Source organism: Saccopteryx bilineata, chromosome X, assembly GCF_036850765.1.
Source record: "Saccopteryx bilineata isolate mSacBil1 chromosome X, mSacBil1_pri_phased_curated, whole genome shotgun sequence".
NCBI lineage: Eukaryota > Metazoa > Chordata > Mammalia > Chiroptera > Emballonuridae > Saccopteryx > Saccopteryx bilineata.
The window spans coordinates 74,651,421-74,795,024 of NC_089502.1; positions in this window are offsets into that span (position 1 = coordinate 74,651,421).

Genomic DNA, 143,604 nt, shown 5'->3' on the forward strand with positions numbered 1-143,604 from the left:
CCAAGGATGACACAGGCCGGATCTGAGGGGAGGATGGAGAGGCCATTTCCAATATTTCCTCCTGGCATCTTCATGCCCCTGAGATGCCCTCTAGTACCTGGGAGGAGAGGGACAGAGGTCAGTGGTCTGAAAACAATAGCTTTAAGTCAGGGTGGGGGTGGGTGAGCCCTGTGGTGGGCTGGCAGGTACTGTGCGCCACCTCCAGAGTGGGGCTGTGAGGACTGGCAGGGAGGCTCAAGGACTCAGACCTCAGACCCTCAGCTGAACTCACCCCAGGCCCTGCCTCAGCCGGATATGGGTAAACAGGGCAAGGAGCTGGCCTCCCTCCCAGGACCAGGACTGCACAGCCATGCAGAACTGCCGGTCTTGGAGCCATGTGAGGGGTCTTCTGTCCAGGCCAATAGGAGGAGGGGGTTTCCAGGCCCTCCTGCGGCTCCAGAAAACACTAGACTTGCATTTCCAGAGCCCGTTGGCCTCAGCAGAATGGCCCCACCACGGAGGTCTCAGCTATCCGCTCTCCAGCTTGTTCGCTCTGTTGGAATCCCTGTCTCCAGTTATCATGTCCACCGACACACCCGGCTCTGTCCCTCAGCCAAGCCACACACATGGAACTGTTTTCCCCTCCCTCCTCTGCCGGGCCTGCCCTTTCCCAAGGGCTCAGGGACTTTGCTCCTCTGAATTTCCTCCAATCTGTCTCCATCACCCCACGCTCAGGGACATTCAGCTGCACAGTGGCCTCAGAGGAGAGGCAGGAGGCTGCGGCAGGCCGGCCTGTTCCCTGAGTCCTACTGCCATCGTGGAGGGGAGAACATTTTGTTTGTCTCTCTGCTTACCTCCTTTCTTCGGGCTCTGCAGAAGCCTGAGGCAGTGAGGGACATAGGGTCATCTCAGTTCAGTCAACAAATGTCTCTGAACAGCTCCAGCATGGGAGACCAAAGGGTTCTGACTTGGTTCCTGCCTGTGAGGGTCTGGCAGACAAGTAAAGAGGTCATATTACTAAGAATAGCAATAATAATACCATGACAACACTTACTCTGTGGCAGGTACTTCCCTTAGCACTGCCCACAGATTAATCATTTCCTCCCTATGAAGGTCTTATGAGACAGTAGTAACTGTAACTGTCTCCATTTTATGGGTGAAGAGACTGAGGCTGTAAGAGGTTATGGACATTGTTCTAGGAACCATGGAGTGTCAGAGTTGGGGTTCCGTACTCAGGGCAGCTGATGCTAGAGCTTGTACTCTCAACAGCTACACTAAACCTGGCCCCAAAACTCAGTAAATGTTCAAAGGAGAGAAAGGTATTTTCAACAGGGCAACTCCAAGCAGGCCTCCTGGAAGAAGCAGCATTTTCAAAAGCCTTGCAGGTAACTTGAACAGGCAGAGAGGCGGGAGGCCATGCCAGGTCAAGGTAATAATTAGAGAAATGAACAGGGAATAGGACATTTTAAATCAGGTTCAGAGAAGGCAAAGAGTTCGGCATGACGAAGACTGAGGGCAAAGGGCAGCCTATGGAGGCACGGCTGGGGGGGGGGGTGCGCTTGGTCTTTTGGGCAGTCAGCTTCCAGAATCAGAAGCTGGTTTTCAGTCTCACTGGGGCTGCAGGGACAGAGTACTGTTGTTGTCAGGCAAAATTACCCTGTTCTGTTCTGTGGCAGCGTCAGTGGGAACTCTCAGGAGGTGGCAGAGATAATGGATTGACAAGACTTGCTCCCCAAATGGATGCCAAGTATGAGAAAAAGTGAGGAGGCCACTGAGGGGCAGAACACTGCGGAGTAGAGCAGCTAGGCCGGTGGACCACTTGGTTCAGGACATGGGGAGTCGGAGGTACCTGGGGGCCTCCAGCAATGACCCCTAGTTGAGGAACTAGGGAGAGTCTTGTGTGGCTCTGGTGTAGAGCCCACGATCTCAAAGGGTGATAGACAGTGCTGGGAAGGAAGGCTGGACATCCGGGTAACGAGGAGCCCTTCGAGGGTTTATGAAGAGCGACAATGGTGCCAGGAGATTTGCATTTTAGGGAGGCCGCTCTGGCAATATTATCGATATTATTAATACTGAGGACAGGTAATAAGGAGAGGCTGCTTAGGAAGGAGACCTGAGGAAAGAGAGTGGGTATAGAAAGAGGGGGTAAATATGAGCCATTTTGATGGTAGAAAGTGTGGAACCCGGAGAAGGAAAGCAAGGTTAAAAAAAAATGTAAGCAACACAGCTGCCAAATGGAGAAGAAGCAAGCAAGAGAGTGGGGCCAGCCAGAGGGAGACAGGTGCCCACCAAGGGCGAGGAGGGGGGAAGAGGGTGGCCGGCAGCCAGGCAGAGAGGTGAGGGTGCGACCTGTTGCTTCCTCTGCACTTGTTTGTTCCCCTCGAGGCCTTGGCCACAGGCCTTTGTTAGAGGACAGGAGAAACACTTCCAAAGGCAGCGCCTTCCTTCTGTCGCGGGTTATAAATCTCCAGGACCAGACACCCTACACACACACCTGCCGCAGGCTTGGGCTTGGCAGCTGGGCCACCAGGGTAGGGGCTGACACTTCCCAGGGAAGGGACACTTTCCACACTTTGCTTCCAAAAGAATTCCTGGCTGGAGAGACATCAGTCAGGACAGGAGCCCATGCATCCCTGAGCAGGGCCCAGTATTTGTGGGGTGCACATTGTCGGGTGAGTGTCCAGGGAAGGGAGCAGGTGGAGGGACAGGCCCACAACGAGGAGCAAGGCCTGGCTGGTGAGCAAGGGAAGGAAGGGGTGTACAGGAGGGTGGGACCAGGAGTCTGGAACTAAAGTGGCTCCCTCGGGGCCTCAGGCCTCTGATGTGACATGGACTTGCCCCAGGGGCCAGGATGGCCAGAGTCATAGGGAAGCACTTTGGTCAGTGACAATTGGTGTGGGGTCAAGGAAAGGGCCAGCACATCCCCTGTGCAAACATGGACTGAGATCTGCTCAGAACTGGAAGGACTTTGGCAAGTTCTCGTGTCCAATCCCAACATGTGACAACTGGGGGATCAGGGAGCTCAGAGAGGGGGACCGGCTGCGCAGCTCTGCACAGCCAGGCAGTGGCAGGGCTGAGGGGTCACCCAGGCCCTTAACGCCTGAGCCCGGGCTTTCTGGCACTAACGAAAGAGGATGCCAATAAAGATGAAGATCCCTTGGGATTGGCCCTGGCCGGTTGGCTCAGCGGTAGAGCGTCGGCCTGGCGTGCGGGGGACCCGGGTTCGATTCCCGGCCAGGGCACACAGGAGAAGCGTACATTTGCTTCTCCACCCCTCCCCTCCTTCCTCTCTGTCTCTCTCTTCCCCTCCTGCAGCCAAGGCTCCATTGGAGCAAAGATGGCCCGGGCGCTGGGGATGGCTCCTTGGCCTCTGCCCCAGGCGCTAGAGTGGCTCTGGTTGCAGCAGAGCGACGCCCCGGAGGGGCAGAGCAACGCCCCTGGTGGGCGTGCCGGGTGGATCCCTGTCGGGCGCATGCGGGAGTCTGTCTGACTGTCTCTCCCCGTTTCCAGCTTCAGAAAAATACAAAAAAAAAAAAATCCCTTGGGATTCCTCTGTGTTCCTGCATGGAGAGAAATGTCCCCTTTAACTTACTGAGGATGGGGAGGACAGAGGGTGGACTGGAGCAACAGGAATTGGCAGAGCAGATAGACTGCTGGCCTTGGAAGAATCGGACGTGGGAAACAAAGGGCAAGTGTAGACAGAGGCCAAGAGATAATTCCAGGGGGGTAGAAAAAAAGTGTTGGAAGCCATTGAGAGACACTGGGGCAGCAAACTGAAAGATGAGAGAGTACCTGACTGGGGTCGCATGGCTGTTGGAGAGAGCTGGAGGAGAAGAGCAGAGGGGAGGTCAGGGCGCAGGGAGAGGGAGAGCGGAGTGACTAGGAGTCTTCAGAAGAGAGAGACAGTCGTTTCAGGTGGTAGCTGTAAAGGGACCACGTGAGGCTGGGTCTCCAGGCAGTCTAATCTAATCTGAACTCCAACAAACTGACCAGAGATCCGGACAGAAAAACTCTGGCTTTCTCCGAGGTCAGTGAGGTGGGAGAGAGACACTGTGTGTCCACAGTCTGGGGACCATCTTTACACCAAAAGTTTCTGAGAGAAGTTTGGAACTGGCTCGATTGGCAGGTGGCTCTGACAGACTGTGGGGGCTGCAGGCAAGGGTTAGTTGCCCACGCTCTCTTTGGTGCATGGATACGAAATTGGCATGCATGTTGTATGCATACGCCATTTCGTTTACATACGATCCTGGGAAGACCTCTGTGCTCTCTGCATAGGAAGAAACCTCCTGGCCTCAGTGTCAGACATGACAATGCCTCCAGGGCACCTCTAGCCCAGAGTTCCGGGTGCCTGGCCTGGACCAAACTACCCAATCGCCTCACCGACCTGGCATCTTGGACTCCATTTCTGCTATTCATGCCACACTGGGGGCAGGAGGATTTCTTACCTATGCCCAAAATCGCCCAGACTAAAGAGTATTCCCAGGCTCCTCTGCTGCCCACCACAATGGTCCCTGCCCAGGGCCGTTCTGTCTGTTTTGTTGGCTCCTAGAGCAAGCTCTGGCTGTAGCTCATGAGCACTCGGCCATAGGCACCCAGATCCTAATGTTGCCTTTTCCTCTTTTCCCCTGGATTTGGCTTTAGGCTTCTGCAGTGAGCCTACCACCCAGTCTCCCACTGCCCAGAGCAGTTTCCCCTAGAACAGGGGTCTCAAACTCGCGGCCCACCCACCAATTTTGTGCGGCCCGCAGACTGGCCCACAGATTAATTCATGAAGTTTGATTAGTCTGCGGGCCGCACAAAATTGGTGGGCGGGCCGCACGGCCGCAAGTTCAAGACCTCTGCCCTAGAAGCTCCCAGTTCTTAAGCACTTTCTGTCCTTTCTACTAAAGCCCCTCTTTCTGGTGCCCGAGTGCATACAATAGACACTGATACAAGCTTACTGATGGTGTAGCAGAGGCAGAAATAAAGTTGAGTATCTCCTGATCTCCAGCCCTGAATGCTGGTAGCTGAAAGATTTTTAAGGCAGCAAGAAGTGGCCAGACCACCTGACATTGGTATATGTCATCTTAAGGGGGGTAGGATTAAGCCTGGTCTAGAGGATGATAATGTGGGGCAGATGGGGACGGGGAGAACAAGTCACAGGACAACTTGCAATCTCCTAGTGACTTGTAGGAACTAAGACAGACCCTTTGACTGCAGTGCTTTGATTGCAGACTGCCAAGCCTGTCCCAGGGTTATACTCAGAGTTAAAGGTGACCACAAACCAGCCAGTCATCCTGTTTGAAGAAATGTCTACAGTGTTTTGGAAGAGATAACAATTTGGCCTTTGTCTTTCTCCTCCATCTCTCTTTTTCTCTTTCTCACTTTCCCTGTCCTCTAGTTCTTTGTGTGGCAATGTTCTGGCTGTCCTCCAAAAAGGAAAAAAGAGGCTACCAAGCCAGGCTGAAGAGGTAACTGGGGAGGATGTGTTCCTCCCGAGAGCCCGGGGCCCTCCGGGGCCCAGGATCAATGCAGGGGCAGTAGACAGGGGTCCCTGTGCCTCGAGAGGGAAGGTTTACAGGACTTACCCGTCTCAGGTACAGTGGAAGTAACCACCTGGTTCCTGCTGAGGCCCCAAGGACAGATGAACATTGTGCCGGTGTGTACAGGTACGCACCTGTCCAGGAGTACAGGGATGGAGCTGTTGGCACCTCAGGTCACTGATCAGCCCCGGGCTGGGCCAAGGGCCTTTCAGTGACAGCTATAGCCACTTGGGTCTTTTTGCGGGACTCTGTGCTAAGGAGTTCTTCAGAAACAGAATCCCAGCCCATCCTCTTCTCCTGATCTTGACAGTGGGAGAAAACTTTCTTTCAGACAAATATTTCTGTACTGACAAAGTCTTCCAAAGGTATCCATCCCCAAGCCTGAAGACTAGAGCCTGACCAGGCGGTGGCGCAGTGGATAGAGCACTGGACTGGGTTGCCGAGGACCCAGGTCCGAGACCCCAAGGTCGCCAGCTTGCGCGTGGGCTCATCTGGTTTAAGCAAAGCTCACCAGCTTAGACCCAAGGTCGCTGGCTTGAGCAAGGGGTTACTCAGTCTGCTGAAGGCCCACAGTCAAGGCACATATGAGAAAGCAATCAATGAACAACTAAGGTGTCGCAACGAAAAACTGATGATTGATGCTTCTCATCTCTCTCTGTTCCTGTCTGTCTGTCCCTGTCTATCCCTCTCTCTGTCTCTGTAAAAAAAAAAAAAAAAAAAAAAAAAAAAGACTAGAAAACTTTTCTTCCAACCTGGTGGCCAAGCCGCTCCTGCCATGCTCATGCATTGTGGTCTCAAGAAAAGCACTGTGAGGCTCCTGCTCCAGCGGCTTTCACCTTGGGCTGCTGCCTCAGCCACCTTCCCGGGAGGATTGGGAGCCTTGCGTGCTGGCTTCAGAGAGTGAGACTGGGGACCCTCCAGGGAAGGTGAGTAAGAAGCCACATGCTACAGCTAACAGGGCATCTGGGGGCCCAAGGCCCCTCTCCTGCAGAAGATTACTTCAGAGTAGGGCCTTTAAGGCTCCAGGGAACTTCCCTGACCTTTCTGGCATCCTGCCTGCATCTCAATTTCTAAGCAGAGCCCAGGTCCTGGCCTCAGGAGCAATCCGAGTTCCAGCCCGAGGCCTTCTGGGAGCTGCCGAGTAGAGCAGCCCCAATCAGCCCTTGGCTGCCTCACTTCCTGCAGGTGGAAAAATCATCCTATTTATCCCCAAATGGATTTGTCTACTCCAACAACAAACAGATACAGAAACACACATGGAGTCACCGGCACATGTGTGAAAGAGAGATCCATGGACACACAGACTCAGTCTTTGTACCCCCGCCCCCCTCTGCTCTCTCTGGCTTTCTTTCGATGTGTCTCTGTCTCTCTCTGGCTCTGTCTCTCACTCCCCCTCTTTCTGACTCTTTTCTCTCACTCACGCTTTCCCAAGGCTCCGTCCTGCCTGCACTACAGCATTTATCAAAGTGGCCTGACCTCATGTTGTAAAAATATACAGCGTGGAACAAAATCCACCTTAAACTCTCTTCTAAATATATTAAAATAATAGGAATTCTCATCTGCCTGATTGAATTTGCTGCCTGATATTAGAAGCATGCCAGGCCCTTCTGGGCCGAGCCTGGGGCAGGGAGGGGCTGGGATTCCCTGCCTGACTCCTCTCTCCTGGCCAGCAACTTCACTTCCTTGGGTGGATGGGGCTAGAATGACAGAGTATGGCTGCGTTCTGGCCCAAAAGCCTTGGACAGCCACCTCAGCCAGCAGCCACAGAGGAGTGAAGACGAGCGGCACGGCTCCTCTGGCCACAGAATGCCTCATGTTGCCTGGAAGTCATGATCCTCTGCTGCACACCAGCCAGCACTGGGCTCACAAGCCATCCTGCAGTTAGTCCCAAGCTTTGTTGGCATCCACCTCCATGGCCCACGGGACCAGAGCTCCTTGAGGTCAGGGGCCATTTTTTTGTAAAATCCAAAACAGTCTGGTACAGAGTAAAATCTTGGAGAAACATTTGCTGAATGAACAGATTTGTTCATTCATTCACTGAACCAAGATTCATCGGACCCTTAACTTAGCACTTGCCCAGCACTGATAAGCACTCAGCAGCTACAGAGGCAACCACTGCCCTGGATCAGACCTGCCCCAGGCCTCCTACTGCCCAGCCCAGCAAGCGATAGGACTTGCTAAATTTTAGACTCCGTATGTCAGACTACCACTTCTGCTTTATCCTGGCTTGCTCAGGACTGGGATATGACGCTGATGGGTCTTTGGGGATGCACTGGGCAGGCAGAGAAGAAGAAAGGCCGGGGAGGCCGGGGGCCTCCCTTAGCTAGGGGAGCTTCCAAGTAGGCAAAGGTTGATGCCAAAAGGCAGGCAGTGAGTTAACAGTGAGCCCTCAGGTTCCAAGAAGAAATAGACACTAGATGGTAATCAGCCAGGGAACGTTACTGCGGGGAGTCTGCTATAGGAGCGTCCTGTGTCTAGGAGACAAGCAACCGTCATCTGGGGAGGGCTGCAGGTTGTGATGCGGAGGAATGAATCAGTTGGTACAAGCCAGCTTATGCTGGTAAAGGTTTAATAACTTGCTCACTGGGAGGGGAAAAAGCCCTGATTTGTAGTATTTGCCAATTACCATGGTGTGAATACCCCCATGGGGTCTGATTTCAAAGTATCAACGTGACATTATTGAATGTAAATTTGGAAAGAGGTATGTACCAGCAATGCTCCTGAGCCACCACACAGTGAGACTTGCCTTGGTCTGGAGCCAACACAAGGAGTTTATTTCTTGGAGAGTGACTGGCTGGGGTAAGGAAAGTTCCGATGCCAGGGACAACCTGGGCGCCCCATCAGTGGGCATTGTTGGGAAGAGGCTAAAGTGAATGGCAGCAGATGGAGGACAAGTGGTGATGTCATCCGGCCTCTGCCAGGACTGGCTTGGAGCTCTGGTGGCTGATGTGATGTCTGCAGAGGCAGGGAAAGTGCTGATATGTTTGATCCTTAAAATAATAGCACACCTTATGTGGGGCTTCCCGTGTCGGGCCCTGTACCAGCATTTTCCATGTATCAGTTCATTTGATCCTCAAAACCACCTGGTGAAGTAGGTTATTATTATTATCCAGAGTTTACAGATAAAGAGAATGAAATGCTCACATATTAAGTAACTGTCCCATGTCACGTGGCACTTTGGCTCTAGTCTAGTCTATTCTCAACCACTACATTGTACTGTCTCTAGCTATACTTCTTTAATGGTCTCTTCTGGAAATAGGTATCTTTCCTAGGCCCATTGTACCTAACAGAGCTCTCTGGCCTGCTCCTTAAATGCTTCTTCTCACCCATTTCCCTACAACCTACCTGTCAAACATGACACTTGTCCTGGGCTCCCTGGGCCTACGACCACTCACACCTCAGCAGACTCAGTTCTCAGCTTTCTTCTTTTGATGATGGGACATATGATGGTAATATGTGTGTGTCAAGGTGAGGGGTGGCTAAGTATGGGTGGTCTTTGGAAGAAGGAGGAAACTTCATCTCGGAGGAGGCAAAGGGAGGAGAAAAGGGAGAGAAAGGGATGAAGGAGAAGGGACGGGGTGGCATTCTCCAGGCCTGGACTTGGCAGAAACTGGTCTCTGAGCATTGCTGTGACCTCTGCATACACTCAAGGCACCTTTAAGTGTGACTTGCTGAAGTGTAAACAGAAAGAGAGGATATGGGCTCTGGGTGGCTGTGGAATTAGTTATCACTTATAGTGTGTGTGTGTGTGTGTGTGTGTGTGTGTGTGTGTGTGTGTGTGTGTACGTATGTGTGCATGTGCACAGACCTCCTCACACACCCATATTCAAAACAATGCCTGTACCTGAAAGTAACCATGTAGGCACATTTATGGGATCTGTGACTATGCGTGTGAGAATCGTTGACATCCTTGACTCCTGGAATCTCCCTGGACCTCTGGAAAAACCCTGGCAGAAAGGCTTGGCAAGGGCTCCAGCGAAGCTCACAGAGGGGATTGAGAGAGCCAGACGGGTTCTAGTTGAGGAAGGGCTTTTTTTCTGGGCTGAGGTCAGCCGCCCTCTTTTTTGCCACCACTAGATATAAATCCTCAGCTGCCCGCAAATGCTTGGAGAATGGTGAGGCATTTCCTCTGAGACTTGCTCTGCGAATCAAAGAGACAGACCACTGAGGAAAATCTCACAAGGAAGCACCTGGGCTATTGCTCAGAGCATTCCCAGTGCCCCATCTTTCTCCAAGTGCATCCTGTGGAAGAAAAGGCAAGGCCTCTGCCATCTAGTGACAGCTGGCTTTAATTCTTGTTCCAGCAAGTTTTTGCTTTGGGACCTTAGGCCAGCTCCCTTATGTCACAGCCTCAGTCTCCTAATCTATGAAATAGGAATTTCCTCCATCCGACAGGGAAAGGACAGGCGGCCACACATGTGACTGCATCTGGCGAAGCCCTGGCCAAGCTCACTCCCTCTTTCCCCTTCTCTGTAGTCAGGCACTGAGAGCAACTTCCTTTCAAGTTAAGAATCTGGGGGTCCAGAAGCTCTCTCTTCCAGGGTAAAAACTATCAAGAAGGGCTCTGCACCCCTCCTTGAGCCTTTACTGGACTCCCCTTGATTTATTTACCTATCAACAGATGAATGACAGACCCTGAAGCCAATGGCTGAGTAACAGACCTCCTCTTCCATACCCACTGGCTCAGGATAATGCAGTATCTCTTGTCCTCACACATAGAAAGCTCTCTACAGACACACATAACCCCTCTTATGACATTTTGGCAATACAGGAATTTCAAAAGATATACCCAGAATTTCACACCATGGAAGGGGTAAGACATCTATCTCATCCCATAAGTCTAGATGCTATATATATCTATAGATATATAGATATAGATATAGATATAGATAGACATAGAGATATATATAAACACACACACACACACACACACACACACACACACACACACTGGAGCAGGGCTTTATAAAAAAAGGCAAGTTTGGGGACACAGGTACTTTCCTAGTCCCTGTTCCTTCTTCAAGCCCACTGACACTAGGAGAATTTTGTCCTGTAGCTTACATGGATTTGATGATTTTCTAAAAATCAACTAAGGATAGGTCAGATGGCTGGTCAGGAGCATTAGGGGGCCCTTATAGTAGCTAAAGCTGAAGTGGCCAGTGTTTTACCTAAAGAGAGAGTTAGGAAGTCTGAGGACCAAGCCAGGAACTGACTGGGTGCTTCAGTAGAAATAGTCCAAGTGAGCCCCAGGGTCCTGGGTCATGCCTCTGCCACTCACCATTTGTATGCCTGTGCAAGGCACTTAACTTCTTTGAACCTGGATTTCCCTATTTGAAACATGAGGGTCTGGGCTATTGTGGGTATCAAATGAGCTGATGCCTGGGAAGCATTTTGTAGACCATTGGATACCACAGATGTGTGAGACAAAGCCAGGAAAAGAATGCTACCAAGGCTCCGCTCTGGGCTGTCTTGGTGAAGGGTATGCAGTTACCTCTGTTAGCTTCTTCACTGGACTGATGGCTGCTTGGAATGGGGGTTACATTTCCTGGTCATCTGTGTGCTCCCCAGCTGCCTAGCACTGGGTGTGGCAGAACACAGGCACTCCAGCAGCATTTGGTGAATAAATAGGTCATCTTACTGGTGTCCCCAAAGAAACCCAGTGAGACAGTTATTATTGCCACCCCTCATTTTACAGAGAATGAATGAAGCCCAGGGAGGTGAATGTATTTTCCTAAGGTCACACAAGCAATAGTAGCTAAGAAGGGACACTGTCTGTATGACACAAGTCCTTTCACTTTCCACTGCACCCCTTGGCCTGTTTCAGGGTTCATACCCCTCTGATGCTTCTCTGCCCAACTCTCTGCTGCTTGGGAGGGCCTGTGGATCCAATGGAGAGCCCAGCAGGCAGAGGGTGGCAAGAGGCATGGGCCACAAAAGTTCAGGGCTTAAGCCGGATCCCAGCTGTTTTGTCCACAAGTGATCTTGGCTGTCCAAGCCTACTAGTAGTGGACAGGACTGCCTTTGGTGAGCATGCATGATGGGGCACTAGAGGATGATGAGATGTTGAGAGAGGGAAAAATGTGGGAAGTGTAACTGCTGAGAATATCAGAGAGAGACCCTTTGATCTCCTTTGACTACCAACTATCTAAAGAATCTTACACTGAGAAAGTTCTTCCTGGTGTCTATCTTAAGTTCTTGCTACAATTTAAGCTCATTATTTCTAGTTTTGTTGGCCTCTGGGCTTTTATACAAATAATATCTCACTGTCTTTTAGATCAGTGATCCATGGACCAGTGCTGGTCTGCCAGAAATTTCATGCCGATCTGTGAAAGTTAACCACCCTGATGTTGTATGAAGATTGTAGACCCATAGACTCATACCAGTCTGTGGATTGGAGGTTGAAAACCACTGCTTTAGATATTACCTTCAGAAACCATGGCCAGGGATTTTTTTCTACTCATGACGAGAAGAAGAAACTTTGCCACCAGCTCTGCCCGAAGATATCAGGAAGATGGGCCCAGATTCTTTGCCTAAAAGGCCTGGGCTCAGCTTTTGACTCTGCCAGTTGCTGCCTGTGTAACTGTGGATGTGCTACTTTGCCAATCTGTGCCCCACTTTGCCCAGGTAGAGTGGTACTTTCAACCCTTCCCTCTGTGCCTGACAAAGGGTTGGTGCTTTTCCTACAAAACTGTAGTCTAGTGACATTAGCCTGCATCGTGATGGCACTGCGCTCATTGGTTCACACCTTCCCCCGGCTAGCCCCTTTGCCTTTGGGTTGTCTGGGCTAGGATTGTGCACCTCCAAGTCCGGCTCCAGGCCTCAACCTGTGCCTGCTCAGCCCGGGGAAGCCTGCCCTCACTGGGGAGTTGCCCTCACCTTCTCAGGACTGCTTTCAGCCGTCCCAGCTCCACATTGTTCCCAGAAGCCAACACTGTTCCCAGAAGCCAGCACACAGCTCTGCACTCACCCCACTGCTCCCATAGTGCTGGGGCCTTCCTATCCTCCGCTTCTCCGAAAGCTTCGGGATTTCTTTTCAGCCAGGACCCCGGAGTAGTTACCATCTCTCCAGAGATCACGTCACTCCTTCTAGCTCTGTATTGACATGTGCATTTCCAAAGCCCAATTTACCTTAGAATTATTCTTGTCTAGCCAGGCAAGGGGACTCCCGACAGATCTGGGAGACAACTTTTGGCCAACTGCAAGAGCTTGGCTGTGACGTCTCACGGGGCCTCACTGCCCTAGCACTTGGGGCTGTTTCTCAGTTTCTTAGTATGATCTCACAGGGCCACAGCTTTCTTCTCGTCCTTGACCCTTCCCCAGGTAAGCAGTTTGTCTGGGCCTCGTCACAGCCTGCTGCTCCATGGCCACTTCCCTAAGCTCTGAACAGCCCTACATGTGGTGCTTCATCTCATTTTGGACTCCAGTCAAGTGGAATATAAAAATAATAATGTTTTTTTCCATCAAATTAGCAAAACTTAAAAATATATATCTTGGTTAATGCCAGCAAGGACGCAGTGAGATGGGCAGTCTCATGTACTGCTAGTGGAAGTGTCAACTGGTATAGCCTCTTTGATGGGCAATTTGGAAATACTAAGACCTGTGGTCTACACTTTGAAGTAATAGTTACCCTTACAGGAATATGTGCTAAAGAAACATTTGCAGATTTGTATTAAAATGTGTGTAAAAGCTACACATAGAAAACAGTAATAAGCTAAATGTCCAACATTAGAAAGTAGATTAAACAGAATTATGTTTTGAAGGGTATATGATAATGTGGGAAATACTCATGATATAATGCTAGGTTAAAATCTTGAAAATACCAATTCTTATATATAGTATCATCCTGGTTACTGTTTTACAAACTATAAATATTCAAATAAAAGGATCAGAAGGAAATCAACCAAGTGTTAAGAGTGGCTGAATCTGGGTACTGGAATTATAGTGGGTCATAAAAATAAAGCTAACATTTTCTAGCACTTATAATGGGCCAGGAAATTTTCTGAGCCTCATATATTTACTCCTTACAAGTTACTAACTTACCAGATAAATACTTTATCATCCCCATTTTACAGATGAGAAAACTGAGGTAAAGAGAGGATAAGTGATTTGCCTAAGGTCACACAATTAGTAATGTTCTTCTTTGTACTTGTCATTATTTCCTGGCTTCTCCATTATGAGTACATTTGGATTTTATAATCAGAGCAAAAAAATGCACAAGGACTGTAAGAAAAATCAAAGTGTACAGCTGAGTCACAGATGGTTTTCAGCTCAACTAGAGAGAGCTTCACTGCACAGCGTGCTTTAACTGTGGTACTCCAGGTCTTGGAGACGGGGCTTTGGTCCTTCTGATCTTCTCTTGGTCAGTCTGTGTAGCTGAGGCACCCCACTCAGGGCCTGCCCCTGACCATTCCCGCCTGCCTGATGAGGTTTGCCCTTTGCATGGAAAGCCTACGTTGCTAGCTCCACTCCAGACGTACATCTCCAGGCCTATCTTTGGAATGGCAAAGGTTGGCACTGGTGGGCTTCACTTGTCAGTCCCATCTCAGGGATATAGCAAAGGGGGGATGCGTGGGCAGAAGAGGACATTTTCCCTCAGGCATCTGTCTCTGAGGGTTCCACAAAGACACTAGTTTTTTAATTGTAGCAGAGACGTGAGAGCGTACAGGGAGAGAGGTGAAACTGTTTACATGGGTCCTGAGCACTCTTTCCTCTGGAGACACCCACTGCCCCATATTTTCCTGGCCTCGGTCAGCCTCCAGATGCTCAGCCACTACTTCCGCAGGTCCTTGCACTTCAACACCAGTCCCAGTGTTAGCACTGGCTTCTCTGGGGTCACACCTAGCTGCAAACAGGGTTTAGGTAGAAATCCAAGTTTCCTGGAGGAAAGAAATGGCTGCCACTCCTTCCCTTTTCCCATGTCTTTTCTGAGTCTTGGTTATTGTTCCCAATGCAGCTGCAGGGCAGGATGGGGAGGCTGGCCCCTGAATATGGAGAGCAGGAGGAAGAGGGGGTGGGGTGCCTCCAGATCTACTCTACAGAGGGGGTGCACCATGGAGCTGTTTGGGGACAACAGCAGGAGACCTGAGGTCTAGTCCTGGCTTCTCACACTGGCTGTGGGACCTATGCAAGGCCGCGCCCTTCTCTGAGCCCCAGAATCCTTTGCTAGAAAATGGCAACCTGAGGACCCTCATCACTGGGTTGTATTGGGACACCTACACTATCAGGGGACAGCGTGCTGTGTTATAGGAAACAGTGTGGAATGGAGCTCTCTTTTCTCTGGAGAGAGGGTCAGGTTAGGATGCCAAGAGGCCTTTCCCTCTGCAAGGCTCGATTTCCTCATCTGGATGCCTTTGAAGAAGCCGATGTAAGCAATGAGCCAGGTTCCTATCAAAGCGCACAAGCACTCCAAAAGTTGCACATGATATCAGGAAGCACTTTAATGTCATGAGTCCCTCGCAGGGGTCAACTCCAGGCTAAGAACCTGACTTGTGTGAATGGCTAACCCCTTTTCTAGCCTGCCTCTTCTCCCATACTTGCATTGACAGGCAACTCACTCTCCTCCAAGCAACCGGTCCACCTTTGCAGAACCCTGTCTTTCCCTTTGCTTAGCTGAAACCTGCCTCCCTAGAGCATCTCTTGGAGGCTTCCTTGCCAAGGGACGTGGGAAAGAACTAAGCCAGGTGTGCTTGGCTCTGAGTTATCACAGAGGAAGGAAGGAAGGGGTCTCCTGCACCACAAGCCAGGTCAGCTACTTTGCAGCTGCTGCTCCCAGGGGTGAATGCTGGATTTTCTGCCTCATGAAGTTGTCCTCCAAGATACTTTGGAGCCAGCAATGGACCAGGCCTTGGCATTCAGCTGGTCTGCTCTGCTTCCCCAGAGGAAGGAGGCAGCAGGAGACCTCCAACATGCCCACTTCCTCGCTATAGCACTCTCCAAATCAGTGTTTAAAGTGCCCTCCTTCACACCACCCCCACCCCAAACCCCTCTATTGTCTTCTAGCATGATATAATGCCCCCCCCACATGTCAGCCCAGGAGCCAGGTTGGGATCCTGAGAGCAGCTAGGTCACACTCAGACGCAAGGAGTGCTAAATGAAGTAATGGACATAAAACTTGGATATAATGGATGGAAGTTCCATTTCTCCTTCTCCCTCCTCCCCAGGGCACTCCATTTAGGTAGACAGAGAAATGGGAAGCAACTGGAATTGGCATGTATGGAGCATTTACTGTGGCCCATGTTCTGGGCACATTAGAGCTTGATAATAACCCAACCTGTAGGTTTGACTCAGTTTTCCAGTTGACACAGCACAGAATAATGAGGGGTCTAAAGCCAGGTCTGCTCTTCCAAGCCCACATCTTACCTTTCATCACACTGCCTCATGGTGGAGAGGGAGTGGGGGGGTGGGGGGAGGAGTGGGGGTATGATTCCCTCCCATGCAAAACAGCTTCTCCTTTAAGGTTCTTAAGGCCCACCGTTCTGATTGTTTTAGGGAAAGAAGAAACAAAGCTCTCAAGTTATGCTTGGAGTGCCTCCCCTCCTAGCCCTGTTCGATTCTCACGGGTTAGAAGCCATCGCTGTGGGGAAGAACTGGGCCTGACCTGTGGGGCCTGCTCGGGGGTGGCTGGGTACTGAGTAAATGAGGGGCCCTTCCGGCTTTGCCAGGATGAACCAAAGGGCCTGATCACACAGGGAGGCAAGAGATGCCCATAAAAGGCAAAGCTTGTTCAGCTCAGGTCAGAAGTAACAGATACTTCCTGGGTGGCTGGGCGAGGTCCTTTGGTGGCCTGGGCTTAGGGTAGAAGCAGAGCAGAATGCCAGAGGAGCCTGGGGTGAAGGTAACCCTGAGCTGGAGGAGAGCTCACCTGAGGCTCCCCGAGCCTCTGGTTTTCCAGGGAGCTGCGGCTCCCAGGCCTGGGTGAGCTGCCTTCCAAGCTACTCTCAGTCAGCCTCAGCCTCCCTTGGTGCCTGTTCAGAGCTTGGCCAGAGCCTATCTTAACTCCAGAGAAGGCACTCCTGTGCCTCGGATGGCAGAGTTAGTAGGCTGTTGCCATGGCAGCCACGGGACTGAGAAGAGGAGCTGAAGTGAAGTGGCCTGGGGCTTGTTACTGAGAGAAGGCACTTCCTGCATCTTTCAGTGCCCAACTTCAGAGGATGTCGCTGTCCACGGCTCTTGGCTGGTAGTGGAGCCAAAGGTCTTTCTCAGCCCACTGAGGGCCAGTCTGCAGTGTGAGTGTGGCATGTATGTATTTGTCTGTGTGTGTTCTGTATATGTGTGGGGACATAGAACCCCAGGGGATCATCTGTGTGTATGGATATGTGCATATATATGCACTCATGTGGGTACACACAGGCCTGCAAGGGTGGAGGTTGTGTGTGTGTGTGTGTATGTGTGTGTGCATTTGTTCATATTTCTTAAACAGTGAAGAGAGGAGAAAGAAAGACAAAAGTCCTAAATGACTCTGGCTTTTGGAGGAGCCAGCCTGGTGTGGCGGGTGCAAGGAGCAGAGTAGGCCGGCCAGGGGCCTGATTGGAACCAGACTTGACAAGGAGGGGCTGTAAATGTTTTTTTGCTGCCTGTCTTAAGAAATTTATGTCACACTCACTCCATCATCCTGGCGGGGGCAGCCTCTCTCAGCTGCTTGCGGTTCTGGGCCTTCCAGTGCAATGAACAACCACTGTGGTGGTCCCCTGAGCCTCCTCTGGTCCCGGGTTTGAGCGGACCCCATCTCATAATGACCTGAGGCTGATGGAGATGAGCCATGGGTGGATGAGGAGGAGGAGGAGAGAACTTGGCCCCAAATGGCCTTTCTTCCCATAGTGCCTTGATGGTGGTGGTGGTGGGGAGGGGGCGTGTCAAACATTATGGAAGTACAGGCAGTTGGGGAAGACAGAAGAGGGGCAATGTTCTATTCAGAATATCTTCCCTGCCTTTTCCTTCTCTCAATGGGAGGCAGGGACCAAGCATGGACAGAAAAGAACAAGATGGCTTCTAAAGTAGGCTTCAGAGACCAGTTAGGATACAGGTGGAAACTGAGGCCCCGGGAAAGGAAGGGACTTGCCGAAGGTCACACATTGAAAAGGCCAATGGTAGTCTCTGCCCATCATGTTCTATGTGTCTTTCTCCTCACCTCATAGCTGGGGATTCTTTGGAACCCAGGATGAGGCACTGCCTTTTTCTGATCACCTTACTCTATTCTTAAAATCCTTTGGGTTCCCTTTGTTCTTACAATAAACAACAGACTCCTGGGCATGAATTACAAGGTCTGCCCTGTTCTGGCCCCTGCCTAACTCTGTTCATATCCTGTAAACAAGTTCCCTCCTGCCACTAGGCCTTTGCACATGCTGTGATCTCTGCCTGGGATGATTTCCTCTCCCTTTTCTGTTATTTGACTCCTACTGTTATTTTGACACACAGCCGAACTCCCTCTTCCTCAGGGAAATCTCTCTGTATCTCCCTGTCTAGGACATGTTTCCCAGTTTTTTACTCTTGTGGCAGTATGAACCTCTGCTCCACAGCACTTTCCACAACTGCAATTTTACTTTGGTTGTGTACTTTGTAATTAATGGCTACCTTCCCTGCCATACTCAAAACTCCATGAGGACAGGGACCACAGCTGCTTTTGCTCACTGATGCTGTCCTAGTGTTCAGCACAGACATGGCAAATAACCAACAGTGACAAGGACATCAGGAACTAATATTTGAGGCTTACCATGTGCCAGGCACTCTTCTAACTGCTTCCCTTGAAATAACGCATTTAATCTTCAGAAACTCTATGAGGTAGTTACTATTGCTAAACAGAAAACCACAGGCCCAAAATGGAATCACTTATGCTAAAGCCCATGACACCAAACCTAGACTTCATACCTAACCTAATTTCAGTTTTAACCTTCTCCAAGAATGTAATCTTAATTGGTTGGTCAGGAATTTGGGGGTCAGAACCAATAAGTTAATCTGTTATGTGTTCCCTCCAAGCCCCAGAGGAAGCTGAGGCAATCTGCTTGATAAAACCTCTGCCTATGGAAAGGTAACCTTGCCTGAAACAGTCCTTTATTTTCTTTTGTTAATAACTTTCTTGTCCTGCCCAGTTTCTGCCTATTTCTATAGCTCCTCAGAGCCCCATTCTATCAATACTTGCTAGATAGGATGCTGCTTAATTCATGAATCACTCAGTTAAACCAATTAGAACTTCAAATTGGCTTTGTTGAGTTTTTGTTAACACTATCAGTATTCCCATTATACAGATGAGGAAATGGAGTCATAGAAAAGTAAATTCACAAGTCAAAGGTCACACAGTAAGTAGTGAAGCTAGGATTTGAACCCAAGCAATCTGTGTTCTTAATCGATCTTGGGGTGGCCCCTGCTCCAGGACTCCTGCCACCTGCCCACATTCACTTGTACCTCACATGCCCTCTCTTGGCCTCCCCTACATGCACTACTCACATCGGTCTGCTCCCTTGGATGATGTGAGACTGCTCTAGAGCTGAGGGATGCCCCTGAGTTTAGAGAGGTACTTTTCCATTCTTGAACACTGGCTCTGGTTATTACATCTAAGCCGCAGTACACCAACCTGTCCAGACTCAACTGTCCCCCAGCTGTGTGCCAAGTCAATCCACCGCCAAGCCTCAGTTTCCCCATCTTTAAAATAGAGTTATTCCCAGTGAAGATTCAGTGAGTTGGTAACTGCAAAGCCCAAGACCAATATTAGTTATCACTTGTATCGTTATTGATATTATAATGTCAATGGAAACCCTCTCTTCATGGCTTCCACCTCCAGATCTTAGTGGAGACAAAAAGTAACATATGGTACTAATGGTAACTGTTCAGTGTGTCCCCTTCTCAACCCTGGTCTGCCACCCTGCTCCTCCCACCCTCCCTGCATGCCTTCTCATTCCCACCACACCTAGGATGGGCTTTGGGCTGGTTAAGAAGCCCCAGGCCTGTGTGAGGGAGAGGGTAAAACTCTGTCCACACATCCTGTGTCACCTCTCTGTCAGCCCTCACAGGCTTTGCTGCTTCTCTGCCAGGTCAAGTGCAGGGAACACAGGCCACTCCAGCCCCCCAGGGCTCACAAGTTCTGCCCCCTCCCCACCGTGGCATCTTGAACAGAGCTGAGTCTATGCCTCTTAGTGGGGGGTGGCTGTGGGATGGGGGGGCCACAGAGAAAGGAGGGTTACAAAAGCTGTGTCTTGCTTTCCCAGTGGCCTCCTGGGGGCCAATGAATGCACAGAGCCACAGCTAGGGGTGGTGGGGGTGGGCAGCCAGCATGTTTTCATTTTGCTCTGTTTGTTTTCTGTTTAGATCAACTGCTCAGTTCTGGTTTGGGCCTCTGAGGGCTGATAGGGTTTGTCAGGTAAGGATTTCTGGGGCCACCCATCTATGCTTCTACAGGGCTGTGGGCTCTACCCCCGCCAGCCCCACAGGAATGGGAAGGCCTGTCTGCTCTGCTTACTTGCCAGCCCCTTTCTTTCTTTTCTTTTCTTTTCTTTTCTTTTCTTTCTTTTATTCTTTTCCTTTCTGTGTGTCTCTATTTCTTCTTTCTTTCTCTCTTTCTCCCTCTCTCTCTTTTCTCTCCCTTTCTCTCATCTCTCTTTTGTAGTTTCTTTTCTGCCTCCCTGTGCCTATTTCATTCAGTAGTTCTTTCTGTCTTGCTATCTTTCTCCCTTTTCCCTCTATTTCTCCTTTTTTCTTTCTCAAAATGCCTAGAGCATTTGGAGGCCTGAGTTCTTGCTTCCCCTATGAACTCTCTCTGAGTAACCTTCGGTAAATCCTTTCCTATCTCTGGGCCTCAGTTCTCCCATCTGCACAATGAAGGCTCTAATTTATGTGACCCCTGAGATGTAAGCTAGAAATTCTTGTGTGTGTTGATTCCTTGTAGTGGAGAACAGGGTGGGGGATCAGGTTTGCTCTTCAGGGAGTGTGGCCCTGAGATGCAGTCTAGACTGGAGGAGAGAGGACAGTTGTGGGGTGTCTCCTGAGCAGTGAGGGCTTATGGGAAAAGGCAGAGATGGAGGAGGCCGGCCTCACTGGTGCTGAAACTCAATTCAGAGAATGCCAGGAACAGAGAGCTGAGGCCTGAGATCTGGAAAGGTGGAAGCACTGTTCCAGCAGCGGCGGGCAGCAGGGCTGAAAGACAGAGCACCCGGTCCTGCTTCTTAGCCTTCCATCTGCTTTGCACATAGCCCCAACACAGGCCAAAGACCAGGTGGCCCCTGTCCTCGAAATCGCCTCGCCTGACCTATGGTGGCACAGTGGGATAAAGCTTCAACCTGGAACACTGAGGTCGCCGGTTCGAAACCTTGGGCTTGCATGGTCAAGGCACATATGGGAGTTGATGCTTCCTGCTCCTCCCCCTTTCTCTCTCTCTCTCTCTCTCTCTCTCTCACTCCTCTCTCTCTAAAAATCAATAAATAAAATATTTTTTTAAAAAAGAAAGAAACCGCCTATCCTCTCATTATGGCATTTGCCCACTACCCGCTAGTAACTCAAAGGTCAAGGATTTCAGGTTACGGTGTGCCGCACACCTCTACGTTGCTTTCTCTTCTGCAGCCACAGGCACCTCAATTCTAGAGCCAACCACATTGAACTCATCCTCACATCCAGCACATACCTCCGACTCCTCCAGGGTCTCTTTCCTCAGTGAACGAACAGCCATCCTCCCGGTAGCCTGGTTTGAGGGCCTTTGCCTGGGCTGCCTTCCTCATCGGCTCCCAGATCTCATCCATCTTTGGGTCATGAGGTTCTCTCTCCATGTGCCGCCACTGCCCTTCTTGCTGTTGCTGCTGTTGCTGCTGCCACCTCCGGGTCCCACCTAGACTACTGCCACATTCTCCTTCTGCTCTTGTCTGTTTCACCATCTCCAATTCGACCTCCATGTAGCTGCCCAAGTGACTGCAATTTCTAGACCTCAGGGTAACTTCAAGGTTTGGGCTACTACAAATAGGACTGTTCTAAGTATCCATCTGCATGTCTTTTTGTAACAGAATTGTTGGGTCATAAGGGAAGCCTGTGCTCAGCTTGGGAAGATTCTGTCTCACAGTTGTCCAGAGTGGTGGGACCAAGACACACTCCCACCAGCAGTGCGGGAGTTTTGGCTGCTCCTTGTCTTCACTGGAATGCGGTCATTTCCATTTTCTTTCATTTTACCCATTGTGATGGGTATAGAGTGGCTTCTCATTGTGGCTTTAATTTTCATTTTCCCTTCGACGAATTAAGTTGAATACCCTTTCATGTTCATTGGCCACCTTGATAGTCTTTATTTTATGAAGTGTCTTCAAAGTCTTGAGCACATTTTTCTACTGGGTAACCTAATATATGCTGGTCTTTTGTCAGAGAGATCCACTGCAACTATTTTCCCCCCATTCTGTGGGTTGTCCTTTGATGAACAGAAATTCTTTAATTTTATATAGTCCAAATAATCAACTTTTTTCTTCATGGATAGCATTTTCCCATCTTATTTAAGAAATCTTTGTCTACTCCAACGATACAAAGTTATTCGCCTACATTTTCTTCTGAAAGCTTTATTGTTTCTGCATTTCACATTTATATCTGCAATCCATCTGGAACTGATTTCTGTGTGTGATGTGAGGTAGGGGTCAAGATCAATTTTTTTCCACATGGCTATCCAACTGACCCAGCACCATTTATTTTTCTAAAAAGTTTTCAACATACTACAGTGTCATTTTTGTCATAAATTGGGTGATTGTATATGTGTGGGTCTGTTTTTGAATTATCTATTCTTTCCATTTGTCAGTTTCTATACTTTTGTGCCAATACCACAATGTCTTAATTACTATAGCTTTCTAGGTCTTGATATCTGTTAGAGAGAATCCTCCAGTTACGTTCTTTTTCAAGATTAAGTAGACTATTCTTGGCCCTTTGCACTCCCATCTGAATTTTAGAACCAATTTATCAGTTTCCACCACATAAAAAAGCTGGGATTTTTAAATGAGATCACATTGACTCTGTAGATTAATTTGGGGAGAATAGACACCTTTATAATACTGAGTTTTCTAATCTGTGAATATGCTTTATCCCTTAATTTATTTAAGTCTTCTTTAATTTCTCTCCTTAGTGGTTTTTTTTTTGGGGGGGAGTTGTTTTTTGTTGTTGGGTTTTCTGGTTTGTTTGTTTTTTTAGTTTTCAGTGTACAGGCTTTCTACATCTTTCATTAGATTTATTCCTAAACATTTGATGTTTATGCTATTACAAATGATAGGTTTATTTAAAACTTACTTTCTCAATTTTCTCTGGTATATAGAAATACAATTGATTTTTTGCATATTGACCTTATAGCCAGTGGCCTTCCTAATTCATTTATTAATCCTAATAGTTTGTCTATAGATTATTCTGGATTTTCTATGGACATAATTATGCCAAATGCAAATAATAGCAATTTTACTTCTTTCAAATTTTTTATTTCTTTTGCTGGCCCTGTTACACTTTGTAGAATCTTCAGTACAACACTAAACAGAAATGGTGAGAGTAGGCATTTTTGTCTTACACCAGTAGCAGAGTATAAAAACTTTTCATATTTCACTATTAAGTATGTTTATTAAAGGTTTCCTATAGATGCCCTTCATCAGGTTAATGAAGATGCCTCCTATTCCTAGCATGCTGAGAGTTTTATCATGAATGGGTGTTGAATTTTGTAAAATGCTTTGTATGCATCTATCATGATTTTTCTCCTTTTTTAGGTTAAGTGAATTGCAAGGATTGATTTTTTTATTGTTAAATCACCCTTGAGTTCTCATGTTAAAACTCATGTGCTTAAGATGAATTATTCTTTTAATATATTCTTGAATTGTACTTGCTAGTTTTTTGAAATTAAACTTTTTTGTGATGATTATAGATTCACATGCAGTTGTAAGAAATAACACAGGGAGGTTCTCTGTACCTTTTACCCAGTTTCTCCCAATGGAAACATCTTGCAAAAATATGGTACATTATCACAACTAGGATACTGACATTGATACAGTCAAGATACAGAACTTCCCCACAAGGATCCCTCCTGTTGCCTTTTCATAGACACACCCACTTCCCTCCCACCCCACATCCTCCTTAACCCCTGGCAACCACTAATCTGTTCTCCATTTCCACAATTTTGTCATTTCAAGAATGTTATATAATAGAATCATACAGTATGCAACCATATGGGATTGGCTTTTTCACTGAGCATAATTCTCTGGAGATTCATCCAAGCTGTTGCATGTGTCAGTAGTTTGATCCTTTTTGTTACTGAGTAGTATTCTATGGTATGAATGTACCATAGTTTGTTTAACCATTCACCCGTTGAGGGACATCTGGGCTGTTCTCAGTTTGGGGCTATTACAAAGAAAGCTGCTTAAATGTTCATGTACAAATTTTTGTGTGAATGTTAGTTTTAAATGCTCTGATAGAAACGTCCAAGAATGCAGCTGCTGTGTCATATGTCGTTGCATGTTCAGTTTCATAAAAAACTGCCAAACTGTTTTGCAGAGTGACAGTGCCATTTTACATTCCCACCACCAGTATGTGAGGGATCCAGGTTCTCTGTACCCCTTCTACCATTTGGTATTGTCACATTTTTAAAAAAGTTTAGCCATTGGATAGCTATGTAGTGATATCTTATTGAGTTCTTAATTTGCATTAATGTTGCTGACTAACTTTTCATGTGCTTATTTGCCATCTGTTTATCCTCTTTGTTGAAATGCGTCCTCCGGTCTTCTGCCTATTTTCTAATTGAATTGTTTGTTTTGTCTTCTTTTGTTTTGCTTCACTGTTGAGTCTTAACAGCTTTTTGTATATTCTAGATCAGGGGTCCCCAAACTTTTTACACAGGGGGCCAATTCACTGTCCCTTAGACCATTGGAGGGCCAGACTATAAAAAAAAACTATGAACAAATCCCTATGCACACTGCACATATCTTATTTTAAAGTAAAAAAACAAAACAGGAACAAATACAATATTTAAAATAAAGAACAAGTAAATTTAAATCAACAAACTGACCAGTATTTCAATGGGAACTATGCTCCTCTCACTGACCACAAATGAAAGAGGTGCCTCTTCTGGAAGTGCGGTGGGGGCAGATAAATGGCCTCAGGGGGCCGCATGTGGCCCGTGGGCCATAGTTTGGGGACCCCTGGTCTAGATACAAATTCTGTGTCCTATACATGGTCTACAGCCATTTTCTTCCAGTTTGTAGTTTGTTTTTTCATCCGTTTTTAAAATATTTATTTATTTTTTTAAAATTATAGTTGACATTCGATATTGTATTAGTTTCAGATCTACAACATAGTGATTAGAGATTTATATAACTTGCAAAGTGAGTACCCCACTAAGTCTAGTACCCATAAGATGCCATATATAGTTATGACAATATTACTGACTATATTCCTTGTACTGAACTTTACATCCCTGTGAATGTTTTTATAACTGGCAGTTTGTACTTCTTAATCCCTTCCCCCTTTATACCTATTTCCCCCAACCTTCCTTCCATCTGGCAACCTTCAAAATATTTTCTGTATCTATGAGTTTGTTTCTGGGGTGTGTGTGTGTGTGTGTGTGTGTGTGTGTGTGTTCTAGGTTCCTCATACAAGTGAAATCATATGGCATTTGTCTTTCTCTATCTGACTTATTTCACTTAACATAATAATACCTTCTAAGCCCATCCATGTTGTTGCAGATGGCAACATTTCATTCTTAGTATGGCTGAGTACTATTTCATTATACATATGTGCTATCTCTTCTTTATCCTTTCATCTCCTGGTGAACATTTAGGTTGCTTCCATATTATAGTAAATAACATTGCCATGAACATAAGGATGCATATGTCTTTTCAAGTTAGTGTTTTGGGAATCTAAAGTTTAGATAATTACCCAGGAGTAGAATTGCTGGGTCCTTCTTTGTCTCTTGTCAGAGCTTTTGTCTTAAAGTCTATTTTGTTTGATATAAGTATTGTTGCCCCACCTTTTCTGTTTGTTTGCATTTACTAGACATAATTTTCCCATCTCTTTATTTTTAGTCTGTGTGTCTTTTCTTTTTAAGCCTGAAGTGGATCTCTTGTAGACAGCATGTGTAAGGGTCTGGTTTTCTTGCACATTCAGTCATTCTATGTCCTTTGATTATAGTATTTAATCTATTTACATTTCTTATTTAAATTTTATTATGTACACTGAATTCATATTTTTATCTTTTTTTCTTCTTCTTCTTAAAAAAGTCCCTTAACATTTCTTGTAAAACTGGTCTTTAGTGATGAACTCTTTTAGCTTTTGGTTGTCTGGGAATTTTTATCCATTTTCATCAAATAGCAAAAGTATTTAATTCAATGAAGTCCAATTTATTTATTTTTCTTTTATGAATCATGCTTTTGGTGTCATAGCTAAGAATTCTTCACCAATATTTGAATCCTGCATATTTTTTCTGTTTTTTTCTTTTTCAAATTTTTTTTTTCTAAATGACCCATACTTTTATGTTTTATATTTAAATGTATGATTGATTCATTGAGTTAATTTTGGTGTAAGATGTGAAGTTTAGGCTGAGTTTCATCTTTTTGCCTGTGAATGTGTAATTGCACTATTCGTTGAAAAGACTATCTTTCCTCCGTTGAGATGCTTTGAGAGGCTTTTGCACCTTTAATCAAAATTTGGCTGTATGTATTTGGTGTGGATTTGTTTCTCAGTCCTCTATCTCCTTCTGTTTGTCTGTATATCTCTCCTGCTAATAGCACACAGTCTCGATTACAGCAGCTATAGAATAAATTGTAAAATCAGGAATACAATTCCTCACATTGTATTCTTTTTCAAAATTGTTTAAGCTACTCTAGTTGCTTTGACTTTTCATATAAATTTTAGAGTAATCTTGTCTATATCTACAAAGAAAGCTTTCTGGAATTATGATAAAAATTGTATTAAACCTATATATCAATTTGGAGAGAACTGACATCTTTATTATGCTGATTACTCCCATCCATGAACACCTGGATATGACTTATCTTTTTTTTTCTTTCATCAGCATTTTTTCATTTTCAGTATACAGGTCCTACATTTTGTTACATTTACACCTAATTATTTTTTTTCTTTTTAGAGAGATTTTTAAACATCATTGCATTTACAATTTTGGTGTGCATATGTTCATTACTGGTACATAGAAATACAATTAATTTTTATATGTTTATCTTGTATCCTGTTACTTTGATGAACTTATTAGTTCTAGGAGATATTTTGTAGATGTCTTGAGATTTTCTATGTAAAAAGTCATGTTATCTGCAAATTAGAACCATTTTATTTCTTCTGTTCCAGTCTGTATACCTTTCCTTTCTTTATTACTTTGTTCTTTTTTCACTTATTTATTACATTGACTAGAACTTCCATCACTGTTTTTGAATAAGAATGATGAGAGTGAACATCCTTGCCTTTTGCCCAATCTAGGCTTACAAATATTCTGTCTTTCATCATCAAGTATAATGTCAGATGTATGATCTCAAAGATGGTCTTTAGCAAATTGAAGAAATTCTTTCTCTTCCTAAATTTTTAGTGTTTAACTTATGAAAAGGTATTAGATTTTGCATAAATTTTATATGCGTTAACAAATTCACTGATTTTTCTTTCTTAGCCTATTGATATGGTGAATTACATGAACTGATTTCTAAGTATTGAACTAACTTTGCATTTCTGTAATAAACTGCACTTGGTCGTGTGTATACTTTTTTAGATATATCACTGAATTATATTTGTTAATGTTCTGTTGAGAATTGTTCTGCTTATTCTTATGTGGGGTATTGGTCTGTGGTTTTTTGTTTGTTTGTTTACTATATTTATCCAGTTTTGTTGTCAGGGTAATGTTGGATTTATAAAGTGAGTTGAAAGTCTCCATTTCTCTTCCTTATTCTAAAAGTGATTATATAGAATATGTGTTCATTATTTTCTAAACTTTTAGTAGACTTCTCCACTAAAACCATGTATATCTAAGGATTTCTTCTTTGGTATGCCTTAAATACAAATTTAATTTCTTTGATAGTTATAAGGCTATCGAAATTATCTGTTTCATATTGGATAAATTGTGGTAATTGGTGTTTTTCTAGGAATTGATTCATTTTAGTTTAAATTGTCAAGTTATGTGTGTAGATTGTGCATAGCGTTCCCTTATCGTGCTTTGAATGTCTGTTTTATTCCTGATATTGGTCATGTGTGTCTTCTCTCTTTTTTCTTTGTCAGTGTTATCAGGGATTTGTCAATTTTATTGATCTTTTCAAAGAACCAGGTCTTTTGTCTTATAGATTTTTCACCCTTGAAATCCTGGCACATATCTCACTTGGTCATAAAGAATTATTTTTTTAATACATTTAATTTTTTTATTTCCTAATAGTGTGTTTTTGGAGTTTTGATCCATGTTTACAAGAGAGATTGACTTGAAATGCCCCTTTCTTATCATTCCTTTATGGAACTTTGGTATTTAGATTTGGCTAGCCTCATAAAAAGAGAAGTTTCCTTTTTTTATTCTCTGGAAGGATTTGTGTAGTATTCATGTCATTAAGCACATAAAGTTTTATGCATTTATGTATATTTGGGGGCAAATAGTTTCATCTCTGTTCTTGGAGCTAGGTGGGGCAGGGTAACAAATTTTTTATCTCTTACCATCTGCCAGATACCATGCTAAGAATTTTACACTCATTATCTCATTGATTCCTTATAAAAATCTCATTGGACAATAATTTCTACACTTATCTCTGAGCTCAGAAAAGTGAGATTCATTGACTTGCCTAAGATCATACAGATGTAGGATTCAAAGCTTAATCTTATTGTTGACCTTCTAGTCCAGCCCAAGCACTGTGCTCTGAAACAGTCACCCACCATAACATGGAATCCCTCCAGCAACTCAGGGAGAGTATACTCATGCTTTCACTGTAGAGATGAGAAAGTTGAAGTGCAGAGAAGTTGAGGAACTTGTCCAAAGCTAAACATCTAGGATGTAGCCAAGTTGGGCTCCAGGGTTGTATTTTGTTATTCTGCAGCCAGAGAGTATTCTTTGTGCTATGGCTAGAATGTTCCTCTTGTGGCAAAGAGCACATTCTCGTGTGTTAGTGACTGCCGTCATTGTTATCAGTTCAGGGGAAGGGAGGGGTCACTATGGCCAGGACAGCTGCTGGCTCCAGGTTCCAGGTACAACAATGAATTACAGCTGAAGACAGAGCTGGAGAGCTAAGCTGCTGGGCGCAGGAAGAAAAAGTCTCAGGAAATTGGGTCCCGAGGCATGGAGACTGGCAGGTAAGTTGACAGAACAACACACACACCTAGAGATGGGCTGACAGGTTAGAAGGTAAATGGGGACTGGAGTTTTGCAGGTCACAATTCCCTCCCTCTAGCATGTAAATCACTTTCCTGAGCAAGACCTGGTTGGACTAAATTTCCTTTGTCCCTAGAAATCTTTGGTTAGAGCCACTACTAACTCTTAGAAAAGGAAAAAGGGTGAAGGCAAGAAGAGTTCGTGCCCTGAAGCCCTAGCCTCCAGCCAGAGACAGGAAAAACAAGCCTAAGATTAAGAATTGGTAGAGCAGAGAAGGTCCTTGTAGATTACTTGGTCCAATCACCCCGTTTTCTATGGAAAAACCAAGGCCCAGAGAAATGAGGATGAAATGATTTTTTTTCAAGGCTAAGTGGGCAAAAGCAAGAGCCCAGACTAAGGTGTACAGGGTGTGGAGCGAAGAAAGGGATGTGTGTATGTGTCTACTGAACTTCTTTCAGTACAGTTTGGACTGTGAGACCCAATTACTTTGTGTATTAGCATGTGATCCTATAACAAGTTACTTGAACAATCTGGACCTTAGTTTCCTTATCTGTACCTCATCATAGTAACTACCTGATAGTTTTATTGTACAGATAAAATGAGTATTATATTACACACACACATAGATACATACATACAAATATGAAACACTTAGAAAAGTGTATGGCACATAAGAAACACTATGTTGGTGTCTTGCTATTATTGGAGGTCTTTGGTAGGGTGTCAGTAGCAGTGGCTTAACAATCAGCTTGCCTGAGTTCCAGTCCAGACTCCATACTAATTGTGTGGCTTTGCCAAGTCTCTCCCTCTCTGTGCCTCCGCAGCCTCATCTGCAGTATGTATAATGTGGGAATAAATGAGAGAAGCTGTCTCTTAGGACTGTAGGGAATTCAGCGCTATCATGTAGACAGATCACCCAGCTCAGAGAAGGCCATGGAGAAAAGGTAGCTATTGTAACTGTTATTCAGCAAGTTCAGAGAGGCATCCCTGAGGGTTTCTGCCCATAAGGCCCCACTCTTTCACAGCCCACAGGCTAGCCCCAAGTTCCTGTCTACTGGAGCTGGGCAGAATATCCAACTTTCCAAGTATCCTTGCAGCCTCTCTGGCCGTGCCCCCAGGCTGGCTCCCTGACAAGACAACCTCTTTGCTTCTCATGGTAAGGAAAGCTTTAAGAGCCACTAGGAAGAGACTTGGAGGGATGTGTCACCTGGAGGCCCCACACTCACACTGATGGCCACTAGAAGTGGAGATAGGGCCTGGCTACAGAAGATCTCCCTTCACCCTGGCAAGAACCACTTGCCCCCAAAACTCCCCTCCATCTGACTCTGTTCTGGGGCTCAGTGGAGCTGGAGCAGTCAGTTGAGCAAGAATCAGAGACTCGTAAGCTTCCTGAGTAGAGACTACTTTCTGTCACCACACACTTTAGTCTAAAGGAGGGGAAACATAGACCTAGAAAGAGCAAGGAATGTGGCCAAGGTGACAATAATCCCCATTCTAGAGAGTGAGAAGCTTGTGACTCAGTTTAATACAGTTAGGATTGCAGCCCAGATCTCCTGAATGGGACCTTTTCTAGAACCAAAGTGTGTCAGAGCTCGAAGAGATGTTATTTTAGGAGATATTTGAGTCTAATTTTATTTCCTAGATGGGTAATACAGAGACGCAGAGATGAAAAAGAACTTTCCTGAGGTCCAAAAGGAGTTAGTGGCTGAGGTAGGACCCAAACATGGGGCTCCTCATCCTTCTGCCAGCTGCGGAAGGAGTAACACTGTACCCGAAAGCTTGGATAGGAGAAGGGAGATCTCGCAGACTACTGGGCTTTTAACTTCCACTCAGTCATACTGCTGTTTTCCCAGCGTCTGCAGTTCTGAAGACCCTCTTACCTCCCTTTCCACATATCTGGGGAAGGCATTCTCATATGGATGAGCGTTAAGAAGAGCTAGAGACCTCAGTTCCAGGCTGTGTGACCCCTTTCTGGACCTTTGCTTTTCCAACTTTAAAACAATGTGTGCGTGGAATGTGGAGCAAATGAAGACTAATTGAAGGGGAGCATTTGAATGAACTAGAGCCCAAAATCTGTGATCTCCCACTCTCTGGGGCTGGACTCAGGCCTGGGTGACTGAATCCCCAAGGAATTCAAATGAGCAGCAGGGTCTCTGAGACTTCTAAGGGCTCCTTGACCTGACTCTTGCTGAGATTTGGTGACGAACATGGAGGGTCTAGGGTGGGGAGTGATCTCCACAACATTTCTTCTGCAGTCCTCACACTGAGTGTGCCAATCCGAATTACAGGCCATTTTCCCAGGGTTAGAACATTGCTTTTGGGGTTTCCAGGAATGTCTGTATTCCTCCTGGGACACTGCTTCTATGGTAAGAGTCTGCCTGTCTACACCGCTTTATCTCCTCTTTCCCTGACCCCCCAACAACTCCCTTCCCCAATCTGGTTGACTCCTTGTGGCAGAGAAGTAATGCAGGTTGTGGAAGCAGAACAGGCTGGGAGTCAAGTCTTTGCTTCACCAGAGTGGTTTTGCAGCCTCAAGCAAATCAGTTTGCTTCACTAAACCTCAGCATGCTTGTTTCTAAAATGGTAATGGTAGCCTGACCAGGCGGTGGTGCAGTGGATAGAGCGTTGGACTGGGATGCGGAGGACCCGGGTTCGGTACCCTGAGGTCGCCAGCTTGAGCGCAGGCTCATCTGGTTTGAGCAAAGCTCACCAGCTTAGACCCACGGTCGCTGGCTCAAGCAAGGGGTTACTCGGTCTGCTGTAGCCCCACGGTCAAGGCACATATGAGAAAGCAATCAATGAACAACTAAGGTGTCGCAACGAAAAACTGATGATTGATGCTTCTCATCTCTCTCCGTTCCTGTCTGTCTGTCCTTATCTATCCCTCTCTCTGACTCTCTGTCTTGTAAAAATAAATAAATAAATAAATAAATAAATAAATAAATGGTAATGGTAGCAGTACTTAGTTCCCAGCACTGTTGGGTACACTGAGTGGACACCTGTATCTAGTGAGCTCAGCCCAGTGGCCAACACCAGGGAGCACTCTGGGAATGGTGATTCCCTTCCCCTATGTGCTGCTCAGCCCCAGGGGCAGCTCAGTTCCTGGCTTCCTCAGAGCAACCTCAGGCAAACTACCTTGCTCTCATTCGAAATATTCAGCATCCTGAATAATCTCCTTATTCTAAAGATAGGGGAATGAAAAATCTATTTCCTGCATTAGACACTCTCTAGATCATGAGATATGTCCATTTTCACTTGCTTGTATCACTTTCCCAGCAATTCCATTAGAGAGGAATTATAATCCCACTATACAAGGAAGTTCAGTTATTTTCCTACAGTCATTCCGTTGAAAATTACTAGTGCTCAGATTCAAACCCAGAGCCATCTGGCTCTGGAGTCTAAGCTGCATCCACTGTATCTTCACTGTCTTAACCTGGTAAGATTGGGGGAGATGCCACTGTACTGGGCACACGCACTAACATCGAGCCACCTCAGGATGGGTGAGTGTCCATTGAAGAGACCTGTGGGATGGATGGGCCAGACACAGACACAGACACACAGACACAGACACACACACATACACACATGGGAATGAGGCAATGACAGTTATCTATACAGTGCTTGGTTGGTTGGCAATGTTAAAGTAGGCTCTCTACACAAACCACCATGAAAAGAGGTTGGAAAGTTGATATTTGCTGAGAAGGATGTTAATGGAAATGATCAATGAATCCTCCATACCTTGAGCACACTGACAGTTTCTTATACACACACAAGCGATGATAAAACTAGCAATAACCAGCCTTTGTGTTTAGCTTTACAACATATGCAGAAGTATTTCTTGTCTACCATCTCACTTTCCCTCACAATGAATTAATTCAACAAGCATTTACCGAGCACTTACTATGTGCCAAGTACTATTCTAAGCTCTTGAGCTACATCAGTGAAGAGAAGAGATAGACAAAGATCTCTCTCCTTGTGGAGACTGTAAACTGGTGAGAAGAGACAAAAAGTAAACAAGATAAATAAAATGTATCATATGGTTGATGATAATAAGTGCTATGGAGAAAAAGATAAAACAGGAGGAAAAAAGGTCAGGGTGTCTGAGGGTGAGGTTGCAAGTTTATCTGGCCAGGAACCTGGTCACTCTGAGAAGGTAACATCTGAGAAAGCTGTAAACAAGGTAAGGAAGCAAACCACACAGATACCTGTGGAAAGACCACTCTAGACAAAGACAACAGTTGAGCAAAGAACCTCAGTTGATTGCACGCCAGAAAGTTTTGAAGAACTGTGAAGAGGACAGTATGGCTGGATTTGAGTGAGCAGAGAGGAGAATAGCAGGGTATGACAGCAGAAAGGTAATGAGGGACTGCATCTTGGAGGACTTAGGGCCACCAAAATAACTTTGTCTTTAGTCCTGGGGATACGGGTAAACTTGGAACTGGAACTGGGCTTAACAAGGGCCGTTGGGCTTGGATCATTCAGGTGTAGAGAAGAGGCTGTGGAGACAAGGGCTAAAGGATGGCCGAGAGGGTGGAGACAGTGGAGGTGGTGAGACATTTCAGATTTGGGGATGTATTCTGAAAATAGAGACAAAAGACTTTGCTAACAGATGGAAGGGAGAATTGAAGAAATAAAGGAGTCAAGGACCACCTTTATGATATGAAACCCTCAAGTCTCTACCTCTGCTGTCACCATCCTGGTCTGAGGCACCACCCCCTCTCACCAGACTTTGGCAATGGCCTTCTTACTGGGGATCTTTGCTCCCACTTCTCTCTCCTACAATCTACTCTCCAGCCAACAGCCAGAGGGATCCTTTTAAAATGCTAATCAGGCCTTGTCACTTTCTTGGTTAAAACCCTCCAGTGTCTTCCCATGACACTTAGAATAAAGTCCAGGTCCCACATGAGTTGGATCCTCCTTGCTGTTCCAATGATCAATGATCTTTCCTGCCTTTATCCCCACCCCCTGCTCTGCTCCAGACTGCTCTGCTGTTTCATGAACCCACCAAGTTCATTCCCTTCTCAGGACCTTTGCATTAGAATGTTATTTCTCTATTCTGCCTGTAATGTTCTTTCTCTACTCTGCGTGATTTGCTTCTTCCCATTCTTCATATCTCAGCTGAGATGTCACCTCCTCAGAAAGATTATATACTGCACCTTCACCTCATCTAAATTAGATTTGTCATTCTCAGTTTTCTCTCTCATGAGATCAATAAAAGATTGATGCTTTTGTTTTATTCCCTTCATAGTATGTTCCACAGACTATATTTTGATTACCGTGATTTTTGTCTCCTTCGTTAGACTGTCAGCTCCCTGAGGGCAAGGGCAGGACTGCACAGAACTGGCCCACTTCTGTATGTTACAGCCTGGTTCTGAGACAGGCACTCTGTGTTAGTGTATGTGGCAGGGTACTAAGTGGCTTACAGGCATATGCTCGTTTAATACCAGAGCAAGCCTGTAAAATAGGTGTTGCCATTATACCCATTTTACCAAAGTAGAAACTGAGGCTGAGGTTGGTCATGAGGTTTGCAAATGATAGAGCCAATGTTCTAACTTGTGTGTCTGTCTGTCTAACTACCTTTGTACTCTTTATGACCTCTCTCTCTCTCTTTCTCATGGTATATACTCTGAAAATACTTTTACACATGAATAATGAATTGAAAGTGTTGAAAATTTAAGCTTGAACTTAGGTGCATCAAACACAAAGTCTATATTGAACCTCCAATTCTTAAGATGACGTAACAAGGTGTCCCATACCATTTTTGATATGATAATGTGCAAAAAACATGTCTTTGGAGCCCAGCAGGTCTAGGTTCAAATTCTTGTCCTAGTAGTGACTATATGACCTCAAGCGAGTTGCTTCACATCTGTTCATACACCTGTACAGTGAAAATGATAGTCACTCCTAATTCTCAGGCTGCTGTCAGAAGTGTAACTTTTAATAAACCTCTGAGTCTGTTTCCTCTTCCTGTATTCTAATTTAGAGACATTCTATGATTAAGCTCAATCTGTCCTACTGGAGCTTGTTTTACTCATTCGACCTGTCACTCTGTCTATTCATCCACCTATCTATTCATTAATGATGAAGTCCCCTGCTGTGTACAAGCACTGTGACAGTCTGTGAGCTCCAGAGGAAAGTAGGATACTAACAAAGCTTGTACTCTAAGGGTCAAATAGCAGTTGAGGTCTCTATCATGTCCTGTACTACCACTGGGAGTGAGGGGTTTGTGAGGTCTGTGGCATGCACCCTTTGAGAGTTGAAATTGTGTTGGTTCCCCTCTCACACAGATACTCAATATTTGTTGACCTCCTTCTGAACTGCGAAGGCTGCATGGAGAAGGACCTTGAATATAGTTTGAACTTGAGCCTGTGGCCACATAGTTTCAAGCAGGGATGTGACAAGATCAGGTTTTCTCTATAGAATGACCTCTCTTATCCCTGGTGTCTGCAGGGTTGGAAGAGACAAAATGGGAAGCAGGGAGGACAATGAGGACTATTGCACTAGTAGCCATGAGAAATGACGAGTGATCACCCTTGGTGGTAACAGTAGGAATGGAGACAAGTGGAAGATTCAGAAGGTATTTTAGAGAGAGACTCACTCTGTTGTGGTGATTGAACAGATATGAGAGCAAGGGAGGGAGATACATGTAAAAGATGGCTTCCAGTTTTCTGCTTTGGACAACTGGGGCACTGGCTGGATAGCTCCAGATACCTCATCATGGATGTCTTGGACAGGGGAGTGAGTGAGAGTCCAGTGGCTTTGACCTTCTCAGAGTGGCTTGCTTGATATTTGCCTGCATTATCAGCAAATTTTTTTTTCCTTCTTGGGGCGATATCTCCTCAACTCTGTCCTGCTCAGCCACAAAAGTAATAGCACATTGACAGATGACAAATGCTAAGACAACTTCATTTAAAGGGATTCATTAACATCTTGGTAACCTGGGAAATTCTCACTGTCAAAAGTCTGCTCTCGGCCTGACCTGTGGTGGTGCGGTGGATAAAGCATCGACCTGGAAATGCTGAGGTCGCCAGGTTCGAAACTCTGGGCTTGCCTGGTCAAGGCACATATGGGAGTTGATGCTTCCAGCTCCTCCCCCTTCTCTCTCTCTCTCTGTCTCTCCTCTCTCTCTCTCTCTCTGTCTCTCCCTCTCCTCTCTAAAATGAATAAATAAATAAAATTTTTTAAAAAGTCTGCTCTCTTCTTTCTTTCTTCCTATCTTTCCTTCTTTTCTCTCTCTTCCCTCTTCTCTCTTCCTCTGCTTCTCTCCCTCTCTCCTCCTTTTCTAAAGCACAGACATTCTCACCCTTACAGAGATTCCCTAAAGGGACTTGAGAGGATGCCTAAGTGCATATGTGTACACACAGGAATGGGGTATGAAAGGGAACAGGAGCTTTAAAGGTGAACTTTGAAAAATCATTGGTCTCAGACCAAACTCTTAGTTAAGGACCCATAGAAAACAAACTATCTGGAACTATCAGGAAGGAAGTTCATCCATCCATTCAGCAAACACTCTTAGGGATCTCCTCTGTGCCTAGTCTGTGTTGGGCCAGTCTATAAATATCAAAGAAATTATTGGGACACACAACCACCTCCCTAAATTGACAAGATGTGATCAGAGTTCTCTGTGGGAGCACTGAGGAGGGAACCAATTGTGTTTGTGTGGCAAGCTAAGAATGACTTCACACAGGAGGTACTCTTTGAAATGGACTTTGAATAGTGAATAGAGTCTCACTTGTGGTGGTGGAGTGGATTGAGCATTGACCTGGAAAGCTGAAGCCGCCAGTTCAAAACCCTGGGCTTGCCTGGTCAAAACACATATGGGAGTTGATGCTTCCTGCTCCTCTCTTTATTCTATCTCTCTCTCCCTCTCTCTCCTCTCTCTAAAAAATGAATAAATAAAAAATAAGAGTGAATAAAAGTTTATCATGCTGGTAAGAGAGGAAGGGCACTCCAGGTAGAAGGAACAACAGCATAGGCAGAGACCTGGAAGCATGAGAGAAAATGGCAAGTATTTCATTGAGACTAAGTGATATACTAGAAGTGGGAGAGACTGGTGGGAGAAGCTGAAGAAGGCTGGGCCCTGAATGGCACATGAGTGACTTTGAATGCTGGGCAGTTTTTTAGAACAGCTATTTTGGAAGGCATATTGGCAGCTTCTGTCAACATTTCAGATGCCTTTTGACATAGAGTTTCTATGTCATTATCTTCCCTGGAGAAATAGTTGACATTTGATTATGCATAGGGATTAAAATACTTTGATAACATAAAATAGTGTAATACTATGAATAGTCACCAATAAGGAACTGGTTATATAAGATTTTAGTGCATCCCTGCCAAGGAATATCATGAAACAGTTACAGTAAATGAAGCAAATCTCTTGAGGGCCAAACAAGAATAAATAACATTTTTTAATTGCAGAAATATAGCTAGGTGTGCACACATATATTTCCTAGTTCTTTCAGCTGAGCAATGGCACCTCAGTAGCAGTGAGCACATTTAGTGACCAGATCTTGGTTTCTAATACCACTTTCCAATAGAGGGAGCCAGTACTCAATGAACAAATGGTTTTAGTCATACCTGGGACAAAGATAGTACAGGATATTCCTGGACCATCTTGTGGTGCCAAAAAAAATAAGGAAGTGCTCAGAAAAGCACAGGGGCTTTTTGGAAGAACTCAGGAGCCAAGCCAAAAGAGATCTAAGAGCCAAGGTGAGAATACTTTGAGCAGAAAATAAATAGTGATGAAATTATCTTTTTAATATTGACATTTAATTTTAGAATCATTTTAGATTTGCAGAAGAAGTTCAAAGTTAATACAGAGGGTTCCCATATACCGTACTTAGCACCAAGTTTCATGAGTGTATTACATTTGTTAAAACTAATGGAACAATATTAAAACATTATTATTAACTAAGGTCCATACTTGATTCAAGTTTCCTTAGGTTTTTTTATTTTTTACTTAATGACCTTATCTGCTCCAGTGTCCTAGTCCTGATACCACATTACATTTTGTTGTCATGTCCCCTTAGGCTTCTCTCGTCTATGACAGTTTCTCAAACTTTCCTTGCTGGTGATGACTTTGAAAGTTTTGACCAGTATGGTTGGGTAGTCTGTAGAATGTTCTTCAATTTGGATTTGAAAAATCATGATGCTTTTCTCATCTTAAAGTGGGGAATGGGTATGGGGGGAATATCACAGAAGTGAAAGGCTCTTCTCAACACATCACTGGTGCACACTGTCTATCAGCTGGTGGCACTAACTGGAACCGCCTGACTGAAGCAGTGTTTGTTAGCTGTCTCCATGGTACTTTTCAAGCCTTCTACACTGTCCTCTATGGAAGAAAGATTCTATGCACAGCCCATGCTTAAGGAGTACACAGTTATGTCTTATCCTCCTTAGGAATAAGATAATAATAAATTTTAACAATAGAATAAAATTAATATCTATTGACTCATACTAACACAAATAAATAACTGGGTGCATAAATAAAAAAAGAAATATGGGGCATCTTTTCCTTACATTAAAATTCCAATTAAGGGATGTAGAAGGAAAGAGGGAAATAGAACATGATTATTAGACAGGCAGCACAGTAATTAATGTTGATCCATCTATGTGTGCTACAATTAGCAGACAAGCATAATCATTTGAAGAGAAACATATAGTCTTTCAATATCTTCCCAATATACTTGAACTATATAGGAAACGGAAACACAGTAACGCTATAGTTGGAAAACCCTGCAGACATCAACTTAACTAAATGATTGAGGTAAACATCACCAGTAATAAGACATACAGACAACACGGACTTCTTGGTATGATCAGCTGAAAAGGACTCAATGTCACTTCCATGGTATTTTTGCCAAAAATGCCTAACTCATAAGAAAATATCAGGCAAACTGAGACAGTCTATAAAACAGATGGCTACTATTCTTCAAAAGTGTCAAGGTCACGAAAGAAAGGAAAGAGAGGAATTGCTTCAAGTTGGAGGAGACTAAGGAGGCATGGCAACTCAGTACGATGCAGGATGCTGGAAAGAAACTGGAACGTTAGTGGGAAAACTGGTGACATTTCAATAGGCGCTGTAGTTTAGTTAATAGTGTGATACCAAGGTTCATTTCCAATTTCTTCATTTTGACCATTGTACTAAGTCTGTGTAAGATGTTAGTATCAGGGGAGGCTGGGTAAGAGGTGTCTAAGCATTCTGTGTTCTATTTCTTGCAACTTTTCTGTGTCTAAAATTAGTTCAAAATAAAATGTTGAAAAAGTTGCAGCATAATAGATTTAGGGAAGATACCTGGAAGGCCTCTGGTGGCAGAAACGTGAGATGTTTCCACTGATTTTTGAAAGGTGTTTGTCTCAGGCTGCTAAAAAGAGCCAGGAAAGTGGCGGAAGAATTGACCCCTTGGGTATTCACAGATCTAGGGAACTCTCTGGCCTTTTTGGATCTAGGGTTGGGGAACCATCTCTCTTCATAGCTGTTTTCCCAGCCCCCAAAGATTTGTCCAACATAACAGCCTAGGCTCACCTGGGCTGTATCTCCAGAGCAGACCTTGGGCCCTGTTTCAGCCCTTGGGACTGCAAGCCCCCCTCGCTCCTCTCCAACTCCGTGCTGGGACGGACAGCGCAGCACGCAGCCCGCCCCCCCTGGGCTCCCGCTCCCTGAGACTCCCACCCTGGAGGGCTGGGGTGAGGGGAGGTGAGGCTGACGCAGTTGGGGAAAGGCTTGGCAGGCGGGCCAGCAGCAGAGCTGGTGCTCCATCCAGGGGAGGGCGACTCAGACAGTGGTTAGCTTCGGAGTGGGGCTTAGCAGAGGGAAGGGGGAAAGGGAGGGGGCTCTCCTTCTCAAGGGGCCCTTTCATGTTGAAATCAGCCAGTGTGAATGCTGGCGGCCCAGGAGCCCAGCCGGGGGAAACGTGAGAGCCCCCTTATCTCCCCTCTTGTCACAGTGCCGTCTGCGGTTCCCAGCCGGCCAGTGAGGATGCATTAGGAGAAGTGTCGGTGGGGGTGGGAGTGTTTCCCTCAAGACCTTGGGCTGGGCCCCACTCTGTTGGGCGGGGTCTGGGGAAAGCAGGTTCCAGACTCTCCCGGTGCTGGAGGTGGGGGTAGAGTGGAGTGCCCTGCCTCTAGGAGCAAGGGGAGGCTGCGGAGGCAGGGATAGGAAAGCAAACCTCCAGCCTCATCTGGATACAGCACCCCGCGCCGCCCGCCGGCCCGCTGGAGGGCAGGCCCCGCCCACGCACCTGCAGGAGCAAGAGCTGCTCCCTCTGCGGAAAGCCCCCAGTCATCACCGCACTGCTTCTGCACTTGCACTCAGTTCCCATTTTGCATTTCTGGGCAGAAAACCTGGGACATTTGACCAGGGAGGCTGTGGCCCCACCTTCCCTGGGACACTCTCAGCCCAGGAGTGATCCCTGCTGTCCAGACAACCTTGGTGGCGGAGGCCTGAGCTTACCAGCTTTCCTGGTCGCTCACACAGGTTGGCTCTTTGGCCTCTTTCAGTGAGATGGGCTGGGAGGTTCTTTGTAAATCCAGTGCTGTAGGAGGGAGGTGGGCGAGGCCAACATCTGGACACTGGGGGCATCGTTGGCCCCCAGAACTGGAGCTCTCAGCAGCCAATGTTTTCACAGCCATCATCTGTCCGTGCGAGTTCCTGCCAGGGCCCTGTGGAGGAGTAGGCATATGGAAAGCAGAACAAGGCAAAGGTGATACAGGGTGGGACCCCCAGAGGCAGTTTGGTGCAGGGAGGGAAAGGGAGCTATAGGTTCCTGGTTCTGCCAGCAGCTGCTAGTGACTTTGGCCAGTCAGTTTCTCTGTGCCTCCAAGTGTCAAGTTGGAAAAATCCCTACTGAGGCCCTGGCCGGTTGGCTCAGCGGTAGAGCATCGGCCTGGCGTGCGGGGGACCCGGGTTCGATTCCCGGCCAGGGCACATAAGAGAAGAGCCTATTTGCTTCTCCACCCCCCCTCCTTCCTCTCTGTCTCTCTCTTCCCCTCCCGCAGCCAAGGCTCCATTGGAGCAAAGATGGCCCGGGCACTGGGGATGGCTCCTTGGCCTCTGCCCCAGGCGCTAGAGTGGCTCTGGTCGTGGTAGAACGACGCCCGGAGGGGCAGAGCATCGCCTCCTGGTGGGCAGAGCGTCGCCCCTGATGGGCGTGCCGGGTGGATCCCGGTCGGGCGCATGCAGGAGTCTGTCTGTCTCTCCCTCGTTTCCAGCTTCAGAAAATACAAAAAAAAAAAATCCCTACTGAAAATCACTGCCCCTATCATACTGTTCTTGCCTTCGTTTCCTGCACACACGCATCACCATCGGAGAGCCTCTGTTGCCTCCACTGGAACACGGTCTCCCCTGGGGCAGGGGCTTTCTCTCCATCATTACTGGACCTTGAACTCCACAACAGGAGGGCAAGATGGTCTCTAGGACCTGCTCAGCTCTGGGCATCCTCATCCACGTGTTGCAAGTGAAATTCTGGGTTCCAACCAAGGAGAACAGAGACAGCAGATGCCTAACAGAGAAGAGTTTTCTCCTAAGGTTATGTAAGAGCAGAGTGTGGAGCGGTCCCAGAGTAGCAAAGGCTAGAGTGAGGCCCCGGGAAAGAGGGCACAAGCCTAAGATGGCTGCCAGGATGCAAGATCCATTTGAGCTGCTAATTCAGCCCAGCCTGGGGACAGGCCCTGGAGGGCAGGGACGAGGATTTATTCCTCTATGCATCCTCAGAACCAGTTCAGGACATAGCAAAGCAAACAGACTCAGGCAGCGTTTGCTGGTTGGAGATAATTAACTGCTCCCTACTTTGTACCTGTCTTGTTGACAGCTTCGTTTTGCTTCTGGAAGTTCCCGACACCCTCCTAAGTGGGTCTGGCTGTCTTCCACTTGAAGGCTGTGTTTTATGTACCACCCTATGGCACCCTCACAACAGTGAAGAAGGTACTATATTATTATCCCCAGTCTACAGATGAAGAGGCAGAGAATCAGAGAGGTTTAGTGACTTGCCTTAGGTCACACAGACAAGAAATTACAGAGCCATGTTTTGAGTCCAAGTCTGTGCTCTCTTCTTCACTGTCTTCTCTAAAACAGATCCAGGGCTCCAATTTGAACTGTTTAAAACAGACTCTAGCACTTCCACACATTTTTGCTACGTCATTGCATCCTCACTCACAGCCTGTGTGGTGAGAAAGGCAGGCACCATTATTCCATTTCATAGACTGGAGAGGGCCTTATAGTCACCCAGCCAATGAATGGCATCACTGAGACCTGAGCCCACGTCAGGCTCCTGATAGAGCCTGACCCTTTGCTTTGGACCAGGCTGGGGTCTAAGTGCTCAGACCCCACTTGCTGGACCAAGACTCCTGCCCTCCCAGCCTGAATTCAATATCACTGATGCCACGAACACCATGGGCACCTGGCCCTGAGCAGAGCCTGCTCTTTCTGCCTTGTCCGTGAGACCCTTTCAAAGGCTTCTGTTGGGCCTCTTGTGAAGAGGGAGGTGACAGTGGGAGGGTGGGCAGGCTGCCGTGGGATGGACAGAGAAAGCACACTCTAGGACCCCAGAGTATCCATAAAGTTTTCTGTCCAAAGGCTGTATCTTGACTTTTGCTCAGAACCAAGCCTCAATTCAATGAATATTTATAGAATGGCCACATTACACCTGGCATTTCAGCAAATGCTTTTGAAAACAGGCAGTTATCATTAACCGGGTACTCGCTTTATGGCAAGCAGTGATTGTATACAATCTGTTTGAATCTTTATGGAGTCCTGAAAGGGGTATTATGAACATCACTCCCTTTTTGCAGATGGGCAAAGTGAGGGTCAGAGATACCAAACCATGCAGAAAGTGGCAGAGCTGGAAATAAAACCCAGGCCTGCCACACTAGAAATTCTGTGTTCTTCATTCCTATGCCATCTCTCAGAGAGGAGCAGGAACGAGAAGGAGAGCCCTGGCTTTGTCCCGGGGTGCACAGGGATCTTGGGGAGATGTTGGTGGTTCCCTCCAGCCCCACTCCAGGCTTTTCAAGCCTGAGAACACCCAGTTTGGATGAGGTGGGCCATGCGGCGCAGAGGAACCCACATGTGAGTACATGGGAAGGTTGTGCTGGTTCTCCCTCCACAGAGCTGATGGTCCGGGCAGATGGATGGCACACCAATTGCCGAGAGGGGACCAAAGGGGGGATTAGACAGAAGGGACATTTAGAGAAACTCTGGGTACAAAATCACTAGAAATACTTTCAAAGAAAAGAATGAGCTCTTTGGCTTTGTGAATCGGAAGTAACTTGGAGGCGCAAGAGCCTTGCTCGCAGAAAGCAGACAGACCATGGGAGCTGGGGTTCTCCCCTGGGTCAGGCAGCTTTAACAGACATGATCTCCCTGCCTTTTATCTCCTCCCTGCCATCTTTTCTTCCTTGAAGAGGTGAGACTTAGTATCCCACTTCGTAGAGAATGAAACTAAAGCTTTTAAAACAAAACTTGACAGAGCCAAAGTTGCATAGTTAAGAAGCAGGCAGATCTGGTTTCAGAGAGCATGCTCCAAAATGCCCCAAGGAAAGAAAGGGAGAAAATCCCTGGGTGGTAGCAGCAGGAATACTTCTGAGCCCAGATCTGCTGACCCCAAAGCTATATGCCTGGGGCCAGTGGAGCTCCGCTTCTGGAATCCCCTGGGCCACAGCAGCCTCTTCATAAAAAAGCTAGGAATGGAAGGGTGGTGGAGGACATCAGGTGGAAACCCTTGCCTCCATGCCTCTTGTGCAACATCCACGATGAGTAGGATTTCCCTCAGCAGAGGTAGGAGCCCGCATCGCACAGTAGGTGCACAGCCTGAGCAGAGGCGTGGGGGCTGGAGAGGCCATGGCAGAAGCAGGGTGGGGAGACAAGTGTGGCCGGAACAGGACTCTTGAGAGTGGCAGGAAGCTGGCTGAGTCTCAAGCTGAAAACATCCTCAAAATCCTCTAGTCCAGATTCTCCTCAGGCTTAAATGTACTGCCCGGCAGCCCTGGGCCACACAGTAAACGTCTGCTCCACTCTTTGCTGCTACTCTGCACGATTTCCTGCAGGGGATCAGAAGAGTCCCTTTAGCTCATCTAGCCTGGTGCTTTCACTTGCAGCTGGAGAAACTGAGGCCCAGAAAGGAAAAGTGACTCATACAAGGGCACACAGCTAGTAAATGGTAACCCTGAAGGAGGTTTTCTATGGATACTCAGTAAGTATCCATTGAATTGAAGCTTGGTTATGAGCAAAAGTCCAGACAGAATTTGATCAGAGAACCTTATAGACATTCTGTCACCCTCTCTTCTCCTAAGTGAGCGCTCCTTTCCCTGGGCCCATCCTCAAAACTTAGAACAGGGCCTAGGAGGGCACAGAGTAGGAGCTCAATGAGCATTTGTTGAATAAATAAGATTGGGTCGGCAAATAGCCGTGACCTGAGGGGGCGCTACAGACGCCCTTTTTACTAGTTTGCACTAGGAGATTGTATAGACTGCTGACTGTGCTGGGGCCGTTGGAGGACCAAGGGGTTAGTCTCCTCAGTAGCTTGCTCTGCTTCCTCCAAACAGATGTAACCGATGACTGTTGCCCATGGCCCGCCCATCCCACTTCTGGCTAGCAGCTGGGACTTACACTAAGTTTCTGATCAGCTAACCTCAGCTCCTTTGCCGCTCACTCCCTCGCTCACTTCCTCCTGGCACACCAGCCTCTGTGGGAGCACCTTCTACATGCACTCGTGCAAGCCCCGATTGTTTGTGCTTGACAGCTGCGGCATTCCTGGGACCTTGAACAGTCAGGAGGTGGACGTCTTACAGATGGGGAGACCAAGGCTTAGAGAGGTGAGGGTCACCCAGCAAGGACATCCCAATGTGTATTTGAACTGAGATCTGTCAAGTCCAAGACTCATGCTTGGCTCAGCACCCCCCAGCAGGGCTCACCCTCTGGGCACCTAATGGCAGACCCTGCCCATCTTCTATGATACAAGGTATCTGTGTCAAGTTGACATCCGAATATCTGGCCATGTGCTATAGATGCCAACTGTGTGACTCCAGGCAGCTGCTCCCACCTGGCTGCTTTTGAGAAGACAGATGGACTCTCGTCCAACCCACTGACCCTGCCACTTAGAGCTGTGGCAGGACTTCTGAGAGCTGCTCTCCAGTCTGTTTATCTCTGGCCTGCTTGGGTTGGGGGCAGAGGCAGAAGAGTAGGGTCAGGAACCAGGCCCCAACTGTATGAATTGTTATCTCTAATCTGGGAAGGTTTAATTCAGGGGTAAGTAGGGGGAAAATTCTACCCCCTTCCCAGAGGGACTTCCAGTGCTAGCTCTACCCTATGGTTGGCTTGGCGAGGCAGTTGGACAGATGGGAAGAAGGCCTGCTGACACCCTATTTCCAGAAGATCCCAGGGCCATGGGGTGCTGGAGCAGCCTGCCTGGGGGCCTGGTCTGACACACACACTGCTTGGTTGTGAGGGAAAGAAGGAGGCTAGTCCACAGAAAACGGGACCCCCACACACAGGTCCAGCCAGCACACAGGTCCTGCACGACAGGGTGGGGCAGAGCAGGGTAGAGGGTGCTGAAGGAAGCTGCAATTAATGGAGAGTCTCAACTGTTCAGACTCTTGCTGGGGAAGGAAGAATGCATTCCATAGTGAAGGACAAAGACAGAGAGAGAAAGACCATGACAGATAAACAGAGAGAGAGAGAGAGAGAGAGAGAGAGAGAGAGAACAAAGAGAATGCAAGCCAATGAACAAGCAAAGAAGACAATGGGAGTTGAGAGGCCTGGAGTCTAGGCCCAACTCACGGACTTGCCGCGGGCCCATGACCAGTCAGTCCCTCTCCTCAGGCCTCTAAATCCCATTTGTCAGGCTGTGGGGGACAGGGGTAAGACTGGACTAAGCACCTTCTAAGAACCCACCAACACCAGTGCTCTCAAATTCTGTGAGACAGAAATTGACCTTCCAAGGCTAACTCTGGCACTGGACATTTCTGAAGCTCACAGTAATAAAAAAATAGCACAAACCAAACTTTGGAAATTCCAAGTATGTCTGTGGCCGGGGGGTGAGGGAGTCAGAGCTGCAGAACTGTTTGTCTATGACTCAAAGCCTCTCAGGGGAAAGATCACACATTCTCAGAGGCAGGGCTACCCCCCACCCCGCCACCCCAGCTGGCCACCCAGCTTGACCTCCACGGGGCCCCAGCCTCGGGCCCTGCCACCACCACTACCCACTTCCTGATGACCTTCGTGGAAGAATGGGGGATGAAACCACAGCCGAAAGAGCCTTGCTAACTTGTCCAAGGATACCCAAGAGTCTTTGTGCTGATCCTAATGTCATTACCCTAAATCAGCGGTTCTCAACCTGTGGGTCACGACCCCGGCAGGGTCGCCTAAAGCCATCGGAAAATACATAATGCATATCAAGTATTTACATTCCAAATCATAACTGTAGCAAAATTACAGTTATGAAGTAGCCACCAAAATTATTTTTTGGTTTGGGGTCACTGCAACATGAGGAACTGTATTGCGGGGTCACGGCGTTAGAAAGGTTGAGAACCACTGCCTTAAATGGAGGTGGGGGAGGAAAAGAGGGGGAAGGAGGAGGGTCATCCTCATCTCACCCTTCTTGGTGCCAAGCGCAGTGCTTGCCCTTCCCAAACATCATCCCCCTTTATCTTCAGAACCACCCTTCAGGACAAGACTCATGGTGCCTGAAACCAGCGCTCAGAAGGGCACCTCTGCTGGTTGAAGGTTAGTAGGTGGTAGAGCTGACATCTCGAAATCAGATGCCAGGTTTAGGTCACTGCCCAAGGGTCCCATTGTGGTGAAAGCAGGAGACTTCCCCTACAGTTGGGCCTTGTCACTCTGACTGGCAGTTTTCTCATCCCACAAAGGCCTGGCCCTGAGGCAGGGGTTCTGGCTGCAACCTGAACAGTGTATGGGACTGAGCTAGAGGGAAGGAGGTGGCCCACGGAAACCTTGGGGGATATGATGGGGTGATCTGCTATGAGGGTTGTTTGTATGTCCCTGTGTCTGTGCCCCCTTTCCTTCCTCTAATAGGTGTGGCTGGCACTGCCCTAGTCCTGACCTCAGGTGAGCTCAGTGACCCTGCTGGGCCATGGAGCCCTGCCTCTGGAGTTGCCAACCTGGCCCAAGTATGGAGCAAAGCAGGCCTCACACGCACAGGGTCAGAGGCAGAGAAGCTATAAAGAAGCAGAAGGACAGACCCAGAGAGAGAGACAGAGAGAGACAAAGAGAAAACTGGAGGCAGAGAAAAATGGAGACAGATGATGACCAGGGAAACAGTGAGAGATGCAGTGAGCAAGAGAGAGAGAGAGAGAGAGAGAGAGAGAGAGAGAGAGAGAGAGAGGCAGAAAATCTAGAAAGAGGCAGAGACAAAGAGAAACTGGAAGGAGACCGAAAAAGACAGAACCGAAAAGACAGTGAGAGGGAGAGGTAGGCCAGGGCCTACAGGCAGAGAGACAGGCAAATGGGGACAAAAACAAAGATAGGAACTGAAGGAGACACGACAGAGTCATGGAGAAAAGCAACGTAAGTGAGGCCCAGAAGGACAAGAGAAGCAGCGGGAAGATGTGGGGAAGCAGTGCTGGGGACCTGAGCCAGCCCAGCCCCGTTCAGATGGGGTAGCCAGGACAGCAGGCCCACGTGCCAGATCCTGCTCCCTCCCCTCCCCAGCCTTTTTCATTCTAAGCACAAGAAAAATAACACTACCTGTTTGGCAGACTGAGGTAAGAGGATCTTGGATCACCTCAGGCCTCCCTGGGCCTCCCTGAGGGTTGAGAAGGTGAATATCTCATCAGAACTATAACCCATTTGTCCTCACACACTGCTGGGGTCCCAGCCTGGCAGCCAAGCTAGTGCTTAGCTGGGTGGGAGGACCCCAGAGCCCTGCTTCGGCCCTTCACCTTTGTCCTTGGTTTCCTTGTTCCCCATTGTCTCAACAACTCAGCGCACCTGGCCCACTAGCCGGGTGCAGAAGCCACAGGGCAATGTACCCAAGGCCATTTCGGGGCCTAGCTGGGACCCAGAGTGTGCTCCGGGTACAGCTGACCACCCTTCCGCCCTCTCCTCCTGGATTTATCTGTACATCTACCTCCCTGATCCTCTGCTCTTTCTTCACTCCTGAAAATTGCACCATCCTGACATTCCATCTCCGTCCAGTCGCCACCTGTCCACCAGCTCCAAGTTCCAATTTCTCCCTTCTAGTCAGGTGGGCCTCTGGAAGCCAGGCTGCTGGCCAAGATTTCAAAGGCTTCATGGCTGCCGCCTTCCTAAGCCCAGGAAGAGGGCTCTAGGGCCCCAAATAAAGCTTCGCCCTGCCAGCAAGCTGTCTGATCAGGCTTGTCTGGGTGAGCTCTAGCCCTCCTTTGCAGGCCTGAATCAGGCATGAGCCAGCATGAGGGTGCCTCTCTTCCAGCCACCGCACTCCCCGTCTGCGTGTCAACCAGCATCCTTGGAGCTCTCGTGGTCTAAATCTTCTCAGGGCCCTGCAAGAAAGGTCAACGCCAACTCAGACCCCAGCCTCTACCAGCAGTCCTGCCCTCTGCCAGCTGTCTCAGGAGATGGGACCCCCAAATTCCATGGGGCTTAGGGAATTAAGGTTTCATGTTCCAGGCTAAAGGGTGTGTGTGTATGTGCACATGTATGTGTGCATATGAGAGGGTGTGTAACCTGCACCCTAGCAATAGTGCAATCCCAGAGAGCCATGCCTTTCCATTGGGGCGAAGAAAGAAGGTGACGGGCTCTTCTCTCAGAGGGCCTGGGGACAATGCTTGACCTGGAGAGGTAGACAGCTACTTCAGACCTGGAAACAAGAATTCTCTGTCTCAACATGGATGTCTCTACCCAGGCATTCTGGGAGGAGAGGAACAGTGTGAAGCCCATTTCCTCATTGTCTGGGGGACAAACAGAACAGGACATTCATGGTGGCATAGAAAAAGGGCCATTTATTTCTCTTCCCCCTACATCATGCTCTCTGCCCTGCAGAGGCTGCTGCGGTGACCATTCTTGAAGGTTAAGCGGCTCAGTGGGGGCAAGGAAAGAGAACAAGTGCTGGAGGTGTGGAGGGGCCCGGTGGTGACTCCTGCCGGCCTATGCTTTCTGGACTCCCAGTCCACAGGCAGGCCTTTGTCTGGCATCCTTTCCCTAATTTGAGCGTCATGGAACCCAGACACCAAAAGGACGTCCCATCTAGTCTTGTCACCCAGCCTAAGGAGAAACATTATTTGCATACTCTCTACCCATCTCATAATTTGGAACATTGTGACCAGTCAGTAGAAACGGCCAGGTCGGCCCTTCGGCCCTGGCCAGTTGGCTCAGCGGTAGAGTGTTGGCCTGGCGTGCGGGAGACCCGGGTTCGATTCCCGGCCAGGGCACATAGGAGAAGCGCCCATTTGCTTCTCCACCCCCCCTCCTTCCTCTCTGTCTCTCTCTCTTCCCCTCCCGCAGCCAAGGCTCCATTGGAGCGGGGATGGCCCGGGCGCTGGGGATGGCTCCTTGGCCTCTGCCCCAGGCGCTAGAGTGGCTCTGGTCGCGGCAGAGCGACGCCCCCGGAGGGGCAGAGCATCGCCCCCTGGTGGGCAGAGCGTTGCCCCCTGGTGGGCGTGCCGGGTGGATCCCGGTCGGGCGCATGCGGGAGTCTGTCTGACTGTCTCTCCCCGTTTCCAACTTCAGAAAAATACCAAAAAAAAAAAAAAAGAAACGGCCAGGTCCTATCTCCCTCAGCAGAGCCAGAGTCCCCAGAGACTCCAACTGACCAAAACCCATTCCTAAGTAAAAGCTGTTTCAGGGTCGCACCTTGTCTCTGTAGTCTGCCTGCCCACTTGATTTCTTTCAAAAAGGTAGCAGAACATTGAACAAAGAATAATCAAGTTTGTCATCGCCCCAGGTTTAACTTAAGATGTGCCATCTCCTAACTGTGTGGCATTAAACAAGTCCTTAAACTTCTCTGAGCCTCCATGGTCTCATCACCTGAAATGAGGATCATCTTTGGGGCCAGCCTGCCCTCCCAACCTCACAGGCCCAGGTCAAAGGATCATTTACACAGCCATTCAAAAAAAGATTGATCAAGAGCCCACCACATGCCAGACACTGTTCTGAGGCCTTGGGTGCCGCTACAGTGAAGAGAGGGGACAAAATCTCTGCCTTTAAAGAGTATCTTTTCTAGAAGTGGGGCAGTCAATACACAACAAATAGCTCCTATGCCATCAGGCACTAATGAGTCCTGTACATATAAAGGCAGATGAGAAAGCAGGCAGTGAGGGCAGCGGGGCCCTGGCTTGGTGTGCCCACTCCTGCCCTCCAGAGTCCACTTGGTTCCTCGCATGTGTGTGGCCAGCCAGGCAGGCAGAGCAGGACACTGATCTGGAAACACAGTGGCCTGGCCTATTTTTGTCACAAGGCTCTGGCCTCAATCCAGCTCAGATCCCAGTGTCCTTTGCTTCCCCGGCTCCAATCACAAACTGGACAGAAAGCGGTTTCTGCTTTCCTTCCCGCCAGTCTCCTCAGCCACATACAGGGGTCAGGCTGGGCAACTCTCGGGTCTGGACCCCTATGCGCTGCCCCTCTCCACCTTCGACTCCCATGCTAGGTCCAGGTGGGGCTGCGGCTGTCCTCCACCCATGAGCTAGTGGGCAGCGGCCCAAAAGCAGCTCAGGCCTCACTGAAGTGGTACTAACTCGTCTTCTAGGACCTGACAGGAGAGGGAGTAGGGAGATTAAATTGGTTTGGCTTCCTGGACGCCCCTCCCACCTGCCTCCTGGACAGGATGCGAGGACATTGTGGCGTGTGGAGGGTGGGGCATCCACAGGGGAGCAGAGGGATAGTCAGTGTCCTCAGACTAGGGGGACATTGAAGAGGTAGAGCAGAGGGGTTTTTTCTTTTTTTTTCTTTTTATTTTTTTTTCATTTTTCTGAAGCTGGAAATGGGGAGAGACAGTTAGACAGAGTCCCGCATGCGCCGACCGGGATCCACCTGGCACGCCCACCAGGGGCGACGCTCTGCCCACCAGGGGGCGGTGCTCTGCCCCTCCGGGGCGTCGCTCTGCCACGACCAGAGCCACTCTAGTGCCTGGGGCAGAGGCCAAGGAACCATCCCCAGCGCCCGGGCCATCCTTGCTCCAATGGAGCCTTGGCTGCGGGAGGGGAAGAGAGAGACAGAGAGGAAGGAGGGGTGGGGGGTGGAGATGCAAATGGGCGCTTCTCCTATGTGCCCTGGCTGGGAATCTAACCCGGGTCCCCCGCACACCAGGCCGATGCTCTACCGCTGAGCCAACCAGCCAGGGCCAGAGGGGTTTTTTCCATGAGATTCAGCACCTCTTGGCCCTACCATGGCACATATTTGGGAACCAGGGGGCCTAGGGGAAGCTCCTGTTATCCCTTCTAAACGTGTTTGCTTTTGCATTTTCATTTTGATGGCTTAACATTGGTGGGGCGACTATGCCCATTTAAAATTATTGAGAATTCTTTTTTAATCACAAAAGTTAATCAAGCTCAGTATAAGAAATTTAGGAGATACAGAAAGTATTAGGAAGACAAATATTCATTTCCCATGGTCCACTATCCAGATAGAATCCCTGTTCACATTTGGTTTATTCCCTGATGTCATTTTTATGTCTTGATCTAAAGCCCTGTGTAGCTCTACTAATACCCACACACACACATTTTAATATACTTGAGAACATGGGTAATAGCAAGAGCTAACGCTTACCATATGCCTACTCTCCTCCAGGCCCTGTTCTCTGCACTTTGCCTGCATTCACAGGATTGTTCTTCCCAATAATCCTTAAAGGTGGGAATTATTATTAACCCACTTTCCTTCTGCGGAGGTTGAATATCCAACCTTAGGTCATGCATTTGTTTTCCAAAACAAACCCAGACAGTCTTGACTTCCAGAATCTCTGGTTTAATAACTATACTAGATGGCGTTAACATTTTTTAAATTATAAAATATATGTACAAAAGAGTATAGAGAATGTTCATGCCCAGTTGAAGAGAAAGTAATGACATGTGTATTTGTGATATCACCACCCAGCTTATTAAATAGGACATCACTGTCTATGCTTTCTTTCTCCTTGCTTCACAAACTATCAGGCACCTGTCCCACTCTTAGAATAATATGATTCTCTAGGCAGTAATGAGGCTTCCTCCTCCTTGGCCTTCAAAATCCCCAAGAGCTTTGCCTGCCAACAATTCTTGGAAAATCGCAGGGGGCCCACTTTTCTGCCCCTTCTGGGACAGGCCTCGGGGCACACAGTGGCTGGCTGGGGGGAGGCAGGGTTGGTAAGCACTTGAGCAACCCAGCAGGTGCCTGCTGTCCTACACACCACCTTTCTTCTGATGCCCACCAGCCTATCCCAGGGGAAGTGTAAGGGAGGAAGGGAAGAGGTGTGAGCTCACTGGGCCTCTAAGGTGGGGCCTGGGGCCCAGATCTGAGGCCCGTGAGATGCTGGTGGGACACAAGCCCCCTTGCCTCTCCAACTCAGCTATAGAACCCAGTGTGGATAGCCATCTCATTCAAACCTGAGAGGTGGGCACCGAGCACCTGCTTCAATGGGCTGGGAGGCCCTTCTTCATCCTTTCTTTCAACACATCTTTGGGTACCTGCTACATTCCAAGCACAGTGCTGTGTTCTGGGGAAACAGAGGCAGAGGAGACAGACACCATTTCTGCTCTCACAGAGTGTTTAATCTTGTGGGAGGACAGATATTCATTGACTAATACCCAAATAATGATTTTATTATGATTGACGAAGGACTCTTAGAAGGGGTACGGGTTGCTAAGAGGGTATATGACAGAGATCCTGACCTGGCTGTCAGGTCCGAGGAGGCAGAGACCTTTAGAGCTTGACCGGCCTCTTCTCCTGCAGGTAGTGGGGGTGGGGGTGGGAAAGGAGGCTGGGTCCCATCCACTTAAAGTCACTTTAAAAAGCCAGAATCTTCTGGCTGGTGGCCTTTGGCCTGCAGCTAGTGGACCAAGTAAATTGGGTAGCTTTTCCTTCTTCTTCCCCCTCTTGCAATCACTGCTGGGGTAAGCTTGATCCTACTCCCTTGCTGAGTCCAACAACAAGTGCCAGGCACTCTGAATGGTACTTAGCAGCCGCTGAGGCAAGAGCTTCCCCAACCCAGTGCCACCTTGCTGATTAGCTTGCCCACACTCAGACTCTCTGGTTGGCAGGCCTATGGTTCTTGAGCTTCACTGTCAGCTTCTGCCCTTCTTGGGGGCCTCCTCTCCCCATTCTGTACCCACATAAGTGTCCAGGCCCTGGGTAGAGGAGACTAATCTTCCCTCTGTTTCAGCAGCTCTTGGGGCCCCAGGTGGCAGAATGAGGCCTTTTCCTCTTCTTGCCCACCTATCCATCCTTCGTGGAAAGCACTGAAACGACATGGCAGAGTGGTTAAGAACACAGAATCTTGTGCTGAGTGGCCAGGGTTTGAATCCCAGCTGTGCCACTTCCTAGTTGTGTAGCCTTGGGCAGTTTACTTAACCATCCTAGGCCTTGCTTTGTGGTTTATAAAATGAGGATGGTAATGCTAGTATCTATGGATAGGATTCTGACAAAGACTAAATGGACAAATGTTTGCAAAGTTCTTCAAATAGCACTTAGCCCTAAATAGCAGAGATAAAGATGAGCTCTTCGGAGCTTTACTGTCTTCCAGAACCTGAGATCAGAGGCAAGTGTTGCTCTGTGCCTGCCTTGGACAACTCCAGCAAACTTATTACCTGGAGTGTAGAGGATGAGAATAGTTTGTTTCGTTGCTGTCAGAGATTCATAGAAGCTGCAGCTATTGCAGCTGGAAAAATCCTCAAAGACCATCAAGTCAGCCACTCCCTGCTCCCCAGGGGATGTGAAACTAAGGTTCAGGGAGGAGGCAAAGAGAGTGACAAAGAAGGGGTTGTGACCTTGGTTTTTTAGCCAGAGCTTTAGTCTAGGTTGGTGGCTAAGAATTCACTCTTGGATTGAAATCTGGGCTTTGGCACTTGATAACATGTGATGATCATGTCACCTGAAGACAGGAACTTAACTCACAGGGCCTCAGTTTCCTGGTCTGTGAGGTGGGAACAGCAATGTCTAATAACACATGCTAGTTGTCATTCTTATGTCAAAGGTCTTTCACTACAGGTTGCTGGTGCTGGTGCCCAGGTGGCACTCACTGACCAGGCCAGGCCAACCCCCTGGGTCACCAACCGACTCTGTGCCCATTTGGCTGGCCTGTTCTTCCCTTATAGTCTTAGGCCCTCTGTGCCTGCTGTGAAGGCAGCCTGACCAGCTTAAAATGGAAATGACCTATCAGGAGCCTGGCCTAAGGACAAAGAAGGTGCCAAGTGGCAGTGTGAAGGTATCACTCATTCTCCCTGTCTGAGGGAGAAAGCATAGCTTTTTCTGTGTTCTTCCTCAGGTTGAGCCCATTTTCTTGGAGTTCATTTCTGGGGTCCCTTTGAGCCAGTGTTTTCCCCTCGGATCCTGGCCCACAGGCAAGGAGGAGATGGAGCAATATGACAGAGGGATCGTCATGAAGTGCCTGCTCCAGCAGTTGTCTGGCCTGGCTGCACATCACCATCCTAATGTGGAGACTGTGAGAATACCTGTGCCTGGGCTCCACCCCCAGACTCTGTTTTATTGATTGGGACTGGGTCCTGGCGTGGACACTGAGTTCAAGTTCTCCGTGATTCTACTGAGAACACTTGCATCAGATGCCGTGTAAGGTATTGCAGGAGATCCTGAGATGCTTGGGCTGAGGTTCCTGGCTCCCAGTGACACCCAGGCTCCTGGGGTGACAGGACAAGTAAGGAAACAGTGATAAGGCAGGGGGTGTGTGCTCTGCCAAGGATGTCAAAACCTGCCTGGGCTAATTCACAGAGGAAGTAGCATTTGAACTTGAATCATCCATGCAGTCAATATTCAGAGACTATTTATTGAGCACTTACTATGTATAACAGACAGTTACAAGTGTCAGATATGCAGCAGTGACCAAGATCAAGTCCATGTCCTTCTAGGGTTTTCATTCTAGTAAGGATGTCCAGTGAAAGGTCCACGGGAATTTGACGGTCATGGAGGTGGGTGAAAAGTATTCCTGGGAGAGAGAACATCATGAGCAGACAAGTGAGAAAGAAGAGGCCATATTTTAACAATGACCGTTGATGTGGCCAGAGCCTTGGCATCAAATGCAGCAGTGGCAAAAGTTGAGAACCATGCTTTGGGTAAAACCCAGATGATGGGAGCAGGTACTTGGAGACCCTATGAAGGAGCTGAAATTATTCCTGAGGACAGTGGGGAGCCACGTCAAGATTGTGAGCAGAGGAGTGACTTGCTCAGATTTATGTTTAGAACTATGACTCTGAGGTCATTGGGGAACAAGATTGGCCACTGGGTCATCTTAAGAGGGATTTTCTTTTTCCTTTTTTTCTGTCCTTATCTCCATCAAGATCCTAAAGTACTGATTTCCTTTTGAGGGCAGCCTTACATGAGGCAAGGCTTAGAGGCAAGAAGCAGTAAGCATAGTGGCCACCTGTTGGGTGTACTCTTCAAGACCATGCAGATTTAATCCCCACCATACCCCCTTGTGTAGGCATGATTCTTATCCTCATTTTATTGATAGTGAACCTAAGGCTCAATGAAGTAAATCCATTTCCCAGGGTCACATAGCTGGTAAGTTGAAGAGCCAAGATTTGATCCTAGGCAGTTTACACTCATAAGCACTGTGTTATGCTAAATACCTAATAACTTCAAGAATTCAGTCTTGCCTGACAAGGTGGTGGTGCAGTGGATAGAGCGTTGAACTGGGACTCAGAGGACCCAGGTTCGAAACCCTAACATCACCAGCTTGAGCACAGGATCACTGGCTTGCACGTGGGATCATAGACATGACCCCATGGTCGCTGGTTTGAACCCAAAGATCACTGGCTTGAAGCCTAAGATTGCTGGCTTGAGCTCAAGGTTGCTGGCTTGAGCAACGGGTCACTCGCTTTGCTGTAGCCCCCCCACCCCCACCCCTGTCAAGACACATATGAGAAAACAATCATTGAACAACTAAAGCGTCGCAATGAAGAATTGATGCTTTTCATCTCCTCCCCCTTCCTGTTTTTCTGTCCCTATCTGTCCCTCTCTCTGTCTCTCTCTGTCTGTCTAGTCTCTGTCACCAAAAAAAAAAAAAGAAAAAGAAAAAAAAAAAGAACTGACAGCTTAAGGGGGTGCCATAGGGGCATTGTCACAATTCCTGTGTTTCCAAGAAGGCAAAGGGCATTTAACCTCTGACCTTGGGTTTTTCCGCTTGAAGGGAGAGATTCCCACTGGTGCAAAGCTGGCCCCGACCTGTAAGTAATTGCAGGCACTGATCACCCTAAAGGTCTTGCACAGTGACCTTATTCTGGCTGGGCTCTCCTCAGACCCACCCGGGGCAATTTGGAGAAATACAAGAGAGTAGCATGGTCTGTCCATACTTGGCAGAACTCCAGGTACAAAGGAGGGTATTTAATAGATAACTGGCAATTGGATGAATAAATGAATGAACAAATGACTGAGCAGTGCACTGAGCTGAGCCGCAGCAGCTGCCCCTGGGAAGTAGCAGAGCATAGCGAATGAGCATGAGCAAGGCCAGGGTTCAAATCTTGACTTGACCAATAGCCAGTTGGGTGATGTCAGAGGCTCCCTCTCCCTCCCAGGGCTCTTGGAAAGGTTAAGATTAAAAAAAAAAAAAAAAGCTGGATGGTCCCTGCAGACAGTGAGTGCTTAATAACTGGTAGCTCTTGTTGAGCTTTTGGGAAACCCCTCTGAGAACCTAATAAACACTCTGGACTGTTGCCCCAGAATAATCCACCAAGCTGCCCAATTTTCCACGTAAGCTCCGGGGTTTAGGGAACTTTTAAAGACTAGACCTGACATTTAGGAGTGTGGCTGCAGGTGCCCTCACTGGAATGTTGTTGGGGGGGCAGGGTGGTCTTTGTTTCCCTCTTCACTTATCCCTCCCCAGGATCTGCATGTTTGGAAAGGGTAGTTTTGAAAGAGAAGTTCAAGGAGGATTCGGGGAGATTTGGGGCACAGGGAAAGGGCCCTAGTCACCTGGAGCAGGTTTGGCTTTTCTGCCCTCTCCTGTTCCCTCTCAAGGCCAGAGACTGGGTGGATGAGGCTAGAGAGGATACTGAATTTAGGCAGCTTGTACCGGGGGTGGGAGGGGGAACGGGAGGCAGAGGTTAGGAGACAGCAAGGAACACTGGCTATTGCTATCCACCTAGATAGCATGGGCTGGGGCTTTCAAAGCCCTCTTCTTTACCTGGTTCATAAGACTTCATGTATCGGCAGAGACATCAGTCCCTTTTGCAGAAGAGAAAGCAGGCTCAGAGAGGGGAAAACAAGTCCCCTCCACCTAGAAGTGGCTGAGTCGTGAATGGAGCTCCAGCTTGTCTCGTTTCAACAGCTTTATTCTCTCCTCCTCATCATCTTGCCTTAAGGGAAGGCATGGCTCCCAGGCCAGCTGAGCTCAGCTCTGTCCCGTTGGTGGGCATCTGTGAGCAAGGGCTCTCAGATGCCGGCCTGAACACTAGCTCCTGCATCACTCAGGTCTCAGGCAGGCTGCATTGGGAACAGCAGCCACCCATCCGGAGGGGGTGGTGAAGCCGCAGCTGAGTTTAAGAGCAAAAGATGACTCCAGCTGCACAGGAAACACAGTAACCCTGATTATGTGTTTATTCTTTCCCTTCCCTGCCTCCTGCTCCCACCCTTCCACCTCCTTCTCTTTCTTCCTGCCTCCTCCCTGTGTGCCTTCCTACCTCCTATCTTCTGTCAAATCTGCCTACTGAGAGTGCCCTCCGTCCTCATCTCCTCTTTTCCTGGGGCCACCCTCGCCCAGCCAGCTTGCTCTAGATGGCTGTCAGCCCTTCCTCTGTAGGTGGGGGCTGCTCAAGCGGCACACTGAGAGACCTGAGTCTCCTCCTTTTGGTAAGAAGCCACCAGCTAGAGTCGGCCTTAGAGATTAGTCTGTCCAACCCTACTCTTTCTTTTTTATAGGTGAGGAAATTGAGGCCTATAGAGGGACTTTTGGTTAAAAAGTTATAACAGAGCCAGAAGTAGAATCCCAGATGCCCAAAGCAAGACTCCAGGGGTCACCAGTGACATGATGCTGGAGGAGGTGCTAGGGACTTGGGGCTCTTGAGACATGCCTCCGCCAATAAAGTTCAGGATAGACCAACACCCAGTCAACTCCTTCTGTTGGTCTAGAATCCCTAGAGCTACGGGCTTTTCAGACCACAGAACCCACTAAGGACATCTAGTCCAATCCCCTGTGACTCAGAGAGAGAAACAGAGGGACAGTACCAGGGAGTTCTTTTGCCCTGAGTCACAGAGTCCCATGTCAAGGTCTGGAAACACTCTGATGGGGGTGAGCACTAGGAGAAAGAGGAAGGGTCCATGTTGGACAAGTAATTACAGGGGGTCCTAGGGCTATAACACAGTTTCGTTCCTATGACAGTGATGTAACCCGAATTTTGATGTAAGTCGAAACACACCCTAGCTTAATTCAGTTACCTATCCTAACACAGTTGTAAAATCATAATCTAGAACATAAAAACACAACTAAGGCACAGAAAAAGGAAAAGCACATGAATATACTATACTGTACACTGCACTGTAGTAACAGAAAAAAATGAGTAAGCCAAAACATTCACATTTCAATTTTTTAAAGTTTTTATGGGAGTGAGTGTCATAAACTCAAAACGTCATATGTTCAGACTGACATAACCCAAGGATGCCCTGTACTTCCCGGCAGCAGGCTTTGTGAGCTGATAAAAATGGGTGAACAAAAGTTGCTAGGACATGTCTTTTCCATAGCTCTCAGAAGGAGAGTCCTGCCAGGGCCCCTCAAGATCCTTCTCCCTGGGAAGCAGCATTATTTGTGGCATGTGAGTGAGATGCCTCCTTTGGGGAGGAGCCTAGGGATGGAGGTGGCAGGAGAAGGGGCTTTTGCTCAGCTTGAAAAAAATCTCCATTAACCCAACCTGACACATTGGTATTAGCTTTTCCTATGCTAAATTACACAAGGATAAACTTGGGGCTGGGAGAAAAACCACACCGATTAGTGTCAGCTCCAGACCTACCGCACCATGACCAGGGGCAGGGGCAGGCGTTTGTGACGTGGTTGTTTCCCTTCCTATTTCTTCCTTGGACTTCTTATCTTCCTGTATTTCTGCAAAGTGCCAAGGACACAAAATGAACTTGGCACATTCTCTACTGAGTCAACATGAAACGTTTGCAAGATTGAAATGGGAGCAGCAGGAATGCGGAGACTTCCCTGAGGCCCTGTGCTTGGGTGACCACAGCAACAGGGAAGAAAAGAGGAAACCATCATTCAAGACTTTATCACAGCCTGACCAGGCACTGGCGAAGTGGATAGAGTGTCAGCCTCAGATGCAGAAGACCCAGGTTCAAAACTTCGAGGTTGCCAGCTTGAGCACGGGCTCACCAGCTTGAGTATGGGGTCACTGGCTTGAGCGTGGGACCATAGACATGACCCTAATGGTCACTGACTTGACCCCAAGCTCACTGGCTTGAGCCCAAGGTTGCTGGCTTGAGCAAGGGAACACTAGGTCTGCTGTAGCCCCCCAGTCAAGGCACATATGAGAAAGCAATCAATGAACAACTAAGGTGCCACAACAAAGAATTGGTGCTTCTCATCTCTCCCTTCCTGTCGATCTGTTCATCTCTCTGCGTTCTGTCTCTGTCTTTATCTCTCTCACTTAAAAAAAAAAGACTTTAGTGCAGAATAAAAAATTAAATCAGAATTTTAATAAAACTGACTGGGTCTCACTTCATTGCCATTGTCCAGTGCCACCCAGTGGTCACTGGGTCCTGAGTTCTCTGAGAAGCTACATACCAAGGGCAGAAGGACAAAGAGTGATGAGGACTGGAAACCAAAGCTGAGGTTCTGCTCTAAGGATGAGACAGGGAGCCAGACTCATCAAGCACTGCCTGTGGGCCAGGACTTAGCCAGGCACGTTGCTCCACTTCTCACATTGAAACCCTACCATGTTAATCTGCAGTTGTGGTTATTAGCACCATTTTGCAGATGAGAAAACTGTAGCTCAGAGAAGGTGAGCCAAAGGTCAATATGCCAAAGGTCACACAGCTAAGAAATGATGGAGCCAAACTTGAACCCAGGTCTCTTAGACCTGCTTCCACAGGCTTCTGCTATAACCCATGACATAGGACAAGTGTCTTTGGAAGGGAATTGATGAGAAGCAAGAAGCAATGGAGGAATCCCCTTCTTTCCATAGATCACTTATCAGTTCTGGCCTTGCCCGGCCTGAATGATATAGCCCCTGTATTCCCATTCCATCTGCTCATTTGCTGACCCATCTCCATCCCTAGGAAACACACTCTCCTTTGTGTTGGATACAGGGACAGATGAGAGCAGACCTCTGTCTATCCTTAACCTTTGGCCCAGGACAAAACAAGCCTCTGATTCAGACACAGGAGCAAACTCGGAGTTCAGACACAGCACAGTGGTTCAGACAGCCTGGTTCAGATGTTAATCTGAACTTAACAATGTATTAGTGGTAAGACCTTGTGCAACTTATTGAATTCCTCTGTCCATTTGTTCCCCACCATATAAAGTTGGGATGATCATAGCACCCACAGCATAGGACAGTTATGAAGATTAGATGGGTTAATATTTATGAAGCACTTAGAACACAGTCTGGTGCAGGGGAAGTGCTTGCTATGTGGGTGTTAGTGCTCATATCACTCAATGTCATAAGGAACTACTGCATCACCACCACCAACAAGGGAGAACTGCCCAATAGGAAGTCCCCGGGGACATATTGTAATGAATCAATAAGAATCTGGATTGCTTGGGAGCCAGGCTTGGGGTGCCCACTTTAATGATTCAATATGGCTAGTGCTCTAGGCCATCCTTATAAGGATCTACTTTACCAATTGCTCAGAACAGTTGGGACTTATCAGGTTGAACCATGTGAAATCACCAATGCTTGGCCATTTTGACCCAGAAAAATAGCAATTTCATTTGGTTTAACCCAGGGGTAGTTAACCTTTTTATACCTACCGCCCACTTTTGTATCTCTGTTAGTAGTAAAATTTTCTAACCTCCCACTGGTTCCACAGTAATGGTGATTTATAAAGTAGGGAAGTAACTTTACTTTATAAAATTTATAAAGCAGAGTTACAGCAAGTTAAAGCATATAATAATAATTACTTACCAAGTACTTTATGTTGGATTTTCACTAAGTTTGGCAGAATAAATCTTTATAAAACAATTTACTATTGTTAAATCTATCTTTTTATTTATACTTTGGTTGCTCCGCTACCGCCCACCATGAAAGCTGGAACGCCCACAAGTGGGCGGTAGGGACTAGGTTGACCAGCACTGGTTTAACCCAATAGCAGGGTTCATTTTGGGGTGAATAAGGGCTGGTTCAGCTCCCACTCATTTCTTACCTCCTCAGCTGAGGAAGGTTGCTAAGCATATTTGACCCATTTCTATATAAAAAAATTTTTTCTAGTAGTTGCTTCTCTTCCTTGAGAAGTTGCAACATTCCTTCTGGAAGCAATTTTACACTATTAGAGCCCTTGATACTTAAAGCTGAGAGGGATTTTAGAAAAAAAACATAACATTTTATTTTTAGATGTCTGAAGATGAGTGGTGAGTAATCAAGGATATAGATGGCATTGCTGGAGATGATGTTTGAGACTCTGGGGAGATTGCCAAGTCTCATGGAAACTGAATAGAAGAGAAGGTGGCAGGGTCCCTGCCATCTCCGCTCCTTGATGGTCCCTCAGGTTTATACAGAATGGCTCACAGAAGAAGCACTGATCGCATGTGGCATGTGTCCTCCCCTTTCATCTGCTCATTCCAGCTGTGTCGATGGTGGCTCTGGTCCCTCCAAACCTGAGTTTCTCCTCCAGAAATTCCATGAAGTTAAGGACCACATCTGTCTTGCTATCATTGAATCCTTGGCACTTACCACATTGCTGGGTGCAAAGTAAGCCCTCAATAAATGTTTTCTGAATGAATGAACTAAACAAACAAAGCAAGTGGTTCCATCTTGGCCTAGCAATCTCAGTTTCTAGGAGGAAACAATGAGGACTTATGAAAATCTTTTCCAAGAAACTGAAGTGCTTGGAAAACAAATGTCTGGGGCTGTCACGGGTGTTGTGGTCAAAGCTCCCAAAAGTCATTGGAGCCTGGGTTCTCAGAGTGATAAAAGTCACAGAAGAAAAGGAAGCCAAGAGGCCAAGAGGGCAGGACATGGTCACTTTTGAGGGGAAAAAAAGCTTAGTGTAGGTCAATATCTCTACTGAGGGGTGACAAAAACTAGGATTTATCCACAGCAAGAAGGATTTAGATCAGACCTTCCATGTACTGTGGGGACATGAGGCAATGTGCTCATGTTCTTCCCCGAACATCTTTAAAAGCAGAAAGCCTTCACTCTCATCACTCACAGACAGTGGGGGGTTGGACTAATCATTCCCACTCTCTGGGTCTCAGTTTCCCCACTATAGCTTTAAGGGGAGACGGTAGTAGAGCCTGTGGTCTCTACAGTTCCTTTCAACTTTTGAAGTCTGGAATTCTATCTGGAGGGTAGGTTATGCTGGCATAACTTCAGAAGGATGTAGATGGCCATAAAAATGGTGGCATCTCTGGAGATGGAGAATCCTGCAGGGAAACCCCTCTCCCAGCCCTCTACTTCCTTCCCTTTCCACTACTGAGACCACAACCTCTCCTGCTCTCCTAGGTTTCTCTTCTCCAAACCCCCGCAGCTCTGTCTGGAGGCCCCATTCTCTGACCAGCTTTGTTTGTTTTTAATAAAGTTAATCGCACTCTTAATTTGTACGTAATGAAAAGATAAAAGGGATGCATGGGGGTGAACCTTCCACTGGGGTGGGAGCAGTGCAGTTCCAGGGCCGCCAACTGCCTCCCACCTCCAAGCGCACCACTGTTTTACCGGATCAGATCCGGAGTCTGAGCAGGGGCTGCTGTCTGGCCCCAGCCCGGCCCTTGTTACTGCAGCACACACACACCCCTCCCAGAAGAAGCCTCCTGAGGACTGCGTGCTCAGCCTTCCCCTTGCCTGTGGTGGAAGGTGAAGATTCCACCCCGTTGAGTCCTGACTACACCTCCAAGCCCACCTTTGTAGTCCTCCTCACCCTACCCAAGCCAGTCAGCTCCTCGAAGGCAGGGACGGGCTCAGGGCTAGGAACACAGCAAGTAGTAGGGACACTCAGTTCATTCTTGACCCACCTGATCTCTGAGAATTCCTTGGATTCCTTAATGAGAAAGAGACTATACTTGAGGAGGGTGATTTCATTTTACTTAACTGTGGATCTCCACTTTAGCCATCGCTTTCTTCCTGAGATGCCTTTTCCTTTACAAGTCTCATTCAGCTGATGGGTTACCGCAGGTCCTTGTTCTCATCCCAGGCCTGCCACCAGCATGTACCTTTAGGGCCACTCCTTTCACTTCCTGGAGCTCTTCTTGCCTGTCTATCTCGGAGGCAGGTAAAGAGTTTAGCCTCTGTGGGTGGTGGACGGAGAGAGGGCTTATTATAAGAGGAGTAGTTCTTACGGGCCTAACATGCTGAAAAAGCTTGGGGAAGAAGAGTCCCTGGCCCCTAGAGCGATTCTCCTACACCAGTGGTCAGGAACCTATGGCTCACGAGCCAGATGTGGCTCTTGATGGCTGCATCTGGCTCACAGACAAATCTTTAATAAAAAAAAATAATAACTTTAAAAATATAAAACATTCTCATATATTACAATCCATTCATTTCCTACCACTCATGTTCATGGTTGCGGGTGGCTGGAGCCAATCACAGCTGTCCTCCGGGACAACACCAAATTTTTATTGGATAATGTGTAATGTACACGGGTCGTTGTATGGCTCTCACGGAATTACATTTTAAAATATGTGGTGTCCATGGTTCTCTCAGCCAAAAAGGTTCCCGACCTCTGCCCTACACCCATCCATCCCAGAGGCAGCTTCCACAGGATATTGTCCCTTGAAGTGGTGGTTTGGAACAATGATGTTCAAGGGGCAGATGGGCAGGAACTCTAGCCTTCCCATGAGAACTGCTTAGTGACACAATTCAGTGAGGACCGCAGCAGGGGTTAAAGGCAACAGGAGTCCCCTGCATGTCCAGCCCTTGTCTCAGAGGCTTCTGCCCCAGGCCCTGGGTCATCCACAGTAGAGAGAGAGAGAGAGAGGAGAGGCTGGTAGGGGTTGGGGATGGCTTAAAGCACCGGGAGGAAGTGAGGCTGCAGAGCAGGGAGCCCTTCTCTGCCCTCCCAGGGCCAGGTCAGGCGGGGCACAGGCTGGGCTCCAGACCCAGATGGGGTATGGAGAGAGCAGCCCCACTGGAGGGGCTCCCAGCATGGCACGCTTGAGCAGCAATCTGGAAGCTATTGGGCTTGTGCGTTTCTGCGATCCAACATGAATGCCATGCCCAGTTCATTTCCTCTAAGGAAACACAACCTCAGGGGATAATTAGAGCTTCTTTGCGTACACAATCCCATATTGTTTATCCAACACAAATTAAAAAACGTGGGCCCTGAGAACATGGAGCGAGAGATAAAGGAGACCTCCTCCTCCTTCTTCCCCCCCTCCTCCCTCCCTCTCAGCTGGATCTCATTATCCTGCCAGGCCAGGCCAAGCCCCAGCCCCAGCGACGCCCCTGCCCTGCAGGCTCCTGCTCTTCACACAGCCTTTGTGCACCCCCAGACCCAGTCCTTGAAACTCAGGGCCTGGAATCCTTCCTACCTTCCCCTGAGTCTGTCTGCCTGTTGCCCTGTCAGTATGGTAGCTCTGGGGCTACCCTTTTGTGACTGTTTGTCCATGTGTCCCTTCACGGAGCCTCCCACTAAGGAACGTGGGAAATGCCAACCCACAAACACTCTTCAGCACCCAGGAGCAGAGGCAAGGCCTGTGCCCTAGATGGTTCTGGGAAGGAAGGGCTGACTCTCTTGGCCCTGGCCTTGGCCCTAGGTCCTTTCCACTGCCCAGATGCACCCTACCCAGACAACAGGGATCCCAGTCAGCCTGGCCTGGGGGCCCCTGCACAAAGCCCAGCCCCTCTTTCCTCAGGCTTCAGCCCAACAAAGGAGAATTCTCAGCCGGGGCGTCTCAGGATGGGAGGAAGGAGGGTTGCGGGTGGAAAATAGCTTCAGAACCCAAGGTTGGCCATCTCCATGAAAGCCCTATTATTGCTCGGGCTGCTAAACGTCTTGCTCAGCATGGCCTTCACTTCCCTGTCTCCCCCTAGGAATAGCTCCACATTCCAACATCACACAGCCAGCCTTTCTCAACATGGGAGGCAGACAGGAGGCAGCTTGGGCAGGGAGGGCTGAGGACGAGGGAGGTGGCAGAGGGAGAACTCACCTTCCCCAAACCCTGCTGGCTTGCAGGGCAAAGATGGCCTCATAGAAGTCAGTGCATCATCGGTTCTGACCTCCTGGTTTCTCTGTACCACAGCCTGGTTTCCTGGAGGTCCTTGTTCCAGGAGAGGCTGGCTGGGTTTTCCTCGGAGGCTGGGAAGGTGGCCCCCTCTCCACTATCTGCTAAGCAGTATGGGTTCTTGGTCTCCCAGGGCCCAGGGCAGGCAAGGATAGGCCCTACTGTTCTGTGGCCCTGACCCCCACCTCAAACACAGAGAAAGCAAGAAGGATTGAAGGTTGAACCAACTCTCTCCTGGGGCCGGGCCTCCCACCCTCCAGCAGGCACAGAGCAGGGAGCTGGCCTGCTGGACAAGTAGGGAGTTTGACTTGAGGTAGAATTTTCTCTGGTTGAAATGAAGAGGAAGTTGTGTGAGCTGAGAACACATTCTCCGTCTGGTCTGTCCTTTCAGCCCTCCTGGTATTTTTTTTTTCTTTTGGTTTGTCTCTGAGCTGGAAAGAACATGTGCTTGGCAGATTTTTTATTAACTCTGTAGCTCTCTCTCTCTCTCTCTCTCTCTCAGTCTCTCTCTTTTTCGCTTGCTTGACAGAATTTAGATTAGACAAAACATGAGCTCATTTCTGCCTGAGAAAATAAAGAACACCACCCTTCTTCCCCTCCCCCATCTTCTTCTACTCTTCCTAGCCTCACCCAGCTCTGCTCAAAGGAGGAGGAGGAGGCCTTGAGTCTTCTGTAAGTCAAGGCTTGGGGTGCTGCGTTCCCCACGCTGCACCAGCAACCAGCTTTGGAGAGCAGAGAGTCCCACAGTCTGGCACTCACAGGTCCTTTGCCTAGAGGCTGGGTTGCAGGGGGGACATACTTTGGGTCCTGAGAGGTAAATAGGAAAGGTAGGCCCTGCTGGAATTGGCCAGGCCCCTGACAGCATTGGCATCCAAGGACCTGGGCACCAGACTTTAACCCTGCGTGGACCTCCCCCCTTACTTTCTTCTTGTCTCATTCCTGTGGGCATTCCTGCACAGTCATACCAGCTCCTTACCCCTGAACACTTGCTGGGGTCCTCTCCCAAACTGCCGACTAAATCACTGAAGCCCCTCGTTTCTTTATTCACAGGTATGGGCATATGGGCAGGGCAGCTTGGGAGGCCTTCTGAGGTTGAAATCCCAGCTTTATCCCTCATTTGCTGGGGCTTGGTCTACTCATTCCCCCTCACTGAACATCAGTTTCTTGTCTGAGACAAGGATAGTAAGATCTACATTATAAAATTGTCCTGAGGTTTAAATGACATTTAAATCAATGCTCTTGAAATTGATGAAAACAACTAGCAGAATCTCTACCTTGTAGATGTGCAATAAATGTTCCCCTCCTCACCCTTCCCTTTCTTCCTCCACTTCCTCTTCCTTTTCTTCGTTCTTTTTTCTTATTCCTCCTCCTCCTCCTTCTCTTCCTCCTCCCTGTCGTTGTTGTTGTTGTTCTTTCTTTCTTTCTTTCTTTCTTTCTTTCTTTCTTTCTTTCTTTCTTTCTTTCTTTCTTTCTTCCCCTCCTTCTCCTCCTCCTCCTCTTTCTTCTTCTTCTTCTTCTTCTTCTTCTTCTTCTTCTTCTTCTTCTTCTTCTTCTCCTCCTCCTCCTCCTCCTTTTTATTCTTTTTTCTGTCTCTGTCTCTCTTTCTCTCTCATTCCCTGTTTCTCTATCTCTGCTGACCCTCTCTTTCCCCTAACAGAACACGGGGGTGGGAGGAAAGCAGGAAGGATTGTGCTGAACTTCCCAGGAGTGGAGTGAAGTATGCAAGGAAATGTCCACTGGACTCTGGAAATTCACCTGCCAGCATGTTACAGAGGAGGCAGGAGAACTGCTGGAGTCCTGCTCTGGAAGGTCTGGAGATGTGCAATGACCCTGGACTTTGGGTAACAGATCTCCGGCTCTTGTCACTTGCCTCTCAGACCTTCAGTTCCTCGTCTATACAATGGAAGGAAGGATTCCCCTCCTCTTAAAGTTGTCGTGAGGCATCTCCATGAGCTTCTGTAGGCTGCCTTGATGAGTATCGTTTGTCATTCCACAGTGGGGGAAAGGGAAGGAGGCAAACAGGGGTTCTGAGGCCGTTTTAAGAGCTGAAGTTGCTGGGTTCTTGAGGTCATCCTAGCAGGCAATAGTTCAGCCCAGTGAGGGGGGCCACAGCCCAGGCTCTGGACTGATGGGCCCCTCCGAGCCAGTGGGCCCCTCCACCACCCTTCACAGTCACCCCTCCCAAATGCCCAGCAGCCTGCCCACTGGCCCTTGAGCTGTCCCTTATCCAAGCAGGGCAGTATTGCTTCTCTGATCTGGTTTTATAAACGAATCTCTTCCACTAAACCTTTTTATTGCCTGCCTCCGAGCCCAGTCCCATCCATCTATTTCTGCTGCTTCTCCCATTGCCATTCCTTTCTCACCCTTTGGTGGCAGGATGACTCCCACGTGGCCTACAGGGGCCATGGCATATGTGTTCCAGGTGAGAGAGTGAACCCCAGTGCTCAGTGAGTCTGGCCCCTTGACATTTGGTCCCTTGGAGACAGCCAAGTAAAAGAAGCCTGTGGGGCTGGCCCCTGCTGCATACTTGCTCAGTAGCCTTGAAAACTGTTAGCACTTCTGTTGGCCTCAGTCTCCTCTAGCTGTAAAGGAGAGCGTCTGGCAGGGCCCTGGGTGAGAAAGCAAGTGCTCTGCAAACTGTTGGGCACATTTTAGTTCTTTCTTCACCACTCAGGAGGGCAGGTCTCTGGGGACAGCTTTCCCCTAGGCTGTCTCTGTTTGGCTTCTCACCTGGACCCTGTCCCCACATCCTTGGAGCTCCTCGGTTGCTGGGCACATGGCTCCACAGCTCACCAGGGCCACAAACAAGTTCCAAACAAGAAAACTGAGGCTCACAGAAGCTAAAAAACCAAAAAAAATAAGTAAGTGTGCCAGAGTATATATGTGACAACAGATGCTTGTGGATAGAGCTACAGAAAACACAGTTGACATGATTCTCACCTGCATGGAGCCTACTATCTAGAAAGTGGCAGCGGCAGGTTTTGCACCCTAGTCTGTCTGATGCCAATGCCTATGTTGATAACCAATACACTAAGATGCCCCATGTTTCAGACAGTGAACATATCAACCATTCCAGTCATATGATGGAGGAAGAGGCTGACAGTGACTAAGAGGCTTTCCAGGGCCAGTCCCAGCCCTGTAGGAGCTGATAATCTAGGGGAGTAGAAACATCTTCCTGCAATGTGGCAAGGACAGGGATGGGTCTGGCACCACACATTTGAGGGGTTTAGCAAGACCTAGTGGGTCAGAAAGTCTGAGCTGGTTCTTGAAGGATACCTAAGAGTTGACCAAACTGACAAGGGAAAAAAATGGCACCCTAGATAGAAGAACAACTTGAGTAAATGCCAGAGCCAGTGCCAGCAGAACTAGGCAGATAGGGCCCCCAGCCTGCTACCTTGCAGGGAGGGAGCAGTTAGAAACACCTGGGTTCCTATCTCTGTTTTGCTCTTTCCAAGATGTGTGGCCTTAGATAAGCACCAAATCTCTCTGAGCCTCAATCCCTTGATCTGAGTGCTGGGTACCTAGTTAGTGTAGAATGCTAGGTAGCTAATAGTGTTATTGTTATATTTATTGTCACTAAAACTCTTGTCTCAAAATGTGCTGGTTGTAGGGGTGCCTCACTCAAACTGCTCCCGCCCCGTTTCCACCCTGTTCTGCCTGCCCGTTCCCCCTTTGCTCATTTACTCTTACTGCACCCCACCAGCAGCTCCTGCTTCTTCCCTGAGCCCCACCCCCTGCCACCCTCTTCTGTGACAGACTGGCTTGGCTCTGGATAAAGTCCACAAGGTTGGGCCCTAGCAGGCTCCTGGCAGATTTTAGGGCAACTAGCACCCTTCTTGCCCATCCACACCATGTTGAACCTGAGGGGAGGGAAAGGAGCTGGCTCAGGGAAGAAAGAGCAGGAAGATTTCCTTCCTGTCTCACTCTGGATCGCTTCTGGTGTGTGGACTGCATGGTCTGGGCTGAGGCCTGTCTCCTTCATTTGCTTTGTCCACCTCAGAGGCGGGGAGGAGGGGAAGGAGAGTGATCTAGAATGAGAAGGTGGATGCAAGAATCCCCACCACCACCACCACCACTGCCTACCCTAGACCTCTCTTGTTGACACTCAAAGGTACTGCCTCTTCAGCAGCATAAGGTTGACCTTCCCTGTGTTCTCCATACTGCTGAGGCCCGGCCACCTCTAGCCCTTTCCCCGGACCAGGGAGACTGGGGGGGGGAGTAGTGAGGAAGGTTCGTTAGAGGGTGGGGGGTGCAGAAGTCCAGCCTGGTTCTGATTTCCCTGGTTAGGGCTGGGAACCAGAGCCTGGTCTGTCTTCAATCCACCCCTCCTTCCCCCGTGCAACACTTCTCTGCTTTCGGGAGCGGCCCATAACCGCAAACACATTTGCTAATGCAGCTAGCCTGCCTGCCCTGGGACAGCTGGCTGGGCTCTGTGCCTGGGGCCAGGCCAGGTAAAGGGCAGGGGGCCTGGCTGGGAAAGGGGCCTGAGGCTCCTCCTCCTCTGCTTAGCTGCACAGCCTTGGTCACTGCCTTTCTGGCTCATAGCTCCTTTCCACTACGACTCCTTTGAGGGCTGAGATGGATGTCAAAGAAACTGAGGCCACAGAGGGAAGGGCTACATGGCTGGCTGCATGCTGTTAAGCCTGAGAAGAGGCAACTAGACATGCTCTTTGGCCAAGAGATCATCTTGCCTTGCTGGGCTAAGAGGGTTTCTGAGGCTGAGCCCTCCCACATAGCCTCGCCCTCAGAGGAGCCATCTATGAGGATGGACAATCTAGGGCCCAGGGGAAGCTGAGTTTATGGGTTACCCAAGAAAACAAGAGAAGAAGGAAGCCAGGACTTCTCTCTGCCACTATGCAAGTTGGGTAATCACTTCCTTTTCCTGAGCCTCAGTTTCTCCAACCTGTCCTGACTATCTCACAAGCTTGTGACATGGGAATAAATAGGCATGTGTCTTATAAACTGTAAAGTACTGTGTCCACAAGATTTATCATTCTGCCGGACCACAGGCACTGTGAGGGCAGGGACAATGTCTGAACTCCCTCTGTATCCCCAGACCCCAGCCCTGAGCACCATGTGCACGGATGGCTACAGAGTTGGGCCTGGGGACGAAGAGACACAACTCAGTCCTGTCTTGTAGGTCCACACTCTTCCAGACTCTGAGAACCAAGACTGACTTTGAGGTCCCTAAATCTAAGAGTTGGAACTATGGCTGGAGCCCACCCCCAACCAGACGTCAATCACAAGGCCCAGCCTCACTCAGCTGCCCCCATCCACCCTACCCCCACCTCTTCCCTTCACACACAAGGCATGCAGCTCAGCTTCCCTGCCAAGACACCCCAACCCAGGCCCACAGCCCCTCTCCAAAGACAGGGCCCTTTCTCTGCCACGTTCCTGGAGGCTTTTCCACTTAACAGGGCCTTGAAATCCATTTGCCGCAGACTGTGAACTTCCTCTTCATGCTCTTGCCCGCTGGCCCTCTTCTAGGCTGACCCCCCACCCCCATCCGCACTCTGGCATCCCCCAACTCATGGCCCAGGAGCTGTCACCCTGATCTCCCCCTCCCCAGGCCTCTGAGGCCAAGCAGGGGCCACCTGGAGGAGGCACACAAGGGCCCAAGAAGCAGCAGTGACCTGGGCTAAGACTGGGAGCTGAGAGTTTGTTCCCTAAGTGTCCTAAGCTCCAGCTGAGACACAAAGGCCTGCTTTCCTTCTTCCAGCCCACTAGAAAAAACAACCACCTCCTTCAAGTCCCTGGAGCCAACAGGGCATCCTTCTATTGCAGGGGGAGACACAGGACATCAGCCTGAAATCCTCAGACACAGTTGGGCGTGCAAGCAGTGTGCGTCTAGTCCTACCTCAGCCAGAGTCCACGACCTTGGGCCAGTCTGGTCTCTCCTCAGGCATCTGATTACCCCACTAACCCACCAAGGCCAGACCTCCTTTTGTTGCCTGAATTAAACTGTCCTCTGCCTCCCCAGTGTGGTCAACTTCAGGTCCCTGTACCTTTCCTTTGGGAGTCTCTAAAAGGTTTTCATGTTCTGCCACAAAGTCAGTTCCCAACTCTGACAAGTGCCTGTGAAGCTACAGAAAGGGCAGGCAGTTGCCACTCATAGAGCATCTGTTATGGCCAGGGATTTCATGCTTTCTACCTCATTGTGATGTGAATATGTCCTTGTTACAGACTGAGGAAACTGAGGCTCGAAACTGATCCACGGTCCCCAGGCTGGGAAATGGTGGAGTCATGACTTGAACTTGTGTAGTTGGACTTCCACCTGAGCTCTTCCCTTGCCAGCCTCTCCATGCCTATGCACCTGTGCCTGCGCCTGCGCGTCTATGTGCCTGTGTCTGTGCCTGTGCGTCTACATGGCCTGTAATGGAAGGAGGACCTGTTAATCCATACTTGCTTTGCAGTGGCTATTTGCAGAGCTTCAGCTCTTGGGCAGGCCTCAAATGATGAGGTCCATACTGACACATGTGCAACTTGAGATCCACTCTGATCTGAGGTCCCATCTCAGCTCTATTTCCCTAAATTGTATTATTCTAAAGCTGAAGCACAGTGAAGAAAAAAAAGTGTAGCTCAAAGGCAGAACACTTGAAAAAAAGGAAGGATTGCTCTATGGGCCTCAAGTCACCTGGCAGCCACTATCATACCCTTCTCTTATTTAAATGCTCACAACAACCCTTTGGTCCAGCAGTCATCTGGACCTTTTTGTATATCGGGAAACTAAGGCACAGAGAGGGGAAGTAAATTGCCAGAGACCACACAATAAGAAGGTGGCACAGCATTTCTTCCACCCCAACTCATGCACCTCAGACCAGCTGAAGTTTGCTCTCAACTTGCTTGTGTGGTCTTTGGGCTTTGCCAGTCTCTCTTTCTCATCCTTCCTCACTCTGGTTCTCAATAATGTATTTGTAAATAACCAAGACTGAGTTATTATTACCCATTACATGGCTCGCCTCATTTCAAATTTCTAGCGTTAATGCAACCAATGGAAGAAAAATAGGATCTCATCAGACGCCTACCTCACCAGGCCAGCACTGACTTCCGTGCCTCACTTTGCACGCGGATGGCCCCACATGCCATTTACACATGCATCTGACAAAACGAGCAGGCCCTCTACCCATATAGGATGCCCTCCCCAAAAATCAATGAAGTGAAGACATGTATATGCATATTTGTTCTTTCAATGAACATATATGGGGCGTCATGGATGAACCAAGCACTCCTCCAAGGTCCTAGAGCAGTGGTTCTCAAAGTGTGTGCCCTAGAAGATTTCCAGGTGCTCCCTATGGTATTTCAGAGAAATATGTGCTTGTTAGGGACCAAAAACCCAACAGGGTTTTTGGAGTTTAGATTTTTGGGGGACAGAGGTGTGGGGTATTGGCTGTAAGCTGACAGTCTGCCCAACCCCCCACCTCACTTGCCTGATTAGGTTGCAAAAGGCTGTTAAACTTGGTGCTGGATTGTTTACACTACCCCCCATGTTCCCTGGAAAGACTGAAGGCAAGTTTCTTCTATCCTTTGTTTGGTGTCAAGATGATATGTATGGTGGGCGTTTTCTGCACTCAACACAATTTCAAGTAAAAAGAGAGGAATTCTTCAATGTATTGACAAGGAAATGAGAGTTTGCTTTTCAAATATATGCCCAAACATTGAAGAAATTGCTAGGACACATCAGGCTCCTGTTTCTCATAAACACAAGAATGAAAAAACTTAACACATTCACGCCGGGACCTGCCGAATTTACTAAATCTTACTAAGAATGTGTGTGTGTGTGTGTGTGTATGTGTGTGTATATATCTATATATCTATAGATGGATGGATCTATAGATATATAGATATATATATCACTTTTTTGTTGGTTTTTTATTTTTTAACCCCCTTTTTACAAATTCTAAAAAGCATAACTCAAAAAATGTAACATAAAAATGTTTTTTAATGTCAGAATAAATTTAATTTTGTTGTATTTATTTTGTTTAATTACCATAAAAGAGGCCTGACCTGTGGTGGTGCAGTGGATGGAGCGTCAACCTGGAAATGCTGAGGTTGCTGGTTCGAAACCCTGGGCTTGCCTGGTCAAGGCACATATGGGAGTTGATGCTTCTAGCTCCTCCCCCCTTCTATCTCTCTGTTTCTCTCTCTCCCTCTCTCTCTCCTCTCTAAAAATAAATAAAAATTAAAAAAAAAAAAAGCAATATGTAAAAAAAATTACCATAAAAGCACGCTTGGACTTTATATCTTTTTCTTTAATATTTGACTTAATTATTATAACATCTTTCTCAGAAATTTGTATATAGTGCACCTACAATTTGTAGAATTTTAAATGCGCCTCAACTTCAAAAAGTTTGAGAGTCACTGCCCTAGAGATATAGCAATGGATAACCCAATGTCCCTGTTCTCTGTTTTCATGGGCCTTAGGGACTAATGACAGGAGAAGTGGACAATAAGCAAGTAAAGCATACATTAACAAGAAGAGTCTCAGAGCAGGGCAGGAGCTATGAGGGCAATAAGCCAAGCTCGTGTAACTGTGATGTAGGGTGAATAGTCAGGGAAGGGCTCAATAAGGAGGCAATGTGTAGAGTGAGACTTGATTGACAAGAAAAAGCTGGCCCTGTGAGGAGCTAAGGAGGTTAGAGGGAGAAGGAACTGAAAGCATAAAGGCGCTGAGGTGGAATTAACCATGGTAGAGAAAAGGGCTATACGCTGAAGTTGGGGAGATTGAAAGGGATCAAATTATATAGACCTTATAGGTCATGGTGAGGAGTTTGAGTTTTATTCTAGGTGTGGTGAGAAGCCATTAGAAAGGTTTAAACATGTTTAAAGCTGTGACTGAACTGGTGTTTTAAAATGATGGCTCTGGCTGCTACCAGGAGAATGGATTATTGAAGGTCAAAGGGGAAACACTAGTCCAGATGAGAGATGAAGATGGCCTAGGCTAGGCTGGTAGCCTTACACAGAAGTGGGTATCAAGTAGGTAATTACATATGCCATTCTGGACTCCAGTGGAAATGTTAGGCTCTGCCCAATAACCACATGGATGGTTCCTCTGTATCTCCACTTGGACATCTAAGCAAGTATCTCAACTATATCATGGCTGCGAAGGGATCCTTATGTCCCACCAACCAGGCTGTGTGTTGCATGAGCATGGGGTTCAGGATTGGAGATACAAATCAAGGGGCATCATTGGCATATAGATAATATTTAAACCCACAGAGTTCAATGAGACCATCTACGGAGAAAGTACACGTAGACAAGAAGAGAGCACACAAGACTGGGCTCCAACACTTATAGAAGGATCCTGCAGAGAACCAGAAGAGGAGCAATCAAGGAAACGAGACAAAAGCCAACAAGCAGGAGGCGCAGCTCTAGGAGAGAGAGGTCAGCTCTAGCAGATGCTTCTGAAAGGTCCAGAAAGGCAAGGCAGATCAATGGGTCTGGCAATGTGGGGCCACTGGTGACCTCGACAAGAGCAATTGTAGCAGGAGAGAAATCAATAGGGGTAGAACAAGCAGTGAGAATGGCCTGTGAGGAAGCTGCAACACAGAGCGTAGAAATCTTTTTAAGGAGGTTTCGTGATGAAGAAAAGCAGAAGTGATAGGGTAGAGTCTGGAAGGGTGTGTGGAGAACGGTCAGTGGACTGGAGGCCTAAGTGAGGACAGAGCATTGTTGGAGTCAGGGTACTAGAGGGAATAGGAAGGAAAAATAGGGGGTGGGGTCAAAGGGTGGGTTGATGGGAATGAAAAATTTTGAAAGTGATGCACTTTAGAGTAATTGCAAGGTCAAGGCTATGGCCATGTTCCCCAGAAACAGAGAAGCCAGGTGGTGGGTGGGTCATCTGTGTTTATGAAGAAATTGCCAAAAACATGGCCAGGATTAGAAAGTGGCGAGGAGGCATTTAGCCACTTACTGACATCTCAGCAAATAAGGGCACTGGTGATGAAGGTCAAAAGATGACACCCTCAGGGAGGGGTAAGGAATGAGGTAGTCGTGGAAGGAGTCATTGTTTTTGGAAAAAGGAAGGAAAACAAATGGTCTGGAAGCAGTCATGGGAAACAAGGCAGACATCATCCCCACATCCCTGCCTTGAAAAATAGAGCCCCCTCTTGAGGGAGCTGTGTCTTGGGGCATAAGAATGAAGGAAATGGTCCTAGGGAGGGGAACAGTTGCTAATGGGACCAGAAGGCAGAGTGTAAGGGTTTCAGGAACTTGGAGAAAATGTAAGATGAGGCCCAAATCTAGGCAATGTATAGAGCAATATAAGGATTAGAGTTGGAAGGATGATGGAAGGCCAAGGAGGTCTGAGCCTCAGTGGTGATTAAGGTAAACAGGGATGTGAGTCCTAATGGGATAGACAAACGTTTCCTGCAGAAAATGTACTCATCAGTTCAAGCCAGGAAACCTGGGGAGTTGAGTGACTGACTTCCTGCCGCTGGCTGGAGGTGAGCAGGCCAAGGGTGATCTAGGACCTTTGAGCCAACCAAGGAAGCTCTGTAAGCCCTCCATATAACCTGCAGGGGGCAGTGTCTGTGCTGAAAGAGAAGAGGTCAATCCCGTAACAAGCAAAGTATGTCTAACTGGGTGCCCATGATAATATACTATCAGATACACACTTATATGCACACGGAGATCTGAGCCTCCCCACAAAGCATGGGTATGTAAGTGAAATATTACACATATGCAAACAGTACATATATGTATGTAAGTAAAATATTACACATATGCAGGCATGTCCACTCTTACATGTGCACGCCATGCACACAGATAATGCACGCAGGCCCAACACACCACAGTGCCCATAGTTCCCCATTGCGTACACACTCCCACATGTGTGCAAGCATGTGTACACACACACACACACACATGCACACACACCAGAGACTGGGCTTTCTTAAGTCTTGCCAAGCCACAGACAGCAAAAAATCAAGCTGAAGTTGAACAATCAATCCAACTCAGAAAAGGTGGAGGAGATGGAGGGCATGAGAATGAAGTGTATGTTGGGGGAGTCAGGCAGGGGGAGAAGGGAGCAAAATGCTGAAGGAAAAACTCGAGACCATTTGAAAAAGGAAAAGCCTTCAGACAGAGCAGGAATGCAGGCTGTAATTAGAATTGCTTCAACCATCTCTAGATTCGAAGAGGATAGGCAAACTGGTTGCACATGCAGCATGGTGATCCCTAGCCTAGATAACATCGGGAAAGCATGTGTGCATGTGCATGGACATGCATGCTGCCTGCAATCCTGCAAGAGCTAAAAAAGTGCACTTGATCACATAGCATTGGGCCCTGGGGAAACTGATGTAAGGTGTTCCCCTATGTGTCCCTGCAGCTACCTGCGTTCAGACTGGACCCCTCACCCAGCTCAGGGTAATCACACACACACAAACACACACAGACACACACACGGCCCAGAAGGTTAGGATTGGCCCAAGGCCACAGAGTTCGCCAAGCTGGCATAGTGGGTAACATCGTGGCAAAGGCACTGGATGAGGAGACAGTATTGCTGAGATCAAGTCTCAAGTCAGCCACTGATTGGCTTCCTGAGCAGGGTCACATCCCTCCCTTTCTCAGGACCTCTGTAGCCTAACCAAAGAGATCTTGGGATTCTTCCATTCTGGCCCTGAGTCTTTACCCAAAACTGTTGATTCAGATCAGCTGGAAGCAGGTGAAGGAAACAGACTTTGGGATGCTTATGAGAAGAGGTGGACTGGGAGGGATGTGAATATCTCGGGCTCCACTGGCTCTGAGCAGAAGTTGTACCGAGAGAGGGAAGACTTTCACCCTTCAGCCTGGCCGGTGTGTCTGCACACCCCGGACAGAAGCAGGCCCCAGAGCAGAGGCACAGGCAGCCAGGCAGGGCCCAGCCAACCACAGACATAATCCCTCATATTCCCTCTGGCCTTTCCCTTCCCTTCTTCTCACCTCCAACCTCCAGGCCTGCTGGGAAGGCCTTGTGGGCAGCTGCTGTGTCACTAAAAATAACTCAGCCAGCCTTGGGTGTGAAGGAGCCCGTCTTACTTGCAGGGTCCCAGAGGCCTGGCAGGTGGCAGTTGGTGTCTGTGGCCCCTCCAAGCCTGAGAGATCAGGTTTTCCTGTTCAAGTGTGAGCCCCAGGTGCAGCCCAAACTTCAGCCCCCTACATGCCACCCTCCTGGCTTCACAGCCCCCCAGGACTCCTCTCTAGACATCCACAGAGCGGGCGGCTGGGGTCCTGGTGCTCAGAGAACAATAATACTAATGGCAATAATATTGGCCATGGTCAACCTGTATAGAACATTTACTGTATGTCTGCCAGACACTCTGGGAAGGGCTTTGTATGTCTAACTCGTTAATTCCCAGCACAGTAAGCAACAGTATCCCTATTGTGCAGGTGTACAAGCAAGGCACAGGTAGCTTAAGTGAATTACTCCAAGTTACGCAGCTAGTAAGTGGTAGAATGGAGATGTTTTATATTCTTTTTTTTTTTTTTTTTGTATTTTTTTCCGAAGCTGGAAACGGGGAGAGACAGTCAGACTCCCGCATGCGCTTGACCAGGATCCACCCGGCACGCCCACCAGGGGGCGACGCTCTGCCCACCAGGGGCTATGCTCTGCCCCTCCGGGGCGTCGCTCGGCCGCGACCAGAGCCACTCTAGCGCCTGGGGCAGAGGCCAAGGAGCCATCTCCAGCGCCCGGGCCATCTTTGCTCCAATGGAGCCTCGCTGCGGGAGGGGAAGAGAGAGACAGAGAGGAAGGAGAGGGGGAGGGGTGGAGAAGCAGATGGGCGCTTCTCCTGTGTGCCCTGGCCGGGAATTGAACCCGGGACCCCTTGCACACCAGGCTGACGCTCTACCACTGAGCCAACCGGCCAGGGCGTTTTATATTCTTTTAATTGCAGATTTCTTCAGGGAAAGAAACATTCTGATAACAATAAAAGTAAGAGGTAACATTTACTTATCTTTAGGAGTACTGGGCCTCCCTGACTTCTTCAAAGCTGCCTTTATATAACATCAAAGCTACAGGGATGGAAGGTTGTTAGATCCTTGGTTTGCCCCTTGCTGGCCTTGCAGCTCTGAGTGAGTGCCTCCTCCTTTCTGAGCTTGAGTGTCCTCATTTGTGAGCAGAGGAAACGCTAGCAGCTGGCTCTCCCGGGAAGCATGAGGGCTCTCTCTCGGAGACAATGGCTATGGACAGCTAGCATGGAGGAATGAATGCACATTACCATAGGCCCCCTTTTTAAATGCTGGGGGGCTGCTTTGTCCCATCCTCTCCAGAGCCTGGGTAGAACCCCATGAGGTCCTGCATCCGGGCCATTTTCTCCGAAGCCGTATCGGCACAGGGCACAGTACCCAGGGCCTCTGAGCTTTCCAGGGGCCTATGAAAATGTGTCAGCCCCAAGAAAAGTTATTGGCTCTAAAATATTAAAAGAAAACAGCAGAATTGGAATTAATAAATGTTCTATTATGTGTCTACAAAACATAATATAATATTGACCTCATTAATTGTTAAATTTAGTATTTCTAAAAATTTTATTACATTTGAAAACAATTTGTTGGGTAAGTTTCCTCACTTTGCAAGAATTCCCAAGTATGCATGATGATTACCAAGAAATCATAGCCAATTGGGAATGAAACAAGTTACTCATAGGCAAATGATTTCAAAAGCGGAATTATAAAAAATCCTTTCAAAATTTTATAGCACAAAATATATTTAATATGGGATGTGGGTGCATTTTCACATATTTGATATGCTGAGGGGTAGAGGCAATGGAAGTGAGAGTGCCTCAGGCCTGAGGAGGCCTGGGCAAGGCCCGGCCCTGAGAGGAAGAGGAGCGGGGGCCTGTGAGCCAGGGGATAAAGGTGCCTCTGGGACAAGAGCGATTTGGAGGAAGGAGTCTACAGGCCCCAGTGGGCGGCCACTCCTTCAGTTATTCCCCTCATCTCAAACAAAACAAAACAAAACAAAAAAAACCTCCCGAGCCACATGCATGTAGGCGCTGGCAGAATGGCCCTCGTGGAGTAGCCCTTTCATGTACTGCCCTCGGCTCTTATCAAAGGCCCTTTCAAAAAACAGGCATGTCTGTGTGCCTTTCATAATCAAGAAGAGAAATAAACATTATCTGACGAAAAGCGAGAAGAAAACAGCCATGTGTAAACGGTGTCTGTTGGGTTGTCAAGCTGTTGCCCAGGACATTGTCCACTGGGCTGCTCCATACCCCTGGGCAAGGGCCCACAAGAGGTATTTCTCTCCCAATTTAGCAGCAGCATCAACTTGGGTCCCTTGAGGGCCTGTCAGTTTCCTCCTCTCTGATACCAAGAGCAGCAGTGTGCTCTGCTTCTGGCAGGCTCGCCATGGGAGGCCGCCTCGCACAGGCAGTGAGTGGGAGGCGCAGAGGCCACCACTTACATCTATGTGACCTGAGGCAGGTCCCTTCCCACTGAGGCTTCTGTGCTACACCGGTGCAAGTCACAGGGGTAGTGTGAGGATGCACTGAGATAGTGAATGTTAAGTGCAAGGAATAGGCCTCCGCGCAGTTAAGAACTCAGGATTGAGAGTGGGTTTGCTTTTGACTGCCGAGATTGGAAGACTCAGACCCTTGACCCTGGGATGCCTGCCCCCTCTGCATCTCTAACACCTGGGCTCTAGGCCCAGCACATGCCAGCAACCTGACTAGGCCAAGCCTGCCCCTTGTCAAATCTACATGCCCAGGAGTCACCTAGGAGCTCGGAAACTGGTAGCAGAGACTCCATTGTGACCCCCAGCTCTCCAGAAGCTAAGATGACTCAGACTCACCTACTCTAGATGCTGTCCCTGCTCTCACTAGCTACCCGGCCTGCTTTCTGCCCGCTCCTTCTCACCTCTTTCCGCAGAAACCCAGTGAAGAGACGGTTTTGTTCAGAGCTCTCTGTCGTACTCATTGCTGTGGCCAATGCAGGGGTGAGTAAGCCCAAACAAGAAGGTGGTGGCATTATGTCAGTTCATTAATGGCGGACAAACACTTGGGCTGAGCAACCATCTGCAGCTGGGCCGTCCCCTCTCCAGGCCAAACACCTTGCTGCCAGCTCAGGAGCTTGGCCCACTCTTTTGAATGCCATCTCTCTTCTGTCCCCATCCTCTCTCCCGCAGGCCACCTCCTTCGTCTGCTCTCCCTCCATTGCACCCTTGCCACACTTTGTATGTGGCTCCATGGTAGCTCTTAGTGGCTTTTGGCTCCTTGGACCAGCATTTCCAGGTTCTCGCGTGAGTAGCCCTTAGACAGGAGTGGCAGAGGCTGCCTGTCACCTCTGGGCCCCTGGGGCCCCACACTGGGCTTGGCACGAGGGTATCTGCTGAACAAGAGAGAACTCAGCACAAGTAGAGGCAGCAGAGAGAGAATTAAGAGAGATTCTTCCTCTAGGATTGGTCCTTCCAGTTCTGGGCACTAAGTTCAGAAGATCTAGCAGGCATCCCCAAACTATGGCCCGCGGGCCACATGCGGCCCCCTGAGGCTGTTTATCCGGCCCCCACCGCACTTCCGGAAGGGACACCTCTTTCATTGGTGGTCAGTGAGAGGAGCACTGTATGTGGCGGCCCTCCAATGGTCTGAGGGACAGTGAACTGGCCCCCTGTGTAAAAAGTTTGGGGACCCCTGATAGGCTCAGGTTCTTGATCATTTTCAGCTGCGTGACCTTCCATTTCTGGTAAGCCCCACTTTTATCAGCAGAAAAAACGAGGTTTCTACTTTCTTCCCTGCCTTCTGCCAAGGGCTGTTGTACAGATTAAATGAGGAAACAGTTTGGCAAGTCCACGAGAACTTGAGAGCTGCTGGGCCAGTGGCCGGGGCCCTGGGCACATGCCCGTCCTGGGGATTCCTCTGCACTCATTTTCCTGATGAAACTGCAAAGCCCTGCGAACATGCAGACAGACCAACAACACCCACTAAAGCCCCGACTGCTAGACAGCTTCATTGCAAAGGAAAACCCATTTGCCTCTTTTTTTTTTTTTTTTTTTTTTTCTTTTCTTTTTTCTGAAGCTGGAAACAGGGAGAGACAGTCAGACAGACTCCCGCATGCGCCCGACCGGGATCCACCCGGCACGCCCACCAGGGGCGACGCTCTGCCCACCAGGGGGCGATGCTCTGCCCATCCTGGGCGTCGCCATGTTGCGACCAGAGCCACTCTAGCGCCTGAGGTAGAGGCCACAGAGCCATCCCCAGCGCCCGGGCCATCTTTGCTCCAATGGAGCCTTGGCTGCGGGAGGGGAAGAGAGAGACAGAGAGGAAAGCGCGGCGGAGGGGTGGAGAAGCAAATGGGCGCTTCTCCTGTGTGCCCTGGCCGGGAATCGAACCCGGGTCCTCCGCACGCTAGGCCGACGCTTTACCGCTGAGCCAACCGGCCAGGGCCCCATTTGCCTCTTATCAAACGTGATGACTCACATTTTGCCACGTGGTTCCAGCTCACAGTGTTTGGAGGGCTTTCTAGGCCCTCTCATTCCTTTAATTCCTGCTCACACCCCACCCGCCAGGCACGCTGAGCACCACTGGACAGTTAAGAATATGATTAATCATAACGGCAGCTAACGCTTATCAAGGGCTTCCCATAGTTCTTAGTGTTTTGCATTTATTAACTCACTTAATTCTCATGACACGAACAGGTACCACTATTTCCCCCATTTTTAGAGATGGGAAAACTGAAACTTAAAGAGGTGAGGTTATTTTCCCAAGGTCACAGGACTAGCACACAGCAAAAGCACACTTGGCCTGTAGTCCAGCTCTGGAGTGTGCGAGCTTTACCACTTTCTAACTACTTAGACAAAAGACATTCAGGCTCTGAGAGAGAAAGGGACTGACCCACACAGTGAGTTAGTGGCATTGCATGGATCCTCTAACTCAGATCATCAGCACTTTCTATAACCTGGACTTTTCCATTTAACAGTTATGGTGTGTAAATAAATACTTAGTGCAGTGTCAAGAGGGCGGCTATGCAAAGGAAGTCAATCATAGGTATTTTTTATGTTTACAATTCAACAAACACTTATCCTTGCCCTCCGGGAGACACTCACTCCAGTATTCCACTGCAGGAACTGAGGTAATCCAGGAACTGACAATGGCTCAGCAAACAAAGGAAGGAGCCCTTCCTTTCCCCACATAGGCTGGCCCTGGGAGGAGCAAGAGCCAGAGAGGTGGGCGAGCCTGGAGGGCGCTCATGCCTGAGCAGAAGCACTGGCAAGAGAAAGGGCTCTGGGGACAGTCAGGACTCCAAAGTGCCTGGCCGGATGGCTCAGCGGTAGAGCGTCGGCCTGGCGTGTGGGGGACCCGGGTTCGATTCCCGGCCAGGGCACGTAGGAGAAGCGCCCATTTGCTTCTCCACCCCCCCCCTTCCTCTCTGTCTCTCTTTTCCCCTCCCGCAGCCAAGGCTCCATTGGAGCAAAGATGGCCCGGGCGCTGGGGATGGCTCCTTGGCCTCTGCCCCAGGCCCCCTGGTGGGCAGAGCGTCGCCCCTGGTGGGCGTGCCGGGCGCATGCGGGAGTCTGTCTGACTGTCTCTCCCTGTTTCCAGCTTCAGAAAAATAAAAAAAAAAAAAAAAAAAAAGACTCCAAAGTGACTGCAAGAGTTCATGGAAGAGAAGGAGGCCATATGGCTACAGGACTTAAACACCAACCTAAGGAATTGGAAGTTGATTTTTGCAGGTGACAGGCAATCTATTCCCTGTGACAGAGGGAAGTCACCACCATGGAGTCGTTAGAGAAAAACAGACTTGGAGAGTCACAGTATGTCCCAGCTAGAAAAGACACTGCGAGCTCAATAAGGGCCAATGACAGACGAGGTCAATCAGGGAGTTTGTAGGAGTCAGGCCTTAAATTGGGTCTCATGGGACCTTGGGGGTTTGTATAATAAGTAGAGAGGAGGGAGGAAGGGCCATAAGAGCAGCGTCCCAGGGAAAAGAGAGAAAATGGGCCTGACTTTGGGCAGCCCCACAGCCATGCCCAGGCTGTCAGTTATGGCTTTGACTACAGAGACCCCTACAGGGGCAGCCAAGCGCCCAGAATCCTTTTCAGCTGACCAGAATCCTGGGCCAAGGCCCATGTCCCAAAGCCAGGCCATGGGTCTCTTTCTCCTCGGTGGAAAACCCACAGGGACGGGTTTGTCAGGGGAATGGAGGGACTGGCTGGGCCTGGCTGGCCAGGCAAGTGTCCCGGTGTGAGAGAAGCCAGACCTAGCTTAGACAGGGCAGTCATCCTGGCTTGCCGGGAAGCCAATTAGAGCTGGGGTGGGCTAGGGTCCTGGAGGCCTCTGCCCTGGTCCTCCACCCCCACCTGGCAATCATTAGGTTAGCTCAGAAGATCCCCGTTAAGAGAGCTAGACTTCTGGGATGCATCAAGGTGAAAGGGAGGCTGGCAGAGAGGACCCCTGTGCCCAGACCTCACACCGAGGGCCCCCCATGGCTGCCAGCTCCCTTGGGCATGTCAAAAAGACATTTCAAAGACCTGGCCGGCCCCTTATCAAGTCATGTGTACCCCTTCTTCCCACGTGGTTGGCCCTGTGTCCAATTCTCATGGGGAAATATAGAGCTATGAGCTTGGAAAGGAGGGGCTGCTTTTTAGAGCAATGGGCCAATTAATCAGACAAAATCTGCTAAGAGAGTGCTAACCTCCAGGACTGGGATGATGGGATCTAGGAATCCTTGGAGGTGAGGGAGCATATACAGGTGCTGAAATGTTGCCTCTTCTTCCCCCAGCCTCCAAACTCAGCTGCCAGTTTCCCAAAGCCCTCAATGTCCTCATCCGTAAAATGGGCATAATGCCTTTCTCATAGGGCTGTTGTGAAGCTGAAAGAAAAAACTGAACATAAAACTCAGAAAAAAACTGAATAGAAAGCACAGTCCCAAGTACAAAGTAAGTATCCAATACATGCTGGGCCAGCCGACTCTATTTTTGTCTCTACAGAGGGGTCAGAACAAAACAGGTGAACATCTACTAGTCCATGATACTCCTATAAAGTAGAATTGAGAGGTCCCATATCGTTTATCCTCTACTTCCTCTATCCCTACAGATGCAGCAGTGGAGGCCCAGAGAGGTTGAGTGACTTATCCAAGACCACACAGCCCAATGGTGGTAGAGCTGGAAGTACAGCTCAGACTGCCTGCAGCATAGAACAATGGATTACTGCTTGGCATCCAGCCCTGGCTCAATCCACAGCAATGGACTGTGATTTTCACTGTCCCTACTTCTCAAAAGGGTGTGACAATGAGAACAGCATGAAGTGTCCCAGCAAGGCTGAGGCTGCAGATGAAGGATCTGCTTTTGCTCTACTCTGCAGCAACTTGGGCCCAAGCAGGGAAAGTGAGTAAGAGAGAGAGAGAGAGAGAGAGAGAGAGAGAGAGAGAGAGAGAGGCTTTATTGAACTACCATATCACATTGCAAGCTCCTATCTCATTTGCTGTTCACTACTCCCTGGCCCCCCTTCCCTGGCCCTTTTGCAGCCAGATCTGCACGGTTTGCATTATTCCCCTTCCCGCCCACCCCCTCCCCGGATATCTTGGTTCCATATTTTCCACACTGAGGCTCAGTTTACTCCTGGCTGGGATCCGGGCCTGCACTTGGGTTCTAAGAGAAAGCTCTGGGGGCAAGGGCAGGGGCGGGAGGGTGAGTGTGCTGGGTGGCGAAGTCCCACTGCTCATCCCACCTTTCTCTCTGTGATGACAGGCCACCGCAATATTGTTCCTACCCTCTGCCTTTCACCATCACCCTAAGACAGCAGTAGTTCTCTAAGTGAATGCCACAGATGCCTGCTCCTGCATCACTTGATACTGGCTGGAAATGAAGATTCCCAGGCTCCACCCAGACCAATTGAATCAGAATCTCTGGGGCACAGCCCAGGAATCTACATTATGACTCGTGTTTCATTCAGAAATATTCTTCCTCACTTTTTCCCTTTAACTCTTCACTAGTGAGAGGTTCATTGTGATAGCTGAACTTGGTCACTCCTGAGCCAAGTACATTTAACAAATGTCCACTGACTGCCCCCTAGACTTTTATGGGTTTCTCTCCTAGCTCCCCAGCCATTGTTCTGCTTCTTTTGCTGGCTCCTCCTTCTCTCCCATCTCTTGGATGCTGGAAGACCCAGGGCTCCGTCTTTCCTGCTGTTTTCCACGCCACCCAGTCTCTGTGCATGAGCTCATTTCTCAGCTCTGTCTCCTATCTGCACGCTGATAGCATCCACCCAAAGCCTCCAGCCCGGCCCTCTCTCCCAAGCCCAGCCCAGTCCCAGCTGGAATACCCTGCAGGCCCCTCCGATTCAACAGGACCCATACTGAGCTCATCTTCTTCACACACCCAGCGAACTTTCTGAAGCACACATCTGATGACATCACCTAAAAACCTTCTGGGAACTCTCCTTGGCCTGTAAGATAAAGTGCACACTCTGTAGCTACAATGCAGGGCCTGGCCCCTGGTTACCTCTCCAGCTTGCTCTCTTCCCACTCCTCTCCTCAGCCTCTCACAGAGCAGGCTGCCTTGCTCCAGATCTGCTGAATGACTCACAGTTCTAAAAATGCACCAGGCGCCTCTCACCTCTGGCCCTTGCATATGTTACTCCCACTTCCTGGGACGGAGGGGCATAGTGAGGGGGGCCGAGGGGACGTCTGCTTTCAAACACTGGTCTAAAGGGGATGCTGCTGAGGTTCAAGTCTCTGTGTCCTCAGCAAACCTGTAGGGACTCAGGGTGCAAGCACATTCTGCCGGCACCTTTCCCCTGGCAGTGGCATTGATGGGGTCTCCTTGTCCCCCAGTCTCCCCAAGCCTAAGCCTACTTAATATCTTTCGGGCACTTCTTCCTCGCAGAAGCCTTTCTTTACTCTTCCAATCTGGATTCTTAATAGAATAATGATCATAGATAAGCTTCTAAGAATAGAGTTTGGCTCTCAATAGGCACTCAATGTATATTTGTTAATGATGATGGGTGTACGTGTTCCTCGAAATTTCCTCTGTCAATGTGTAATGACCAACAATGTCAAGTTTGTCTCCCACCCAAAGTATGAGCTCCCCAATGGTAGGGGCAGCATTTCCTCCACCTGTGCATCCCTAGAGTCTGAGGAACACCAGTAGGTGCTCAACAAATATTTGATGGCTGAACTTATGGAAGGCCCTCTGTGCCTCGCCACTGCACTGTGTCCTGGGGAAGCAAGCAAAGATGAGAAAGTGATGCCATGGCCCCTGCTGCAGAGTCAGCGGGAGCACCACTCATTGTACTAAGGCTAGAAGAAGAAGTGAGTATTTTGCTCTTTGGAATGCAGTTAGGAGGGCAGGGAACCTTCCCAGGGGAGGTCATCTTTGACCAGAGCCTCGTTGGATATGGTGATCCTCAAGTCTTTCTTATTTATTATAAAAACTAAGACCTTTTGGTCTATTATAAGTAAATGCTAGACCCTGGCCGGTTTGCTCAGTGGTAGAGCGTCAGCCTGGTATGTGGAGGTCCCAGGTTCGATTCCCGGCCAGGGCACACAGGAGAAGCGCCCATCTGCTTCTCCACTTCTTCCCCTCTCCTTCCTCTCTGTCTCTCTCTTCTGCTCCCACAGCCAAGGCTCCATTGGAGCAAAAGATGGCCCGGGCGCTGTGGATGGCTCCATGGCCTCTGCCTCAGGCGCTAGAATGGCTCTGGTTGCAACAGAGCAACACTCTGGATGGGCAGAGCATCGCCCCCTGGTGGGCGTGCCGGGTGGATCCTGGTCAGGCGCATGCGGGAGTCTGTCTGACTGCCTCCCCATTTCCAGCTTCAGAAAAATACACACACACAAAAAAAAATAAATGCTGCTCATTCAGCATCTTGATTAATCAAGATACCCATCCTAACAATAAAAGTTATCACCCCTGGTTGCCCGGTGACCAAGGGGAGGCTCAGAGCAGATAGCAAGGTGGCCCAGGTCACTCACATAGTAAGGAGCAAAATTGCAATTGGTCTCAGATTTTCCTGACCTCAGAATTCACATGTTTAATGCCACATTTTTCTGCTTCCAAACCATGCATACTGTGGACCATGGCAAAGATGCCCTCTCCTGAAAACTCACCCTTACCGTGTCGCCTGGACAGTGTCACTGTTAGTCAGGCATGTAAGAGTGCAGACTTCCCATCCTGCTGCAGCTCTACTGATGCGAAGCTGCCGAGGGTGAGGAGTCCCAGCACGCACCCCAGAGCTTGTGCTGCCTCTTACCAGCTGTGTGCCACTGGCTGGATGTTTCACCTCTTTGAGCCTCAGTTTCTTCATCTGTAAAATGGTAACAGTAATTCATAGAGTTGTTATAAAGATTAAGTTATAAAACACTTAGAATAGTGCCTGAAATATAGTATAAAGTGCCCAATAAATGTCATTGTCACGCACTCTTCCTACACAAAAGTGGAATGCACTATATATGTAACTTTTTATCTTATTTATGCTATGGGGCAGGATTTTGTCACGCGGACAGGGACAGTTGAAGGAGGGCAAGGAGGGCGTGCAAAAGCTTGGCGGTGGGGAGAGTACGTGGTGTGTGTTTGGCAAGTTCAGAGAAGACTGGTGAAGCCGGAGGTATAAGGGGCCAGGCCTCCAGGGCCTGGAAGTCTCCCGTGACATGGCTGACCTGGGAAGAAAGCCAGCACGGCCTTTTTTGGTTGGAAAGTGGAGTTCTCAGCCCTCATCACCTCTGGCAGAACCTCCCCCCCCCCACGGGGGCAGCTGGGACAGGGGCAGGCCCTCCCCAGGGACCGGAGCCTGGGCTGTCAGGCAGCTCTCTGCTCAGGTCTCGGGCTCCAGGCCTCTTCCCACTCAGGCATCTGAGGCATTCTCCTCCTCCTCAGAGATGGGGGAGGGGCTACAGAGGCAGGGTCCTCTGCATCTGCAGGCACCGCCTTGGAGGGAGCTGGTCTTTGAAAGCCCCAGGCAGGGGCTGCAGGATGAAGGGGCCAGGGCAGCCTGCCAGGGTGGGCTCCTCTTCTCAGCTGAGGTCTAATGGGAGCTGACAAGAGCAGCTGTGAGCCTTTGATCTGCCCTTCAGGTATGTGTCCCAGCTTTGGATGAGGAAGCTGGAATGAGGAATGTTGATGGGGGCAGAGATAAGAGAGGATCAGTCCAACCAGGCAGAAAAGGCTGGAGGTCACCAGGCCAGGGTTCAGAGGAAGAAAGAGAAAAACTGAGCTAGAAAAAGGCCTGCATAGTCCCCAGACGAATGGCCACTCGGCCCTTTCATTCCCCACTTAGAGGGGAGGCCTTATGGGCCAGAGAGGCCCCTCTGGACTCTAACTTGGTCAGGCTCCTTGCACATGGGTGGGGTTCAGACTGCCATATGGTCTTCATTTTAGGTCAGCAGGCAGGGGCTCCACCCTGCCACACCTGGCCAAGACATGAGGTGGGCTGGGCTCAGACCACAGTGAGCCTCGGCAGGTGAACTGGGGTGGGGGCCCCTTGGAGCTGCCAGCCCTGAGATCAGAGGCCCAGCCTGGGCCCACTGGGTATTTTTCCAGTTGGCCCCAGCCCAGGAGACACCTGCTTGGCGTGGCCCAGATAGATCTGCAAGCCTTCCAATCACAGGTTTTCAGGCCCGTCTTCCTTGACAGCGTTTTACCGAGTGGTCAACCTGCATCTTGCAGAAGACTTCCAGGGACAGGCCGCTCCCCATCTCGCCAGGCAGCTGACGGACACGCTTTGTCACACTCAACACCCAGCCCTACCACGGGCTAGCTCTGTCTCCCTCGACTTTGGCCTCTTTAAATGAAATCCCCAGACACCAGCCTGGAGGAGCTCAGGGGCTGAGCTCCAGGGAAGGCTGCTAGAAGGACTGGAAAGGAGTCGGAGTGAGAGGCCTCTTGGCCGCAAGCAGACCCTGGGGGATGTGAAGTCGGTCCCAAGACGGAGCTGAGGTTACCACAATGCTGAGCCAAAGTGCAAGAACGCGGAGAGACTCTCCTGGCCTTCAGTCCTTCACAGCCCAGAGCCCTGCTGTCATTCTTGGTCTGCTTCTTGATTGTGTCACTTCGGCATCAAAGTGTGAAGGCCAGTGAGACCCGAAAAGGCCTTCTCATCCACTGCTACCCACTGCCGTGCCATGGACTTCTCCTTGTACACCTCTAGCCCCAGTACCTTTTCCTTCTTGGACTGTTCTGGTTGTTAGAAAGAGATTCCCCAGCCCTGGTTGGTTGGCTCAGTGGTAGAGCGTCGGCCTGGCATGTGGGAGTCCCAGGTTCGGTTCCCGGCCAGGGCACACAGGAGGGGCGCCCATCTGTTTCTCCACCCCTCCCCCTCTCCTTCCTCTCTGTCTCTCTCTTCCCCTCCCACAGCCGAGGCTCCACTGGAGCAAAGATGGCCCGGGTGCTGGGGATGGCTCCTTGGCCTCTACCCCAGGCGCTAGAGTGGCTCTGGTCGTGACAGAGCGACGCCCCGGAGGGGCAGAGCATCGCCCCCTGGTGGGCAGAGCGTCGCCCCCTGGTGGGCGTGCCGGGTGGATCCCGGTCAGGCGCATGCGGGAGTCTGTCTGACTGCTTTCCCGTTTCCAGCTTCAGAAAAAATACAAAAAAAATAAATAAAATAAAATAAAAAGAAAGAGATTCCCCATTCCTACTCTGAATCCACCTCCTTATACCTTCTTGCTTGGATCTACTCTGCTTGATAAATTTCCATAGATGGGGAGGCAGCTCCGGTGATGGAGAAAGCACAGTGATCGGTGCTCTGCCTTCAAGCTCCCCCTGGCCAGTGGGTGGTCCCTTCCCTTCAAGGTGGGACTTGATGTGTTCTATCCAGATATAAGAATTTTTGTAAATTTTCTGTCCCATAATAGGTTTTCAGGTTACTGAGGATGGAGATCATGCTTCCTACCCATCCCCACAGTTCTCTCTTTTCCTGGATACACACCTCCTCCAGTTCCTTCAAATGATCCTCCTGGCGAGGCTGGGAATTCTTGTCTCCTCCCCAGCCCATTACCTTTCCGGTTACCTCTCCTCCGTGGGGAGGGAGATGCAGAAACCTTAAGCAGCCTCCCTCAGGCACTCAGAAGTACCTGCTGAGAGGAAGGACAGAGAGGCCAATGTTGGACTCTCCTCTCCTCTTCTCTGACTTCCCAGTCTCCCCCTTGACCTTGCAGTTACCCAGTCTCTCCTACTCCTAGTGTCCCGAGCAGCAGGATCCCAGGCAGCCACTGGCCCGTTTGTCACGTCTAGTGTCCGCCTGACTCTACTCAGCCTCCGTGGCAGGACCTCAACTTCACAGAACAGCAAGGAGCTCTCCAGGAAGCAAGCTACTCCCAAGAAACTTGATCACGTTCCTTTGCCTAAAGAGCCCTGCTCCATGGATAAGGTGGCTTCAATGACTTCTGTTTGGTTTGTCTGGCTCCACAGTTGCCCCTCCTTCCGGGGTGCCCTTAGCTTCTTTCCTCAGAGGCCAGGCCTACAGAGCTCTGGCAGGTGCTGGTTTGGGCAAAATAGAATCTGCTTCCATTGAGGAAGCCTGAGCTGGCCACTGCCAGCTCCCTGGGGCCGCTACAGCATCCGAGGTGGGGCCGCTCGCTCCACAGTGATCCTGGGCCAAAGCCTGAGGCCTGGCCCGGAACCTCAGAGCCCTGGAACCCTGGCAAGCCCTCCAGGAGATGACAGCATCAGCGGGAGCTTGCACGTGAAGGAGGCACACCTGCCTCCTCCCGGTGGCCCCTTCCTTCTCCTCTTCAGGCTGCTGAGGAGCTGAGATGCTACCCTGTCCTTGGGGTGGTCACTTGCTTCCTGCACACCTGAGATCGGGGCTGCAGAGGAGGGGGTGGGTGGAAAGGGGCCTGGAAGAATGTGCAGGACAGGCAGGGGGCAGATCCCTCTCCCAGCCCAGGGCCCCATGATAAGGAAAGGGGAGGAGCAGCTGGAAGCTAGCAGAGGGAGGGAGAGAAGAAGAGTGCAGAGAATGTGCTGTGTCAGCCTTGTGCTGGGCCCCAAACTAACAACTCCCTCCAGGCCTTCCCTCCTCTCCTCTCTCCTCCCTTCTTCTCTCCTCCTCTCGCCTTCCTCCTTCCTTCCTTCCTTCCTTCCTTCCTTCCTTCCTTCCTTCCTTCCTTCCTTCCTTCCTTCCTTCCTTCCTCCCTTCCTTCCCATTCTGGGTCTGTATTGCCGTCTCTTTCTCTTTGTATTTTTCTCTGTCTCTGAGCTCGGCGTGCATGCATGCATTGCTCACTCTCTACTTGACTTCTCTGCCTGGGCTTTTCTCCATTTGGGTTGTGTTTCTCCCAACCTGTCCTTTCTCTGAGGTCTGTCCATTTCTCTCTGTCACTGACTGTGTCTTCGTCTATCTCATTTCTTTGTCTCTGCCTCTTTCTTTAGGTCTCTGCTTCTCTGTCTCTCCCTACCTATCTCTTTCTACCTCTCCCAGTCTATGTCCATCTCCTCCCTGCTATCTCTCCCTTTCTCCCCTCTATGTGACTCTCGAGAGGCTTTTAGCAGCTGAGAGTGTGAACCCTGGCCCCCCCAGCTGGCCAGCTGTGCTTGTGAGAGGGGCCAGGCCTGGCATAGGGCAGGAGGGAGGCAGAGAAGGAGGGCACCAGGAACTGTTTTCCCAGGAAGAGGAGGGAATGAAGGGAGCAGCCTCTCGCAGCATCTCTGATGAGCCAGGCGTGTTACCAATTGCTTTCACAAAGTCCTTTTCTTTTTTATCCTGCGATGGAAAGACTCTTTTGTCCCCCACCTTCTGGATGAGGACACGTAGTCTCGAAGGGAAGTGACTTGTCTGAGATTACACAGGCTGTCAGTGGCGGAGATGCTGGCGGTTAAAGCCGGGACGTTCTGCCTCCTGCCTGCAGAGAAGGAGCCGGCTTCGGCTGTCCTGCGGCTACCCTCTCCAAGCCCCTGTCTGCCTCCACCCTATACTGTTTTTCTCTGGGGTGATGGTCTCAGGCTTTCCTGGGAAGGGAATCCCTTGCAGGCCTACAGGGAAGCAGGGCTGCTGAGTTTCGGGGCATCACAGTGAAATCACCCTGAACCGGCCCGCAGACAGAAACCCCCAGGGCCCGCTGGGGAGACTTGGCTGAGAAAGTGACATTTGTTGTGTAACACAGTCTGAGCTGGAAGGACCCTTGTATTTGTCCTAGTCCAGCCCCTCTCATTGCACAGATGGGGACACTGAGGCCCAGAAAGGGAAAGTGGGCTCAAGCCGCCTCAAAATGTGTCCTCAGGCCCTGGCCAGTTGGCTCAGTGGTAGAGCGTCGGCCTGGCGTGCGAGGGACCCGGGTTCGATTCCCGGCCAGGGCACATAGGAGAAGTGCCCATTTGCTTCTCCACCCCTCCCTCTCTCCTTCCTCTCTGTCTCTCTCAGCTCCTCCTGCAGCCAAGGGACCATTGGAGCAAAAATGGCCTGGGCACTGGGGATTGCTCCTTGGCTTCTACCCCAAGTGCTAGAGTGGCTCTGCTCGCAACAGTGCGACGACCTGGGTGTGCAGAGCATCCACCCCTTGTGGGCAGAGCCTCGCCCTTGGTGGGCGTGCCGGGTGGATCCCGGTCGGGCGCATGCGGGAGTCTATCTGACTGTCTCTCCCCATTTCCAGCTTCAGAAAAATACAAAAAAGAAAAAAAAAAGGGCCCTCAGGGAAACAGGAACAACTTTTTAAAGGAAAATCATCAGGGGCTGGTTGGGTTCATATAAATAACATGGAAATTCCATGCCAGACAACCCATCCCCACCAAACCATCCTCAGCCCAACTTTGGGGCCAGGCACTTGGGGAAAAGCCTGGGGCCATCCTCATGGCCAGGCCCTTCTCATCTCCGGCACTCCCTGTGTGCAGACAGAGTCACACAAGGCCCCATGGTCTGCAGCTTGGGCTGCGTGACCCTTCCCGGGGGAGAGTGGCCAGGGGCCCAGCTCGCAGTGCAGCAGGTAGGGAAAAGCACTCACTCCTGAGACAGAGGCCAGGGGAGACAAAGGAAAACTACTTTCCTTCGGTCCCGCCCCAGTGCACCTCCTCCGCCAGCCCCCAAAGGGCTTACCACGCACCATCTTACTTTGCTCCCTGCAACAGGCTTAGGACTTTGGCGGGGCTGTGATCATTGCTGCCCATTTGCCAGCAGAGGAAACTGAGGCCCAGCAAAGCCTTTTGTCCAAACTCTGGTGCAGCGAGTGAGATCGATCAGTGGATCCACGACCTTGAGCACGTTTTTAGTGGCCTTGGCACTTTGTCCTTGTTCTGTTCTGGGAGACAGTAGCATGGGGTTGCCCAGAACAATTCTCAAGTGAAGAATAAGCAAGGGAGAGAAGTGGGGAGCCAGATTCGCTGGAGGGCATTTAGGGGGAGAGAGAAAACGATTAAGGAAGAGGAGGGATTGGCTCCGAGGAAAAGATGAAAGGAACCAGCAGACAGGGCTTGGCTCAGGGATGAGTCAGGCCAACAGCCTCCTGAGATAGCAATCTACAAATATCTCCGAGGTGTCAACAGCCAAGTAGGCTTCAAGGAGGAGGAGGAGCAGAAACACAGCTGGAGCAGGAAGAGGAAGGGAGGGGTGGGAAATGGAGTGTCTTGGCCAATTAGCGTGGGGACACCCACCTTGGGAACTCTGTTAAAGGAGGCAGGCTGGGCCAAAAGGCAGGGCCCCAGAGGGCTGCCCTGGAGAGATGCAGGGGACCTTAGCAGGAGCCTCCTCCTGTGAGGGTACTGACCTCCCACCCCAGCCCCTCCCATGGAATAGACAGGACCCTGCTTTTTTTCTGCCTCCCCCCACCTCAGCACTGGCCCTGTACCAACTTGAGTCTGTTCTGTCTCTAATAGAGCTGCCTCTGGTTGCAGACACTGCATATTCCCAGGGCTGCTCAGTAGCCTAGGCTAGGGATCGTGGGGAGCAGAAGCTCCCCGTCCCCTCCTGACTGCCTGGGATCCAGGTGCTGGAAACCTGGGCCACCAGAGCAGGGCATAGCCCCCTCTTCTCAACTCAGAGAAGAGGCCACACAGAGATGCCACCTACAGAGGCCAGGAGCCAGGGCCTGGGCCTCATCCTCATACCCTTCTGGGCTTTGCCTGGTGTCCTAATGAACAGGCCTGGGCCACCAGCCCTGCCTTAGGCAATCATGGGAACCGAAGCTCAGAGAAGGAAATGGTGTTCCTGAGTTTGAGAAAATGTTATCTGGAGAAAGTAGAGGAAATGGGGCGGAAGCCAATCTTCTTGAACGGTTAAAAATATTGTTGCCTCCCACCCCTCACCAACCCACATGTATGCAAACTTCTCACATACACACACACATACACAGGCATCTCTGCTGCATCCTCTCTACAGTAAAATGGGGAACTTGAGCAAAGCTTAAAGGGGTCCAGAAAAGCCTGGCTAATTCTTTCCAGGTGGTAGCTCACTGCTGCTATACAGCTCTGCAAGGTTAAGGCTCATGATTCCATTTCACAGATGAGGAGACTGAGGTTTAACATGATGAAGTGATTGCTGACACCCTCAGGGCTACAAGGTAGCAGAGAGGAACTTCAGACTCAGGTGCGTCTGTGTTCAGAGCCCATGGGCTTTACGGCCTCAGGGGTGGAGATTCTGCAGCTTCACCACTTTCTCCCTACGCACTTTGACTGCACACGCAGCCCCTCGGGAAGTCATCTTCTGGACCTCCTCTAAGCCCCACCATCTGGGACACTGAAGCCAGACCAGATGCAGGGGCACTGGGGAGGTGCCCCATTTCTGTTTTTCCCGAGGGTGGGACAGCAGCACCTACTGTCTGACCCTCTTGGCTCCCCCTGGTGTGGGAGCAGCTGGGCAGCCCCTTCTGACTTGCAGTATGAAATCCTCACATTGGAGATGACTGGCACGGCCCACACTGAAGAGAAAACAGAAGGATGGAGGGGTAGGCACAGTAGGAATTGTCACCTGTTTCAGTAATAACTCCTGTGCCCACAGCACTTCTCAGCCTTCAAAGTGCTTCCAGAGGCCTGCCATGCAGCCCTCACATCTGGGAATGAGGGAGAGGAGAAAGATTACTATCCCTGCTTTCCATGTGAGAAAAATGAGGCCTGGACAGGGGAAGTGATTGGTTCAAGGTCACATAGCTAGACTGTAGAACAGTGCTTTGAGTGTTATTCTTTTGCAACCCTTAATAAAACAAGCATATATACATATACGTATACATATTCATATACATATACATATTCATATACATATACATGTGTGTGTGCACACAGAACTAGGTATATATAAAATAAAAGCAAGTTTTATGAAACAATACTGATCTGTATTACGTGGAATATAGTCTATTTTATTTTTTTAATTCTCATCAAGATTCAATGGGACTTGCTAATGCACTGAGATGTGTAATTTGAAAGAGACTGCTCTAGTCACATGCTCAGTTCTCCAGCTTCCGAAGTCAGAGAGGACTTGTGGGTTGTGCTCTGCTGCCCTGTTTTGAAAGAGAAAAGGGGGGATGGGGCAGGCTTAGTTAAGCGAGGGGGTAGCGTAACGTTGGAAGTTTGGACTGGTAGGTGCTTTGCTCTAGAGGACCGGAAGGAGACCTCCTGGTTAGGGCTCCCTGCTTGTCTGTGTAAAGGGAAGAACTAGAGAGACCTCAAAATTCTGGCTCCTGGAGATACAGAGACCAGGATGCTAACACTGAGGCCTGATGCGGTGCCGCCATGACAGAAGGGAGTGGATCTGCTAAAAGAGGGGATAGAATCAAGTGTGAGAGGTATATATACTCAAGCATGTGCATGCACGCACGTACCCACACACATCCCATAAGCCTTGCACTGCAGCCCCTTCCCCACAGTGGGAGGTTGGGGGTGGGCCTTCCCTCTTCAGTCTGCTGTGAGCCTCAGGCCCCTGCTGCTAGAAGGGGAATGGCCGCCCCATCCTTGGTGGCCCTTGGTGACCATAGGCCTCTCTGTGGGCAGAGTGGGGACTGCAGCCAGTGACTTCTCTGGACCTAATCCTGGCCCATAAGAAGGACCTGGCTGGGGAGGGAGAAGTGCTGGGTACCTGAGGAGAGACTGAACAGTCCCTTCAGAGCTGACTCCCATCACGAGGGAGGGCTGGGGTCGCATGAACCCTGGGCAGCAGGAACACAGAGTTCAGAGACCCCAGGGAAAAGTTTGGGGGTAAGGGACTGGGGAACATGATCTCATGGTCCACCAACCTCAGAAGGAAAATGGCTCAAAGGATCAGGAAGGATAGGAGCACCAGTACAGTAGAGTTAAATGATAACTGGGGGAGGTACTGGAAGTAAAATAACTACAAAAGGACTTCCCAAAGAAACACAGAAATGAAAAGGTCATACGCCAAGACTACAAAGCGAGGCAGAAAACCAGGCTATGAGGGAATGGTGTCATGGAGGCAGTGAGGCCAGAGAACAGGTCCTGGCAGCAAGAAGTGTCTTATAGCTCTACTTGGAGGCCAGGATGTCCAAAGGAAGGACAGGGAGAATGCCCGCGACCTGGCTCCCAGAAGTACTTGTGAACCAGGAGGGAAGAGCAAACAGTAGCAAGAGGACACTAAAGCTGTAAAAAGGCTAAGTGCTGGAGGCCGGATGACGTAGTAGTTAAGAATATGGGTTTTGGAGTCAGATAGCCCTGTCTCAAAGGCCTGGCTCAGAGACACGCTAGCGTGACTCGGCAAGTCACTTAATCTTGTCAGGCTTCTGTTAGTTCACGTGTAAAATGAAGTTGATCGTGGTACCTACCTCATAGCAGTCATGGTGATCCCATGATAATGTATGTAAAGTGCTTAATACAATCCCTGGCACATAATAAAAGCTTAATAAATGGCAGCTATTCTGATTATCATTCACTGTTCATGCTACATACCTCAAGCAAGGGTCCCTTTTCTTGGACTTTTCCACTGGCCTAGAAGATCTTTCACCTCATCACCACCTATGTAAGTCCTGCCCATGCTTTAAAGGCTAGGTCCAAAGTCACCTCTTCCACAGAGCCATCTTTTTTTCTTTTTTAATGAGAGGAGGGGAGGCTGAGAGACTCCTGCATGTGCGCCAACCAGAATTCACCTGGCCAGCCCACTGGGGGGCGATGTTCTGCCCATCTGGGGACCTTGCTCTGTTGCAACTGGAGCCATTTTTGAGCTCCTGAGGCGGAGGCCATGGAGCCATCCTCAGAGCCCAGGGTCAAGTCATAGCTGCAGGAGGGCAGAAGAGAGAAAGAGAGAGAGAGAGAGAGACAGAGAGAGAGACAGAGAGAGAATAGGGGGATGGGTGGAGAAGCAGATGGTTGCTTCTCTTGTGTGCCCTGGCTGGGAATCAAACCTGGGACATCCACATGCCGGGCTGATGCTCTACCACTGAGCCATCTGGCCAGGGCCCACAGAGCCATCCTGATTGCCTCTCAGTTGCCCATAAGCTCTTTTTCCTCCAAACCACTCAACATTGTACCTGCCCTTTTTCCTGGCACACGCCACCGTTTACCTTTTATACGACTATTGGCACCTCTGCCTCCTCTGACTTGATAGGCACCTTGCTGAGCAGAAGACTCACAGCAGCTCATGCAGCCCTGGCTCAACAGAGTGCTGGCCCATGCGTGTTGAATACATTTTCATTTTAAATGACTTCACCTCCAAGTCCAGGGTACAGAAAGCAATTGCAGATAGGAGGTGGGAACCATCACCATGAATCTAAAAGCCCACAAAGACTAGATTTACAAGTATAGCATTGATGTTCAAAAGTGAGAGAAAGGTAGAATTGGTGATATTCGGCTGCATAGCTCAGTCTGGAATGTGGACAAAATTCCTAATAGAACAGTCAAGCTGCTCATCAGTGGGAATCTCCTGATGAAACCAGGAGATGAGAAAGCAGTGCTTCGTTAAGAACAGGCACGACCAGCTAGGCTGCACTTTATTTTGGGACCGTGTTGGTCCCTCGAGATAAGCGAAGTTCTTGTAAGGGCTCTGGCACTGTCCTTGCGAACAAGGTGGAAAACTTTGGGCTAGGGACGGTCCGGTCAACAATGGAAATTAAACAACCTTGATTGATGTAAACGAAGGAGTTCTTTAGCACAGTGGTCTTCAACCTTTTTTGGGCCACAGACTGGTTTAATATCAAAATATTTTCACGGACCGGCCTTTAGGGTGGGACGGATAAATATATCACGTGACCGAGACAAGTGTCAAGACTGAGTCTTGGCCTTGGCCTGTTGGCTCAGCGGTAGAGCGTCGGCCTGGCGTGTGGAGGACCCGGGTTCGATTCCTGACCAGGACACATAGGAGAAGCACCCATTTGCTTCTCCACCCCCCCCCCTTCCTCTCTGTCTCTCTCTTCCCCTCCCGCAGCCAAGGCTCCATTGGAGCAAAGATGGCCCGGGCGCTGGGGATGGCTCCTTGGCCTCTGCCCCAGGCGCTAGAGTGGCTCTGGTCGTGGCAGAGCGACGCCCCGGAGGGGCAGAGCATCGCCCCCTGGTGGGCAGAACGTCGCCCCTGGTGGGCGTGCCGGGTGGATCCCGGTTGGGTGCATGTGGGAATCTGTCTGACTGTCTCTCCCCGTTTCCAGCTTCAGAAAAATACAAAAAAAAAAAAAAGAGTGAGTCTTAGATGTAACAGAGGGAATCTGGTCATTTTTTAAAAATAAAACATCGTTCAGACTTAAATATAAATAAAATGGAAATAATGTAAGTTATTTATTCTTTCTCTGTGGACCGGTACCAAATGGCCCACGGCCTAGGGGTTGGGGACCACTTCTTTAGCACACTGCCTCAGGGCTGGACCCCTGTCCCATCCTGAGCAGCGAAGCTATCAGTGATCTGGTGGGGAATGCAGAAGGCCTAGTCACTGTCAGATTTCCCAAGACCCTGAGCTATGAGGTACAGCTAATATATCGAATTGGAAAATGAAAACAACAACAAAAAATCTCGACAGGCTGGAACCAGGGGCAAAACCACCCAGATAAAATTGAACAGGGGTAAATGTGAAGTCTTACTTGAGATTCAAAGCCCGACTACATAAATACAGGCCGGGGAGACAGGGCTTAACAGCCGCATGTGTGAAAAAGACCGAGGGCTTTGAGCTGACCACAAGCTTCACAGAAGCAAACAGTGTGACGTGGTGGCTAAAAAAGCTAATGAAATCGTGAGCTGTATGAATAGAAATACAGTTCCCAGATGCAGGGCGGTAATAGCTCCACTGTACTCCTCCTGTCCAGACCATCTGGAATATGGGGCCGGATTGTAGGGCCCACATTTGCCAAGGCACATTGATAAACAGCCAAGGCAGGTCACCCAGGCAGGAGAAATGCAACGTGTAAGAAATAGTTGGAGAAACTGGGGCTGTTTACCTTGTCCACAGGGGCTCCTGAACCTTGGCCTAAAATAGCAACGTTCTGCAGAGGCTCGATCTCATTGGGCACACACTTGGTGCCAGGCATTGTGTGGATAGCTTCTGGACACGGAATCCTCACAATGACTCTGATGGAGCCACTGCCCTCTGACTCAGAGAAGTGGAGTAACTTCCAGGAGGTCACACATCTAGGATGTAGCAGAGACAGCACATAGCTCAAATTGGCTTGTCTCCAAAGATCATGCTTTTTGTTCAAAAAGCTGAAGGACATCATGGGGCAGAGGAAACAAGGATGATCTGTACCCTTGTTCAGGGTCCAAGAGTCATATCTGTCATCTGTGGGTGGAAACTACCAGAAAGAATGATTTCAACTCAATACAGACATGATGTTGGTGGGGTTTTGCTTTGTTTGGTTCTGTTGTCCTTTAACTTGTTATTACAGAAAACTCTCAGGTATATGTATGTAAAAGTAGGCAGAATTGCTTTGTGAGCCCCCAAGTATTTACCCACAACCCAGCTTCAACTGTGATTGACTCCTGACTTGCCTGGTTTCACCCCATCCCTACCCACCCCCCACCCCGTCCAGGGGTTATTTTCATTCAGATTCCAGATATCCCCTCCATATGTAAACAGATGGCGTTTTTAACAGTCAGCCCTGTCCAAGGTAGAACTGGAATCCAGGAAAGAGAAGGAAGGAGCTCATTGTCACAGTATCCCTGAGGCCCTTCTCCATTCACATGAAATGAATGAAGATCACAGCCAGCTCCCTCTTCTCTTGATCATAACTGACTTTATGCAGGGAGCTCAAGAAGGAGAAGCTGGTGCTGCCATTCAGGCAAAGGAGGTTACTAAGGTGTGCTGGGCTCGCAAAGCTTTTCTCAGAGGCACAAGGTAAGGAACCCCTTGCCCTTTCCAGCCTGGAGCTGGCAGTGCCTTACCCTTGATACCGTGGTACCCAGGGTTTGCTCAAAATGAAAGGGGAGCTTATTTCCCTATCCTAACTCTCCCTCTTTGTCTCTCTCATACACACACACTCACATACACTCACACACACTCACTCACACAACCTATTAGAGTTTTTGGAAGGCATGTCCTAGGCCGTCTCTCACACCTTTCCCTGGAGCCTGGCATGAGTCACCTTCTCACCATGGACATGTGGGTACAGGTCTTCATGGGAGTAAGTCGTGGGAGCAAGCAAACTTCAAGGCTTTAGGGGCCGCCAGCCCCAAGGCCTAGCCTACACTTCTAGCAGGTGGCTCTTCTGGGCCCTGCCCATTCCCTCCCAAGGGCCTTCTTTATACTCCTCCCGCAGCCTTCAGTAGAGCCTCCAGCTATACCATGCTCACATCAAACAGGAGAATAGCACTTGACCCAGTCAAAGCTTAGAATTCCCTCAACTGTGGCAGGCCTCTGACCCCTCACCTGAATAGACACTCGCAAACATGTCAGAGGCATGATAGGTACACAGCTGGGTTTTGGTGGATCATACATGCACATGTCTACATTAGTTCGTCAGTCTCTGACTAAAGGCTGAGGTTTGGTGTTCTGAATGGAGAGCAATGGTAGTTAACCTTTTAAATAAGTAAATATATTTCTGGAGAAAGTGGTGAAGGAGGTAACAGTGAGTAGAAATTATATGACTGACAATATCTATCGGTGGCTGTTGGTGATAGCAATGGTGGCATAAATGTTAATATTGAGGCAGGTGAGGACAGTGATGTCAGATTGCATTGGGTCAGTGATGATGGTGATGGAAGTGGCAATGGTGACAATGAAGATAGAAGAAATAATTTTGGTGGAGGTTGTGGTAGTGGCAATGGCGGAAGGTTTGACCTCCAGGCAGCTGCCTTTGGTGATGTGGAAAAAGCAACTCCAAGAACCAAGGCACTCTCTGCAGCCTCACAGTCCGGCCTGAGAACAGCTTCCTGGCCTGGAGCTGACCTGAATATGCAGCTTTTGAAGGTTTGTCATGGTGATATCTCTTTAGTTAGGTCTCATTGGAGGCAGGAGGATAAACCACGTAGGTGACTTCTCTGAGGGCCCTTGACAGAGGATTCTGTGCCGGGCCAGAAGTGGGTTTAGACCCAGACTGGTCTCAGGCAAAAGAGATGCTCTTTAGGCCTTTTTTTTTTACCAATCTCATCCATTGCCAGGCGTGGCCTCACGGAGACTGTGGGGGAGAGCACTGTACCAGACTCTGGACTTCTCTTGTATCTGAAGGCCTGTAATGGCTGCGGGACAAGAGGTTGGTTCACCAATGGAGGTTATAAGGCTCTTTTCTGTCCCCAGGAAAACAGACCCCATCTTCCTGGGCTAGAAGCTTCGCTGGGAGCAAGGGGGGTTGGCCTATTAATCCCCAGGAGGCTGAGGCCTCTAGAGGGACAGAAACTGAGCCAGGAGTCCATGAAGAGGGACTCACCCCTGCTTTGGCTACCCCAGGGTCAGTAACACCAACCTGATCTTCTGGGGGAGAGCTAGCCCCACTCATTCTGTGGTAGAGTGAGGAAAGTAGAGGTTTTGAAGTCAGAAAGATCTAGGTTGAAGTCCAAGCTCAATCAATACCTTACTTTGGACTCTTGCTCAAGTCCCTTCACTTTGCTGCACCTTAGTTTCCACATATGGAAAATGGACTTATAATCCAGAGTGTGCACCTGTCACCATTACCAGCCCACAGGGTACGTTCCATGACTAGGGGTAGTGCCTTTTCCTCCTTGAACCTCATTGAGAGACTGCAGTCTTCCCCAAAACCTTACCCACTCTGTGCACCCAAACATCCCTGAGTAGGGAACTAGGTGGCCAAGCACCTCAAGTTGCCACCATTTGACACATTTCACTGGGAAAACTCCAGGTTGGGCACTGGTCAATAGGTAGCTCTCCCAGAATGCCAAGGGGTGATGCTCTCTTTGCGGCAGGGGGAGAGAAAGTGGCTTTTCCCTGATGCCTCGGGTAAATGCAGCAGAGCTGGCCCGGGAAAGGACACGGTGTGTTTCACCCTGCCTTGTGGTCCTCTGGCACTTATTCCCCGAGGCCCTCTGCCTGGCGCAAAGCACATGTTATCTGGTGATGTTTCTTGCATTGTTTTTAGGAAATGCTGTATTATTAACTTGGTGTGCATATATTGGTGGGAGGGGGATTAGCTGACCTTTTAACTAGACTACAAGATTCTCGAGAACAGAAGATACCCCTTCACCTGTTCTCTCCCCTCTTAGCGCAGGGCTGGATATCTGGAAGGTTTCAGTCCAGCCAGGTTCTTGCTTCTGTGGTTGGGCAGCTGCTCAGGGTCCTTCCAAAAAGTGTGAAGATTGCAGACCCTTTCTAAGCTCTCGGGCGAAGGGTTTTGTGGCTCTTCTGACACTGTTGTCTTGGCTTTTTCTTTCTCTGAGAAAATCTTTACAGGCCTCTGACCTGCAAGCTCTCAGTCTCTTGGGTGCATCTCTGTGCCAGTGTCTCTGGAAGTGAATGTCTTCCAGCCACTGAGAAATGAGGGCGGGGCCAATGCAAACATCACAGCTGAATAGAATCTTTGTGGCCTAATGATTTTGGAAACCAGTTTGCACGGCAGGCTTATTATTCAGAGGATGGGAACCAGCTGTTCCCCTCTCCCTGACAGGATAAGAAGGAGCAGACAAGGAGTGCAGTTGCAGGCACTGCGGTTTCTGACCCACAGTGATACAGAAATCTGAGGCATAGATTTAGGGGGCTATCCTCTCTAGAAAGCTCTAAGAGCAGATCATCCTCTACTCCAACTCCATCTGGATGAAGGGTTCTTCTCTTTAGACTCCAGGGTGGAGACGGTGACCCCAGTAGGCTCAGAGAACAAGGGTAAGCACTGATGAGCCAGACACAGATAGGAAGCTGGAAAGAAGAGGCCTCATAAAGTCCTGGGGTAGAGATCTGGGCCTCCTTGGGCAAGGAGCTCCCTCAAGAGACTGTGTGTGGCCTCAGGGGGACAGGTCCTCATTGAAGACCAACTGTGCCAGGTGCTTTTGTATCTACTGATCTCCTCATCCCTCAAGGCAAGCCCTTGAGACAAAGCAGTTATTGTGACCATTTTACTCAACGAGGAACCTGAGGCTCTTTCGGAAAAGTAAAGCAAGTTGTTCAAAGTCACACACAGACAGCAAATGGCATAATCAGGATCTGAGCCTGAGTCTGGCTCCAAAGTCAGTGCTCTTTTCATTGCCCCCCAGGCCTCGGGTTCCAAGGACAACAATGATGAGCTGGGCCACTGCTTCTGGTGGAGCGGGAAGAGAGGAAGAGCATGGCACCGATCCACTGGTCAGGAGCAAGGCTGTGCATCAGGCGGGGCCTCCATAGGTGAACCACCTCAGGCCCCCAGCATCCCTGGCCCTTGGTATCCCAGTCTGGTTGCCAGGGCTGGCAGGGGGCAGCACCCACACTACAGCTCTTTCTGGCTCCAAAAAAGTCAGGCATCAGGCTCTCAGGCTCAGGAGTCACTGAAAATGGGCCTGGACTCTTTCAAGGTATAGCTCCACCAGGTCACCTCGTCCCCACCCTCACAGAGCTATTGAGAGGCAGAAACAAGAGAATGTATGTGCTAGTGCTGGGGACAGTACTGTGCACCCGGGGACGCAGTCAGTGTTTGAATTTACATGACCAAAGGAAGGAACAATGTGATGAGGGGTCTAGGCTCTTTGGGGGTAGCAGAAGAAAGGGAGGAGCTGGAAATTCACAAGCCCCCGAGCCTTTCCCTTTAAAGCCTACTTCTTCCTGAGGGGTCCTCCCTGCCTCCCAAAGGCTGCAGCAGTGGGCTCAGCTTTTTCTATGCAGCAGCCGCCCCACCTGCTCTGTCCCTGCTCACCAGGGAAGAGCGTGTCTCCTTCCTGCTGCCTTTGCAACAAATGCACAGACTCTTTGTGTTTTAAGGACTTCATGGCTACTCTGGACAGAGAAACAATTGGTGGGGGGAGGGATGGTCACCAGAATAATAACCGTGGGGAAGCCTCAAAGGGTCAAGAGAGTAGAGTTCCAGTTGCCCTTGGCATTCATTGAAATGGAAATGGAGCTGGCGTAGCCATTCTCAGAGGCCTTTCCCAGACTCCTTTTCTTCCATGGTCCCTGGACATTGCCTGTAACTTCATTCTCTCCCTCTTTTATGCTTGAGCTTGGGGCTCCTCTATTCCCAAGCAAGACGCCCTCACAATCATCTCCCACCCCTTTCCCTTCTCACCATCAATAGGCCCCAGGGGTAGCAGAGACCCTCTTATGGCAAAATAATAGGCATCCCAATTCCATCATTCACATCCACCCAAACTCAAGTGGGTCATTTACATGCAACCTGGAAAGGGAGGGCCTGGAGAGTGCTTAGGGATCACCTAGGTCATCCCTTCCCCCATCCTGACCCTCTCTGGAAACAGAAGAAAACTGAGGCCCAGAGGAGGGAAAGGAGCTCCCCACTGTTATACAGTGAGCAAGAGGCCACATCAGAACCAGAGGCGGGGACTCGAAGGGCTCTCACAGCTCACTGCTTTTGATCAGACTTTCTAGTTCTGAGGGCTGATGGTCTGCGTCCCTGAGAGCCTCACAGGGCACAGCTGAGCCAGCTCCTGCCAGATGTACGAAGGGGGTTTCAGAGGAGGTTTTCCCCTAACTAAAGGCCAGCTTGGGCAGTCCCTCAAGGCCCAGGGGCAGGAAATTTCATCTGCTGCTAGCCTACTATGTGCAAAAGGCTCCCCTGCATGCTTATTTCATTCTCATGGCCGAGAGAAAGGCGGTGTTATTGATCTTGTTTTGCACACAAGCTAAATAAGTGTCAGAAATGTGGAAGGGTACATACATGCCTAAGTCACACGGCTAGGGAGCGACGCTCCGGACTCAGAGCCGGTGCCCTATCACTTATGTTTTATCACCCCAGAGCTCAGCCCTGTCCCAGCTCCAGCCTGTGTTCTTTTCCCTCCACCTCCAACCCACCTCCAATTCACCTGGCATGACCCGGGAAGGAGTGGCCCGGTGAGGGTCCCACGGAGCCGTGGTCCTGGGGATGCCTAAGCCCTGACTCCATCTTCTCTGAGTACATTGAGGGGTTGGCAGCAGCTGTCAGCACACTGCAGGACAGACAGCACGTGTATGTGTGACAGCATGTGCAAGGGTCGGCTAAGCGTGTGTGTGTGTGTGTGTGTGTGGCAGCTGGGTAATATGTAGGTTTAGGTCAATTTGCGGTTGTGCATGAGGCTCTGTACATGTGTAAGTCTGCAAAGTTGGGGCTCTGCTCGTCTGGGTCGATATAGATGTCTGGAAGCGCATACAATTGTATGCATGTCCATGTGTCACTGCACCCTGGATCTGTGTTTTGTACTATACATATGTATCTGTTCCAGGTACACCTACAACCGTGTGGGTGCCTGCTTCTAAGCAGGTCTGCCAATCTCTGTGGTGTCTTGATGTAGGTGTGGTGCATATGCCGGCATCTGGGCCTGTTGACACTGATTTGTGTGGGTGCCAGGTGTGCAAAATACCATGTATCTGAGTTATACAAGTTGCTGTGCCGACAGGGGCAGGACCGCCATGGTCTCCTTTTGCAGCTGAAGGAAAGTCTATACACAGGTGTCCAGGTCTGAGACCCTGTGTGACCTCATACATGCATTGTGCTCACAAGTGAGTATGTCTGCACATGAGTCTGTGGGCTTCCGGTACACATGGCGCACCATGCATGCTCAGGGCTGAGGTCTATCCCCACCAGTGAGTCTCAGCAGCCCCCAACGCCCCCCAGCTTCCATGACCCACCGCCCACCTTGAGGAATCAGAACCCATAGGGTGTGAGCATCCCTATTACACCCTGCCAAGTGCCTAATCCCCTGGGGAAGTCATTACCAACAACCATACACAGCCAGAGTTGCTTAATCACTCTTAAGAAATTTCTTTATAATCTGAGTAAATTACTTTAATTACTTGCAACTACCAATTAGTGTTTGAAGGTTCCCCTTACAGAGAAACCAGCCTCCTGCTCTGGACTTCCAGTCCCCTCCTTCTCCAGGGTGAGGGCTGTTCACCTGGCCGCCCCTCCTACCAGGCGCCAGGCTGCCGCCTCCTCCGCCCACAGGGCCCAGCCGCAGGGGCCCAGCCCCTGGCTTGGCTGCAGTGGGGCTCAGTTTCTCACTGGTGCAAGGGGAAGAGGAGTCTAGAGTACTGGTGGGCCAGTTCAGCTTCCGCCGGCCCACCCCCATGGCGCCCGGCACTGGGCTCAGGCGCTTGGTTGCTACTGGCCAGAACTTCCCCTCTCTGGGCCTCCCCCTTCCCCAGAGCCCAGGCAGGGAAAATGGCTGCTGCCTTTGTGCTCCTCGAACAGAAAGGGCACAGTGGGTGCGGCTCTCTGAGGACGAAGCAGTCCTCTAAGCCAGGCTGCTGCCAGCTTCTGTGAAAGCCCCAGAAGAGATGCTGGCCCTACTCAGCTTCCACAACCAGCCCAGGGAGACCCCAGAAATGCCCCGAGAAAAAGAAGAATGCTGTAAGAGGCAGTGGAGGAACACTGACTTGGGCTGGAGTCCTGACTCACTTGCCTTAGCTGCCTGACCTTGGGCAAGTCACTTCCCCATGCTAAGCCTCAATCTCCTTATATGTAAAATGTGGAAGATGAGGCTGATTTCACACTTGGATGTAAAGATTAAACTCCTCCCAACATGGCACCAGGGGGACACACTCTACAGCTAATTCTCAGTGTGTTAGGGGTGGGGGCTACGGAGAACAAGATCTTGTCACTGCCTCCAGGAAGCTCCCAGTCTCATTGGGGAGATAGGATGTGTGGAGAAATAATCAAAACATAAGGAGAATTGTGGTACTTGCCCTTAGAAAGGTGGACACATCAAGTATCGAGAGTAGTCAGGAAAGCCAGTGCAGGACAGGTAGGCTTCCTTGAGGAGGCTGCTCCATGTGGCACTCAGCCCACGACTGAGTTCCCATTTACCCTTCCCTGGCCTCCATTAGACCCTGAACACCTGGGCGGAGGTATCTCTTTGTGGCTGATTACTGTGTGCAGAGCCACATAGGAGGTTACAAGACATCCCCCAGGGCTGCTTCTGCTCATTTGGGCGCCTTTGTGTGTGTGCATATGTGTGCGTGTCTGTGTACACATGCACACAAAGAGGTGTGTGTGTGTGTGTGTGTAACTTGGAGGAGAAAAAGAGTGGGTGAACACAAGGAACAGAAGATGCCAGGGAACAAAGCTCCCTCCCCTTCTCTCTGCCAGCAACGCTCTCTCCTTCCAGCTCTGGGCAGCAGCCCTGCCCACGGAGTGCAAGAGGCCCTCCTCATTGGCCCGGAAAAGTCACTTTGCCACTCAGCCTGCCCTGTTCCTGCACAAGACAGCTCCTGGATACTCCTGATTTCTTCCAGTCCAATCGGTATTTGAAAACGCAGTTCCCAGAGTATTTGTTCTTCCCAAGTCCCATTAGACTGTTCTTATAGTCCTGACAACTGGATGCTGGTAATATCTCTATTTTAAAGATGGTGAAACTAAAATACAGAAAGATGGTATGACTTATCCAAAATAAACTTTATTGCAAGATAAACTCTTCAGGCCCTAGCCCCTTGGTCGTATGGCAGGGACTCTGGGGGTCCCATTCAAAGTGCAGTGCAGGCTGGGGGGCTGGAAGAACTGAAAGGGAAGGCCGCTTCCCTATCTGCTACCCAGGGATCACTTGGGTCACAGCACCACACCCTTCCTTCAGGCCTCACTCTCCCATCCCTCCCCTTCTCCCCGCCCCACAGAGATGAGGGAGTCAGCCGCCTTCTGGGCAGGCAGTAGGGCTGTGGAGGTTAATTAACTGTTTCTCAAAAAGCTTTGAAGATGAAGGCTCCTGCAGGAGGGAGGGGATGCAAGCCTGCTTGCAGGCAGAACCACCAATGAATCGGGGCACCAGGTTGTTATTAAGGAAAAATCCCCAGCTTCTTGCCTCTACTCCGCCCTCCCCCTTCCAGGTGCTGCCAGTGGGCTCTATACTTTGCGAGGTCTCCGGACTCCCTGCCTTACCATGCCCAGACATGCCTTGTGGAGGTGTGCAGCCCTGGTGGGGGGAAGGGCGGTTAAGACCCAGGTCTCTGGTGGGCAAATAAGGGAGAGAGAGAAGAGATCCCGAGGCAGGAGGCAATGCAGTTCCCAGGGACCACACAAAAGGGGAGGCTGGAGATACTGTCCTGCCCATGAGCCTGTCTCAGCTCTACGTGAGGACAGAGGCTGCCTGTTCATGCCTTGGGTCAGCCAAGCTGGGACTCCTCAGCAGTGTGCCTGCAGGCGAGCCTGACCCAGGGGCCCAGGTAGATGGCTCTTAATTCAGCGCCCTGCATCCTCAGATGGCCAGCACTGGTGTTGGAGATGTTTTCCCAGGAGAACCAGGTGGAGAATTAACCCTTTTACCTGCAAAACAGAAGGTTTCCACAGTCACCTCCTTGATCTCTTCCTTGTCTCCCTCTGTCTCTCCCAGTGCTACGGGGCCCTTACCCTGTCCCCGAGCTTACAGTCCCGTTGGGGGGACATAATTGTAAGAAGAGAAAATATAGCTATTTAACCCAGCATTCCTTTTCTTTTTTTTTTTTTTTTTTTTTTATATTTCTGAAGCTGGAAACAGGGAGAGACAGTCAGACAGACTCCCGCATGCGCCCGACCGGGATCCACCCGGCACGCCCACCATGGGGCGACGCTCTGCCCACCAGGGGGCGATGCTCTGCCCATCCTGGGCATCGCCATGTTGTGACCAGAGCCACTCTAGAGCCTGGGGCGGAGGCCACAGAGCCATCCCCAGCGCCCGGGCCATCTTTGCTCCAATGGAGCCTTGGCTGCGGGAGGGGAAGAGAGAGACAGAGAGGAAGGTGCGGCGGAGGGGTGGAGAAGCAAATGGGCGCTTCTCCTGTGTGCCCTGGCCGGAAATCGAACCCGGGTCCTCCGCACGCTAGGCCGACGCTCTACCGCTGAGCCAACCGGCCAGGGCCCCAGAATTCCTTTTCTGAGGAATCACCCTACAAAGGATTCACCCATGCACGGTGATATTCAACAACATGGTAGTGCATTAAGAGGGGCACATCAGCCTGACCGGGCGGTGGTGCAGTGGATGGAGCATTGAACTGGGATGCAGAGGACCCGGGTTCGAGACCCTGAGGTCACCAGCTTGAGCATGGGCTCATCTGGTTTGAGCAAAGCTCACCAACTTGGACCCAAGATTGCTGGCTTGAGCAAGGGGTTACTCGGTCTGCTGAGGACCCGCGGTCAAGGCACATATGAGAGAGCAATCAATGAACAGCTAGGGTGTTGCAACGAAAGGCTGATGATTGAAGCTTCTCATCTCTCTCCGTTCCTGTCTGTCCCTATCTATCCTCTCTCTCTGTCTCTGTGAAAAAAAAAAAAAAGAGGGGCACATCATACCCAATCTAAATGGCCATCATTAGGGGACTGGTGAGACACACTGTTCTATCCTATGGGATCCAATATGGCTGCTCAAAAGAAAAAGTTAGATCAACACATGCACTGTGGAAAGATGCCCACAACTCCCGTTAAGGTTTAAAAGTAAGTTGTAAAACATATGTGCATGTAAAGTAGAATGGCATCTGAAAAATGAAACTACTTCTATATCTCTGTATGTCCTTATGTATGTTTAAAACGAAGTTCGAGCTTTTGCTGGGCCCCTGCACTGCTCTATTCCCTGGCCTGCAGGTGGAGGCCTGACCCTTCTTTACTGACCTTCATCTTCTTAGTCCACAGTAGCAGAATGACAAGGCAAGAACAAGAAGTAAGCTAGCTGCTGTGCTCTCTGGGCCAAGCCTTTGCTAGGACCGAACATGTGTTTCCCGAGGGTGGCTAAGGTCTCCCAGCAAGGAGGCCCAGCTCCTCTGGAAGTCATCCATCCAGACCCCTGCCTCCAGAGCAGATGGCTTCTTCCCATAACTTTGATCAAACAGGGTCTCCCCAGAGCTGAATGCATCTGCTCAGCCTCTGACAAAGCATAGCTCCATTCCCCAGTCAGGGACAAGCAGTGTGCAAGTGAGTGGGCCCATTGTGCACCGTGGTAGGCCCTGAGAGGGGACCCGAGGGACCAGAGGACAGGGTGTCAGTCCCCACAGTCTGGTGAGGGGTGAAGGGGGAGTATTTGGAGGGCCAGTACAGAAACCAAACTCAGTCTTACCGAGCAGAAAGAAAATCTGTACCAAGTCCCTTGAAGGGGTGCTCTCAGAACTATGGGAGCAGCAAAAGCAGACTCGAGAGTGAGTGGGAGCGGGAAATCTCTGAGCAGCTGCCAGCCAGCAGCACGGTCCTGCCAGGTGCCTTTGGGTCTGCACAGCAGACGTGGCCGAGGCCCACCCCTCCACCTCGGCACTTGCTGAAAGAGGGAGCATCTTTTCAGTGGAGTTCTAGTCATATGTCAGCCCGCTTGACCTCCTTCAAAGCAGCTTCCTTAGGTTACCCCCCACTAAGAGTATATAAAATGGAGAGAAGGAATTTCTCAAGAAGAAATGAGGATGCTATGGGGGTTGGGTAGCCCCAAAATGACAAATGACCACGATAGGGAAGCTGGGACCCAGGGCCACAAATGTGTCTGTGCTGAGGGCCTGGATCATGGCTGCGCGGGCCTGAGGGGGAGGGGCTGTTGAGCCCCTTTGTGTTGCAGGCCCTGTGCTGAGCTCTCCCCACATACCTCTCTCATGCCACCTCACCTCAGCCCCAAGACACAGGCGTTATCACTCCCATATGCAGATGGGGACCTGGAGGCTCAGACGCAGGGTGTGACCCATGCAGTGTCATCACCAACCCTGAGGGGTTGAATCTGGACTTGAACCTGGGACGCAGGCTCTGCTCTCTCTGCCCTGCTCTCCCATGCCGGGGCCGGAGCCACCACTGCTGTCTGAGCAGCCTCTGGAGTTTGTCTTGAGAGCTCCGGATCACAGCACCCCCTGGAGTTCTCTCTTCTCCCTCCTTTTCCTCGCCTATCTCCATGGCTCAATCTTCAGCCAATCTCTGAGGTCCATTCAGAATGAGGGCTTGAAGCTTTTGGTGCCAGGCAGCCTTGTGGGCAGAGGCAGGGTCAGCTGTCGTATTCCCTGAAGGCTCTCTTGCCAGCTCCTCACAAATCCTTTTAGCTCTGGGCAGATCCTGGGAGGGAGAAAGGCAGGAACTCCAATTGCCATTTCTCACCTCCCTCCTTCCCTGTCAGGCAGCGGTGAGGCTAGCAAAGCCAGCCAGAGGCTGCCTAGAAGGAAGAATGGAGGACGGCTGCAGAAGTTACCCCAGGCTATCCAAGCGATAAGGAGGCTATCCTTTGGGCCAGATGGTGGGCTCTTGGGTCCTCTTGTTACCCTACCCTTCCTCTGTGCTGACTATCCAATGCTCCATCTGCCACTTTGGTGGCACTCCCACCCCCCTTCCCACTCCAAGGCACTTGGTTTCATCATAGATTCCTGGCTTGCCACTTGAAGTAGTGAGCTGCCCTTTTAGGGAAATGAGTCCCTTTTAGTGACCCTGGGTATGTCTTCTCAGGGTCCAAGCAAGTGAAGGCCACTGGCTTTGAAGCCTTGGACCTGACAGATTAGCAGTTCTCTGTACTCAACACATAGAAATTCTTGACCTGTCCTCTTGATCCGTCAGCTATATGGCAAAAGTGAGACTTCCAGCCTGCTGCTTGACGCTGCCACATGGACAATGCAAGGAGACATAAGGGTGGTGGGAACAGGGCAAAAGACCTGTTGCATCTCAACCCTGCCCCCCGCGCTGTGTGACTTGCGGTAAGGCCCTCCTACTCTAGTTTCTGGTTACAACCCCTATATCACAGGGTTGCCGCACACTCCAATGGGTCAATAATGTAAAGATATTTTGTAACAATAACAATTGTTTTGCTGGCTTAGTATTAGTGCTTAGTATTCTAAGCACTTTACAAGTATCAACTCATTTAACCCTCGCAGCAACACTTTGACCTAGGGACCTAACTGTTCTTGCAATTTTATAGGATCTGAGGAAGACCTAAGGCCCACACGAACTTGCCCCAAGTCACAGGGCAAAGAAGTAGCAGAGCCCAGATTTAAACCCAGGGGTCTTGGCTCCAGAACCTTCGCTCTTAACCACTGTGCTGTACTATAAAAGACTGCACAGGCCTCGGTATTATTTTTTAATACTTGCCTGTGAGGCTGGAGCTCCTGAGAGAGGAAATTCGAAGATTTGGCATGGAAAACCCAAGTGCCTGCTTTCTGAAGCCGTTACAGGTCCTCAAAGGTCAGCTCCTGCCTGCCTGGCCAAGTACGGGTGGAGGGCCCCTTCCAACCCGCAGCCTTGGATTTGGGGGAGCATCTGGGCGGCTCCTGGCTGCTCTGGCTGCGGGGAAGGGGGGCAGGAGAAACGGGCGCGCCGCTAATCAGAAGCAGCGGGTCTGCCGGGCTCTGCGGCCCGCTTGGCTCGCTTCTCCGCAGCAGCCAGCGCCTGCTGAAAGGCCTCTGCTCCAACCCGGCGCTACCAGCGGCGCCGCGATGATGGAGAGCCCGGGAAGCCCCTCCCTGGGGGCCTGCTGCCCGCCGCTCCGCTTTGATAGCCTGTCCGAGCGGCGGGCCCACGGTCCAGCAACTCCTCCAGCGTTGCACACATTCTTCCTGGCCAAGAAGGAGCGCAGCGAGCTAACGCGATCCAGATGTGGGACAGCGATGGGCTTGAACCCCAAATACCAGCCGGGCCACTTGGAGACCTAGGGACACACAGGAGGGCTGGGCTGGGGGGGACTCCTGGCCTCCTTGAAGCCTATCACCCAGCCTCAAGCTCCTCTACTCATGCTCTGGACACCTGGGCCCGGTCCGCTTCTCCCTTTCGGTGCTATGCTTCATCCTGATGCCAGGCCTGCTAGGCAAACCAGCTCCCTCCCAGGGGAGCTGGAGAGCCTGGGGGTAGCTTAAAGAGGCCCACCAGCCACCAGCAAGGTTATGTGCTTCTGTTCAGAGTCAGAAACTCGTCCTCTGACACTGCCATGCTCAGTATCCGGCTTGAGCTGGGCTTCTTTGTCTGGGGAAGGCGGGGGTGGTCAGCCAAGGGGTCACAGGATTTAAATGCCAGCTCCAGCTCCACTATGTAGCAGGGTCATAGCCTTTGGTATGTAACCTCAGTTTCTAAGGCTCAGTTACCTTATCACTTAAATGGGAGCGTATGCAGACAGTTCTAGCGTGAGAGGAGGCATAGACCTTGGCTTTGAAAGCTGAACTTCGCACCTGCTGGGGCAGAGGGATAGGAGGCGACTCTCTAGAGAGCTTGTCTGTGCCACGGTCCCTCATTCTCGGATGCTTCTCTCACCCCCAGGGCCAGACCACACTAAGCAGGAGGAAAGTGGGTGGTCAGGTATGTCTGGGTCCCTGATGCTGATGCTGGAGGACTGGGAAAAAATGAGGGCAAGCAAGTCTGGGGGTCTCCTTGGACATGTTCCTTAAAGAGCTGGTGCCACTCAACACATGGCGGTGTGTCCATCAGTGTGCTGTGATCTCAGACCAGTGGCGCTTCATGAATATACGGCAACACAGTGCGCAGGATAAATACAATGTGATGGCTTCTTAACAGGCCTCCTTATTAACACAGCTCTTTTCCAGCCCGCAACAAGCCCAGAAAGTCTGAAATTGCACCGTGAGCACTTTACAGTAAGTGATTATTTGCCACTGACACCACAGTGTGAATTAGTTGATTAGCTGGCGGGAGGACTAGGAGTTCTAGGGGTGGGGTTCATTTCAGAGACTTGTGGAACCTCCTGGAAGGGAAGATCTAGGCTCACCCAGGTGGAGGACAGAACAGTGCTAGGCCCTCAAGACGCTGGGCACAGACTGAAGAGCTAACAGGGTCGAGGACCTCCTGGGACACTGGACAAGAGACAGAAAAACCAGGTTTGAATTCTGCCATTATCACTGACCCAGTTATATGCCCACAGTCAGGTCATGCCTCAGCTGTGTAGTGGATAGAGCAGGGGTCCCCAAACTACTGCCCGCGGGCCACATGCAGCCCCCTGAGGCCGTTTATCCGGCCCCCACCGCACTTCCTGAAGGGGCACCTCTTTCATTGGTGGTCAGTGACAGGAGCATAGTTCCCATTGAAATACTGGTCAGTTTGTTGATTGAAATTTACTTGTTCTTTATTTTAAATGTTATATTTGTTCCCGTTTTGTTTTTTTTTTACTTTAAAATAAGATATGTGCAGTGTGCATAGGGATTTGTTCATAGTTTTTTTTTTTATAGTCCGGCCCTCCAATGGTCTGAGGGACAGTGAACTGGCCCCCTGTGTAAAATGTTTGGGGACCCCTGGGATAGAGGCTGTCCCGGATGAGGACAAGGCAAATAAAGTAATCTTAAGGGTCGCGTTCAAGGATTTTAATTCCTAAGTACAGCTCCAAATTAGACGCATGGTAGGGTCTCCCTACATTCCTGGGAAAGTGGAGGGACCAGGGCTTGAGAAGAGGAATAAAAGGAATTCTGCACCACAGCAGTGGGGAGTAGAGTGTTCCTGCTTTGTGGGAGACCCAATTTCTCATCTGCACATGCTCGGGAAGGTAGCTAAAGAAAGAGGGAAGGAAAGGAGAGAGGGAGTGAGAGGGCTAGCCCCAGTCTATTCCCCTCACTGCATTCACTTTTAAAATAAAACCCATTTATACATAAATGTTGGCCCAATGCCCAGTCTCTGTAGAAAAGCTTTTCTGTATTAAACGCTACAATGAATTAAATTAACCATAATGATTTCTTTGTGAATGGAAACCTCTCTCTCTCTCTCTCTCTCTCTCTCTCTCTCTCTCTCTTTCTCTCTCCTCCCCCCCTCCTTTGTGACATGGTTTTGATCAGGTTTTCCCCTCCCTCCTCAACTCCAATAGCCCCTGCCCTCCCCAACCTCCCTCCCACCAGCACCACTGCCCTCCCAGCAAATGACCAGTTCTCTGAGCACTTCCCAAGGTTAAATTGATGCTTTCTGGTGTCCAATGTGGAGCAGAAATCGGTCATCCTGGGGGGCGCTCTGCACAGATGGGGCTGAGGGCATGCTCTTGGAAAGCGTGTGCCCACCAGGGCTTCTACACGAGGCTTTTCTGCTGGCAGGACAGCTGTCTGAGCCTTTCTTTCTTGTCTGTAAACCTACGGGCATGCTATTGAGTTCAGCAGACTTCTGAAGGGAGACTGGAAGGGGGCATGCGCATGTGAGTGGAAGTTGTGCACAGGACAGAAGATGTGAATGTGGTCACTGGTGAGCATACCCGAGAATACCTGTGCCCACGGGGGCATCTCCACGTGTGGGTACCTGGACTCCTGCCCATGCTCGTACCTTGAGCCATGTGTGTGCATGGCAGGACACGAGTGCACCTGAGTCTTGATCTGCAGGAGTCTATCCGGGGATAGGCCCTGCATGTGCAGAGAGAAGTCAGGGTGCTTTCGAGGCACTCATGGATGCTGTGCAAGAGCCTGTCAGCTGGCAAAACCAAGGAAGCCTTCCTGAGGGTGGTGGGGTTTTTTGTTTGTTTGTTTGTTTGTTTTTTGAAGTTGGAAACGGGGAGAGACAGTCAGACAGACTCCCGCATGTGCCCGACCAGGATCCACCCGGCACGCCCACCAGGGGCGATGCTCTGCCCACCAGGGGGCGATGCTCTGCCCCTCCGGGGCATCGCTCTGCCGCGACCAGAGCCACTCTAGCGCCTGGGGCAGAGGCCAAGGAGCCATCCCCAGCGCCCGGGCCATCTTTGCTCCAGTGGAGCCTCGGCTGCGGGAGGGGAAGAGAGAGACAGAGAGGAAGGAGAGGGGGAGGGGTGGAGAAGCAAATGGGCGCCCCTCCTGTGTGCCCTGGCCGGGTATCGAACCCGGGACTTCTGCACGCCAGGCCGAAACTCTAACACTGAGCCAACCGGCCAGGGCCAGAGGGTGGTGGTTTTTAACCTGAGGGCTGGAAAGGGGAGTTCCAACAACAATCTTTCCTGTGGACACTTCACATTTCCAATGCCTTTTTATAAGAATTCCGTCATTTCTCCCACACATCAAGCTTATAAAGTAGGTGCTATTATCCCCATTCTAGAGATGAGAAGACTGGAGGTTTTAAGTCTCTGGTACCAGTTTACTGTACAGCCATCGCCTGGCCCCAGCCTACCACACGTTTCATCTCTGCCAGGCCAGCTGCCCTCAATACCCACAACCACTTGGTGATCTCATTCCTCAAGTTGTGGTTCATGTGGCTTTCCCCTGTTTCTTCTCCTCAATCTCATAGGGACAAAACCTTGGGGGTGGACACTCTTTCCATAGCTCTGTATCCCCATCTGTATCACGAGAGGCACTTGGCACCCGGGCTACATCTTTCAAAAACACCAGGCCATTGTGTGCCTCCAGGTCTCCTCCCACATGGCTCCTTCTGCCTCCCTCACATGTACTGACCTTGCAGGTCCCCCAGATGCCTAGTGAGAATCCTGTCACTCCCTCCCTGTACTCTGAGCAGTCTCCCAGCACGACACCTAAATAAGACATTCAAATTTTCGGTGAGCCTGTCTGTGTCTCCCACCAGATGGTGAGCTCCATAAGGGCAGGGGTGATCTCTGATGCATCTCTGATTTCCAGGAACTCTGAGCTGGGGGCCGAGATGCTGGTGGAAGAGAAGAGGGAGGAAAGAAGGGAGGGTCTTTTCCATGCAACATAAACGGAGGTATTCATAATCTCATTCTACCCAAAACTGTTGTTGATACAGATGGATATTTTATAATAGTTGTAGGATATATCAGCTTTACAAGGGTGAAGTCAAGGGCAGGGGGGTTGCCATTGAGTACAAGCTTGAAACAGGAAAGCAGAAGAGTGGCCATGGCTGGGTTTAGTGATGGGAAATGTATGGCTCCCAGGGCAATGAAGTCTTCCTCTCAGAGCCGGAAAGCCTCTGGACAACTCTGGTCCCCACAGCAACCAAGCACAGCATATGGATGTTACAGGCCCTAAAGGACCAACCCCCCAGACAAGCACATTTCTTTCTAGGAGCTGAGATCCTCTAAAGATTCGTGGAGGGGGAAAAATAAATGCCTGGTAAGGGGGTGACATCTTAGTCACCTGGAAGTGAAGAGTAAGGTGTGGAAGGGAGCCCTGCTTCTGCCCATTTCCTTTGGCTCCACATTCCCTTCCCTGAAACTGGTGGCCACTGGTCCGGTCCTGGGGTTCTCAGGGCTGCCTCCAGCTCCTGAGAGCACCAATGTCCGGCTCAGCCAGAGGCCAGAGAGGTTAGCAAGGCCATCTCCCAGCCTTCAGCCCCTTGGAGGCCCCTCTGGAGAGAGTGGCAATGGGGCCACATGGGAGGTAGAACGCCAGTGGAACTGGCCCAGGAAGAGTGTGGCAGGGTGCCAGCAGGCCTAGCCTGGCAAAAAGATGTGAGCGGATGGCCGTTGCAACTGGTCTAATTGCTGTCTCATCGGCTCTCCCAGGGGCTCATTCCAGAGCCAAATGAAGGGAGGCTTCTGCTGCGAGACTAGAGGGAGCCCGAGGAAAGGTGGAGGGCCCAGCGCTTTGAAAGGCACTGACAAACCCCAGCATGCCCAGTGCAGAGACCCAAGTGGCGGGGGGAGAGAGACAGGAAGCAAAGGAGCCTGGAGGGAAGAGCCTAACACTCCCATCATGTGCTCTTGGCTCCCGCCCCCACTCCTGTGACCCTTTGTCTCCCTCTAGCTAGTGCTTTGCCTCTTCTTTTCCCAGGGTCCTCACTGGCCTGTCCCCACCTCTGCCCTTGCCAAATTAGATCACTGCTCTCCGGCTCCCATCCCGCTGCCATTAGCTCTCATTCCAACCTCAGAGATCTAATTACAGAAGTCAGCAGATGCTTCTCTATCCCTCACTCGGTGGACCTCTCAGCCACATTTGATATTTTGACCACCTCCTGCTTCAGGAAAATCTCTACTACCTAATTCTATACTTTCCACTTAGACATGCCTTTCTTGGTTCTCCCCCTAATTTTCGACCATTTTGTCTTAGCCTCTCTCCCAGGCCCCTCCTCTTCAGCATACCCCTTCGGTGTTGGGTTCCCCAAAGTGCTACCCACAAGCCTCTCCTCCCCACAGATGCTCGTGGGCACCTCAACCACTCCTGTGGCTTCCACCACCCCCTCTCGGCAGGTGAACTCCAAATATCTCCTCTGCGTGGGTCCCTCTCCCGACCTTCAGCCAGCACAAACGTTCACCCTGTGGTCATGTCCAAACACACTCTAGAGCAGCGGTTCTCAACCTGTGGGTCGCGACCCCGGCGGGGGTCGAATGACCAAAACACAGGGGTCGCCTAAAGCCATCAGAAATACATATTTTATTTAAAAATGGATTGTATAATAAATATGTATTTTCCGATGGCATTAGGCAACCCCTGTGTTTTGGTCGTTCGACCCCCGCCGGGGTCGCGACCCACAGGTTGAGAACCGCTGCTCTAGAACCTACCTCACCCCGAACAGGACTTACCAACCTCACAGTCCACACTTTCACCAGTTTTATGTATCAAGGGGCAGCCCCACCCAGGCTCCCGAACTAGACCTTTGCTCCTCCCTCTCCCTCACCCCTCACATCTAACTAATTACCATGACCTGCCAATTTTACCTCCTTAATAGCTCTGGAATCCATCCCAAGCATTCCATCGCTACAAACACTGTCCTAATTTAGGCCTTTATCATTTCTCTGCCGCCAGAGTGCGTCCTCCTCTGACCAGCTTCCACCACGCAGCCAGAGAGAGACCTTTCCTGAAGACAAATCTGAGCATGTAATTCCTCAATTAAAACCCTCCTCATCATCTCTGGAGCAGAGTCAGAATTCCCCAGCCTGGCACACAGCCCTGTAGGGTCTGGTCCTGCCCGACTACCTCACCTCCCGCCCCAGCTTGGACCATGCACTTTAAGTCATGCTCAGTTCCCTCAGCCTCTGTGCCTCTGTTCAGCTGGCAGACGCCTACTCACACAGGCAGCTTGGTGGGGTGGGGATGAGAGTGGGCTCAGGGGGCCTGACTGCCTCCATGGGTAAGTCACTCACCTTCTCTCTGCCTTGTTTTCCCTATCTGTAAAATGGGGAGAGCAACAGTTTTTTTGCTTTTGTTTATTTTATTTTTTTAATCTCAGAAGTTCATATTCATCTCATAAGGGAGTAAATTAGACCACGCTTGTAAAACACTTAGAACAGGGCCTGACACATATTAAGTGCTGCGTAAGAGTTAGCTGTTATTAGCTATTATTCCCCCTTCAAGGGCCAGCTCAGACATCACCGTACTTGTGAAGCCACCTCCTCCTCTGAGACTACTATAAGTGGCCCTCTTCCGGGCCCCTATAGCCCTGGCTAAATTCCATTGTGGCACTTGAGACCATCTGCCTACTGCTTGACCTTCCTCCGCTGCTACTTGCTGTCAAGCACTGAGGTCTATTTGTCTTTGCATCTCTGTCCCCGGGCCCAGTACTTCTCGTTTCAGCCTCTGACCAGCCTGATAGCACTAACATCATCTCCATTTTGCAAATGAACAAACAGTGGCTCAGAGAGCTAAAGGGAATTTCCCCAAATCACACAGCTAGAAATGGGCAGAATGTGGATATAAACCCAGGTCTGCAAGATTTCAAACCCCATGATCTTTTCTCCTCAACCTTACTGCCTTAAGGTAGGGGGTCTGAAACCTTGTCCTACAAGGAAAGATTAAAGGAGTGAGTGGATGCTCTGGAGGAGCGATGACTCGGGGGTAAGGACAGTCCCCTCCCACCCACCTGTTTGAAGCTTGCTGGTGCTGGTATGTGTGTTTTAATAGTGGTGCCTGTGCATGTGTTGGACATGTGTGCAATGAGATTGTGCCAGAATGCTAGGGGTGGAAACCCAGAGATGAGTCCCTTGGTCTCAGAACCCCTAGTTACCTGTTTCAGTGTCCCTGACTTTTCAGAACGCTCTCCCGTCCTCTGTTGTCATTTGACCAGCCTCACACACTTGGGATGAGGTAGTCATGGCTCAGACATGGCAGTGACTTAATCCCAGTCACCCACCTCTGGAGTGGCAGAGCTGGAACTCCAACATTTCATCAACGGAAAGTCTTCAACAAGCCCCCTTTCCTTCCAGCTGCAGGTTCGATGACAATGAGACTGTGGCTGGAGAAAACCACAACCAGAGAAATGGGGATGTGAATGTTGTGATGGTTTGGGGTGGCCAGCCTAGAGGGAGGACAGACAAAACAGTTTCTAAGACTCAGAGCTCTCGCCTTCAAATGGGAATGACACCCCCAACCTCCCAGGGCACATGTGGTCTCGAACAGAATGAATAATAGAGGCAAAACAATCAGACAAACAAATGCCTGATGCATGGTAAGCACCCAACAGATACAAGATTGCACCTGAATCTGCAGAATGCTTTGGAGCAGTGACAAAAATATTCCACGGAAGTCAGTATGTCAAGAAGCAGGCAAAGCTAGATTTTGAAATACCACCTCTGCCTCTTACCAATTATTGGGCCTTAAGAAAGGCAGGAAATCCCCATTACGTCTTTCTTATCTCATTTTCATGGTGGAGATGATAGTGTCTGCCTTACAGAGTTGTACGTGAGAGTATGTGTGGAATGGCTGGCATAGGGCAGGCACTAATCATGGTAGACATAGTCATTAAGACTTTGAAGCCATACCATGTGGCTTCCAAGTCCAGCATCTTTACCTTTACTTCCTGAGCTGTGTGATGCTTGACAAGTCATTTCACTTTTTTTATTTTTTTTATTTTTCTGAAGCTGGAAACAGGGAGGCAGTCAGACAGACTCCCTCATGCGCCCGACCGGGATCCATCCGGCATGCCCACCAGGGGGCGATGCTCTGCCCCTCTGGGGCATTGCTCTGTTGCATCCAGAGCCATTCTAGCACCTGAGGCAGAGGCCACAGAGCCATCCTCAGTGCCCGGACCAACCTTGCTCCAATGGAGCCCTGGCTGCAGGAGGGAAAGAGAGAGATAGAGAGGAAAGAGAGGGGAAGGGGTGGAGAAGCAGATGGGCACCTCTCCTGTGTGCCCTGGCCGGAAATCGAACCCGGGACTTCTGCACGCCAGGCCGATGCTCTACCGCTGAGCCAACCGGCCAGGGCCCATTTCACTTCTTTGTGCCTTGGTTTCTTTCTCACAGAGCTGATCGCAAAGATAAAATGAGGGAATCCATGTAAAATGCTTAGAACTGCTCCTGGCACAGAGGACATGCTCTAGGAGTGCGGGTGATTATTGTTATTTTCAGACAAAGGACCAAGAGGCATGAAATAATGCCCCCCCCCTGCTCCCAAGGCACCACATGTGCTCCATGAACAAAGACATTAGTGGAGGCCAGTCAGGACAGATTAATGGGGTTCCTTTCATTCAGTTTCCTAAAGACACAGAATGACCCTTCCCAGGGCTGAGGCCCTGTGTGTAGAGGTTGCTCTGCACAGGCCAAACTTTAGCCAAGATGTCCCAGGCTCTCTCCTGGATTCGGCCAGAACTATTGAGAGCCATTGCGAAGAGCTCTGGTGGGCTTGGAGGGCCCAGAACCATGGCCTGCAATCCCACTCCCTCCCTGGTGGATCAGAGGTAGGAATTAGGGGATGAATACATCTTTCAGGACCTACCTCTGGCCTCCATATTTATACAAGCCATAGGGGCTTAGCTCACCTGGCCCAGCAGCAGCACAGAGCAGGGCAGAGCTGAGGGCCACAACCTAGGATGCAAGCCCAGCCAGATGATGCAGGCTGTGTCCCCTGAAGGTCCTGTTCTGGCTCCATTTGCAACAGGCATTCTGGAGACCTGCCGCCTTTTCCCAGGCACCTGCTCTAGGCTTTCATAGCTTCTCCCAGCCACCTAGGTCCAGGTAGGCCCTTGGAGCACCCAGGTGGAAGCAGAATACCATAGCTTGGCCCCCTTGGGCAAGTGCTCAGGCTGGGGTCCCACTGAGCCTTCGCGCATAAAGCTGTAGTCTCAAGTGAGGCCTCCCCTTCACTATCGCCTCCCAGTCCAGCCAGGCCCGCCCCCAGTGCCACGTGGAGGGAAATCAGAAGCAGCAGAGGAATTGTTTGTAATTAGTGTGTTTTTAAAGGCTTTTCTGTGAGTCTTTAGCAGATTTTGGGGGGAGGGCAGCTTGCTAGGGAGCATTGAAATGAAAATCCTGTGTTCTAGCGGACCCTCTTGGAAAGAGATTCCTCCTATTGAAAAGGCCAGAGTCCCGCCACCCCCTCCAGGTTCTCCAAGCACTTGCTCTGGTCATAGAGGGAACCAGCGACATGGGGCGGCACTGTGGAACTGCATTCCGGCCCACAGGCCCCAGCTCTGCCTCAGGTCCACTCGTTCAGTCCCCTGGCATGAAAGTCTGTTCCAGATGCCCCCCCATTTCCACTCTCCCCCTACCCCCACAAAGGCACATCCCTTCACACACACAACCCCTCCTAGAATAGATAATCAAGTGCTGTCCCTGCTCTCCCAACACTAGAGGCACTGGCCCCTGGAACAAGGCACCTCTGTGGAGACCTGTTCGCAGTTAACCAGAATTCCTAGTACAAGCAGCAATTCTAAGAACAGGACAGCCCCTCCCACCTGACCAGCATTTTACAGTTTGCAATGTCTTTGCGCATCTGTGAGTCCAGTCATTCCTCTAGCAACCCTGTGAAGAGGTGCTGTTCGTTATTACCATTTCACAAATGGGATTAGGAGATAACTTGCCCAAGGTTCCTTGGCCAGCAAAAGAAGAGTTCGGTCTGAACCCAGGTCTGTAGGATGCCCTCTTCCCTCCCCACCCCAGGCTGCGTCTCCCACGCGCTGGCTGACACGCAGGCAGGACCATTCTGGTGCAATCCAGGGCCTTGTGGTCTGGGATCATTTCCTGTGGCCTGAAGTACTTATTTGCAAGTTGTAAGGACTGCCTGGTTTCTGGAGGCTGCGATGAATGCTTCCAGCTGGGAATTTAACCTTCTCAGACCCAGCTGTGGATCTTGAGAGCTCTCTTAGTTCCCTCCCATTTTTCTAGAACCCCGGAGGGAAATAAATCAGTTGTATATGGGTGGGGGACAATAGAGGAGCACTGGACTGTGACCCAGAAGACCTGATCTGGGGCTGGCTCTGAGACCACTTGCTCTGTGACTTTGGGCAAGTCCCTTCACCTCTCTGACTTCAAGTCAAGACTAAGAAAGTGCTTCCCTGCCTGGCCTCCTGTTTTCATTGGAATATAAATGGAACTGGTCAGTTCCATTGTGGTATTATTACTATTTCCCCTCCTGCAGCTCCTCCACAGCTGAAGGTCTTGGGAGAACTATGGAGTTTTTGCCTGTGAGGGCTCCATAGGAAGGCCGCTGGGGACAGTGAAACTACTCCCTGCCTCTCCAACACTGTACAGACGGGCACAGGAAGGCGCAGAAAACGAGAGGGACTTGCACAAGGTCATCCAGGGAAGCTAGTGGTAAGGTCAGGATTCAAACCCAGCTTAGTAGTGGCGGTGCCAGGGGTGCTATGGAGATTTTTAACCTCCTATAAGATCCCACCAGCCCCCTAAGCAATTCTCAAAGAAATAGTAATAATAACACATGTGTATTTTAAATCATGTATAGAGAGTGAATGAAAGCATCTTCAGGAAACTTTTCTATTTTTATTTCTCTATAACACCACCCTCTAAGCAAACACAGTGTTTGCTGGGCCCCGGAGGTGTCCAGCCTTCCACCAGACTGCTGTGACCCCTCAGGCCCTCCTGGTGGTGATGGTGACACAGGCCTGGCTCCCCGTAGTCTTCCTGCTCTCCACGTCCCCTGACATCTCCTTTCAGCTCCTGGCCCTCCTGTCCGAGAGGCAGTTTCTCAGATGCAGCCCCGCTCTCCTCCACCTCTGCCCTTCCACTGGTTCTAGGAAGACAAAGTAGAGGGAAGAGTCTGCGATGGACAAAAGAGGAATGAAAGTTTCATGGCTATTTCAGAGGGAACTCTGCGTGTCTTTCCCTGGTGTCCTCTATCGACATAAAGGAAGACTTTCTGAGCCTGACGTAGTACCAGAACACGGGAGGAACCAGAGCACGTTAGAGATGCAATGGCCCTTAGAGACCTCCAATTCAACCCTTTTGGGTTATAGATGGAGAAACTGAAGCCCAGAAGCAGGGATTTGCCTCAGAAACTTGGCAGCAGAGCCAGAACCAGAAAACTCTTGGTTTGGCCCCTACAGCCAGTGTGTGTGTGTGTGTGTGTGTGTGTGTGTGTGTGTGTGTGTGTGTGTGTGTGTGTTTCCAGGCTCCCCTGTACCCTGCTGCCTCTTGCGCCCACGTGCAGACTCACCCATGTGAGCACTAATTCAGGCTGACGGCTGCTGGGAGGGTCACACATGGAGCCACACACCGGCCCATTCACTCTGACACATACCCCAGCTGGCTGTCCCCTGACACACACCCCTCCATCGCCACTCACCAGCACCTTCCTACCCCCGACCCCTCCACCCCACAGCCTCTCCACCATCCTTGGCTAAGTGCTCAGCCAGCCCCAAACTGAATCATGTGCCCCTCCCTGTTGGCCGCCCCTGGGTCTCTCTGTCAATGTGACTGCCCACAGTTGCACAGAGAAGAGCATGCTGGGAAGTGTTCAGGGAGTGGTGGGGCTCAGTGCCACCCTACAACTGTAGGCTCAATCTAGAATGTCCCATTGGGAGGCCTGGGGCCCAGCCACACCTTAGATAAAGCAAAGCAAAGCAAAGGGAGGAATGTTCAGAGAGAACAGGAGAGAAAGACAGGGCTAAAGAGCCTATGGAAGATAAACCCAAGAGTGGAAGCCTGGAGGCCTGTTCTGGCAGCGGTGGGACTGTCCTGGGAAAGCAGCAGGCCGCCATCCAGAATGCGCATGCTCAGAAAGCACTGGACAACAGCCTGGGCTGGGGTGCAGAAGGACTGGAGGTGGGGGGTAGCCTCTTTAGAGCCAGGGGGAGAAGTTGCTGAGCTGAGGAGAGGCCAGGCAGAGGCCTCTGGCCACAGCAGTCTGAAGGCGGTAAGTCTCATGGGCTGGATGTGGTTGGGCAGTGCCTGACACACTGTGGGTGGCAACACATGATTACTAGACGAATGAATGAGTTAATGAATGAATGAACTCTGTCTCCCTTTGTCACCATGAAGGAGCCTGGGCCCCAGCCCACCTCACAGCCAGGGCTGGCTTGATGCGGCTGGCTGCGTAAGGGAGGGTTAAAGGGACTGCTGCCTCAAGAAAAGAACCTGAGCCCCTGGGCACTGCTGGCAGTACGAGGTGCCTGACACAGTAGCGCACAGCAATTGGGGCCCTGGCTCATCATTTGCCGGGACTTTAGTGCCCCTTATGGCCACCCACTCTAATCTCCCCCTGCCTCCATGTTTTAGATGTGGAAACTGAGATTCAGATTGGAGGTTGAATTTCCCAAGACCTTGCAGCCCATCCGTAGCCAGAGTTCACCCTGGAGCTTGCATTTTCTCAGCTAGTGTGGGCAACCTGCCCTCCACACCTCCGCAGCTGCTGCCTATCTCTGCTGCCTATACAGCTGTGCTCTCAGCCCCAGACTTGATGGCTTCTGGGCCTGGGAGAGCCATGGACAAACCAGGGAGGGTGGAGAGAGAATCAAGAAGAGAGATGAACTTCTCTGGGGAAGCAGAGCAGGGGCCAACTGGGTGTGAACAGGGACAGGGCACATAGGAGGGGGACTGCTGCCACAGCTCCTTCTGCCCCTGCCCCAACATTGCTGAAGTCAAGTCAAGTGCCCCTCCCTCCCAAAGGTCCACAGGACAAGGAGTGTCTTCCCCACACACTGCATTGCGTGTACACACACACATGCACACAGGCCGAGTGTATATGTCCCATTGTATAACAGAGACAACGATTATGCAGACAATCTGCATTTCCCTGGTGGCGATGCAGCTAGAAGGGAAGTACTGGGTGGCTTGGGGGACAAAGGCCCTCGGATTCCATGCACCACCAATGGATATTTTTCTTGTTAACACACAATGCTGCTTGCATAACTGGAACTGGCTAGACACTGTGAGAAATGTTTAGGGCTTGAAAAAAAAAGCAGGAGGAGCAATATATAGCCACAAAGCCGCAGGGTCCCAGACGCTGCTTTCCCAAGGACGCTCTGCTCCCAGCCTCTCATGTGCACATGATGGGAGTCAGGCAAGGAGGCTCCAAGGGTAGAAGCAGCTCTCCTGTCAGCCTCCCAACTGGGCCCAATGAATCAGAGCTTTCTTCTGGGGACAGAACCACAGTGGCTCCACGGCTCCTCATCTTTTTGCCTGGTGTGGCTAGCACCCCACTGCTGTCCAGGCCTGGCTCCCCACAGGGCCCGTCTCCAGACAGGGTCTCGGCTGGGAGACATTGGGTAGATCACTGTTGGGCCAGGGACTAAGGGATGTCTCCACACACCCTGGCTACAGAGTGAATTCAGTTTTTTCAGTTCAACCCTGACCCTAGTCTTCACCCTAATTCTGTTATTAAAGTGATCCCTGAGATCAGAGGCAGATTTAACAGCAGGCGCATCAGGCATGTGCCCTGGGCCCCGACTTCGGAAGGGCCCCACAAAAACCCAACTTGACACTTTTTTCTAATGACACCGAGTTTGGTTTCTTTTTTTTTTCTTTCTTTCTTTTTTTTTTTTTTGTATTTTTCTGAAGCTAGAAACCGAGAGAGACAGTCAGACTCCCGCATGTGCCCAACCGGGATCCACCCAGCACGCCCACCAGGGGGAGACGCTCTGCCCACCAGGGGGCGATGCTCTGCCCCTCCGGGGCCTCTGCTGCGACCAGAGCCACTCTAGCGCCTGGGGCAGAGGCCAAGGAGCCATCCCCAGCGCCCGGGCCATCTTTGCTCCAGTGGAGCCTCGGCTGCGGGAGGGGAAGAGAGAGACAGAGAGGAAGGAGAGGGGGAGGGGTGGAGAAGCAGATGGGCGCTTCTCCTGTGTGCCCTGGCCGGGAATCAAACCCGGGACTTCTACACGTCAGGCCGACGCTCTACCACTAAGCCAACAGGCCAGGGCCTGAGTTTGGTTTCGTATGTGCAATTTTAACATGAAAAGTACATAGTATTATTTATTTATTTAAAAAATATGATTAACATGTTTTTGGTTTTTTTTTTCTTTTTTTTTTTTTTGTATTTTTCTGAAGTGAGAAGCAAGGAGGCAGAGACAGACTCCCGCATGTGCCTGACCGGGATCCACCCAGTATGCCCACCAGGGGGCGATACTCTGCTCATCTGGAGTGTTGCTCCACTGAGGCTGGGGCCATGGAGCTGTCCTCAGTGCCTGGGCCAACTTTGCTCCAATGGAGCCTTGGCTCTGGGAGGGGAAGAGAGAGATAGAGAGAAAGGGGAGAGGGAAGGGTGGAGAAGCAGATGGGCGCTTCTCCTGTGTGCCCTGGCCAGGAATTGAACTCAGGACTTCCACACACTGGACCGATGCTCTACCACTGAGCCAACCAGGCAGGGCCGTAACATGTATTTTTATTTTCCCTGTCTCTCTCTTTTTTAAGGGGCCCGATATTTTCTTCCATGCCCGGGGCCTCAACTGATCTTAATCCACCTCTGCTTGAGATGGGAAACAGTGGCTTCAGGGCCTGGGAAAAATGTGGGGCAAATGATAAGAAAAAAAAATAAAATAAAAGACAGCATTTTATCAGATGATACAGGAGAACTCCTTTGGCCTAAAGTGACCAACTTTTTTGTCTCCTCAGATGGCCCCTCAGCATTTTAGAATGAATAGATATTGTTTTTAAACAGAGACTCAGAATAAAAAGGCAAAGGAAAATGGGCCAGGGTGCTTAACCCAAGTCTACAAGAAGATGCCCATCTCAACGTGAGGGTAGGTATGCAAGACACATGAGCAAAGATGGCAGGATACTCTCCCTTAGTGACCCAGGGCCAAGCTGTGCAGACCCGGGGACCACCTTCGTGATGGATGCTTGCTCCCTGGAGCAAACAGACTGTATAGTAAATGCCCTCACGACATCTGAAATTCTCCCATTCTAGGGCTTGGAATGGGAGAGGGGGTCAGTTCTGGTGCCTTTTCTGGAGACAAGATTTCCTGGAACTTATTTTCTTCCTGGTCATCTCCACCCTTCCCATCCTCAGAAAGTCCCCATCACCTTCTGAGAGCCCATTCTAGTCCCCAAGCATCCCCACTCCCATTCTCACTCTGCCGGCCCTCTGGAAAATGGGTAAGGGGGATCTGGTGACGGGCACCCCTGGGTCCCTAAATGAGAAGCATGTTTATTTATAGCCAAGTGAAATTCATTCCTACTGCCACCCTCTTCCCCTGGCCACGATTGTGTATATGTCTCAGAAGTTCCTGCCATGGCTTCCTCACCAATCTGGCTTCTCCCAGCCTTCCCACCCCTGGATCCCTGAGAGGCGGGGCCGAGGCAGCTGCCACATTCAGTGTGGCAGCTCCCCTAGCTCAGTACAAATCAGAAACACATTGGAGGCAGGCAGGCCAGCAGGAGCAGACAGGCCGGGGTTGGGGCCCATTAAGGCCGGAGCCTGGCCTTTGCAGTCTGAGCAGAGGTTTCAGGTCTGCCTCCTGATTGTTTGTCTCAGAGATGAGAATGGCTCAGAAGGCAGCTGACAAGGACCATGGGGGGTGGGGAGGGGTGCTGGGAGGCCCTGGCTCTCCCAGGTTCTCCCTGCCCTGGAACTCAGGGACTGCAGGAGAAGCAGGCTGCCTCATTTCCCTACCCCCACCCCCAAATTCCAAACAGATGTGCAGTCAGATTCTTCCTCTCCTTGGTTGGGGGAAACAAAAGAAATTAAAAATGGGACCCTAGAGACACAAGTTTCAGGAGAACCCTGATATAAAGAAGAGATGAAAGGGAGACACAGGAAGGACTTCCAGAGGTGCAGGTGAGATGGGAGAGGTGGGGGTAGCAGCTTCCCCCTTCCCCCTCAAAGAGAAATTCTCAGAGATGCCTTCCTATCTGGGGTTGGGCAGTTGTTGGGGGGGGCGCCTGGAATGATGATTGCTCTGGGAGGTCCCACTGAGTCTCAGATGTAAAGGATTCAAGGATGTCTGCAGACATGAAGAGCATCTATATATCCTGGTTCAGTGAGTCCCGACTTAATCGGCGCTGCCATTGGAGAGCCTGAGCCTGCCCTTCATTCAAAGACAGAGACTCGGAGGCCCAGAGAGGGGCAGGCGCTGCTCAGGGCCGCACAGCAGGCCATACTCCAGATTAAATCGAAAACGGGAGGCTTCCCTGCCCATCCAGTGCCCCTTTCATTCCACATGTCCCCCTTTCTCAGTGGCCTCACTTCGTAGGCAAGCGGATTCCCTGCCCTTCTAAGTCTGTCTTGCCCCAGCTCAAACCTAGGGTCTGAGCATAGTCTTTCCTGGGTTTTTTTCTGTGATGTCTGAAAGCTCTCTCTGGATTTGCTTGGAAATCATGGCTCCCTATGCGGAGGTTTCTACTAGTGCCCACCCCTGTCCAGAGCAGCTTCAAACAGCCACAATTGGTGTGGGCAGTGTGGTCAAATGGTGAGCACCTGGGCTTAGGTGACCTGGCCAGTGGCTTGTTTCTGGCACACAGCTTCCAGCCTGCCACTAACGAGGCCCTTCCCAGGGCACCACAGGTCTCATGCTCAGCCCTGTTATGGCCTCTGCCCAGCTCCTCCCTCCTCTCAGTTCTGCCTGCCTCTTTGCCAAGTCTGCTCTAGCCCTCATCTCCATCCATGCCCACCAGAGGCCAGGCTAAGGCCGTCTCTGAGTGCCCTCTGGTCTCCTGGCAGGGCTTGTCTGGCAATGTCCCCCAGAACACATACAAGCATGCACAAAGCACAGGCACTTTGTATGTGCACACACATCCACTTTCCAGAAGCATCTGGTGATGGTTGCTGTGCTAGTTGGGCCTAGGGGGCTGGCAAAGCCTCACTCTACCATTAAGAATCCCAACCTGCAAAAATCGAAGGCACATTATCCATTCAAAGCCCTTGGCCTAGGCGGCTTTGAAACTCCTGACTGTGTTGGTGTCCATGCCAACGCTGCCAAGGATCAATGCTAAAGAACAGGTTTGAGGAGATGGTGGCCAAGGAGATGAGATTCTCTTTCAGTGTGCGTGCTTTCTCTCTCTCCTCCTCCTCCTCCCTCCCTCCCTCCCTCCCCATCTCTCTCTTTCGTTTTTTTTCTTATTGTAAATTCCAAACAGATGGGCAAGTCTTCTCTCCCACTTCTGAAGTTGAGGGGGATATCAGCCATGGGGGGGGGGACCAGAGATCACTCCCCTCTGCAGACTGGATCGTCCCAGCCTCCCCGGGTCTCCTGTTCCACTGTCTCACGCCTCGCTGGATTAGGCCAGACATGAAAAAGTATTTCCTACATCCTTTTTGTTCAGAGTCTACTATTGACACTTGTGCTTTCCTCCCTGCAGGGCTGCAGACATAGTGGGGCGGAGGAGGAGGGAGGGAGTAGGACACACTTTCTAGGATTCAGCTATCTGCAGAGCCAGACCCAAGCTGCAACCCCATTATCAGGGGGAAGAAGAGCTCCATTCCTGGGCATGACTGGGAATATCAATGGAGTGCTGTGTCTGCCTATACAAGCTCTCTAAGCCCAGAGACAATCACAGACAGAAACGGCAGGATTCGGAGCAGTCAAGTGCTGCTTCTTGCTTTGCAGCAAGAGCTGGGCCTTGTTATTTAAGCTAGAGACAGAGGGATTTATATGTCTCCATGTGATTTTCCCTTGCAGAGCTGAGGCCCAGAATCCCTGTGCATGGCAGGGCTGGAACAAAGCCTCTCACGTTTAGTGATGGTCCCAGAAAGAGCAGCAGGGACCAAGTAGGGCCAAACTGCCAGGTTTCCTGAACCACAGAGCCACTGCCCTGGGCCCTAGGGTTGACCTTCATCCTCAGCTGAAACTCTACTCCGACACCTGGCTAGAGATCAACATCATCAGCCACTGGTCTCACACCAGCTTGTGCCTCTGCCTTGTACCCCAGATCCAATAGCTAGCCCCTAACCCATCAACCTGGGCCCATCCTAGAACTGCAGAGAGATACCATAAAAGGATCACAGTCCTGGCTTGCTTCCCTGACAAGTAATGATAATAATCATATTAGCACTGTTCCAAGACCTTTTCATGTATCTTGAGACTTAGGAACTCTTAACATTACCTATTTAACAGATGAAGAACCTGAGGCACAGAGAAGTTAAGTAACTTCTCCAAGGCCACACAGCAAGTAGCAGATTCAGCTCACCATAGAGATCAGACCCCCGAGTATATCATCACTGCCTTCCAGGGCTGCTGCCCTCTCCCATCTTCCCAGTCTTCCCAGTCTTCCCAGGATTGCAGTTCAGCCTCCCAGTCTCATGTCCAATCTTCTGACTCTACAACCTGCCTATCAGAGTCTCCTTACCAGATACCACCCACCTGCCTGACGCCCACCCAGCCTCCAACCCTGGGGTCCCTGGCCTCCCTGCCAGCCAGTCTGGGCCCTAGCTTCTTACTATCTGCTGGAACTCTCCTCCATTATCTGCCCTGCCCTGTCCAGGCTCTTCTTTGGAACCAACAACATGGCAACATCTGCTGGAGATCTACCACAGTGCTGACCAATAGAAATATAATGCATGGCACATTTAGAATTTCCTAGTAGCGGCCCTGGCCGGTTGGCTCAGTGGTAGAGCTTTAGCCTGGCGTGCAGAGGTCCCGGGTTTGATTCCCGGCCAGGGCACACAGGAGGGGCGCCCATCTGCCTCTCCACCCCTCCCCCTCTCCTTCCTCTCTGTCTCTCTCTTCCCCTCCCGCAGCTGAGGCTCCATTGGAGCAAAGATGGCCCGGGCGCTGGGGATGGCTCCTTGGCCTCTGCCCCAGGCGCTAGAGTGGCTCTGGTCGTGGCGGAGCGACGCCCTGGAGGGGCAGAGCATCGCCCCCTAGTGGGCAGAGCGTCGCCCCCTGGTGGACGTGCCGGGTGGATCCCGGTCGGGCGCATGCGGGAGTCTGTCTGACTGTCTCTCCCCGTTTCCAGCTTCAGAAAAATACAAAAAAAAAATAAAAAAATTTCCTAGTAGCTAAGTTCAGAAAGTAAGTGAAATTAATTTTAATATTTTATTTCACTCATGTAGTATCGTTTCCACATGTAATCAATATCAAAATTATTAATAAGAGCTTCAGAGCTGGCCTCTGTGGACAGAAGGCTCACCATGAAGGCTTCATTCAGCTCCTGGGGCCTCAGTAAGGGATGCAGACATGTGAGCAGGTCATGGCCAAGGCACAGTTATATAAATAGCGGTGGACACAACATAGGGTGGTGGCCGAGAGATGAGTGTGACTGTCAGAGTCCCCAGAATCAGGCTGCCTGGGAGACTGGCTCTGGGAGTTTGTGGGCAGACAGGCGCAGAACAGAAGAGTAGGTGCAGCAAGTAGGTCCAGCTTTTTTTCCACTCAGTCTTCCAAGACCAGTGTGTATCGTACACTTCCAGCACATCTCACTTCCAACAGGGGTACTTCCATATTGAAGAACACAGACAGAGGCAAAGTGTGGGCCAGAAGGGAGCCTAGGAGGAGGTCAGGGTAGCAAGTCAGGGGTTTAGAGACCTGGTCTGCTCTTGGTGCTGATGCTGAATCATTGACGATCTTGGGTGAAGCCCTCACCTTCTCTGGAGGTTACAATGAGAGGGTTGGTCTAAAGACCTTCTGGCTTAACATCCTACTCCCACGCCCCTCCTGTCTCCTCCTACACGCCTGTAGTATCTAGTTATCATTGGAAACCAAGTCCAGAAAATGATGAACTTCCTTTCTCCCCAACCTAAAACTGTGACCTCTACTGCCTTCTCTGGCAATATCCATGGCGAAGTGGAGCTCGCCACTTCATTCCTCATGACCAGTGGTGCTGGGACTTGGCTTTGAACTATCACAGACTCCTAAATCTGTGCAAATCGAGTCAGACTATCTTTTAAATAGTAAAAGTTTGAGCAAAAGTGAGCCCAGTGGTGTGTCAAGAAGTCAGTGCTCACCTTTTGAGAGAATCCAGCTTGCTTAGGATGTCTCAGTCTCATTCACACACCCCCGTCCCCAATGTTCTATGTAGCCAACACCAACCAAAAAGTTTTGGATACAAGCTTGAGTTTCTGGAGGTTAGACCATGGAGTGGGTGAAATAGGCACTTTGAATATGCTTTCACCAACTATACTCATCCTCGGAAATTCTGCTATCCATGACCCCATACCCCTATCTCCTGGCCCAGCTCAGAGTCTCTAGCCTAAACTGAAACCCTACAGCCATTGGAGGAGGGATTTTTACTAGGGTTCTGAGCCTGAGATTTGAAGAGACAAAAGATTTTCCAAATGATTTGGGCTAGTTATAATACAATTGACCACAATGGCATGGGTTTATTTCTGGACTCTTCTGTCTGCTTTCGTGCCATTACCATGCTGTTTTGATTACTAAAGGCTTGCACTATAATTTGATATCAGGTATCATGATACCTCCAACTTTGTTCTTCTTTCAAAAGATAGCTGTGGCTTTTAAGGGTCTTTTGTGGTTCCATATAAATTTTTGGAAAATTTGTTCTAGTTCTGTGAAATATACCAGTGGTATCTTGATAGGAATCTTATTTGATCTATAGATTACTTTGGGTACTATGGACATTTTAATGATGTTAATGCTTCCTATCCATGAAAATGATATATGCTTCTACTTATTTGTATCTTCTTCAGAGTCTTATAATTTTCCAAGTACATGTCTTTTACCTCCTTGGTTAAATTTATTCCTAGGTATATTATTTATTTTGAAGCCATTGTGAATTGGATTATTTTTTAGTTTCCCTTTCTGATAGTTTATTATTGGTATATAGAAAGGCAACTGATTTTTGGATATTCATTTTGTCTCCTGCTGATTTAATGAATTCATTTATCAGTTTTATTAGTAGCCTTTTGGTAGGATCTTTAGGGTTATCTATATATAGTATCACATCATCTGCAAATAATGACAGTTTTATTTCTTTCTTTCTAATTTGGATGCCTTTTATTTCTTCTTCTTATCTGATTGCTGTGGCTAGGACTTCCAGTACTATGTTGATTAAGAGTAGTGAATACAGGCCCTGGCCGGTTGGCTCAGCGGTAGAGCGTCGGCCTGGTGTGCGGGGGACCCAGGTTCGATTCCCGGCCAGGGCACATAGGAGAAGCACCCATTTGCTTCTCCACCCCCCCTTCCTCTCTGTCTCTCTCTTCCCCTCCCGCAGCCAAGGCTCCATTGGAGCAAAGATGGCCCGGGCGCTGGGGATGGCTCCTTGGCCTCTGCTCCAGGCCAGGCGCTAGAGTGGCTCTGGTCGCGACCCCCCGGAGGGGCAGAGCATCGCCCCTGGTGGGCAGAGCGTCGCCCCTGGTGGGTGGGCGTGCCGGGTGGATCCCGGTCAGGCACATGCGGGAGTCTGTCTGACTGTCTCTCCCTGTTTCCAGCTTCAGAAAAATACAAAAAAAAAAAAAAAAAAAAAACCAGAATAGTGAATACAGACATCCTTGTCTTGTTCCTGATCTTAAGGGAAATTGTTTTAGTTTTTGTCCATTGAGTATGATGTTAGCTATAAGTTTGCCATATATAGTCTTTATTATGTTAAGGCATGTACTTTCTACTCCCACTTTGCTGAGAGGTTTTTTTTTTTATCACAAGTAGGTATTGGATTTTATCAAATGCTTTTTCTGCATCTGTTGATATGATCATGTGATTTTTATCTTTCATTTTGTTTATGTGGTGTATTACATTAATTGATTTGTGGATATCATACCAACACTGGATCCCTGGGATTAATCCCATTTGATCATGGCATATGATCTTTTTAATGTATTGCTGGATCTGGTTTGCTAATATTTTCTTGAGGATTTTAATATCTATGTTCACCAGGGATAGTGGCCTATAATTTTCTTTCTTTGTAGTATCTTTATCTTGTTTTGGAATTAGGATAATGCTGGCCTCATAAAATGAGCTAGGGTGTCTTCCCTCCTGTTAAATTTTTGGGAATAGTTTAAGAAAGATGGGTGTTCTTCTTTGATGGTAAAATTCACCTGTGAGGCCATTTGGTCTAGGACTTTTGTTTGTTGAGAGTTTTTATTTTATTTTATTATAACTTCAATTTCACTAGTTGTAATCTTTCTACTCAGATTTTCTGATTCTTCCTGATTCAGTTTTGGAAGATTGTATGTTTCTAGAAATTTATCCATTTAATCCAAATTATCTGATTTGTTGGGATATAGTTGACACCTGAGTAAATGTTAATCTTCATAACAGCTCTGGAAAGTGAGAACTATTATTATCTCCATCTTACTACTGAGAAAGCTGAGACCCAGAGAGGGTAAATCATTCATCCAAAATCACAGAGCTAGTAAATGACAGAACCAAGATTTGAATCCTAGGCTGTCTGACTAGAAAGCTATTCTCTGCTCACACTATAATGATTCTAACCCCAGGAGGACTGTTGGTGGAGTATGTAAATATGTTAACAGTCCTTTATGCATATCCACTCACTTATTGTTCAGTCCAACCTATTTCATAGAAGAGAAAACTGAGGCACAAAGAAGTTATGCCACTTATCTAAGGCCATACCAATGCTAAGTGGCAGAGCTAGAATTTGAACCTGGCATCCGGCTCCAGAGCCTGTCACCAATTCCCCATGCTTCATTTTAGGTCAGGCCCTATTCTCCAGGTGTTGGCCTGAAAGAGTCGCTGCCTATATAGGGTGCCATCCAGGGCCTCCTCTGTAGGCTGAATTCAGATACTGCTCCCCCAGGAGCGTTAAGCCACCATGCTCACCTTTTAAAAACAGTCCGTCCAAGCCGAAGCAAGCTCAGCCTGACAGAGGCAAGGTGGGTAGTGGAAAGAATGTGGCCTCTGGCATCAGATAAACCTGAGTTGAAATCTTGGCTTTAGAAATTACTTCGTGACCTTGAGCAACTCACCAAACTTCTCGGGATGTCTGTATCCTACTGTTAACGGCTGTTGTGAGAAGTAAATGAAATGGCTATGTAGAAACGTGAATTATATACTCTAAAGTGCTCTTGAAGGTTAGTTCTAATTGTTGTTCTATGGGACTCAGTTCTTAGGCCCAGGCTGTGCCAAAACTAGACTAAGAGAAGTGGGCTTTAGAAATGCTAATGCCCTGCGTGAGTGACAGTCCGCGGACAATGGAGGAGGGCTCCGTGAATGGTGCAGCCAGGCCTGGGGTGGGGGGGTTCCCCACGTGGGAGCCGAGTGGGGGAGGGCCAGCAGGGGGAGGCCCTTCCGGCGCAGGGGATCGCAGACTCCGCTAATTGGAAGGGGCTGGAGCTGCTGGAGCAGAAAGGGGGAGGGGCTTACCTGCGGTCGCCGCTGCCGGGGGCGGGGCTCCCAGGAGGAGACCTGGCTGGAGCGGGGACAGAGCACTGCAGGAGCCTTGGGCCTGGGGCCAGTGGTCGCAGCCCACCTGAGCTGGACACGTAGAGATAAAGGGTGGGGGAGCAGGGAAAAAAGGCCCTGGGCCTGGCCTGGGGGTGGGGACTGAGCACGATGTTTTGGGTTGGGCAACTCTAGGTAGGGAAGGTGTGGGAACTAATTTCTAAACCCAGCTCCAATGCTGACCTCTTTGGGTTGACCTCCTCCCAGACGTGCGCGCGTGCGTGCGTGTGTGTGTGTGTGTGTGTGTGTGTGTGTGTGTGATGGGCTGCCTGGCGGAAGGGAGGCAGGAGCTTCGTCCTTAACCTTCTCTTCGTCCCCCTCCATCTCTTCTCCCTCTTCCTCTCTCCTCAGCTCTCTCCCTTGCCCTCCCCTCCCCCTGCCCCATGAAGGCTGTTTTTGTTCCTCCTCCTGGCCTAGCCCCCGAGGTGTGCAAACAGGAAGGACCTCTCCCCAGGCAGTGAGTAAGGAGGGAAAAATGAGGTGTTGAAAAGATGACAAGTCGCCCTGTCAGAGCTCACCTTGGCAGGGAGCAGGCGGCAGGGGCCGGCGGGTGGTGGGAGGGGGTCCGTTCTGGAAGCTAGCCTACATGTGCCCAGAGCCAGGCAAGCTGATCCTCAACAAGCAGGCACTGTATGTGCGTTTGTTTGGTTTAGAAAAGCGCCCCCCCCCTGCCCATTCCTACTATCAAAGATCCTTTCCTTTCCTTCCCAGTAGGAAGAGTAAAGGCTGCTGGGCCAGTGGTTTAGGGTATGATTGAAGGGGGTGTGGCTATGGAAGGGGGCTGAGCAGGAGGCCCAAATCCCTCTCCTGAGCTCCAAGTTTTGTATCCTACAGCCTCCTGGACATCCCCCTGCGTATCTCAAAAGCACCTCAAACTTAACATCCTAAAGTGAATTCATCAATGTCTCTCTCCCACCCCTGCATTCTGTCCCTCCTATAGAGTTCCTGTCTCAGTAAATGACCTCATCATCCAGTCACCCAAAAGCCAAAATCTTGGGAGTCATCCAAGACTTCCTCATATCCCCAATTGGATCAGTCTCTAATCTGGTCAGTTCTCCTTCTTATCTCTCCAATCTGTCTTTTCTCTCCCTCCCCAGAACTGACACCCAATTTGAGTTTCATTCATTCACTCATTTAACAATGATTTATTAAGTGCCTACCATGTGCCAGGCACTGTGCTAGCTATTGAATTGTGAACAAATCAGATCTGGCTAGTGCTCCCATGGAGTTTTGTGTCAGATGTGGCTGGACTCACTACAGTGGTGTGGGCTGATTAAAACTCTTCCCTTAGAGCATAGTGGATAAGAGCAGCGATTCTAGAACAAGCCTGACTGGGTTTGGATTGTGGTTCTACCACTTAGAGCTGTGTGACCTTGGGCAAATTACTTAATCTTTCTGTACTTTGGGTTTTTTACAGGGAAAATGAGTGTGATTACAGCACCTACCTCATAGAGCTACTCAAAGGATAAATATGTCCAATATTTTAAAATGCAAGTGTTTTATTAACATAATTTTATTATTTAAGTATGGAGTGAAGCAAGGCCAGATGATAGACCGAGTTATAGGAATGTAGAGGAAGGCCTGCCTGGGAGGCAAGGGGTCAGAGAGCAGGAATCTGGCAGGAGGTGCTTGCAATGGCCCCATCAAGAAGTCAGTATGGCAAATCCAAGAGTCCTAATTCAGTTGAGTAGCTCCTTTTCCCTTCTGAGCCTAGGTTCCTTAAGGATAGCAGTCAACAAGTATTGGGGGCTTAATAGGCATCAACACTTTAACTCTTCTCCTCAAAGGGAGTTATTATTATTTTTATTGATTTTAGCGAGAGAGGGAGGGAAAGAGAGAGAGAGAAACAGGAACATCAATCTGTTCCTGTCTGTGCCCTGACCAGGGCCTGAACCAGCAACCTTTGCACTTCAGGACGACGCTCTAACCAACCGAGCTACCTGGCCAGGGCAGGAGTTACTATTATTTAACTCCCATTTTATGGATGAGAACACTGAGGCACAGAGAGATTAAAGCACTTGCCCAAGGTCATAGAGAAAGTGAAATGAAGACTGGGACCTGAAAGCAGGTAGGTACCTTTCAAGACTAGTGATCAAAGCACTTTCCTTGTAGAGCTATGGTGAAAATTGCACAATACGCTTCCAGAAACCTTTGGTAGCAGGCTGGCCAGCTGCTCAGGGAGCATTCTCTTCAGCCTGTGGGCTCTAGCCGTGGCTGAGGCCACAGAGGCTGAGCCAACAAGAAAAGGCCTGAACCTCAGGCTTCTAAATGGACCTGAGCAGTGCTAGAGTCTCAGGGACAGGTCCACAACCTAGGTCACAAATAAGGCTCGAAGTTAAGCCTGACCAGAGGACCTGGGGACTTAAACTCCTGAGACTGCATGGGGTCAGAGACCATCTTGGTCACTTCTAGATTCCCCAGGACTTCACAAAAGGAAGCAATTAATAAATACAGGAAGGAAATGCCACTTCTATTGTCCCCTGTATACTGTCATGGCACTAGTCCCTCATGCCCTCTTCATAGCAGTCCCATGAGGTTATCATCCCCATTTTACTGAGGACAACACTGAGGCCCACTCAACTCCCAGAGCTAGCACGTTGTCAAGTGGCTCTTGGAATACAGAGAAGAGAGAAAAAAAGAGAAAGTCCCCTCCTATCCATGGCAGAGGAGGAAGGGACATTTTAGCACTCCAGTTATAGGCTCCTCTGGTGATGGCAGGCTTTGTCACTTTTACCTCAGGCTGCCCACCTACATACAGCGCATGGACCAGCTCCACCTCTGCAGAACCCACACCAGCTCAGGATTGGAGGTCCATCAGATCCGCAGGTATACATGTTCTAGACTTTGGATGACAACCCCAAGACTGGGGCTCCTGAGACCCCCACCTGTCACTGCCCTGAGCCTGACATCTGGGACTCCTCCACTTAGGAACAAAGTGACCAGCAGGAACTTCCGATCCCCACAGACAAGGCCGAGCTCCCCGGGGGGCCACTCTTCTAGCTAGGAGGACCCGGGGCAAAGCATGGATTTTTCTTTCCCTAATGCCTAGCTTGTGAGGGAGGAGTCAATGTGGCAGCCATGTCCAATCAGGCAGGGCCCCATGACACAGAAGCTCCTTCATCTAGGCCTGAGGAGGGGTCATGCTGGGGCTCAGGGAGGAGCTGGGGCAGACACAGAGCCCATCCAGCCAGGACAGCCCACATTCCTCAGCAGCCCAGAGGGGTGAGCATGCTCCACAGGAAGCCAAGCCCTTCACCAAGAGGGGCTCAGCCGCCATCTGTGCACACAGACAGCGGTGAGCAAAAAACTTGGGCCGGCCGGCAGAGTCAATTGCACAGAAAAAAATAGCAAACATTTTGCTTCCTCCTCCATCCCCCCCCACCCCCCCCCCCCGCCTCCTGCTGCACTCCACTTCCAAAGGGAACGTTGGGCTCCCTGCTAAGTATTTTTCTCCAGACCATGCCAGACATCCGGAGTCAGCCTTGCTAAGTTGCTGAAGAGAGTGCGGTGTGTGTGTGTGTGTGTGTGTGTGTGTGTGTGTGTGTGTGTGTGTAGGGGGTTTTTCTGCTGGGGACTAGTGGGTTTTCTTCTGAGCCCTGCACTTCTGAAGCACCGAAAAAAAGGAACCAGGAGAAATGGGAACAACCAACACCCGCTGTCCCCTGATGCTTTCACAGTGCATTTTGTCCATCTGTTATCTAATTTGCTTATTCCAACCACTCTGTGACATGGGGTTTTTGTGTCCCATTTTATAAATAAGCAAACCGAGGCTGGACAGAGGGAATGCGCCTTGCTCACTGCTCACACTTAATTAGCATGAAAACTGTTGAGTAGCAGGTCTTTGTACGAGCCCCCAGTGATGAGGACTAGCTAGGGTGGCTGGCAGGACCCCGCTCAACTCAGGAAGAACCGCCCTTCAGAGGCTTGCCTCAGTGTTCAGCCATGGCCCAATTTTATTTTTACTCTTTCTCCCTGATCTCCTGCTTGTTGAAGAGAATTTGAGAAATGCCCTCAAAACGGAAGGCAAATTGAAATGACCTCTAATCCCCATTGAGTGAGAAGCATTGTTAGCTAACATGATGGTAGACCTGACAATCTCTGTTTTCCACATATACAATCTAGAGGTCTCTTTTACGTACCTGAGATGGTAGTGGACCTGCTCTGGGGACTGGGCCACCTTCCAGCCCCCACCCAGTGTCCTCATGAGGCCGGCTGGACTGTGCTTCCTCATCTCCCTAGCAGGCTGGCTTGGGCCGAAGTTACTGGTTCCCAGGTTCCATGCACACATGCCATAGCATCAGACTATTTCATAAACCCTACCCTCACCTTTGTTCATTCAGTTCTGCCTGAGGCCTCTGCCCTCCCGCATCCCTCCTTCCCTTATCTCTCCCACTTTCTCTTTCTCTGTCTCTCTCTTTCTTTCTCTCTGCCATGTATACGATGATTTAAAAAAAAATTAAATTAACATAATCTCTGAAGGGACAAGTTCAAAGTGAGGCTCCTTCTCACTTCTGACCTCAGTGCCTGTTTCTTGTGCATCTTTCCAGAGACGCTTTAGGTACAGGCGCAGTATCCATGTGCATGGATCTCGTGTGAACATGCATGACAGCTGTGCCCAGTGAAGCGGCTGCGCCATCACTTCTGTAAGCCGGTGGGCACTGAGCTGCTTTCCGTCTCTGGCTACTACAAACAATGCGACAGTCAATATCCTTGTACAAACAACCTTGTCCTTCTGCACAGGTAGGAGAGATTCTAGTGGCATTGCTGGTGTGTAGATTTTAAATGTTAATGCATTTCACTAATGGGCCCTTCCAACAAACCAATTGGCACTCCCACTGAGAAATAGCATTTCAAAAGGCCTAGCCTACCCTCGCTCCCTTTCTTTACCTGGCTAATGCCTATTCGTGCTTGCCAAGCAGCCTCATCCAGAATGCCTCTAATGACCAGCCCCCTTCCCAGGACAACCAGCCAGGATATTTGCTCCCAGGTCACTGTGTGTTTGCCTCCACGTTGTACCATCCACAGAAGGTTGCAGTCCTTTCTTTCCAGGTCACCTTCATGCACTAGACTATGAGGTCTTTGAGGGAAGCGCTTAACCTTATGAATCTCTCACAGCCCCCCTCCATCCGACACAGCACAGACAGAAGGCCAATAAATACAAAAGTATGGCAAAGGTAGGTTTACAGTTGTGAGTATGGAAAACACAGTTTATTCTTTTATTTTTTTATTTTTTATTTTTCTGAAGTGAGAAGTGGGGAGGCAGAGAGACAGACTCCCACATGTGCCTGACTGGGATCCACCCGGCATGCCCACCAGGGGGCGATGCTCTGCCCATCTGGGGTGTTGCTCTGCTGCAACTGGAGCCATTCTAGTGCCTGAGGCGGAGGCCATGGAGCCATCCTCAGCGCCCAGGCCAACTCTACTCCAGTAGAGCCTTGGCTGTGGGAGAGGGAGAGAGAGACAGAGAGAAAGGGGAGGGGGAAGGGTAAAGAAGCAGATGGGCACATCTCCTGTGTGCCCTGGCTGGGAATAGAACCCAGGACTTCCACACACCAGGCCAACGGTCAAGCACTGAGCCAAGCGGCCAGGGCCAACACAGTTTATTCTTATATTATTTACCAATTATTGTATTATTTGTTGGTATGACAACTGTCAACCTACCTTTCCCCACTCCTGTGTTTGTTGAACTAGACTGGTCATCTTGGAACCCCAGCTCCGAGTGTAGAGTGGGCAGGAGTGCGTTTGCTGAACATAAGCCTCATCAGGGCTGAGCAGTTGGCTGTGGTGCCCCTGGGTCCCTGGAGATTTGTCTTCCGGCACTAGGTGCCCTGTCCCTTCCTTTCTTTAGGCTGGCTCCCAGAATCTGCTTCTGCTCTACTCTTCTGACTCTGTAAGCAGTTTCTGTGTTCTAGTCCCCAGCTCCTGTGGAAGAACCCCTGTACCCACCCCCCATCCTGCATCTTATTTCTCCCGTTTCTCCTGCCCAAAGGCCCGGTGCCCTATTGTCTGGGTGACCCAGGCCACTCAGGCCTGGTCCTTCAGTCTGTTGCTGGGGCCTGCAGCCTGTACCTCTGCTGAGCAGAGCACCTGAAGTGGTTCTAGCTGCAGCCAGTCTGGACTCTTATGCTGAGGACCAGGCCTCTCCCTGCTCCTCACAACACTGGGGAGGGACAAGTTCAGAGAAAACATCCCTGCTGCCCCCCCACACACACACACCAAGCAAACATAATCTTGCTCTCTCTTCAGAACTGCCATCATCTCTCGGAACCTCTTTCTCCTCCTTCTGCGGTCGATGGGTGGATCCAGTGACATCTCCGAATGTAAAGAGGTCTGGGGAAATCTTATCTCCATGTGAGGGGTGACAAGGCCTCACTAACATTTGAGCACCCTCTTTGAGATAGTGAACCCCAGAAGAAGGAAGTATGATAGGAGGAACATAGGGTGTGGCAGAGCCTGCAGTCATGTGCTGGCCACAAAATCCCGTTCTGCAGGAACGAATGTCGAGGCAGGCTGATTGAGCATTGCTTGGGGGTTCCAGAACCTGTCTTGCTCCACGCCAGGCCTTGTCAAAGGCTGGAGCCAGGTGACAGATGGACAAGTACGCCATCAACTCCGTGTTCATCAGAGGTTCAATCCAGGCCAAAGAGAGGTATGCTGAGGCGGGTTGCCATATACTCCACCTTCAAGGCAACCACCATTTCCTAGCCACAGAATAGCCTCTGAACAACAGTGGACTCAGAAGGACAAACAGAAAAGGGGACAGAAGGTGATAGGAGGGGATGAGTAGGGGTGGCAGGGCCTGCAGAGGCTAGGGGTTAGAGTGGGGCTAATGCCGGCTCCAATGAATCTGTTTGGGCCAAGCTTTGATGAGTCCTCCTGGGTTCTCTGAATACAACCCCTGCCCGGGCACCACACTAGGAGAGGAACT